General features: G+C 29.3%; 2 protein-coding genes across 3 annotated transcripts; both read right to left on the reverse strand.

Annotated features, from left to right (window-relative positions):
- Positions 1–3,245: 3,245 nt before the first annotated feature.
- Positions 3,246–59,786, reverse strand: LOC142324913 (beta-mannosidase-like). 2 transcript variants are annotated; one of them, XM_075366039.1, is made up of 15 exons: positions 59,655–59,786; positions 57,382–57,576; positions 53,677–53,826; positions 38,636–38,784; positions 35,564–35,775; positions 33,599–33,866; positions 30,153–30,318; positions 24,613–24,809; positions 21,144–21,334; positions 18,727–18,917; positions 17,683–17,948; positions 17,003–17,150; positions 11,952–12,163; positions 7,290–7,499; positions 3,246–3,766 (listed from the first exon to the last, which is right to left on the reverse strand). In XM_075366039.1, exons 2-15 carry the CDS (start codon positions 57,506–57,508, stop codon positions 3,488–3,490), a joined length of 2,766 nt encoding a protein of 921 aa, XP_075222154.1. In that variant the 5' UTR covers positions 57,509–57,576; positions 59,655–59,786; the 3' UTR covers positions 3,246–3,487. The 2 variants fall into 2 exon arrangements, with proteins under 2 accessions (XP_075222154.1, XP_075222155.1); XM_075366040.1 differs by lacking the exon at positions 59,655–59,786 and adding an exon at positions 59,258–59,648.
- Positions 57,543–115,079, reverse strand: LOC142325673 (protein SERAC1). Its single transcript, XM_075367706.1, has 15 exons — positions 115,066–115,079; positions 111,216–111,343; positions 107,004–107,195; positions 106,362–106,486; positions 105,111–105,212; positions 103,514–103,646; positions 101,006–101,089; positions 98,331–98,591; positions 93,477–93,681; positions 92,438–92,605; positions 87,507–87,634; positions 86,827–86,985; positions 79,335–79,487; positions 77,107–77,173; positions 57,543–57,576 (listed from the first exon to the last, which is right to left on the reverse strand). Exons 1-15 carry the CDS (start codon positions 115,077–115,079, stop codon positions 57,543–57,545), a joined length of 1,953 nt encoding a protein of 650 aa, XP_075223821.1.
- Positions 115,080–136,372: the final 21,293 nt, after the last annotated feature.

A 136,372-nucleotide genomic window follows, 5' to 3' on the forward strand; every position in this document is an offset into this window, starting at 1 on the left:
ACTACTCTGTAGATTAGTTTTTGAATAACTTAAAAAAAATTTAAATCCTAAATTTTCTGCCTCTTTAATGGACATGTAAATATGACCTCAAATAATTTTCATTAATATTATTATAAATGGTTGTTTATTTTGCAGCTTTTATTTATTTAGTATCTTCACTAATTTAATCTATTATTTTTAATTTATTTATACATTAAATTAATATGAACTTTAACCACTTCCATTTTTTATTAATTTACATTTTGTGATACTGCTCTGATCAAAGCTTTAGCACAGTTTCCTTTGACCCATCCAGGTATGTGATAGTAAGTAACTTATCTAAGGGGTAGCACAACTATCCATTCCTGGTATGATATATTTATTATGTACTGACATGGGAAAATAAATATTTACTTATTTATAACATGGTTACTTCTTATATTAAAAAAATTGGTTTTAAGATAAGAATAAGAAGTATATTTTCTAGCATACATACAAATATTTTATTGGTCTGTTTTTTTAATTTTCAATAAATTATTCATAAGTTTTTAAAATATCAAATTATGCTATTATAAATATTCTTACAGCTAAACAATTATCAATAAAAAATATTGAACTACAAAAAGATTTATTCTTTATCAATGTATTAAATAATCATCAATATTTAAATAGTATAACTTGAAATATTTTAAAAGAACATTTTATTATCTTTTACAAAAACACATAAAAGGTACTGCAAAGTTTACCTATCAAATCAAATATTGCTCAGCCATACTGTAAATAAATTGCTACAAACAGATGTGCTATTAAGAAACACATCCATGTATCAATGACGTTAATTAATTAGGTAAAAGAAGGATATGTGAATGATAAAAACTGCAAACAAAGAAAAAAATCATATGTGAACAGACATTTTAGAATATGGGATGTAGTAAGTATTAAAGATGAGGTTAGGAACAGAAAGGATGAACATAATACCAAATCTGTCAAATTATTGATAAGAAAAGTAAATCAGCAATAATCTAAATTAATTAACTGAGGTCTTATGATAAAGAGTTAGTAAAAAACAATTATGCTATATCATAAGAAGGAGCTATCAGACAAACCTTTTCTATCTGAGATCTTGTCAGATAGATAATTTAAGCGTATTAATTTTTTTATGCATGTAATACTTTTTTCTACAATAATGTATCAGTATATTAACAAAACTATAAATATCCATGTTCAATAAAATGTTAACAATTTCCTCTTTATTAGATTTAAGACGTTTACTCAATTTTGGTATAGTAGTTGATATCTCTGCATTTCATAATCAGTTTCTTCAAAAATGAGTCAACATGATAACATTTCTTCCTTTAGTTAGTTACTGTGGTAATGTCTCTAGAGTTTCATCTGAATTCAAATCCTGCAGGCTAGGCACTTTTTATACATTACCTAATTTATGTAATTCATTTCTAATCATAAAAAGCTTTCCTATTAAGTGAAGCCAAATTTTATATTAAGTAGTAGGCGATCTACCACTGTAGTTAGTTCTTAGATGGTGCTACTGAAACGCTATATTGAAATAAGAAAATAAATAAAATTATCTTTTTTTTTGTCTACTTAGCCTCTGGGAATCCCAATTAGGTACTACTTCAGAGGATGAATTGAGAATGATATGTAAGAGTGCAAGTGAAGTGTAGTCTTGTACAGTCTCAGGTTAACCACTTCTGAGATGTGTGGTTAATTGAAACCCAACCATCAAAGAACACCAGTATCTGCAATCTAGTACTCAAATCTGTATAAAAGTAACTGCCTTTACTAGGATTTGAACATTGGAACTCAACTTCAAAATCTGTTGATTTGCACTAGACCAACCTGGTGGATTATAAATATAATCTAAACTAACTTAACCTACACTCGCTAACCTTTACTAGCAAGCGAAGCTTGAGTGAAGCAGCATAGGTTAAATTTGGTATGATAGCATTTATAAATTTATTTATTTTCTTATTTCAATATAGCATTTCAGTGGTGCCATCTAAGAACTAACATACTACAGCAGTAGATCACCTTCTAATTAATACCCAAAATTTACTTGATATGACCAAGTAGAGTATTATGTTCCTTGATCAATATGAGCATTGCCACTTAAAGAAAGAGGTACAATACTTTATATTCTTATACTATTTGTCCCAGTCTTTCTTTAAAAAAATAAACTAATTCTGAGGTACAAAAAGCACCCAAAAGAGTTACTTTATCTGAAATAAATAAAGTTTATTATATAGACAGAATAACTAAACAATGTGATATACAACATATTCAACTCATTGAAGAAGGCAGCAAGAAACAAGTTCATTCTGCACTTTCAATAGTAAATATGGAACAGGGAGCTATTTCTCATTATTAAGAATAGCTATGCCATTTTTAGAGTTTAATGGTGTCAGTTGCCATACAGTTTTGGTGATGCTATCCAATATACATACAATATATATATATATATATATTGTTTTAAACAATATACAAATATATTGTTAAAAAATAAATGTGAGAATAGTTATCAGTCATCAGTATTAGTCAGTCAGGGCTTTATTTTGCTCACCCAATACAATTTATTAAACATTGTTAGTTAAATTTTTTTCTGCTACATGGTAGCACTTCATTCAAAATAAAAATGTGAGCACATACAACAAACAAACCAACCCACCATGCTTTTTTATTGGAGAGATGATGTAGTTTGTGGAGTGAATAAATAAACAAAAATCTGAAGTTTAAACATGACATATTTCTATTACTAATCAGTTACAAGAGCAGTTATATGCATAGCTCCATTTGAAATAATGGAGGAAAATAAATAACAAAACGTAACAAACCAATATAAGTAGACAGATTAAAAAAAATCTTTTAGACTAGACTTCTAGATAACTGTATGTGAAAACCTTGGTAGAACAATTTTTATTTTGCTAAAATTAACTATAAAATTAACAGAAAAAAAGTCTAGCTAAATTTCATAATAATACAATGTATGTTATCCATAATAAATTACTTTTTTTGAAATAGAATGGCAATATCTAGTAAAAACCTAATTTAACAGGTAAAATTCATCTACCCTAATCAACTAAAATATGATAAATAGATTACACTAGCAATGTAAGTACAAAAAGCTGGGGGAGAAAACTACAGCCTTTAAAATATTTTAAGGAATTAAAAGAGTCTAAAGGAAATTAGCAGGAAAGAAATTGGTGGAATAGAGTTGACAATCTAGGTATAAAGCAAAGAAATTAGAGCAGTTCCACGATAAGTTCATTCTTAATTTTGAGTTTCTGAAAAAATACAGCAATAATGATATATTAACAATTACTGTAACCAGCCTGTACATCTGAAAATACAACATTTTGCAAGTTAAACATAAGACTTTTATAGTACTTCATACAAGTTTTTCAGCAGTATTATTTACATGTATTATTAAGAGTAACTTTTTTTTAATCTCTAATATCTTCCTTTTTTGCTACTGAAGTATAATGAATAATTTTTATACATTTAATATACCTCCATACACCCCTTTCAATGTCGAAATGGTTAAGGCTTTTTGTAGTTCTTTGGCTGTTACAGATTCCCATGAAATAAAATTAATCTTCTTTTCACTAGTGACCAATTGGAAACCATTTTCAGAAAAACGTCCTTTAATATTTCCTACATCTAACCATACAAATAAAGCTACTGCATCTGTTGTAATTGTAACTTCAAAAATTTGTGAAATTTTAGGAAGAAATGGGCCTTTTCTTCTGTCAATCTCTTTAATTTCTTTTAGCTGAAAAAAAATTAATTAAAGTAAATATTGTAAATTCTGACTATGATCAATAAATTATTTTAGTGTTATTGACTATTTTAGATTTAACAGCTAACAGACCAAGACCAATTACGGTTAACCTTCTTTTTAACAAAACTAACAGCAATATACTTTATCACTTATCTGCTTTTGTGTGAAGTACAAAACTTGAAATAATTAAACATTTTATAAATTATTTGCTAACTGGTACGACAATTCTAAGTTAAATACATTTTATTAATAATCCAATAACCATGCATAAACTGTTCTATTAACATTAGGTAACATGTAAAATTGTTAATTAAACACAATGAAGTGGTAGAAATAATTTAAACATTTAACTCATTCAATAATCTTTGACTTTTATAATTTCTAACTTACCACTGTGCGAAAAAACCACTTCTATTCAAGATCCACTTCATAGAAAGTATAGAGAGCAATATTCACAGAAATGATAATATAAATGTACAAAAAACTGTGAAAACACAGTAAAGACCATGGCACGAAAGACTGAAGGTTTTGTGATGGAAAACAATATGTAAAAAAATAAATACTGCAATTTCACCTTTTTATTTACCACGTCATGGGTGAAATCCATGGAGGTGAAGAAGCAAACAATAAGCTAAGATGCAAGAGTTATTTGCCAACTACATTATTGATGAAAGAAAACAGGATAGATAATCATTTACTGCTTCGATGAAAGAAGCAGCATGGTGGATATGAAGATAACCACAGAGAAAAGTGAAACATTGATGTAACAAAAAATTATTGAAATTGAAGAGGAAATTTCAGAATACAAGAACAAGCAATAGGAATTGTTAAAATTTTTAGGTATTTAGGGTAATATCTTGGGATGAGAAGGCCAGTTATAAAATTACTGTTAGAATATAAATGGAAAATAGTTTAATGTAGGCTAACTTAAGTGTACAGACAGTATTCATTTTAATGTATGATTCAGTCAGAGGTAATTATAAGAGAAGAACTGGATATGAATATGTGAAGGATTACTAACTACAAGATGAGTAGACCATACATCAGAACAGGAGTATAATAGCTATCAACAGTCTTCAATCTTCACTGGCATTTCCTTATAGTGTTAACGTTTGATAATAGTCTCTTACTATTTGGACTCTACTACTTACTCATTTCCTAGGTGATCTTTCCAACCTCAGATTTTCACATTTTAAATACCTAAAACTTTTAATAAGAAGAACCACTGGAGCAAGTATGATATCGTAACTGGCTCCACTATAGGATCTCTTCGTGAATCAAAATAGATTTTATTCAAAATGAGTGCCCAGTGTAATGCATTGGTATTTACTTGGAATTTTTAGACACAGTCACTCAAGGCTAATACTGTACTGGAAAATGTCACCATAAATCTTTTGGTACAATTTGCCAATGTAAATTGTAAAAGAGATTTGAATTATTTCTCTATTAAATAACATAATGAAGTGTAATTTGATAACATGATGAACACTTAAAAATTTTAAATATTAAACATGAAACCATAATCTTTCACTAAAATGATTTTTTATTAACCTTCAACTTCATCCAATTTTTTTATTTATTTTGTTTTTAACAGCAAACTTCCTTTACATAATTATTTTTCTTTTCTTCCTACTACAATTAAATTCAATTTTTTCTTTACTGCTTTTCCATTTGGTAATCTCAACAAGTATGCAAATCATTTCAGTCTATTCAATTCTCTCTTGTAATGCTCTACATCCTAGGTCTCCTCTTGCTGTGTTTTTTACTCACATCTCTTCTTATACTTCTTGATGCAAATTATTTCAGTCTATCCTGTTCAATTCTCTCTTGTAATGCTCTATATCCTAGGTCTCCTTTTGCTGTGTTTTTTACTCACATCTCTTCTTATGCTTCCTAACATGATTCTTAAAAACTTAAATTTAAATCATCTGCATTTAACTGTCTTCTCTTCTAGACCTACTCTGATAAGATTACAGTAACATAAATATTACCTTATCCTGACTTTTAAGACTTTGATAAAACCCTCCTGCTACTTGAATACTACTACTATTAATTTTCTAACAAAGTTTCCTATCCTCAAATATTACATACCCTATCTAAAACTTTCAACAATTTTAACTTTTTCTTCATTTTGCTTCCTTTATAATCAAAAACAAAAAACTTTTAAGTTCTAACTGGATTATACTTTGGTTTAGTGATTGCCAATCAAAACATTACATTCCTGATCATCAAGAGAATTTATGACTGACTTTCCTGTATTCTTTGAGTTAATTATTCTTGCAGTAAACTCACTGTTTTTTGTTTTTTTGAAATTTTACTTGTTTCAAAGCTTCACTTGTTATTTGTATCCAAAGAAGAGTTTGTTAAACTTGGGATGATAATTTTCTCTTTCATTCAAATTCCAGTTTTTAATATTTTTGTATTACTTTGTTTTTAATTCTTTGATGTTCCCACGGTGACTATTACCACTCTTTTAACATTTTAACGAACAACTACAAACATTGCATGGCATCTATGACCCATATTCCGAAGTAATTGTACAAAATGTCATAAAGATCAGTTCATCTGGTCTGAAGATATCAAGATAACAAAAACGAGCAAAAAATTAGGCCTAATACCCACCACCCCTGAATGAAATTAATTTTAATAAAAAACTGATGTAGCATACTGGTGTAACAGAATCATCTAATCTGTACAAGAATGTGACATTGAATCCACAGAAAAAAGTGTTTTTCGCTCAAACCCCTCTATATGGGTTTGAATAGACCAAATACCTTCAAAGAGTGAAACAAGAAAAAAATAGTGGTTACATTGAGGGTATTTAAATGATATGAAAAAATGTTCCTACCCTTTACATAAAATTTTGACATATGGCACCTAGTTGTACCTCCCTGCCCCATTTACGAATTATGATCAGAATTAAATGACATCAATGTCCTATATACAGAAATCACAGAACCAAATTTGATTCAAATATCCAGCCTGGAGATATCAAGCAAAAAACAGGCTGAAAAATAAATGTGCATTTCTCTGAAATTTTTCAACACTGAAATTGTGTTTTTGGTTCGAGCAGGGTCATCTATCATTAAGATATTTCCAACAATGCTGACATGCCAAATTTAACCTGATTAGCATACCTACTCTTAATATAAGTACTAGTAACTGCATAGTCTGAAACGAAAAACTAAATACAATTATTCACATTCTCACTGCGTTCTATAACAACAGGTTAAATAATTAAATAAGCTATAATTAATTATAATTAAATAAGTTATATCTTTCTGAAATTAGAATTAAGACTAAAAACCTCTGAACTGAATCCAAAACCAGTAGATTCTGTTCACAAGCGTTTTTGTGAATAATTCATATAAACAAACCCTAATAAGTGAATAAATCACCAAACTTGCTAGTAGAATAAAACAGCTGTTATAACATGAAATAAAATTTTAACTTAATAATGTACAAATAAATAAATATAGTAGCTAAATAAACATATAACAGATATAGTACTTACTCTAATAGTGGCTTTTTGCAAACCACTTATAGTTGTAAGTCTGTTAAGAAAAAGAAAGGCATCTGTTCTTATATCTAATTCAGAACCACAGTCTAATTTAAAAATCATAAAACATCGCCGTGTAATATCAGAACCAAAGCCACAAGCTCTATTATTTCCCATGATCTCAGTATACATTTTATTTAAAATAATCACTGATGACAATGGTTTCTAAACAGAAAATTAAAAACAGAAATAATGAATTAGTAATTAACTGAATTATGTCTAGGATGAGGGACTATGGCCGGGGATCTCTTCTTGGGTTTTTTCTGGTTGAACAATGAAGTATCATCATTAGTCCCCAGACACAATATTTATACAGTAAATAAATAAATATTAAAAATTAATAATTAAATTAAAAACTAAAACCCAATAATATGAAAACACAGCATAAATAGAAAACTCCTACAACATATGCTAAAAGCAAAATAAACCACAATGAAATATTACATTAATAATCTAAATTAAAACAATAAAATTACCATTTGCCATATGCAAATGGTACAAATCACTGATATATACTATAGTAAGAATTAAATATTTCCATTACTATAAATAATATAGTAATATTATATACTATAATAAATTCAATGTGTGAATATAAAATGGATGGCCCTACAAAATTCTAAACATTTGATAACATCATCTCATTGTTTCCTAACATATTTCAAAAGTTAGCCCCTGATTCAACTTCTGACGCAATGCCGTACAACAGACACAATCCACAAGGAATTGGTATACAGTTAGTTGGCAGTCACAGCAAACACAAACCGGTGCATCGGTCGAGTCATGAGATATCCATTAGTGAGCTTAGTGTGCCCTATTCACAAACGGCAAATAATAACCTCCTATTGACAGTTATCCCTGCAAGAGGAGCTCCATGGTGATACAGTATTATTAACAGGACAAAGTTTATTGCTGATGTTAGCATTCCATTTACTTTACTACTCATGATGGACCACCTTCCTCAGTAAACAGACTAGATCATCAGAAACAACACGATTAGTGAAAGGAGGATGGAAACAAGCCTCTTTTACCGCACTATCAGCATGCTCATCGCCTGAAATTCCAATGTGTCTGGGGATCCAGCAGAAGCTCACAGTTGAGCTACAGTGAGTCATTTGATAAATTACACACTGAATCTCACAGACAACAGGGTGTCTGGAGTAAATGTCACTAATCGCCTATAAGGCACTCATGGAATCTGAACAGACATGCGTCAAAATGTTGTGCTATTTATATTTAAGGCCTTATTAATAACATACAGCTTCGCAATGAAAACACTGATGATGCTGGGAAGGCCAAAAATATATGTTCTATTGCCAACCACAAAAGCACAATCAACAAAATTAACGTTTTTAGAGCCGTCTGTATAAATAGTATGAGGATTCATCCTTTTTTTTTTAAATTAAAAAATTTTTCTCATAACATAACCAGATTTATATTCTTATGATACTGATAAAGACTACAGTGTATGAAAACTTAGAGATATCATATTTGATTTCAAGTTAAAAATCTAAGAGAAGGCAGCAATGGAAAAGTCATCAGACTGTTAATATATATATATAGAAACAACACACCTGTAATATGAAAACAATATTTGCATTAAAATATAATTTGGCCCAATAAGATCCATCTTTATAATAAACAGTAATATCACTGAACAGTCACATCAATACAGAATGAATCAAATGTGCAAGTACATTTCACACCAAAAAGAATCCTATTAGAGTGCATGATGAACCTGTCACAAGTTTATCACATTACTAGGGAGTGAAGTAATACATTAAGACAGAATTCAACCCTTTGGTTATTTTTGTTGTTATAGACTAACAATTCATTCAAACTGATAAATAACCTTATCTCATATCTTGATTCCTAAAGATGAAATAAGACTGTCCCACACAAAATTCATAACAAACTTTATTTATTTTATTTCTGCAGAGGTAAAATACATATTACAGGGTGGGAAATAAAGATCTCCCACATTTTGTAGAGGTATAAAAAAGTAAAAAAATCCATCTAGAAAAAACTGAATTTATTTCTGAGTATATAAAGAATAGTTTTATTTAATGGGTTTTAAAAATTATATCAGACAGATGGCAGCCATCATTGACAACACATTGCTGAAGATGTTTTTGGAAGTTCTTCATCACTCTCCAGGTTAGCTCAGATGGAATGGATTTCCTGTCGGATCCGTTCCTTCAAATCCTCAAGAGATTGAGGACGATGTTTGAAACCCATTTCCTTTAGGTATCCCCAAGGAAAAAATCACATGGGCTTAAATCTGGTGACCATGTCAGTCATACCATGTCATCTCCCCTTAAAGAGATCAAATGCCCAGGAAACATTTCCCTCAACACGTCGAGCAAACGTGCTGCGTGAGATGTGACCCTGTCCATCAGCCATCATTGACAACACATTGCTGAAGATGTTTTTGGAAGTTCTTCATCACTCTCCAGGTTAGCTCAGATGGAATGGATTTCCTGTCGGATCCGTTCCTTCAAATCCTCAAGAGATTGAGGACGATGTTTGAAACCCATTTCCTTTAGGTATCCCCAAGGAAAAAATCACATGGGCTTAAATCTGGTGACCATGTCAGTCATACCATGTCATCTCCCCTTAAAGAGATCAAATGCCCAGGAAACATTTCCCTCAACACGTCGAGCAAACGTGCTGCGTGAGATGTGACCCTGTCCTGTTTAAACCACACATTCTGTATCCACATCATCCAGTTTGGGGTGCAGAAAGGTTTCCAACACTTCAGCGTACTGGTCAGCAATCACAGTTACTGTTGCACCACCTTCATCAAAAAATTATGAGCCGATCACACCAAATTCAGCAACTGCACACCAAACAGTTATACGAGGAGAGTAGAACCATCATTCTTGGAGTTCACGAGGGTTACATTCAGCCCAGTAGCAAAAATTCTGCTTGTTTACACCTCCACTTAGATAGAAGAGAGCCTCATTGCTCAAAATAACAGCTGCAGTAGAAACCTGTTCAAGAATTTCCACACTTATAGCTTTACAGTTAGCATGAACACTCTCACTTAATTCTTGAGCCAACACAATCTTGTAAGGATGCAGTTCTAAATCGGCTTGCAGAATCTTCTCAAACTCAGACCAGATATCCCCAGTGCTTATAAGTGTAACGCTCTGGAAATTGCTGAATGGATGCTCTTATTGTTTCCACATTTTCTGGCATCCTAGATCTGCCAGGTTTTTTTTCTTTTCAGTTTGTATCCAGTTGCCAGGAGGTTAGAAATCTATAGAATAATCGTTTTTTGATCTGGTACAGATGTATTTCAACTGAGTATGAACTGTGAAGGCTCTCTGCATTGCTATTACAGACTGATTGTTCTTATAATATGCTTCAACAACAAAGCCCTGATGTTCACTGGTCCAATTCATGATGGTTACTGAAAATGGTAGAGGCAAATCAACCGCATGAGACCTCCCCATCACTCTATTCCCACTACAGCCCACACAGTGACCCCTCCAAATGTGGAAGGTCTTTATACCTCACCTGTATTTGGTATTGTGATTTTAAGGAACAAACGACAGGTGTTCTGGGTCACCAGCAGATGACCCTGAATGGAGATGGTGAAAGATATCAAAAACCAACCCCCAAAAAGACTGCACATGAAAATAACAATTTAAATATGACCAAACTTGAATTGACTTAACCATCATACTGAAAACAAATTAAAACCAGATGTCATAAAAATGTTTAATTTGAACTTGAAAATTGATGCTTGATAATCTTAAAATTGTTAATGACAATGAGATTTTTTAATGATTAAGGAAACAACAAAAAATGTTTGTTCATACTACTTAGCCAAATGAACAAAAATAATTCAGCAGGATGTCATGTATGACATGATTCTTAATTCCTTAAGTCCATGATCACTCTTTAGTTGTTCTTTATTAGTTTTTCACCAATTCTTATTTTTTATATTCAAAAAGTGATGTGATGATTATTAAAGTGTTAATATAGTCATATGATCATTAGCTCTTCCCACCAGCAACTGATTCACCTGCTATAAAAAAATTACACAAATGCAAACAGTTCATATCACAAGTATTAAAGTGTCTTAAAAAGATCTCAACAACTCAAAGGTATTGTATTAAGAACTATTGTTCTTTTTAAATGAGATTCTTTGAACAGATTTCATACATTACTTCCAGTTATGTGCACACAAACAATAATTACTTAGAGATAAAGTTGTTTAAAGTATGAAATAATACTTTTAATTAAAATACTGACTTTTTGAAATTTTCTTTCCTTGTAAGAACTGAGAGAACATGTGTGTTTCCATGAAATGGGGCTAAAAACACACTAATAATCACTATCTCATCCTTTATTTAGAAAGTCAGCAAACAGTTTTCTATTAAAAATATGCTAATGACTACTAAATGTTATCATTTATTACTTACGATTCAACAAATTGTTAATTATGTTTAGTAAAAAGCTGTTAATAATCTGTTAATCTTGTATTTGAAAATTCTCAGAACTTTCACAGTAAAATTAATATTGACAAATTATACACTTCATAAATTAATGAAAATTTTGAAGGAAAAATGCTTTTATAATACATTCATTTATTTAAGTTTTACTTACTATTTCAGATGTGACAGAAAATTCATTTACTGGTTGAAAAGAATTATAATGGTATACGTAGCCATAAACAGTAACTTTTATGCTGGAACCAGTTGGTATATCCGATACAATTGAGACAGTGACATTGTTAAAAATTATTGTTGGAGATAACAATACCGGAGAAAAAAACTTTTTGGCGAAATAATGGAGCATTTTCCATTTACCGCCAAACTCTACAACAAACCATATAATATGTTATGATTGTGTTAAAACACATTCAAAAGATAAAACAGCATAATTTTCAGAATTTTACATATTAAAAGAATTATAACTAAAATCAACTTGATAAAAAGTAGTTTGTTTAATTGAAACTGGTGGATAGAATAAAGTAGCTATACATTTACATTCAGAACACAATATGCAAACTACTCATAAGCATACAAATCACTATGTATTACTCGCCTACAAATAAAATTTTTTTTTACAAATAATAAATAATCCTCCTGGTTACAAAATAACAATACTCTTTAAAAATAATGATTCATAAAATCAAAAATAATTATTGACTTCATTAAAAAAAAATAGTAAACGATGAAATGTATATTTAAATATATTAGCTAACCTCCATGGTGGAGTGATGGCATCTCAACTATCCATTCATAAGGTCCCAATTTGAATCCTGGTCAGACATGGCATTTTTCATAAGCTACATCTCACATCTTCACCCACAAACTTTGAGATTATGTAGTGAATTAATAAAAAAAAATGATATTGAAAAATTAAAAAGTTATTTGAAATAAAACTGCTAATTTTTTGACATTTTAGTGCTGTTAGATCTCTCATGTTTAAGAGAAAATAATGGCACTGAATGAAATGCAAGCTAACGCTCATATCAAGCTAGCAATGTCCTAAAGAAATGCACTGCCTATTTGCACTTCAACATGAGAAGGCAGCGCTTGTTGCCATCAAGTTCATTGGAATTGTTACTAGCAAAAGCATCTGTAAAAAATTTTGCTATAATTTTTACCTCATTTATAAGTGGGGACTACCATATTAATATAATCTTTCTTTAAACTCCTTATTAAATCTTCAAAACAACAAATTAAGTAAAATTAATAAAAGTTAATATATTCTGTCCACCCACTGGGTTGGTCTAGTGGTGAACACGTCTTCCCAAATCAGCTGATTTCGAAGTCGAGAATTCCAGCATTCAAGTCCTAGTAAAGTCAGTTATTTTAACACGGATTTGAATACTAGATCATGGATACTGGTGTTCTTTGGTGGTTGGGTTTCAATTAACCACACACCTCAGGAATGGTCAAATTGAGACTGTACAAGACTACACCTCATTTACACTCATACATATCATCCTCATTCATCCTCTGAAGTATTATCTGAAAGGTAAGTACCGGAGGCTAAACAGGAAAAAATAAATATATTCTGTCCAATTCAAACTGGTGGATAACTTTTCAGTAGCTGTAACTAACATTCAGAACACAATATGAAATAAAACAAATGAATAAATTTAAAAAAAACTATGTTTTGATAATACACTAGGAAAAAACAAGCCTAATGCCCACCATGAAAATGTTACATGGTTTATGTTTCATTGCACATGATTTTGTTAAATGTTTTTTCCAATTGTAACTAAATAACATTCACGAATTTAGCATACTAACAACAACAAAAACTTTGAAAAGCCTCAAAATCCTGAGCATTTTAACTGTTTCTTGAGTTGTGATTTTTTATCACAGCTCTAACTCCAATTTTCCCTTTTTTATCCCTAAAACACAAATATAATTTTAGATAAATCGTTCGTATCAAGTATAAATCGTTTGAATAAATGAATCGTTCAAGAAGAATACATTGTTCGAACGAATGACTCGTTCGTATGCTTCATGCAGCCGTCCATGCACTACCATTGGTCCGCTCTTTGCCAATAGCAACTAAAATAAAAATGTGAGCACACAAAACAAACCCACACACATCCTTTTTTATAGGATAGATAACAATATATTATTGTACAGATCACATCAGAATTTATTAATGAATATCTACTCATAAGCCAATAGCTCATAAGCACACACATAGCTTATAAACCCCATAATACTATACCAACAAATAAAATTCTCTCTTATACAAATAATATAACTCCTGTTAAGTAACAATTTAAAGATAATGTTTCATAAATTAAAAAGAAAATAATAACTTTGCTTAAAATACTAAAAAAATTCTATTTCTAGAATAATGAAATATAATATTACATGTTCTGTAATATTCATAATATTACAAGTTCTGCTTTCATAGATCTTTTCACTAAACATTTTCTTTATAAACACATGGTTCATAAAAATCAGTTACGCATTAAAAAAAAAGTATATATAAAATAATTAAAACTAACTCCTTAGGTGTACACAAATTAAATAAACGATCACTGTTTAATAAACATTATTTTAACTTTCACTACTACTAACACTTTATCTTAATTTATAACAAAATTTTCCTTTTGAACTTTAATAAATCCTTGCATTTGGAGATATTGGTGTTCAATTTTTTTGACATGGCGACAGTAGTTTCCCCAGTCATTAACATTAATGTTTTCAAGTTTTGATTGGTATGCTTCCAAAAAATATCAACTGACTGAAATGAAACATTATAACATGCAACCCACTATTTTAATTGTGCCATATTAGTTAAATAGGATTCAAGTCTGAATGATGAAGTGGTAAGCGTGACACAGTCATGCTTACACAGTCATATGTCCTTTGTTTTAAGCCGTTTATCAAAGTTGAATTTGATTTTGAGTTTCTCTTATTTATTTAAGTTAACAAGAAAAGTTCTACTTTTAACATATCTTTCCCTAAAATAGGTTATTTTTCTTTAACCAGTCTAGTACAAAATTTATGACTGATAAGAAATTTTGGAACCTTGGTATATGGCATACTGTCTATTATTATTACACTATTTTCAGGCAAATTAGGGATAAGTTTCTTCTCCTACATCAGAAAACATACTGTGAATGTTAATTGCAGAGGATGAAAACGATCAGAGGGAGAGCATTACTCTAGAGAATGAATAAGAAGCAATAAGCAATTTGTTATGATTTAAAATTTTTTTGACAATTGTGACAAAGATAAAAAACAATTGTGAAACTGTACCTCTTAAAATTCATTCTGTGAACAAATAGTTTAGCTTTTTTTTAATGGTGACAATACATACACCTCTACAGTCTTCATATTTTAAATTAAACTATACAAATGTTACACTCTTTGTTTTGATGTCAACCAGTGTGAACTAATTTATAAAATAATTGTTAATGAAAAAAAAAACACTTTTTGTTATTCAACCTGTTTTTATTTTAAATTATTCAGATCGTATACGTTTATGTCACATGAAATGATAGCTTATAAAAATAGTTTTAATAATAGTTCTAAAGTTTTATTGTTTTGAAGTGTAGCCATACTTGATACTGAGCTAATATTAAGTTGAATTTTTTAATATATACCCATTTATGTACTTGTATCACATTCTTATCACGTTTATAGTGACAAGGATTATCACTATAAACATGTTGGTTTTTTCTGAGTGAAAAACGCTTCCACGTTATCATCGCCTGGACATGATATATTTGTCGTGTTAAAAAACGATATATCACATTATATATCTCAATTAAAATAATAAAATTTCCAACTGCTATACACCAACTGGCATGAATAGCTGAAAAATACACTATAGTAATTTAAATATTTGAATATAAACAGATGGCCCTAAAAAACCATATAACATAAGATAAAAACATTTTATTATAGCCTAGAATATTTCACATGTTAACCCCTGGTTTAAACCTTTTGACGCAATACCACATAACAGATACAATCTACAAAGATATGGTACACTGTCAGTCAGCAGTCAAACCAATTACAAACTGGTGCTGCTGTTTGAGTCATCAGATATCTATGAGTGAGCCTAGTGTGCTCTATTCACAACATAGATTCACTCCTCCAGACGGTTATTTCTTCATGAGAAGCTCCACGGTGAAATAGTGTTCTTAGCTGGACAAAGTTAACTGTTCATGGTAGCATCCCACTCACTTTGCCACTCATCATGAACTACCCTCTTCAAGAAAGAGACAAGATTGTTAGAAACAACGATATGTATTAATAAAACAGCCTTTAATTAAATCAAAAATACAGTAAAATAAAGTGACAACTCATTTTTTATGTCTTTCAGAGTGATATGATTATTATCATAAATGTTATTTTATTCTCAGCTATGTGAGAGACAATGCATACTGACTGATGAGAATGCAATTGCAAACTCATCTTATGTAACTGCTAATAAACCCGGTCGTACATGCTGATCCTTGCTGTTACCTGAGATATGACATGTGATTATTTTTTTTTTTTTTACTAGATAGAGTAGTTTATAAAAATTCAATAAAACGATAGGATATAAGATGAAAAATTTGTAATTTAATGGTATTAAATTTTCTTCAGGTAGAAATTAGAGTTTTCAATTGTCTTTGAAAATATGTTTCTTTTAATATGATTATTTCAAGGAATTTTTTCTCTAGACCCCTTAGACAAAAAGTTTTGATCTATGATGATGATATTACCACGTTAATAATATTTCAATCAATACTATGGCACAGTTATTATGAATTAATCTTCTCATTTTGTAAATAAATATAATGGCTCCATTGCAGTATCTTTTATCTGGAGAAATCATGTTTCAATTTTGGTCAGGCTTGGGATTTTTCATGACACAAAATTTTCAAACACAAACTTTGAACCCATATGGAAATGTGGACAATTAATCATAAAAAAAAACACAATATTTCATTAAAATATCTGTTACTGGTAGACTTATTGTAATTCTTAAAATAATGCATATAAAAGTACTTCAGCTATGTAAGTCTACACCAATTAATTTTTGTATATAATGTTCTGTACAATTGTTGTGATGATATTTCATGACAAGTTGATGAAATCTTATTTCATACAAGGTAACTGTGATGAATAGTTGAACAAAAGTGAATAAAGAAGAAATCATTAATTTATAGTTTACATTACCAATAGAAGACCATGAAGGCGCTTGCCACACATCATTTAATTGCCAATATAAAGCTCCCATAGTTAAACCATTACCATCTGGTGTGAGAGTATTTCTTAATGTACGGTATTTTTCTGACATTGTTTTTATAGACATAGCCTGATTTATCTGGAAAACAAACCCCTAAAAATTATATTATATTACGAGCAGATATTAAATACAAATAATTATTAAATGCCTATGAAGCTTATATATATCATCTCATTTAAAGTATAAAGAGCATCTGAGTGGCTGCATGCACACAAATAGAAAGCTCCTGGCCTACAGAACTAGAGAATGTGACTGAATGGAGGGAGGGGTACTAATCCTAATTTTACAATTTAAGCAAATTAAGTTTTAAAAATTCTATAATTTAAAAACTTTTTTTTTGTAGGATTTTTTATTTTTAAGGAAGCAAAATTTTATGTTTTAATTTTAGGGATGCATGCAGCCTTGAATCAACAAGGCTACACTAGGTAGCTGGAAATTTCCAGAATATTATACAAATCAGTACCATATATTTATTCATAATATATAATTATTTTGTTTTGTATAATTCTTGCATCATGAGAAAAAATTTCAAAACTAAAATTACTAATGTACTTCTCGCACAATGGAAGGTTATTTATTTAAGTAATAATACAAGAAAAACTAAACATACCTGACTATAATATATATACTGTTTAAAATCTTCACGTCGTAATCCAGGTAAGTTCAAATTTATTTCAAACTCTATTTCTGAATAACCACCTGGATGATGCTGACGTAATTTCATAAATGGTGATGTTATATTTAAATCTTCAAGGTCTGCAACATTTCTTAAAGTTGAAAAAGATGGTAAAGACTGGATTCCATACTCAGAAGAAAATCGAGTTGGTGATACATTCATGGGATCCCAGTTATCACTGAAGTAATTATAAACATGAACTGAAAAATTAAAAATGGGAAGTTATGAAATATAACAATATTATTCAAATTTCTTTCAATAACTACCATAAATTCAGAATATATTTTTTTAAATAAATTTATATTAGTTTTATGAAAAATACTCTGATAAATTAAATAAGAAAGATTATACTTGAAAAACAAAAATTGATGTGTTTCAGATATCCTGATCCAAGGCCAAAGCAGATTTCCTTCTTAATGAGTTTATTTTCTACCAACATTCAAAAACATTCTGCAGAGTTTTACTGGTATTTAGCAGTTACGTAGTATTATTTTATTTTCAGTATTAATTCCTCAAATAATCTAAACATATTTTAATGAAGAAGATGAAAGGATTAAATAACAGCCGAAAAATGCCAGATCCTTACTGAGAACAGAATCAAGACTTGCTGATCTAGAAGCCTGCATACTAATCAGTACACCACCAACCTGCCATTCTATGTGTACACAGTTGTGAAAGACTATATATAAATCACAATTTTATGGAACCGATAAATTTAATTTGCTATTTTTCAAAACTATGTATAATTTTCAAATTCAAGGCAAATCTTTTATTAAACTACCAAAAATATGAAAAAATGTGGTAATTCTTGCTGCTGAATGTTTAAAGATAGGGCAGATGGCTAATAATTTATTTAATGATGAATGAAGGAACATTACAATTTTATTATTATTATTTTAAAATATTAGATATCATGAATTCATAACAGCAAAACTGTACATCAATAAAAGAAAAATTAATTTTAATAAAGATATTTACCATCTCCATATATTGGACTGTATGGATCATCAGCAATATAGCCTTCCATTTCTGATTCTATACCGTTTGATGGACTTGAGACAACATATGATCTTGTAAAATCATTTTCTTCAACTAGTTTTTTTATTACATTCACATATAATTTTATATAATCACTCTTATATAATTCAAAATTTGGTTTAGTCCCGTACCTGAGGAAAAATACACTAAATTGAAAGTTATCAATAATTCAGAAAATATTAACATACTTGCTGTGTCACAGATTTCAGTGTCTGTATCTCCCATGCTGAAGAATTCTATTATTCTTTCTAATTAAAATGCAAATGAATGTAAAAAGTCATTTTTTGAGAAAAAATTATTCTGGCTAAGAAAATGTATGTCAGTGCCTGATAGCCGATGCACAGTGCATAAAGTTTGTGTTCACATATTGTTTGTAGTGCATATCACATGTGTTCTACTGCCATAGAAATTTATTATTTTTAATAAACATATACAATAATAACAAACACAACTAATTATACCAATATTCTAGATGATTAAACATTCTTCATTTCAAACGTAAAACACTTAGATTCAACAATGAATTTCAAGCAATATTTTTCATTTTTTAAATTTCAAAAATGTATTTTTTGTATGTCATGTTTGAAGAAAAAGTTAAATCAAAAATTGCTATACTGTATAGTAAAAGAATGCTTGAATTACTGTAAATCTACAAAACATTTTTTTTTACTGTATTAGAGTATTTTATACTACTTAAAATATTAAATACTTCTAAAATATTAATACTTAAATATTAAAATACCTGTATGAAATTTTTACTAAAATTTTAGAAGAAATAATAAATTAGACCAGAAAACTCATTGTAAAGTATATAGTTAAGGCAAGGTCACTTGCAAATTGTTATACCATTTGCTCACAAATATTTACTAACATGCAACAGCTTAATAACATTAATGCATAGAAATAATCACTTCTTTAATGATTAGATATAATTTGTAAACTCAGTAATAATACAGTATAAAAATATTAATCTTCCAGATAGAAAAGGATAAACCTACTTTTCAAAATAAAAAAGTGCACAGATATAAACATGACCATGAGCGTATCATGAGCTTAATATATAAAAATAAAAATATACAAAAAAAATCTCATTTTCATTAATTCTACATCTTAAAATAACTCCACAATTAATAAACATTAAATAATTACAACTTTATTTCTATTTTAAATTCTAATAAAATGTCTAACTTAAAATCTAAACAGAAATACAGTGTCTCATGAAGAAACAGAAAAACTTTCAAGAAGCATTCTTCTGGTGAAAATAATGAAAAAAGTTCATATAAACATAGGTCTAAAAACGCTTTTTTTGAAGTTAGGGCTAGCAAAAGATTTTGCCCAGATTTCAGCTATTCTAATAAAAAGACGCCCTACTGTAATTTTTGGAACAAAATTAAGGAGTAAAGTTTGTGATTTCTTACATAATTTGAACTGGGAAATAGGATAAAACAGCTCTCAGAACTGTAACTCAAACAGGTTTTAAGATATCAAACATAAAACACACAATTTGGTGTCAAAAAACAACTCTTTTTTAGGTTTGTAGTACACATTAGCATTGATAAATAATAATAAATGCAGAAGATTTAGTAACAAAACTTGTAGAGAATCTACTTCTGAGAAAATAAATGTAAATACAGCAAATAAGAAGTAAATGAAAACTTTTAAAACTTATTTTTATTGAAACAAAACAAGACAGAAATCATATTATTCTTTCCGTACCTAATAAACATTATTTTTAATATAGCAAAACAAGAAAATAAAATACAAGATATGATAAATGGTAACAGAGTAACAAACCTCAGTTACAGCAATTGTTCGAAATTCCCTCCTTTACAATGTACATAGCACTCTGCCATACGTAAAATATTTCTGGTGGCTTTCCGTATAATCTCAGGATTGTTTCATACAAATTCAATAGCATCTTGTATTTTAATGAGTGATACTTCTTTAATATTAACCTTTTGTCGGTATACTATCATTTTCATATGGCCCCGAATGAAGTAATCTAGTGGCTTTAAGTCAGAGGATCATGATGGCCAATTGATTGGTTCACCATGTCCAATCCAGTTTAAGAAATTAGCATTCAAGTGATTTCTAGCTACAAAGAAAAATATAGCATTGTGCCATCATGCTGGAAAATCATTTGCCGTCTAGTTTGTAAAAGTACATCCGGCTTCATCTGTAAATAAAACTTAATTTACCTTATCAGCATTGTCTAGAAGTCAATGACATAAGTTTAACCGCTGGGGATAATCTGTTGGCCACAAATTTTGAATCTTCTGCTGGCAGGTAATCAACAGTAAAATTAACATTAGCAGAAATAAATAAGTATTATAAAGAGAAGACCACTTTTTACTCACCAGTTTCCCCTTAGAGCAGCTTCATTTTCATTATTACCAGCCCAAACAACAATACTTGGATGACTATGTAAACGTCTAACATTTTGAACAACTTCTTTTGATACAGATTGTAAAAAATTGTTTGAAATCGGGTACATAGCACAAGCAAACATCATATCTTGCCACAACATAATACCCATTTCATCACACAACTGTAGAAATAAAAAAATAAATAAATTTTGTAAAACAATTATGAAATAATATTACTGTATTGAAATAAAAAAAAGTGGCTAAACCAACAAAAAAAATCGTATTTAACTTGTACTTAAAGGATCTAAGTTCTTTGCTGGTAAAAACTTCTTTATTTTTTTGAGGTAAAAGTTTATTTTTAGAGCATTGCATTAGTTTGACTGTCTTCTGCATATGATTTGTTCTGTTGTTCTGAAGGCTAAAATGTACCCAACATTTTGAAATTTGTGAGCTATTTACTCTTGAGTCTTTGTTTATGTATGATAATGTATTAACATTTTCAATTTGTTTAATTTATTTTTTGCAGGAATACTTCAATAGGTATGTTGTTACAGCCATTTCCTAGATATCTTATAGCTATGTGGTCTTCAGGTGAAATACAATCCTCTCCATTAGCTGAAGAACATACTTCAAAAAGCAGATTGTTTTTAAGGCAATAATTGACTTGAGGTTTAATGAGTGCACCATATTTGTTTTCTGTATATTTTGAAAGCTTGTTTTTTAACTGCTTTTTGTAATATGTTTTTAAGAAAGTTCATTAGTTACTCTAGTTTGCATTCAGCTATAAATTTAATTTGTGGCTTATTGTAATTATGTGTGTTAACAGTTACTCATAATGTGTTACATCATCTAAGTATAATAAAATTTATTTATTTATAATGCTTATTTATTGATACAATGTCATTACATTTCTGGCCTTCCAGTACAATGTTCTATCAGACATGTTTCTATAATCAATCAGTTCTTTACATGCTCTTAAATGTCCACAATTCTTAACAGAACCTTCAGTTCTATAGATAACACACACAGGAAATGTAAGCATTTTCATCCTGAAAACAAGTTCTGCACGGTAGTCATTATGAAGACTGCCACAGATTCCCTTCGAGGATTGTCAGGAATTATGTTCTTACCATTAATTAGAGCTACATAATGTTTTCCTTCCATCTGAGATAATTCAGGAATTTTTGTTTAAATCTTTGGTTTATAACATTTTTAATGGAGTGGTAAGATAAGCTACATATTTTAGTCATCATTATTCAGGTTCCTTGCTTTGTCAACAAGTCAGCCTTCTCATTTTCTTCAATTCCAATATGAAATGGTATCCAGTGAAAGGATAACTGAAACATTAACTTCACCTAATCTAATAAAACATACTGCCTAATTTCAAATATTCTTGACATCATCGAGAGATGAAATGAAATTTCTTGGAGAATAGATATAGAATCACAAAACAACACTACTTTCTTGGGAATTTCAGATCTAACCAACAGCTGTTTTAAAGTGATGTTAATTGCCTCAGCTCTCCATCAAAATGAGTTTGATGTCATCCTATAGATAAATAAAAACTGAAAAGAAAACCACAGATATCAACTCCAGCACACCTTCTATCCTCCATCAAAGAGCTGTCATTATAAATATGGGACCATTCTGACTCGGGATAGTGATCTTGTATAAACTTTTGTGAGATGACCTTCAATAGTATCCCATCAACATCTGACTCAATGACTCATTGACTTGTATAATGACTTAATGACTCGGCTAAGAACAGCCTAGCTTCAATGTTGAATCTACATAGTAAGCAAACTGGAAGTTAGAGATTTTTTATGCTGCAAGGAGGAATAAACTCCTGCCTTATCTCTTTGACCTGTTGTGTAAAACCCTTTTGTGTTTTCAGCACAAAAGTATAATAATATATCAATATATGTGTGCCAATATTTATATTGTGAGCTTGTTAGCATACTAGTTATGGCATGTAAGGTGTTTGTTTTCTATCTATAGAAAGACTTTAGCTAGGAGGTGCTAAACCCAAAGAAATGGGAATAGGGAGGTTGTGTAACAGAATTACTTTTGGAATGTAAAGTAAGTTTATTTCACAATAATATTTAGTTTCTTTAGAATTTTTGAGGTATGTTTTTGTGGTAATTTGTTTGCTTTACTTTATTTTTAATTACAGAGTGTTTTTATCATTTGGATAATCTACACGTACACAAAAATGGATTACAGCTTACACACTTGAATGATATGAAATAAATAAATATACAAAAACAAGCAATATACTAAGTATATAAACACAATTCAAATCTAACACACTTTTTGAAAGCATTCTAAAATTTTGTCTGCATAATTTAAAAAACTGCTAGTAGTAATATGTCAGCTGATTTCAAAGTGAGAGCAACAACACCATTCATTGAGGATAACCACAAAGATTGAACACATTTTTAAAAACTATTTATTATTAAATTAGGTTTTGTTTGTTGTTAGAAAGTTTATATTTTAAAATTAATATCATGCTGACCACAACGAACAAAATTATGGTTTAATATATTTATAATATTATCAAGAAGGAAGATTTATTAATGGGCAAAAGCAAAAAATCTGTAAAAAAAATTTTTAATAAATTTAAATAATTTTTAATCAATAGTACATAAAACTAGCGCAATTCGTTTTAAGTTTTTAATGTTACAATAATTAATATTTTAAAACAAAAATGAAGCTTTGATAAGTTCATTTACGAACAAAATAAAATAGTCCTCATTAGTTTTTTTGAGAAAATTTTTCTTAAGAAGAAATATTTTTAAAAAACTTCTTTAGAAAAGTTGTAAATTAAATTTTTTAATTTGCCAATTTGTTAACACTTAGTTAACAGTTAACTGCACACAATCGCCTTGAAGAGGGTTTTAAGCATAATGACAGCCATACTGAACGTGTCCTCTAGTAAAAGAACTTTTCACAAACACTGTATTCGGTATGTAAAGTTGTAATCATATTAAATTTTAAAATAAATATGTAATCCAAAATTCAAATGTGTTAACTTACTGCGTGCCACCCTGTACTACTGGGAACAATATTTTAAAACTTTTCAGATCAATACCAATTTTACCCCACAATTTGTATCCAACACTTTAAATTATAACATTTTGTCAGTGTGAAACTTTTTGCTAGCTCTAACTTGATGAAATATTTCTAATGTATATTTATAGAAATGTCTTCTTTATCTTGACCTGTAAGATGAATTCTTGAAATTAGTCCATTTTCTTATGGGACATTGAGTGTAATCAAGAGACATACATCATAATTGTTAAAATTATTATACTAATTGTTAGTACTTTTCATACCAGAACCTAACTGATTAACAAGCTTGAAAGAATTGGTCATTCAAAATCAATAGTAATTTATTCCACATAATGATTTATGATTTACTGTAAATGTATTTTATAAAAAATGATAATGAATAAATTACCTTATAAAATAGATCGGATTCATAAAGTCCACCACCCCATACTCTTAACATATTCATATGGGTATCCTTAACTGCAGATAATAAATTTACTAAAGTATATTTATCATAAGACAGTTCAGGTAAAATGTGAGATGAAATAAAATTGCTACCTTTAGCAAATACTTTAACACCATTTATTTCAAAATAAAATGTCAATCCTGAAACAAACACAAAAACCCCAGATAAAATAGGAATATGTACTCATTACTACCATATTTTTGTACTGAAAATTTGTACAATCAGGATGAGAGATTTAAAAGGGTGTTCTCTTAATCATCGTTATGCCTAGAGAAGGAAAAACTTTTTTTTTATTAAATTAAAATAACTTGATAAAAAATGCAAGAAATTATTAAAATTGCTCAATCAATCGCATGTGAAGAACAAACCAATACTGAACAGTATAACAGTGTATGCTGTACAATAACGGTGCAAATTCTAGCCTATTTATTTTCTTGTGTCCTCACCTCCGGGTATATTTTCTAATTCCTTTTCCAGAGTATTTAACATAGTTGTACTACTGCACACTGACCAAAGAGATTATACTATTAAAGCCAGTCGGCTGATAAAACTGACAAGCTTCATCTTGTTTTGAATTGTACAGACATGATGAACCTTGTTCATATATGCTTCATTAGAGAGATATATAACGATGTGATGTTTGTGATATAACTTAAGTTACTGTTTCATGGTTAATGCCTGATTAATAGAGTTAAAAATATATTCCGGGCACATAAATATAATCACATAAAATTAAAAAAACATACATGTATAAATCTTGCATCATCAAAATTTAAATTTTGGAATTTTTCAAAAATAAAGCTTGGTAGAAAAATGAGATTCATTTTCAACATTAAAAAACAGATTGGTTTCATGAATCACGTGTTAAGAAACAGAAATTGTTTTTTCAGTGAAACTTTTTTGAGCAAGTAATAAAGCATATTACTTGAAGTTTTATTATTGTTAGTTTTTATGTTGGAAGTTAGAAGCTGCCTGCTTACTCATTTAAAAAACATAATATTCAAAAATATTTTTAGTTCAAACAAAATTTACAACAGTTTGTGCCTTATTTTATCTTCAAGTTTCATAAGTAATTAAAATATATCTGATTAAATGTTGTAGCAGATAGAATTGCTTATTAATAATAAACAATTTTTTACACGAGTAAGAATACAGTCAATACTTTATTGTATTTAACCAATTGGAAGATCGTGCAAATAAATATACATTACATCAGAATGTGCCAAACAAATGTATGTAACAATAAATGTGAGGGAAGAATATATAGGTTTTTAGACTCCTTTACTTATATATCTTGCCAATAATGAGCTTTTTTTCTAAACCTTGTTGAAAATAGAAAATTGATCCAGTTTATTTATTTTTGTAATAGGCTGTGTTAAAAATCATGTATAAATAAGAATGTATCGGGGGCACTGTAATTTACAGAGAAAATAAAAGCAAAAACAACTGAATAAATTACATCTAAATTTTCAAATGCAGTGTTTTTTTTTTACCATGTCTCATACAGAATCATTGGAATAATATTGAAAATATACATAAAATGAAAATTGAAATAATCATATAAATAAAATTAAAAAAATTATAAACAGAAACTTATGTTTTAAATTCAAACACAAAGCATGCATAATTGTTGATATTAAAGTTCACAATACATGTCCATAAAAAAATTAAATTTAGATAAACATAAAAATAAAATAAAATCAGCTATATAGAACAGCTTAAGATTGTCCTATTTTTTAAAAATTTGATAGTCTAAAAAGCTGTTAGTACTCTTTTTGCTTTCTATTTCTAGGATATGTTGTATATATTTTACTCTTTTTGCTTTCTATTTCTAGGATATGTTGTATATATTTTTGAAAAGTTTTCAGATCTTTAATTCACTTAGTGATTTGTTGATTGTAAATTCTACTATTTTTGTTTTAACTGTTGATCAAAATAAAGTAATTAACTTTAGTTATCCATTTTTCATCTTATGATTAATACAGATATAAAATTGCAAAAAACTGTTTTCTAAACTGTAATTACTTTTATAGATATAAATATTTCAACAAATATAGTAAACAATCTATAATCTTAAACATTTCTGGTATTACCTGATGGAAAACTATTGTGATATAATTTATTAGAATACTTCAGTAAAAATCATATTGCAGTCCTTTCATATTTAAAATGTAATTACTCTACTGAGAATTTAAAATTAAAAATTTTCACACAAAGAAACAATCAATATATTTTTTAAATTCATTGTTTTTATCAAAGTTGTTCTGCTTAAAGTAGATATTTCTTATTAAATACTCATTTAAAGAGCACTACATTTAAATATGAAACAATAATATCCAGTAATATTATAAAAAGAAAAGCAATTTCAGTTATTATAAAATAAGCTGAATTTATTTAACATTCTGGGCATAAAAATAGAAAAGCAAATATATTAATTGTTAATTGCAAATTTTAATAATGAATTTGAATGTTATGTTATTAAATAGATATTTAACATATATATCTTTTAAACAATTTTTTTTGATCAAATAATTTTGTTTTGAATAAAGTTATTTATTACTTTATTATTTAATTACATCTATTTTTTAATTTAATACCCCATCTAGCAGATACAGATTAATTTTTTTGTAATACATTACAAGAAAAGTAATTTTCCAATTATTTTACCGAGAGGAGTAAAACAGTAAATTAAAAAAATATTAACTTAAATTTTATTTTATTTTTTAAATATTAAAAATTAAAAATATTAATTCATACACACATACATAAATATAATTCATATAAAAATAACAAATAAAATAAACAATCAATAAACAAATAAATCACTATGTGCTTATTTTATTTTAGGCATGTTTAGTAGTTTATAATACTTGTTTCAAAGCTGAGTGCCATCCATTTGCAGATGTCTTTTTTTTTAAACATTAGTGACTTTTTATGCAAGAAAATAAATAGCTACTCAGTAGCTAACATTTTTTATATAAAAGTAGGAACGTGATTTATGTGAGGAACTGATTTTATGTAGAATTATAATGTAACTAGAATGAATGAGATGATATTTATTTACTGAAACTTACAGTGGTCCATTATGCATTATTTCTCCTTCAGATGTATAGTCCTATGATTCACTTTCTTCACCCACATTTTTCTCAGTCTGCCACAAAGCATTGTCCTCAATGCAACCCAGACACACTGGAAATTCCAGTCTTCAAAAAAGTCATAACAATTGCGCATTGACCACCATGTCCCATGCTTTCACTATCCAGGAGCACATCTATGCAAATGATGGACATCTGATCTGTTTAGTTGGTGTCAAACTGTGTCCCCTTCAGCCATCCTTTCTGTATACAACTTTCTCATGTTGTTTTTGAATGGCTTGTTGATGGAAACATCTAAAGGTTACAATACTGATGTAAGTAAGATAGCTGGTTATAATGAGCAGATCTTTTTTCAACTCGGCAAGAAATCCTCTGATATCATCCCCTAAATGACCACGAAAACTGTCCCAGACAAGAGAGAGCCTTCCAAAGCAATGCCCCAATTTGTCTCTTCCAAACTCTGTGCATCCAATCACAAACTAAATTTACATCCATCCAAACATTTTGCTGGAAGCCAACATGAATTCCTTTGGGTAAATTCTCATTTGACATAGTTTTCCTTTTAAAAATTGTGTAAGGTTCTATAAAAATTAAATTTTGTTCTATTGGCCATCATTGAAAGCATCACAGTGCATCTTACTTTTTCACACCTTGTTGTTCACACTGGTAAACTTGTACATTTTTCACAGATGGTGGTATTAGCTTGGCATATCAAAGAAGACAGGTAGGCATCTCATTAGTATTGCCTATTTGAGACAACAAAAATTGTTTGTTTTTCATACATCAATGACATGCTTATGAAAATTTATAATTTTGTTATTAAAGTCATTTGGCATACATCGACACAATGATGTTCACCTTTTCAGTGACAAGCCTTTCCTTTTCATAAAGTGACAATCCCAGCCTCTGCTTGCTTGAAGTTGGTAGAATTGATGCCTTGTGCGGCTGCCAACTCTTGCTCTTTTAACATACCATTTCATTTGAAACACACATACCATTGTTACACAAGTCTTTAACATAGTCCAATAACTCTTCTTCAAGCTGTGCAAATTTTCTAGTCGGCAGACCTCAAAATGCTTTCCTCGATGCATTAGTTTGGGAAAGATCCTGTTTGTTTCTTCCAGTAGCAGTGCACATTACATTCTGGAATTGTGATATCACGTCTAGATTCTATGTTTCAGTGATTCTCCACATATTCAATCACTTCTAATTTTAAAACTCGGACTATAATTAGAATATTTAATACTGCTCTTAGACAATTTACAAAAATCATTTTTCACTGTAACTGCCACTGGCAATGCAATACAGTAACAACCAACACACACCAAGAAAACAACAGTATAACTGTGGAATAGTAGGTATTCACATCCACTCAGTGACAAAAAAACATCCCGTAAGGTCAACTGTTACCCTAGCAGGTAGTAACTGTCCATCAATGAAGAGAAAATTCCTTTAACAGTAAGGATGGGGACGTGGATGTTTTTTTGTAACAATATTCTCGGGATTAATCCATTCTTGCCCTAAGAATATTAATTGATAACAATGAGACTGAAAATTCATTCTTGAGATCTTGTATATAAATCTGGTTAAAATTCTATTTTTTATAAATATTGATGCTGTAAATTACATGGGTAAATACAATATTATATAATGCTGAATAGAATTCCTTCCTGGAATTCCTAATTTTTCAAGGGCCATTCTAATTTTAGGTCAGCATCTATCATCTAATATTAAGGAGACGATTGGTTCATATGAAGAAAAAAGGCTGGCATGAGGAATACCTTTACAGAGATACCATACAGCTTATTTCTGCACAATACCATATTTTATAAGTTGTAGTTACTAAAACATTTTAAACACTATATACAAGAGGGCAACAAAAGCTCTGAAAGAACTTTTCAGAAGCATTTTCAAACTAAGCAAATTTTTAAAAACTGTTTAAAAGAATAATGCACTACTAACAAAATAATTTAACACTTCAAACAAACGAAACACAATATGCTTTTAAAAAATGCACAAAATTTATGTTAAAATTAGTGTGCATGTACACTGGACAACAATAAATATTTACAATTTACAACTATAAATACGAATAAAATATTTTAAACTCCTAAAAAAATAAAAATAAATTAAAATATTAGAAGTTTTCTAAGTTACTTAGAGAGGGAAATATCTAATAAAAAAAGTAATTTAAACATAGGAAATAATGGAAAAAATCCATGGGTTAGATAAAATTATATAAGAAGGAGTGATGACTCACCAAAGCAGTTAAAAAGGTTCAACTGATTAATTTTTTTATTTTAATCAATTTTGAGTAAAATAAAATTTACATAATATAACTACAACAAATGTATTAATTACAATTAAATATTAAAAATGGTACAAAACCTTTATTGGGAGCTGCAGCATCAACAGGTTTCTGAACAAGCTTAACATTTCTAAATCCAAACTTTGTAGTAAATGATGTCACTTCATTAGAACTTACAACAATCACTGACAGAAGATATAAACTCTGGTCACCATAACCATTCGGCCACCATAATTTTACAAGATCCTACAATATCATAAATTCAATATTTATTACAAATAATTTTGTCTTGTTACCAATCTTATTAACGGATACCGGATGATTTTGGTTTGACCCTCACCTCATTAAATGGTAAATTTATCAATTTATAAAAAAAGTGCTATTCAAATCCAATGATTTATTATCAGTTACTTAAGTAGTAACTTAGCAAATATTACCCGAGTAGTATGTACGTTAACGACTTTTACACTGAGTTTGCTATTAGTTTGTTGTATTTTTGTTGACTGGAATATACTGGATAACATTTTAATGAGTAATAATATGTTTAATAACATTTAGTAATTGAAAAAGAATGTAATTAACCTTCAGGAAATGTTCTGCTGATGAAAATAAAGAAGAAAGTTCATATAAACATATATTCAGAAATGGGCTTTGTGAGTGCTGTGTACACTGTGGCAGAGGATATTTTCGGTAGTATATTTAATTGTTTGTAAGTTGGTTTTATTGTTTGTGTTTGTATTTGCAACTTTTCTAAAATATTTCACTCTTTTGTTTAGTAATATTCAAAATCTTGCTTCATTTAATACCTAGTAAAAATCTGTCACATTTTGATGTGTTTTATTTTTAATAAACTTCAAAATTCTTATGTATGCATTCAGTTTCTGTAGACTTTATTCATAGTTTTACTCAGAATCAAATTCTCTAAAAGTTTTGTTTAAAACTATTTTGTGTTTATTACCCACTTAACAAAGTTAATTTACACCAAATATAAAAATGGTGTTTTTCAATCACAATATTTTATCTTTTCCTCTCGAATTTCTTGAAAACTACTAAAATACAGTTCTGGGACCTATTTTTTTTTCAATGTTTCAGGTTGGATTTCATATAAACCAATATATTTACCCCTTAATTTGGATCCAAAGAATTATTGTTTAGCTTAATTTTACAGTGTAGCTTTAATTTGCCAGTTGATAGTTGTTAACAAAGCATTTTCAAACCTATGTTTATATAAACTTTCTTTTTTATTTTCAGCAATAGAACATGTCCTAAACGTTATCTGATGAATAATAATAGGTGCACTAAGATCAACTGTAATGAAATCTGTTGCTTATGAAAAATGCCATCCCTGACCAGCCTGGAACCCTTATAATGGACTATCAAATTGAAAATAACCAGACCATTAAAAAAATATAAATAGTAGGAAAATAATTTAAACAGTAATACAAAAGAAGTAGACTAACTGGAAAAATATTACATACATAAATATAAAAATAAATTTGACTAAGAAAGGGAATTTCAGAAAGATATATTTAAACTATAGATCTAATTTTGTATAATAGATAAAACTAGTCATAAAATTATTGCCTACCAAGTTAATAAAATGACTTAAAACTTATGCCAATGGTTGATTTGGTTAATTTTAACAATTTATATGTCCTTTACTTTAATAATATATATGCTGAAGATGCAGATAAATTTCATGAATGTGTTTTTTGGGTGTTTTTATCTTTTATAACTGGTATCTATTGTGCTGTGCATCAACTTTTTTGTAAAAAAAAAAATTATTCATTTAGTAACAAAAAGCAATATAAAAAACAAAAACTAAACTACAATCGTATCAAATAACAAATAATGTAGAAACAAAATTGGTTTTTTTTAGGTAAAAACAATAATTGTTTGTGGTCTCCTTAGAGCCACCATTTGAAACCACTAATTTCTGGGAAGCAAAAAACAGCCCAATGGAACGGTGCAAAACCATTACTACGTTAAACAGAAAATAAACATAAGAAACAACAGAAAAATGTTGTTGTCAAAACCCTATAGTTCAAAACAATAATCAAATTTTTAGAAAGGAACCACTAAATTACTAACTGAAATTTGTAGTATGGAAAAAGATGCAGATTTTTGGTTTCTAATAATGTCAACTACACAACAAAAATAATTATATTATTGATGAAAGATTGAGAAAAAAAACATTAATACTGTCCATTGCAAAATCATAGATATCAGAAAGATAAGCATTTACTTTCTTTAAATAATAAATTTACAACTGTTTGAAATTCGATGGTAACTTTTGTTTTTTCATTAACTAGAAATAATTATCTTCATTTTCTCATGAATAATTAATATATGATTAGCAAAGCTCATAAATATATACTTAATAATGTTTTTAAAATTAGGTGAAGAGTCTAACTGTATACAAATGTTACAGTAACAGATATAATGATGAAGTAATAGAAGCTTAGAATAAGAAAAATAAAAAGACTATAAAAAAGTATAATACTGACACTAGCATCTAAGCCTTTCATCTGGAGTTCCCAGGTTCGAATCCCAGCCAGACATGGCATTTTTCATATGCTACAAATTTCCATTTGGGGTTAAATGGCAACAGAAGTTGATGCCCATCATCTTACAAAATAAATAAAATACTAACACCTTTTAAAATGATTAAAGTATTACTTTTAAATATCAACCTACCTCCTTCATGGAATGGTAGTGTCTTTGATTTTTTCTGGAAAGTTCTAGGTTCAAATCCCCAACTTTTTCACATTACAAAATTAACTTCTTATTATCCACAAAAAAAGTAATAAGGTAATTGGGAACCCCCTTGTTATTAGGAGAGAATAATAGTATTAAAAAGTAACCTACATTTAACAAATATCTCTTTACGAGTCCTGTAAACAAAATTTCTAATTATAAATATAAAACCTATGATGATGGCATACATAAAATTAAGTATTAGTATAGTGATTATTTATACAATGGTAGAACAAATAAAGCATTTACAATACCATAACATGTAATTAAAAATAAACTAACTATTATTAAAAGTAGCTGAAATTTAATAGATTTGAACATACTATAAATAATATAAAAAACGATGACAATTTTAGGATTATTAAGAGTATAAATGAACAGTTATAAACAAGAAAAATATTACATATACAATCATTAAGTCAATCACAATCTTATGAAACAACAGACAATATTTAACTACTACAAAATGTTTGAAACTGAAGCTAAAGTAAAAGAAAATAGAATAATAATGCCATCTTCCATAAAAACTTATTTGTACAACTCGTGATTGATGCTATAATGAGCTAATTCTGCTATGTAAAATATAAACGTTTAGCTGAGGATGCATGACAACAATGTGAAAGTGTTACAAACATAAGATAAAATAGTAGTTGCTTTACTGATTGGTGGTTCTACAAATACACTATTTTACTTAGTGGGTGATAATATATTTAATAAATGAATTACTTCATCAGAATAAAACAGAATATTATAAATAAAGCTGACTTACTTTGTTGACTACAATACGACTAAAGTTGAAGCTAGCTTCACCATTTGCATCAGCATTTGTCTCGATTCTAAAATTTTTACTTTGAGGAAAGACCGGTTTACTTCCATGAGGCATATAAATATTTATTTGTGCATCTGCAGAAATGTTCTTGTTAGGGAATGTGTCCATATAAACTACACCAGAAACTTCCCATTCATTTGTTAAATTTACATTAACACTAATAGATCTAATAATGACAGAATTAAACGCTTCTATTTCAACATCCTTCCTAAACAAAAAAATAGTATAAAATATAAAATTAAAATAAAAAATAAAATAAATAATAAAATTAGTATAAAATAAGCATTAAACTATTATTTACGACGGTTGATCTTTTTTATTTATTACTTTAGAAGGCAATTTACTTAGTTTATTAAGAGAAACAAAAAATAAAGCTAGTACTGTCTGAATTACTAAAATATACCTGTGTAAATTTTGGTAATTCAGAAAGGTCCACCTGTAATGCAACTGGATTCAACAAAATTACAAAATATAAATTGTCAAAAGTGAAAAGATATCTTGTAAATGCCACAAAAAATTTCACAAAAGCAGTTATAAAGATATCTCACCAAAAATATAATAAATACAGATTTAAAAAACTAATTACATGAAGAATAAAATAAACATATGAAAGAAAATTATCCAGGCGCTACTGTAGAGAGCTCCCATTTGAAAATAAAATTTAAATCAACCTCAAGCAAGATTAGAAGAATTTAGTTCTAATGAATTGATATTTCTAATGATTTAAAAATTAAAACAGCAAAAAAAATAGAAACTTATTCCAATAACATTATATTCTAAAATGCTTCTAATCTTTGATACCATTCTGAATTGACACCATACTGTCACTTAATGTACACAATATATCAGGATGCAATGAACAATTTCACCCCAGTTACAGAAAAAGGATATTTGAGACAGTTTTTACAGTCTATTAAAATGCTTATCACTAGGTTAAATCAAAAAGAACCAAACTAAATTGAAGAAATGAGTTATGGATAAAATCCAGGTTAGAAAACAATTTGTTGAGGGCCTACAAAACAATGCTGTATATGTAATAAATCCATAACTGCATTTAACATAATGGATTTACATATTGGTAATTCAATACAAAACGGGTCAATAATCAGCAAACACCCAACTTTCTCTCTCACAGTCATCTACTCTTGGGGATTAGACTTTAAACAAATTTTGAATCATATTGGTGTTTAATAAAAAGTTGTCAATGCATTTTCAAGAGTTGCACAGCAATATTTATTTTCATTTCTTTTTTGAATTGTAAGAATGTCACTACATCCTTTACAGCAGCCCCAAAATATTTTCTTCAAATCAGGTAATCCCTGTAGCCACTGCTACAAGGAAAAAGTGAGACTTAAAATTACATTTTTTAAATATTATTTTCTCCAGGATTCTTGACTCTCGTTCATACTAGTACTTTTTTTTATAAAAAAAAAATATCCATATACACTATCTATAGCCATAAAATGACTAGCACTAGATACAGAAGCTTGGAGAGCTGCAACTAGTCAAATGACTGAAGATAAAAAAAAATCCATATGCAATCAGGTTTTTTTATTTTAGAATCTAGTCAATTTCTAGAATCTATTAAGATTCTAGTAAACACAAAAAACCAAATATTTGTAGAAAAAGGTCTGTAGAATATAATAGTGTAATTACAATACTGCTCATACAGGTTAAGTGACTGCTTAGTGTTAACATCTTTTTTCTGTGGAATAATATGTGTATCATACAACACAGTGTACAGTTCCATCAACTTTATTGTACCTTTCTATGAAAAGTAAAATTCATGGGAATTTTCATAGTAGGAAGTTACTTGGAGATGCCTTCAAGCAGTTTTTTTGTTGTATAAAATAGCATATAATCTAAATAAAAATAATAAAAGTTATAAAAAATTAATATACAGACCAAATACCAACAGAAGGAAAAGCAGGTCCCCAGTCCCATGAGAATGAAGCCTGCATCTTGCGTAAGAAATTAACGTGACACTCTCCATGCTGTACAGGCATTGTGCAATGAGGTGGCACAGTGTAGTTGTAAGTATCATAATACTGATTACTGAATTTTAACCCTGAAGCTATGGGTGAGTCAAAATTTAGTTCTAATGTATTAGCTCCGTTCTGAAATCAACAAATAAGTAGTGAATGAAAGCAGAATAAAATTAAAACAGTTAACTAGAGCATTGGCTGTTCTTCCATTCATTATTTAAATTTTTTTTTTCTATCTCATAGATGAAAGAAAATTCACTACTTCAGGGGAAGTTTAAATACTAGTGTAGCTACGACTGAGTTGGTTTGAATTTCAGATTTCTGCTTTTAAAACTTTTCCAACAGTTTTCACCATTCTGTTTTGTGTGTTTTTTTTTTAGTCCTTTTCGGTATACTTATGACAACTAAATGTTTGCTTTAAGAATTGCATAAGTTTAAAAAGTAGTATATTCTTTTTTTCATTTTCAAACTGAAGTACGGCTTACGAGCCAATTTGCATATTCTGATCCATGATTTTTGTTTTCGTTTTAACTAAATTCATTTCTTAATTCAATATTAAATCAATTTCAAATATTAATAAATATGTATCATATAAAATAAAATAAAAATATCTAAATGAATCACATTTTGTTAAGTTCCCTACTTAAAAAGTAGTAACAAACAGAAATCATAATTTCACCTTGAAATAAGGCCACTAAATGAAACAATAAAATACTGAAACACACTTATAATAAACAGCCTCAGAGAAACACTTATCAAATTAGAAGATAAGGTAGCAAAACTTATGAAAGAGTAGGGTGAACTTAAAAATAAAATAGAATGCACGAATAAAGAAGAGGAAGAGAATTGAGAAGAGTGATATTTTGTTAGGAGAAAAGTAGAAAATACATTCACTCAAATCAGAGTTAAATTTGTTAGGGGCAACCATAAAAATGAAATTATAAATTAAAACTTCAAAGTAAAGACTTCATCCAAGGAAATTAAAAATAATATGACACAAAAGATGGCTAAAATTTTTGAGAAATAATAATAAAAAAGTTAAGTACTGCTTGTTACAGACATCATGAATGTAGATATATTCAATGAATATTTAAGTAACTCTTTTTGATGTTATAAATGTTTTTAAATCAAATTACCCATTAAACTGTATTATACCAAATGAGCCACTTAAAACCACACTGCTGCAAACTAAATGTCATAGTGACATGTAAAATTTTATAAATGACTTGAAAAACTTAAATTAAATTCTGTATTTATGTAAGCAAAAGTTTATATATTTACTATATTTTTACAAAAGATGTTTGAAGTGAGCACCCTGCGCAGCAATGCACTTTTGTATTCAAGTGAACATGTTGAGAGTCATTTGATGCAAAACATTGTTGCTAATGCTGATGATTTCTTACTAAATGTTCGCCTTTAGTTATCGATAGTAACACAATTTGATTCATAAACTTTATTCTTCTAATAGCCCGAAAAGAAAAAATTGCAATTGAACAATTCTGGGGATCACAGAAGCCACCCCTCTAATGATATTTCGTTCTTCTGCACGATTATCTAATGAGTTTCTTAAAGTATCCAAAATGCACATAAGCTTCCACTATAGCAAGCCTTTCCTCAATTGAATAAGCCATTTTAAAAAACACAACTGTGAAGAATGAGAGTATACTGCACTGAACTGATAACAACAGACAACAGTATTAACAAACCAATCATGTTGCTAGAATTAGCAATGACAGTAGCAGTATTAAAGATGACACTAAAAAATTGCAGTTTGAGCCAACTCGGTTAAGTTTAAATTGCTCATCTGGTACAATCTGTTAGGAATCAATTAAAGACTTCATTAAAAGATGATTCTCTAATAGCACAAACAGAAAGATAAACATAAATAGCTTGCATTTTAATATCCTTCTTCAAAATAATAATATATTAAATGATTTTATTCCAATCAGTCAAAACACTAATTAACTATTTATATAACTCCTAGCTAAATATGACAAATCAAAACAGAAAAAAATAATTAGCAGCACCATTAATAACCTGAAATATAAGGACAGTAAATCATTTGCGCATTTACTACATTAATGAAAATTTAAAAAGTTTAACCTTAAAAGTTTAAAAAGTACATTAATTAAAGGTTAAAAAAATATTTCATTAAATCCAGTTTGCAACTAAATAAATCTGACAAAAATTCACTCACTAATCATAAGTAATTCAAGTAATCATAGGTTAGGAAATTAAAGGATTAAACTGAAGTTAAACTTCTAACTCAACCTGTACTTTTAACACCAAATCACGAAGGAACAATATATTAAAAATAGCCAACTTTATCACAAAGACTTCAACAACTATTGCTACTGTAAGCAAAGAAAGGAATTATTTACAAAATATACAAAATGTTTTTTTAATCTTATGCGCTACATTTACAAATAAACTTCTACAACTAAAAGATGTAAGATAACGTTAAAAAAAAATTTCTTTATAAAATATCATCACAATTTATCACAATTAGCAGTAGCAAGAGTTAAAGAGCTATCAGATATCTACCTGATTTTATACAATTGGTATATCATCCTGTAGAAGATAGTTGTAATTTTGTTGGTCAAGATTGTTATGGGAAATCAAGTGGAGTGAAAAATATGTTGGGAAAAAGATTTGGAAGTTCATACTGGTAAGAAAAAGGAAAGGAAGATGATGAAAAAATAAGATAGCAGTATATCAAAGAAAGGAGTTGTAGGATAAAGGAAAAACAGATATACAGGAATAGAAAAGAAAAATTAAAGGTGGGGTAAGGCATGCAAAAGGGAGAAGAAGGTAACTTCTACAGCTTTTTAGTTGCATATGTCCAAAATCAGCTAACTAATATTTTACATAACAGCAGCTTAATAATTTTCCAATTATTAAGGGCTGCCAAAACAATATTTTCAGATTCCATTAAAACTCAATTTAATATAAAGTAATAAAAATAAACAAAATAATAATGATAAAAAATTACCTGAAGTAATGATTTTATATCAAAACGATATCTTACAAACATATTATCAGTTTTCCCCAAAAGAACATTATTCAGAAAAACTGATGCAATGGTATCTACACCATGAAACACAAGCCAAATATAATCTTTTTTCAACAATTCATTCTCAACTGAAAAGAAAAATTCATTTTTTGAAATAAAATCCCATTGAATAGATTAAGATCATAAAAAGATGTAACATATACTTTAAAAAAAGAAACTTCATTATAACTTTTCAAAATTATAAATAATAACTTAATCATACAAATAATTCAACTAAAAAATGCATTCCAGATATAATAAAACTCAAACATCAAACAGTAGTTATACAGGGATGTTTTCAAGAATTCAGGGAATGGTCCCCCACATCGAAATAAAAAAAACACTTTATATCAACACATGTCCAGAAATTCTTATTTTACCTGGCTATCCTTGATTCTGTATTTTTAACATAAAGATTATTTTATTTCTCAGGAATGGTTAATCTTATCAAGCTGAAATTTCATATACTGTTAGGGTAGATAGAGGTTTACTTATATAAAAATAACGAAGACTGATCTCTACATCCATTTCAAAACTGTGGTAAACATTTTAATTTTTATTATCTTTGCAACTGCTGGTTTATTTAAATGTTCTGTTATTAGAAAAAATGTTAAGCGTTTTATGACAAAGAAAATGACATATTATTGATTCAAATTTGTTCATAAATAGCAAAGTTTTTGCAAAAATGCTTAAGTCACTCTAGATTAAAACACCAGTTTTCATTTCCTCCTGAATAAAATTAAATAACTCAACACAATCTCAACTAATAATTTTATTAATAACATACTTTTAATGTTATCGTGTAATAAATTACAATAATTCAATAATATTGAAAACATCATATAATAAAATATTACTAAAATTATGAAAATATTAAAATAAATAATATTAATATTGAAAAATAATTTGTATTAAAACAGATGTTGTAATTAAAGTCATTGTTGTAAATGTAAATAAAAACTAATACCCAGTTTGTCTTTTTCTATCGACCAAGTGAATACATCAATCTGTGTTGTAGAATTAATTTTTTTTTACCATTATTTTATTCACCATGGCAGGTAATGTGAATCATACCTATACTAACTTAGAAATGGCTGACATGCATCTAATATATGGTCCCACATGTTGCAACACCCTTGAGGAAGACAACTGTATTAGGAACACTTTCTCAATTGAGTGTTATCTTCTAACACAATGTTTCCATTCAATTATGGGTAGCTCAGAGATAAAGGACACTTGACATCTGAAAAATGTGGCAAATCACAGGATGACCACATTCAATATGTACACCTAAATTCAAGGAAGGTGTGATAGATGAAATATTTATAAAAAAAAAAGTACTAGAGAGCTGGCCTTGAAGTTCAATAATAATGCAACAATTTGGAAGGTTTTGCAAGAGCAGCAATTCAATCCTATCATTACCAGCAAGTACAAGCTACTTTACCTCGACATTATACTTATAATGTTCAGCTATGCCAATGACTTATCCGAAAATATACTAATCCAGATTTTCTTAACCAATGAAGCTAAATTTATAAGACTGGCCATTCTTAACACCAACAACTTGCACATGTGGTCAATTGAAAACCTTCGTGCTATTTCAGAGAACTGTCACCAATATCAGTTCTCTGTAAATATATGGGCTGGTATTCTGGATGACCAGTTGTTTGTTTTTTACCTGAAATACTCAATGGTGAAAGATATTTACATTTCTTTAGCTGATCTTTCACTTTTACTTGAATTTTACCACTAAACACATACAACAAAATATGTAATTGTTAACTACATGAACTTGCAATCTGTCTCATTACAGATTACAAGTTCAAGATTACTTAAATGAAGCATAATCAAAGAGATGGATTGGTCGAGGTGGCCCCATAGCAAGGCCTGCAAGGACTTCCAATCTTAATCTTCTTGACTTTTTCTTATTGAACCATTTAGACATTGTAAATGACACCCCTGTGGAATACCACGGAATGAGAGGATTTGTCAAACACCTGGCATCTTTGAAAGAGTCCGGCAGTCAATGAAAAAAATGCTTGAATGCATGTATTTTGATTGAGGGCCGCTACTTTCAACAGTTACTGTTTTTATTATTAATGGTTTATTATCTACATTTTTTTAATTTTTATATTTTCCAGTATAGTTGTGATAAAAATAGCACACAAAAACTGAATCCTATTGACTGTCATTAAAAACGCTGCCTGTACATAGGTCTGCCAAAATTAAAAATAAATAAAAATACACCTTTCAAAGTAAAAATAACACTGCAAACTAAAAATAACATCGCTGCTGTATGCAACTTACATATTGCATTGATGACTGTCTGCATCAGAAATGAAGCATCATAACAATTTATTATTATTATTCCTATTACAGTTATAGTTATATAAGATATAACTTATGTTGAATTAATTTATATTTTGTCTAAACCAATTTTCCACAATTTATTTTTTAACAGTTTCTTTAATATGCAAGCACAAATTTTTATTCAGTAACAGGATGTATATTTAACAGCACAATCTCACTAATCTTAAAAATTACTCTCTTATTGATCTGAGGTAGAACAAAAGGTGGGTTGTGATATTATCTGATACAATAATTTATTGTTGTTATTAAACAGATTTTAATTTTAAAAAAAGTTTGTTTAATAACCAGTGTCTGTTCATTAAATGAAAAATGTGTAATGCAAATTATTTTTCAATTATAATATTATTACAAACTTTCATGATTTCAATAATTATTTTATCGTAACATTTTCAATATTATTAAATTATTATAATTTATTACATGATAACATTACTAAAATTATTATAAGATTATGTTGAGTTATTTAATTTTATTTGGGAAGAAAAGAAAACTGGTTTTTTAATCTAGAGTGACTCACAGAATTTTTGCCAAACTTTATTATTCATAAACGGATTTGAATAAATAAGGTGTCATTTTCTTTGTCATAAAACACTTAACTTTTTTTTTATAACATAACATATAAACCAGCGGTTGCAAAGAAATTAAAAATTAATAAGTTTACATGGCTGCCATTTTAAAATGGATTAAGAGATAAGTTCATTATTTTTATACAAGTAAACCTCTAGGTATCAAAGCAATATATGAAATTCAGGTTGATAAGATTAACCATTCTTGAGAAATAAACTTTTATGTTAAAAATACAGAATGACAGATAGCCGGTAAATTAAACATTTCCAGTCATATCTTGATATAAAAGTTTTTTCTTTATTTCAATATGCGGAACCATCCCCTGAATTCTTAAAACAGTTTTTATAAACACTAGTAAAAATTAAACAGTATTATTTTACTTTTTTCATTTTAAGAATATTATTATTCTTCCTGCAGAGTAAAATTTGTGGCATGGGAAGAAGCCCAACAATATTTAGGTCCAAATGATGATCAGCCACATCATTATAAATGCAGATTTAGGAGAAATACATTCTTATTTTCCTTGGTTTAACTAAGATATAAGTGGAGAGGGACATGAGGAAGTTTACCCTTGACTAAGGCTGATTAACTTGGGAATTCATCTGCCTTGCCACTCATGTCTCAATTATGGCATGGAATGGTGAGCTTAATGGGTAGTTGAAAACTCAGTAATGATCTTTTTGGAAGGGCACACCAAAATACAAAGTCTTAATATTAAAATAGTGCTGTTAAAAACACACATGACAATTTCAACTTTAAAAAAGATATTCACCCAGTAGATCTCACAGTATTAAAAGATTAGTGATTACCAAAAATTAGTGAAGCAATGAGAGGTTGTTGGCCATTCTCTACAACATTCAGCTGTTAAACATGCTAGTACTACGTGACAGTCTGATTGAAATTTTTTTATGAGGGCTATTTTTTAAGTAAGGGTCTGATAGGCTATAGCGTTAATTTTGCATGGCTGTCAAAATGAGCATGGGCTCACGCTTCTGGTATGCCATGGACAAGTGCAGATGCCATTTGCAGCTATATCAGTGTGTACAGTTTATACTGCAAAACTGAAATGTTTCAAATAACTGAACGGCCTGCAGATTGTGAAATACAGTCTGCATTTCAATTTTCAATCATAAGGAACGTGTCAGCAGTGGATATTCATTGCCAAATACAAGAGGTTTACAGGCCTAATTCAATGAGTGACAGCAAGTGTGTAAATGAGAAAGACTGTTCAAAGATGGGCAGACAATGTCCATCATGAACTGCGATCTGGCCAACCTTCTATAAATAAAGACAATTTGATGTGCGAAGTTGACATAAAAATTCATGAAGACCGGCATATCACGATTTCCAAAGTCAGTGCTATACAAAATCCTTTTGAAATTGTGCAGTTCAAAAAACTGTCCTTGCAATGGATTCCCAGGCTGCTTTCTGAAGAACACCAAAAAAAGGATTACGACTAGTGCTTTAACATTTTTAACCCAATACAGTGATGAACAATCCAGCAACAAAGCGGCAATCAATAGAATGGGGACAAACAACTCCAGTTAAAGTGAAAGCTTTGTCATCTGGAGTTTTGCTGCTACATGACAATACATGACCTAATTCTGCTGCTCAATCTTTAAGATTTAATATTTCTTTTGAATGGGATAGACCATCCACCGTACAGCCTGTACATTGCACTGAACAATTACCATCTGTTCTGCCACCTGAAGGAATTTCTCAGTGGTCCAGTGGTTTGACACTGATGAAGAAGGGAAAACAATGGTTGAAGACTGATTGTCTTCACAGGCGGCTGATTTCCGACGTGGGCATAAACAACTTAGCAAAACGCTATGATAAATATTTAAACAAACAAGGTAACTATGTAGCAAAGTAGCATAAAATGTAAAGAGTGATATAAAAAAAAGGTTTATTAGGTTTGTTTTTTATTAAAAGTTAGACCTTCCTTACAAAATAGTTCTTGTATGTTCAAGGTCTTTTCTTTTTCCTGTTTCGCTTCCGGTAATTACCTTTCAGATAATACTTCAGAGGATGAATGAGGATGACATGTATGAGTATAAATGAAGTGTACTCTTGTACAGTCTCAGTTTGACCATTCCTGAGATGTGTGGTTAGATTGAAACCCAACCACCAAAGAACACTGGTATCCATGATCTAGTAATCAAATCCATGTAAAAATAACTGATTACTAGGACTTGAACACTGGAACTCTCGATTTCCAAATCAGCTGATTTGGGAAGACGCGTTCACCACTAGACCAACCCGGTGGATTACATTCAAGGTCTGTTCAGAAAATAACTTAACTTTATTTTTTTAATCTATTTTACAGATTGTTGCCCTTGTCCCCTTCAAATTAATCCCCTCCCTTATTCACACACTTCCCAGTGATGTTTCCACTTTGCAAAGCAGTCCTGGATAGCTTCATTTGAAATGACCATTAAGAACAAGACGAATTTGCTTTAATGTTGTAGTCGCAAAATGGTGTCATCACTGATTTTAATTTTCAAATTAAATTAATTTCTTCTTAAGAAGAAATTGCAAGGAGCCAGGTCTGACGAATAGGGAGGCCAGTCACCTGATTTTTGGCACGAAACTGATGAACTGACAAAGCTGAGTGTGTGGGTGCATTGTCGTAGTGAAGGAACTATGAGTGACTCGCCAACTCAAGTCTCTTTTTGAGAATTTTGTTCACATAACTGTCCTAAAATGCCTTGACAGTATGTACTCCTTAATAGTATGTACATACTCCTTAATAGAATGCTCCTTGATAGTATGTACACTGTATCTCCTTGAGACAAAAATTCAAAATGTTCAATTCCATTAAAAAAAAAAAAAAAACAGAGAGCCTCACTTTGACATGGGATCGTGACTGACGTGCTTTCTTGGGGCATTGAGATCCTTGGCCAATCCATTGCAATGACTGAACTTTTGTCTCATAGCCGTAAACCTAGCTTTTGTCTCCCATTATGATCCTTTGTATGAATGTTACATCATTATCATCAGCTTGTTCAAGAAGTTGCCAAAAAACATGCACTCTATGTTCTTTCTGCTGTTTGGTTATCAAATGAGGAACAAACTTTGCTGCAACTCTATGCATGTTCAATTTTTCAGTCAAAATGTCATGGTATGATCCAGTTGATATGCTCTTCTGCAAGTTTTCTGACAGTCAATTGGCGATTTGCACACACCAGATCACTGATTTTCTAAATGTGGGTGTCATCAGTTGAATTCAAAGGCATTCCTGGTCGAGAGTTACCTTCAACTGACTGATAACCACTTTTAAATCGTATAAACCATTTGTAACATTGCATACGATCCAGAGCATCATCTCCATAAGCTTGTTCAAAAGTTGAAACATTTGTGTGAACATTTTTCCCTGTTTCACACAAAATTTTATTTTTTTTTTGTATCTCTGCTCCCAAAAATCACACGATACAAAAATCGCTACTAACACTTAAACATGTTGCACTTAAATAACAATAACATGGAAAACTAAATATATCAACAATCCAAAAACATGTGGTTACAGAGGAAGTTATGCGGAATGCGATGCTGCCAACTGCACATCACGTAAATATCTCCATTTGCGCATAATTAAAAATGTTTAATTATTTTCTGAATAAACCTCAAAGACCTGAAGTTTCACTTGCATAATACAATTGTTAATAGTAAATCACTGACTAAGACTTAAGACGTCGATTAATGAAAATTGGTCGACTGCAGAACATTATCCCAGACAAAACTACAACACATAACCAGTACAGAAAGCAGAATTTTGTTACAAGTGACGAAGCTCACTTTTATTTATTTATAAATAAATACTTTACTTTAAATAAAAGTTTACTTTTAGTTGAAAGTGAGCTTCAACTTCATGAATGAAAATTCATGATTTGTAATGAATGAGAAAATAAACAGAATTTTTGATCTTGGGAGGAAAAATCCTATGCAGATTCAGAAACAACCACTCATGGGAAGAAGTAGTACCACAGTGTCAAGATTTACTCAATGCCTGAATTCATGAAAGTCAAATTAGAAATGGTTACAGGATGCTTCCTCTGATCAGGAAGTTCATCTGATCTTAAAGTATCCGATTTATTTCTCTAGGAGCTTCTAAAGGGTCTAGTCTTTATAAACATAGGCAAATTCAAACAATGAAATGTAAGCTTTATCTACCACAAAATCATGGCAATCAACTGGAAATTTCTGGATGAGAAATCCAGAGTTTGTGAATTTCTAGAAGAGGTTGTTCTTTGACTGCCAGAATATTAGAATACAACAGGTAGATATCCTTATAATAATAGAATAAAATAAAAATATTACATAAGTTGTAAAAATAAGCTTTGAAATGATTTACGTAATACAAAGGAGAGTTATTTTTAACACAGAGAAATAATATTAATTGCGTGAAAAACTGTTAATAACCTTATTGATGATTAAGCTTGATCTGAAAAAATTAAAATAATTTGGAATAGGGGGAATATATGAATTTGATATTGATATTGCAAATTCTTTTAATAAATATTTTTTAGAACAGGAAAATTAAAAAATGAAACCAAGTCATACTTGGTAGGACAATGTCTTCGGTCGTAAATGAAAACTTTATAATACCAAGCTCCAAAAATCTTTTTCTCAAGCCTCCTAATTCTTTTAAAGTTTATAAAATAATACTATCAATGGCAGAAAAATATTCTGTTGGGTTTAACAGCATAAATAATAAAACTCTATGAAAAGAAACTATATGGATGATTTCAGGTTAATTAGCCACTTAATCTATCATTTTAAAGACATTTTTCCACATCTTTTAAAGCAGGTGACATACCAATTAAAAAAAAAGTGAATCATGAAGTGATTTCTAACTACACATCAATTACTTTTCTATTACAAATTTCAAAAGTACTCGAGAAAATAGTAAAAATAAGACATGAATTTTCTTGAATCAAACAGAATTTTTTTAGATAAAATCAGTGTGATTTTCATAAAGGTCACAGCTCAGAAAAGGCATTCACAAAACCGCTCTGATATAAATAAAGGTATTTTAACAACAATGACAAAATAGTAGGCCTATTTCATAGACATGCAAAAGGCTTTTGATATAGTGGTAACACTCAATTTTACTTAATACAATGGAAAAATGTATTTTAGAGGGATTGTTAATAAATGGTTCTCAACATATTTGCAAAATGTAATTCAATCAGTTAGAGTTGGTAATGTACTAATTAGGCCAGATAAATTATTTCATGAAATTCCACAAGAGATTGTGCTTGATCACTTCCTATTCTCATATATGTGAACGATTTTTATAATTGAAAATTTAAAGGTGAAGTTGTTCCCTTTGCAGTAAATATGGGAATTTGCTATTATCAATTAGAATACAAAAATTACATAATAATATTGTCAGTGATCACCGACACAAAGTTTTGGCTAACGTGGAATGGAATTACTTTAAATGATCAAAAAATGAATTTTGTAGAATTTACTTAAGATCTAAAAATAATGTAACTGAGTCTATAATATAACATAAATTGTGTTTATAGAAACTGTGTATCTATCATCTGTCTACTAACAGTTAAGTTAAATATCTTGGAATGATTTTAGACAGCCCACTGACATGGAAGAGTTACATTCATTATTTTAGAAATCTTATCAGTTTTTGTATAAGAAATTTTTATTACGTGTAAAAAATGTGTGTACAAATTATATAACGAAAATTTACTTTTCTCTTGTGCAGTCCGCAACCAATTATATACATGTTGGGGAGGTACGTATAAATTTGTTATTTAGCCAATAATAATATTCCAAAAATATATTGTCAGGTCGATTGCTAATGAGTCTAGATTAAATTCATCATTACCTATTTTTAGGAAATTAAAAATATTACCTATAAGACAATAATATATCTTTAGATTAATGGATAACTTCTATTTAAGAACAGAATGTATTGTGTATTGTGTTCATAATATTGTACAGTATGGTAGAAATAAGGGAAAAATTACTGTTCCTTTTCAAAAAAGTGAAAATTTACACCCCAAGTACCCACAGGCCCCTGTAGAAGAGAAAATTATATTTAATTTGGATGATAAAAACCATTTTAAAGAGCATTAAAATGCAGAAATTTTGATGAAAAATCCAAATTTTTATGACAACCCTAACCAAAATTTAATAATTTTCACATCCAGTATAAAAAAAAATCAACACTGAAGTACTAAAAAAAAAATTTAGCAAATGTTACTATCTCGAAATGCTCTAGTTTTTAGTACGAGACCACTACTTGGGGTGTATAACTGTAGTCCACATTTGAAACTACTTGTGAAAAATATTAAATTACCATTTTGGTTAGGATTGTCTTAACCTGAAGCTTTTTATGTAAATTTTTTTTCAATGCCCTGTAAAATGATGACAAAATTCTTCCTTTCCATTTCAAATTATTTGTCCCCAGGTGGAAACCCTGGGACTTGGAATGGTGGTCACACATTGAAAAATAGGTTGTTTTCAGATTGGAACATTTGTTAAATTTAATTTTTCAACAGAAAAATTATTTAAAAATTCTCATCCACTGTACATAATTTTTACTAATTTCATTTTTAATGTATTTCTCCTAATTATTCATGTCATCTTTTTTTATAAAATAATATTTTTATTGAATTTTCAATTTTTTTCACAGATTCCATTTTCAGAGAAGAGTATACGTTTTAATAAGAACAATAAATAAATGTTTTATTCTGATTACTACAAAATAAAACATCATAGAGATCACATCAGGAATTAGTAAATGAGCTACTCCATGAACAAAAATAAAAACTTTTCCAGCATATGACTGGATGGGCACCAAGAGAAAACTGGTAAAACCTTGATCAGATCAGCATTACAAAACACAATTATAAAAAAAATAAATGTAATTAATTATATATTAAATATTTAAAATGTAAATAAACAAAATAATATTAAAGTAAAAATATTGAGATGCTAAATATAAAAAACAGTTTAAAACTATATTGTAATTCAGAAATTAATATAAATTATTTGAACACATCTGTGTAAACGATGACAGAAATGGAGAAATTTTAGAGATTTTTTTCTACCTATTTAATTAGTACTATTTAAAAATTCATTGAGAGTAATATTGTTTCTGTAAAATAAAATCTTTTAATTTTATTTTAAATAATAAAGATATTTTAAATAGTTCAGTAATTTACTCTTTGTAAAAAAAAAATAAGTACGAGAGCAAACATCATCTGTGGTCATAAGGCCAATGGAAATTGATAGTATATAAAAAGATGCTGACTGACTGGATTTGAAGAAGCCGGAATCTTTGCACAAAATGCTGAGAAGCTATCTTACTCAGCTACAGAGGTCAGCACTTAGATTTTTTGTCGCATCAATATGCTTTTTTAATCCTCCTGATAAGTGTGTCTTTAATTTTGTTGGTCATACCTAAACAGGTTCTTTTAATTTCCATTCCAACATTTTATTATAATCATATAAATATCAGTTTCAATATAAATAATAAGTTGAACTTATTTTATTAATTAATCTATTTTATTTTTTATTAACTACTACTTCAGAAGTGGCTAAGCTAAACAACTATTTTAACTATTCTTTGACATTTTTTAACGTAGTTTACTATTATATGTTATTTATTATGTTATTTACTATTATTTGTTATTTATGCTAGTCATTAATTTCTGTTACATATTATCAGTATATTAAATTATTTAAATTACCAAATTTTTTATATTAATTCTCCAACTTATTTTCATAAGCAATAACAATGTCAAACTTTTTTCAACCAGAAATTTTCTAACTATTACTATAATAGAGAAAGATTGGAATGTAAAATGAATTTATGTTTCCTATATGTTCTTCATAACACAGTTCATAATTAATTAAATAACAGCTTGATTAGTCACATTAATGTGTAATGACAATATTTTTAATCAAAGCAAACAGAGAAAATCGACACTAAATTGCTCACTTTTTATGAACAAGAACAGATTTATGAACAAGATTAAAAAAGAAAATAAACTTTTTTTAAAGATTATATTATTTGTTGAATAACATAAAAAAATGTGATAACACTAAAACTATTACAAGTTATAAATCGCTTTAAAAAATTATTATTATCTGAAACAATTAATTAATGTTCTTTTTTTTAATTTTAGTGTTTATGTCATTACTTAAAATGTAAATAAATGTACAAGTTACAATGGTAATACAATTTGTAATTTATTGCGAGCGTTATACTATATATTAGATTATTATTTTATAAGTAACAAAATACATTGATAAAGACACCATTAATAATTTATTCATATTTACATAAATGTATATACATATATATATTATATATATATATATATACATATATATATATATATATATATATATATATATATCCTTTTTTTTTTTTGCTAAAAATAATATTTTCATTATTAATAGTTTTTGTGTTAGATTAAGGTATTTGATGTTTACTGGTATTTAAAATTAGACTAAATTGTTGAAACACTGTATGTCAATAACAGCAACAAGGACAACTAATCAAAACTGACACAGTTAGGAGAAAGTTTGTTACGAAGGTTTCTATATTAAAATATGTATATATATATATATATATATATAAAACACCAACTTTCTAAAATCTAAATAAAAACACTTCTAGTTAGTAATGCAAATTACTAATTATAGTTATTTATACAAATAAAAAAAGGAAGAAAGAAAACCCAAGTAACAAATATATTAATAAAATCAATATTTTAAAAAAAAATTTAACATTTCAAGTTAAAATAAGGAAAATAAGAGACTAGATTTAGAGACTAGAATAAATTTAATGATTCTTAAAGAAAATTATGCTTTTTAATAATAATATCTTAATATAATAAATTATATATTAAAAAAAATATATACAAGAAAATTAAGTTTCACATAACAATGAAATATGGTTGATATTTTATTCATCTCAATATGGTGCCACAAGTAATTGCGTACTTCATATTTACACTACTGCAATATTAAAACATAAAATTTAGTTGACTTTCTCCAAAGAAAACAATTTTTGATCATTCTCTCATTTTCATGTTACATTAACATATTTATTTCTTCTCTTAAAACCATAAAGATTAAAATGTGAATGTTAAAAATTAATTTTAAAAATCCAACTGCAAACAAAATCAATAAACAATCAGTTTTTGCTAAATTATATCAACATAGCACTGAATAGATAAATTAATTACTTTTGTAATGAAAGAAGAGTAAGAAGAAAACTACATGATTTCTGATGGTGACAGTCTAGCCCAAAAACTGCGATAAGGGCATCAAGGATACTTTGTCAACTCCATTTTACCTTTTATTTGTTGTTTATCATTTAGTTGCATCAATTACATGGACACTTTTGAATGTAATCTTTATCTTTAGAGGTAAAATAAATAAAAATAATGTTAAAACATTACAGATTAACATTATATGCTGGTCTATTTAACCAGTTATGTTAATTTAATTTATTTAACATTTTTAATTTATTTTATGTGTTTTAATCTAGCTTTTACAAGATCAGATATGAAGGGTACCTTCAGAAACATTAAAGTAACACAGTTCTTAACAATAATAAATAAGAGCAAGTATTCATTTTTTATATATTAAACATTGAATTTTAACTACCGCCGATATGTAATTTATAAGAACATTCATTATATTACATTTTTTTTTATAACACCAGTTTCGAACTATTTCTTTAAATAAATTCTAGTTATCTAATTTTAATATTTTACGTTTCATATTCAGCATACATACAAATTTGTTAAATCATCTTTAAATTTCAATTAAATAATTTTTGTAACAGTTCCATAATATTTCTAATAAATTAAAAACTAATATTATATTAATATTAATTATAAATTAATATTTATTAATGGAAAAAAAATAAGAAGAAATATAATAATAACATATAATACATTCATAACAGAAAATACGCTTCTGATATTTATAAATATGACAGTTCAATGATTTTTTTCATATTTAACTTTGAAAAACAAGTAATTAATTTTAATTGTAGAACAAGGTTAAACAATTCTTTTTTACTTTATAAAAAATAACAATAAAACAATTCAATTCTTCTTTATGAAAAGCATTTTGACTTTTGTTTTTGGTCCCATTGTAATTTATTTGCAATTTATATAATTTATGTACTAATTGCCTTTATCTTATTGTTGTTCATTTACATTGATAAAATGTAAATGGTTTTTAATTAAGCAAATTATATAACAAAATAATATTTTTTTAAAAGTTTATTTTTATTTATAAAGCTTTTGAAAGACATTTAAAAACTACCTCATGATAGGTTATCATTAAATACCAGATCTTATCTTTTATCCTAAAGGAATTTTTAGTTAAAACATTAAAAACATTTTATATGAAAATTGTTTCAAATTTTATTATTTAATTCTTGACTTCTGAAATCTGTTAGTAAAATATATTTCTTGCAAGTAATCACAAAAAGTGTACATATATAATTGGGGGAGGTTTTCGTGATTGAAATTTTAAAAAGGTGTCAGCCAAAAAATGTTTATAATTGTTTAATTTTTACACTTGACATCTTTCCTAAAATAGAATTGTCAGGTAACTAAGAGATACACTAATTAGAGGATATAACCCCGATTCAAAAAAAGGACTTACTAGGTAATTTTTTTAATTTTATTTTTGACTGTTTAAATTTTATGCTAAATGTACCCTGACGATTTAAATTAAAAAAAAAACATTTTAGCTAAAGGGAACGAGCTTAATTATTTGATTGGTTAACTTTTTTTTTTAAAGTGCAAGCTTATTTTTTTAAATGTGCAAAAAAATGCCAAGAATCTATTTTTATCAAGAGGGACTGGCCCAGTGATAAGTATTTCAATTGAAGAAATAACATATATTGCTAAGTTTTCATCATTTAAATTACTTATTTCAGTTAAAGAAATCTCATTCTGTAAATTCCAATAAAAAAGTTCATACATAATCCTGTACAAACAGAAAGAAACCACACAAGTTGACAAAGTAGACAAAGGTAAATAAGTTATTAAAACAAAATCCCTTTTGCTTCAGTTTTATATGAAAGGTAAATATAACATACAAATAAAATGTATTTTAGCAATTCGCAGATTTTCATCATTTGTAGAATTTATAGAAAAATAATAATTTGCTACAACAAATTACATCACTCACCTACTTACATTAATTCTGATAAAATCAAATTTTCTATTAAGTCACTTATGTCTCAAGAGCAATTAATTTACTCAATTATTATAAATGAAATACCTAAATCAATCAATGACTATTTTCTAAATTTCACTCCTAGGAACCACACAGCTATATCTAACATAATGTGATTTTTTCCAATATTTTTTTTTAATCATCGATCCAAATACTACTGAATGAAAAATGACAAGGTAAGATATGAAATACTTCCTCTTAATAATGTGAATCTAGATAAATATACATCTTAAACCACCCTCAAAATTAACTTAATAAACAGTAATTATGTTTTTAGGCAATTACAATTTTTTTTTAATTCTTAAAGATATCAAAGTATGCCAGTCCCACAAAATACCAAGAACTTGAACTCAATGAATAGAAGAAATGATCAGTAGTTATTTGAGCAAAATAAACAGCTTATACCAATATACATAAATTAATGTTAATGTTTATTATTAAATTTCTTGTAATACCCCCCCTCCCATACACATCTGCATGCACACACACACACACACACACACAGTCAGTCAGGCATAGAGTGAGTAGGGGGAAGGATAGAGATGCATGTGCATGCACACTCACTTACCTGTTATTTTTAATAGTAAGCACAATAAACATTTTGATATGAAATGGAGGCTTTAATTTCACATTCCTATTGCCAGAAATAATAACTATTAATAACTTCTTAAACTTATTTGGAAATAATAATAAATATCTTCTTGGCAATGAGTTAGATTAGCTGAATATCAGCTCTGTTATTTTTTACTTAATACACAATCTTTATTATATTCTATAATACCTGTAAATGTAACCTGTACCTGTAAATGTAGTGCTGTAACTCCAACTTTCATTTGCAACCCATCTGTATTTTATATCATTATCTTTATAAAATATATCTTTTTGCAGTATTCTTTCTCGACTTAAGTCAGTATAAATTCCACCTGGTATATTAGCAGAAATGTTTATGGCTGAAATAAAAATTCTTAATTAAAATTAAGTTACCAAAATACAACAGCTCCTATATAACAATAAAAATGGTTACTTATTTATTTAAAGAATAAAAATATTAATAGAGTTGAAATCTACTTAATAAAAATGTTTTTAATTTCACATCTTTTCCAAATTTTTAAGGATCTGAAATTGTAGTAGCACTACATAATTATTTCTATTTAGCAGTCAGATTTCTACTAAGTAAATTTTTTCCGATTCTTTAATAAATATAAGAGCACTTAATATTTTAAACTCTTGCCTATTATGAATCAGTTATTTATCTGTGTTTGTTTAGAGTAATCCAAGTGAAGTACGTAAATATTAATGTGAATGAACTGAATTTGATCATTCAGATCTTGAATTTTATTTTTTTCAGTACAATTTATAAAAATGTCATTTAAAACAACAATTCCAAGAACTATTTCTAGTGGTGAATTATATAGTCTGGTGATTTAATTTAAAATGTAGTCCATTATACACAAATCATAACTTGTTTTTTATATTTATATACACAATAAAACATTGAAAACAGTTAAGAGAAAGTAATTGTGTATCAAAGAAAATTTGGGCGAGTACAAGGTAAAAAAAGACAATGTAGTTAATTTTCTAATAGATAATATTTATTCTATGATTGGAAAAAAAAATTAAGACTATAAAAAAAATACTCTACAAACATAGGCAATAGTAGAAAAGGATTTGAAGATGAGATAATAAAGCTATAATCAAATGATTAACTTTATTAAATGAAAAAAATTTACTAGTAAAGGGAGCCATTATAAAGAGCTCTTGAATTTACCAAAGTAATTATCTTAATTTTCAAGCTAAAAAGTAGATAACTAGATAAATTTGTATTACGGTCAAATAAAGTTTATATGCAATGAAAGTTCTGTTGTTAAGAAAATACTGTGTATCAAAGAAATAATAAATAAAAAATTTTATTGTACAGAAGCAATATTCTTATGTAAAAAATTTTTCAATAAAAAAACTTTTTTAAAAATATTTTTAAAAAATCACTGAATTTTCTGCAACCCATTCAAAGTGTACATATATATACTCAAATAATTTTCATTAATACTTCCTGAATTGTGAATATTTTGTAGTTATTTTTTTATAACTGGTATATTTACATATGTTTACCTTAATATTATTATTTCATGTGTTTAAATTTAAAAATAATAAATATGAACTATAATCACACCTACTTTTTATTTTATATTTATTATTGTATACCAGGTTACACAGTAACAGCACAGTGACATGATGTCAACAGTACTCTACAGAGATGACAAGGCATCTGTGCCCAGTCTGGGGTGTAAGTGTAAATTTACCGGTAAGTCTTGAACAGATTCAGGCCGACCACTCCAGAGACATGTGGTTAATTGAAAACCAACCAACAAACAACATTGTTTTCTACAGTCTAGCACAAATCCATATAAAAGCAACTGCCTTTACAAGGACTCAAACCTTAGAACTCTTGACTTTGAAAATCAGCTGATTTTGTGATGATGAGTAAACCACTAGACTAACCCAGTGGGTTAATTATGTATATTGCGATGCTGCACTAATCAAGGTTTTACTGTGGTTTCCCATGATCCACCCAAGCAAATGCTGGAACAGTTTTTTTTGTGAAGCAGCTTATCTACCCATTACTGATGTGATCTATATAATGTATTTATTAGATACCAATCAATCAAATATTTACTTATCAATAACTTCAATAAGTAATTTATTAATTACTTATAATTGTTTACTAATTTAATAATTACAAAAATTGTAGTTTTAGAAGACTTATACTTTTTCACTATTACAATAGTGGCCCCATAGCTGTCAGCCACTATTTAAAAGTAACAGTCACTTTGATTTCCAGTTAAAAATTGCTGAAATTGTTTCTTACTATTTATTGTATCATTAATAATGTATTCACATAATTGGCTAATCAATTTATAAATGCGTCTGGAGTAACAGAGCAGAAAGCCTTCTTAAAAGTAGATTTATGTTTCTTAATTTCTTCCATGTAGTCTGACATTTATTTGACGATTTGGCATGAGATGACAGTAGTAAATTTAACTTTTATTAAGTGAAGTTTTACATTTTTTTCTTATAGGAGAAATATTCATTTCTATCAATCCCAGACTGAACATAATTCAAAGCACAAACATTCAGAAAAAAGGTTTTTTTTATAGTGTATCAATTTGCTTTTCCCTTTTATTTGAAAAATTGAGATGTAAACTTTTGGGGAAAACATTAATAAAATTTAATTAATAATAATTAAACCCATCCCTTATCTGGGTAAAGGTGTGACAAAGAGTCCTGTCCAAAGGGCTTACAGCATTACAAAAGTTTTCTAATGTCAGCCTCAATGATTAATTGAAAGGAATTTTTTTTTTTAATAACGATGGTGCTAATAATACAATGTTATATTTTGAAATATAAAACCAAATGTTCCAATAAAACAGCGTCCATAATATCACTAAAACTGAAATCCTACTTACTGAGGTCAGTTAAAATATTGTAGAGGCAAGCATTCTTACGTAACAACTGTAATTAGCAAAAATAATCTGAAGAGATTAAGAAATCTATGATAGACCAATTTTTGCATCAATATTAATATCTCATTACATATTTTACTGAAGGATTGATAATTATATTAAGTAAGCTTTCTACAACCAGGAAAAAATGTGAGTAATGTAACCTGGAAAACATTTCAATAGAATTTACTGCTATAATAAGGTGAGCAAAATAAATAGAAGTTTGTTTTACAATAGTGAGGTTAATTAACATCCCTAATCTTTAACTATTAATTTTTTTAATTAAACAATAGCAAAATACACTTAACAAAAACATTAAAAAACTTCACGCATTTCCATATCCGGTAAAAAACTTGTAAGTACTATTTAACAAACAGAATAAAAATTACAATATTAATTTGTATTCTCGCAATATGTATTCCCTGACCCCACAGGAGAAGACACCCACTCAGTCTTGTGACTATCTCAGTCGCCACACCACTCCCCTCTGCTCCGGATGGGCTTTACCAGAGGTTATCTTTCAGACTCTCTACACTAGATAACACAACACAGTCATCGGTTTGGCCTCTGTCAGGCTTTCACATAATGCAAATGCCTTGGCAGACATTTTCATCAGTGTATTTACACAACCTACTATCTCTCACAGGAGCAGAACATGTTCAGACCCCTGAAATTTCCCCCAAACAATTTTTTTGATCAGAAATTTCCCCAAAACTAAGGTGAGGGTTTATTACATTTTACTAACCAATTTATTGTATGTGATGAGTTATAAAAAGAGAAGTAATAAAAATACATGGGTTGCAGACTTAATTTATTCAAAGAATTAAAAACAAAGAAACTCTACTGCCTACCTGAAAGCAACTAAACGAATAGTGCAGTAGAGAGGAGACAAAACACACTTACGTGCATGCACACTGGTGACCAATCAGGGTCTACATTACAGGTAATAATGTTAAAATATTTACACAATAATTGTAGAAATGAAAATACATAAAATTAACTTACAGCCATTTTTATTTTTAACTATCCATTGTGTTTCACTTAAAGATAATAGTGATGGTTGAAATAGCTGATTGGAATTATTAATTATGAAAAAAAGAAAGGAGGCAATGAACCACACAATATATTCCATTTTATGTAATGGTGTGTTTTTTTATAAAAGTTAATCACACTGATACTCTTCCATGTACTTTGTACCATCTGAAAACAAAATAGTCAGTTAAATTTGAATTAAATGTTCTCATTTAAAAGTTTGAAAAAATTAGGTTAATAGTGATAATTATTACATAAATGAAGATAAAGTAATATATAGATACAGATTAATCCATTCCACTTAATAAAACTTAGCAATTACTTTATTACTAAGTAAAATAATGTATTCCTTGTAATATAATTATTACACCTAGATCTATTTTTATAAGTATTATTAAATAAAAAAGAGAACATCTACATAAATGTAATATATAGTTTTATTTAAATTGGCCATTTAACTATTTATTAGCAGAATATAAAAGAGATTTAACTGATTTTTAAAAATATTAACATATGCAAACACTAAATTTTATCGTCTGTAATTAAATTAAACAATAAATTTTTTAACTGCCTTATAAAAATTTATTCATGGCAATAAAAGAAATTCATGACACTAATCATATTATTGATGACAAAATATTGTAAATTACAAAAAGTCTGTTAAACTGTAGCTCAAACATTGCTATGAAATAACAATACAGCAGCACATTCTCTACATGCTAACAACTACAATTAAGCAAGTTCTCAGTGACAATAATAACTAATGAACTGAAATTAACATCTTTATCAGTTTTATTACACTGTTGTTACTTCCTACTTTCTTTCACTGGGGGGAAGAATATTTTGTGTAATTGTAAACAACAGTAAAGAAAAAACAATGCTAACATTCAGATCAAATCCAAAAATGTCTACATCTTTGTATGTAATAAATAACTTAAAACTTAATTTTAAGTATCATTTTATGATTGTCAAAGTAATCTTGAGCCAGAAGTGTATAACTAAAATTTATGATTTTCTAAAATTATATCACAGAGATTGTGGTATATTTTTTACATCTTTATTACACTTAAATAACATCAACATTAAAAAGGGAATAACATTTTTAAAAAATCATCTCAATTCTAACAACATAAGATTAATTATGTTTTCTGAAATTTTTTTTGGAACTGATTAAACTCTAATAAACTGGATAATAAACCCATTTTAAACTGGTTAAGGATCTATTAATTTGAGTTATTAAATAATTTTTTGCTCTTTAAATAAAAGTTACTCTTTACATTACAAAAAAATTGAATTTGTAAACAGTTGTTTATTTCTCTATAAAAAATACATTTAACCATATTTTTTCACATTCATCAGAAATCAAAATGAAGTCAAAACTTCTTTATCTGCCCTTTCCTATAACTTAAATTTACCTTTATATTTATTGTTCAAATTGAATTAACAGAATTGCTAAAGCTTTGAAAACCCCCTAATTTTAAAAAGTCTAAGTTGTAATTAAGAACGAATATTAAGTAAAAAAAAAGCTGCAGTCTTTGTACAAATTTAACAAAAACAATTCTTCATGAAAGAATTTTTAAATTTTAACAAGAATCCTTAAATGAGAAACAATTCTCATAATTTAAACACTACTTTTATGTCATGAGGATTACACGAGGTAAAGGTCAAATGCGAGTTAGTTTAAAGGTCATGTAGCTATACATAAATTAAAAAAATAACTAATAAAACGCACTCATTACATAAGATTATTTTAAATATGCATTAAACACAAAAACTACACACTACAGTCTACTTCCAAAAATCTTGACGTTTAACTATTGCTTATCAAAAGTTAAATTATACTACCTACATGAATACTACAAGCTTCATAATAAATAATACAACATAAAACCAAAATTACGTTTAACTCAAATTAAACGTTAACACTGAATTACTAACACAACAAACATAAAATGTCAGGGCATAGACCAGCAGCTTAGCTGTGCCACTCCAGATCAGTTTTACGCTTTTGACAGAATACATGTCCGGTAAATTAACCCACAAAAAATACATGGTTCCGCAAAAAGAAAATCCTTTTTTTGTAAAGAAAGTTATTTTTTTCCGTTAACGTTAACCCTCATATTTTATTTGAACGATTAGCTCATAACATACTTTAATTTATAAATCGTATACAATTGTAAATATAAAATATAGAGAGGAGTTAGTAATGTAAATAATCACTGATAAAATTTGTAACACAAACACACCGGCAAGCGATGCGATACTCCAGTAAACAAGGAAATCAGCTGATTCAAGCAAGTCAGCAAGTATAACATGCACTAAAAAACGGCGTTTAATTTTCTGCAACTGAGAATTGTTCAAATGACGTCATATTTCGAATCGCGCATGGCCGCAGTTAAACCTAGTCAAGGCGTATGAGACTGCACTCTATTGTCTATTCGTAAAAACAAGATTAGGCGCGAGGACACATTTTTATAATAGAGCTATTGTTACGTTTCTGTAAACACAGTAACAGACACGCAATTCATTTTTATTTCATTTACTGTTCACAGATTTATCTACCACGCAATTTCGTAAAATATTTACAATTAACTCTTAAATTATTTAACTTTAATACTTTTGCAACAAAAAATCTTAATGGCCTGACTTGTAAAAACAATACATCTGATTTATGAAAAGAAAAAACTCAGAAATATAATTCATTACCAGATTAAAATATCATTTTTGTGAAGATCACATCACGTATAACCTTTCTATTCTTGTCATACCATTATGTAAATCATTTAATGGATTAATTTTATAAAAGATAAATATTTTAACAAAAATATTAATTTTTATGTTCATTAAATTACAGTATTATCGTAACATTTTCATTTGCATACATAAATGGTAAAGTAATCACTGAATTATCAATAACTGCCAAATACACCCCTAGGAGCTGTGTAAGGTTAAAGCCAACATGTTTGAATCCAGTTGATATACAACAATGAAATTTGCAATAATAATATGAATATTTTTATGCCAACAATAATTTCAGTAATAATTATTCTCAAAGGTCAGAGTTTTTTCTTAAAACTACTGCAAAGAGTTAAAGCAGAATTTGTTTTCTAATTACAGTTTATCATTTGAAAGCTTGAAGATTGATTAACCCATTTAGAATCTTCCCTTTAAACTTTCCTGAAAATGGTGAGGTTAAATTACAGATGGATTTCAGTCCTGTGTATTTCTTGAGTCCAGCTGTGAAAGCTAAAATTTAGCTCTGAAAGTATTACCAAAAATATGTTAAAAGCTGTATTCCCTTTCAATGCGCCTAAAAGGGTTAGCAGAATAAGAATGGATTACCTGGCTTTTATGGATTTTTTTAACAATTTTATGTAAAAACAAAAAATTCAACTCAGATACTATAACTATAAAAATATATTTCAATGGGTGAAATTGGCAATTTGTTTTCCAGTATTTATATTCTTTTACTAACTTGTCAGCCAAAGAAATAACCTTTACATACAAATCAAAATTTCTGGGTGTTTGAACCAATGTTGCTTGAAACCTAGGAACAACAGAACTAATGTGAACAATTCTTTTATCTCTTTATAATTCTTTTACTAAACTTCGGGAAAGGTTCAAAAAAACTTTTTTAAGATAACTTCATTAATGGGTGAATAGAAAATATTTAATCCGAGAACAATATTTTATAATATTATACGAGAACAATAAGTAATATTTTATAGTATAATTTTTCATATAGTAATATTATTTCACTCTTAAATCACATTCTGCAGGAGGTAAGGTACATTAATACAAATTAAATTTATAAAATAGGCTGAATTTATTCTAGGTATTTATTTTAATTGGGTAAATCTTCATATAATAAAAATATATTATTTTTCACAATCATCATGAGTGGATTTTTTATTTACTTTATTTGATGTTACAATTGTTAAAGAAAATGTTGGAACTAGTTAAATATTAAGTTGGAACTGTTAATCAAGAGTATGTTATATTTTTTATTATAGCGATAGTTTTTATTTGCTGACTACTTCCCAATCATTTACACAAAGATACATGTATTCTGTGAGTAAAATTTAGAAGAAAATGTGAATTTTATTTTGGTTTTCAATTTATCAAAATTGTAAATATAGTATATGTTAAGAGATGTAGGAAATTTTACATTTTTCTTAGGAAAATAAACTACAGTTTTCCATAGCAAATGCTACTCATATATTATATAATATATGATTAAAAGTTTTGCTTGTAAACTGCTAAGAATATCTTTCTCACTTTCAAGTTATATTGGAATTTCGTACAAAATTAAGAAAAAAAAATTATTTCAATTTATGGTGATTATATAGCCAATATGTACATTTTTTAGTGTAATGTATTATGCATGTAAGGTAAAACCTGCTTTAACAAGACTTGAAACATGAAATTATTTAACTGCAAATAGCAATTTAAAAGATTGAAATCTTATATGTTCACTGCTCACAATGTCTTCAGATATGATTATTGAATTGGTTCTCAGACTTAGCATATCCTAGAAGTGTGCTGGACCATGTTATTTTTTATTAAAATAAAACTTTTTGGCTGCAAGGGTCAGAAATGTACTGAGCAAATGTTATGAGCAATAAGTATCTTAATTACACATTTGATTAAAAAATGTAGCTATGGGCCATTAACTATTGATAAAAACAACAAAAAACATTTGGCACTTACTCATGAAGTAAATACTTTAAAAAAAAAAACATTATAAGGCAAAAACAATTGAAAACCTTTTTGATGAAAACCTTTTTCTTAATTTACATACTAGTTTGTTCTTTATTTGAGGGCAAGTTTCCATGGTGTTTTTGGATAAACTTTTTTTTATGATCTAATAGGTTGAGGATGCATTATGGCATGAAATTTCAAGCATGAAAAATAAATAAAAAGGTAAGTTATAAAGAAAACAGGCAGTTCAGAGACCTAACCCACTGGGTTGGTCTAGTGGTGAACACATCTTTGCAAATCAGCTGATTTCAAAGTCGAGAGTTCCAACATCAAATCCTAGTAAAGGCAGTTGTTTTTACACGGATTTGAATACTAAATCATGGATACCGGTGTTCTTTGGTGGTTGGGTTTCAATTAATCACACATCTCAAAAATGGTCGACCTGAGACTGTACAAGACTACACTTCACTTACACTCATACATATCATCCTCACTCATCCTCTGAAATAATACCTGATGGTGATTCCCGCAGGCTAAACAGGAAAAAATGTTCAGAGACCTATTGCATGTTGTGATATTCTAATGTTTTTTTTCTTCATATAGTGTCTTTCAATTTTGAAAGTAAATAAAAATCTGTCGTGTACAATTTGCATCTTTCCAGAATTCTTCTATTAAGAAAAATATGATGATGTGCCTCATAATAAACATAAAATTAAGTGTGGCAAAAATTAATGTTAAATAGAAATGTGGTAATAATTAAATGACTAACTAATAATTAAACTAATTCAGTTGTGCATAATATTAATTACAAAAATCTATGTAAAATTAACTAATTTAGTAGTAATGTTATCTAATTATTTGGGTAGTATGGCGACTTGGAACAAGTACAATGCAGAATATCAATGGCGATTAGAAATTTTGAAAAATATGAAAGCAACTGACAAAATGTCAGAATACCTCAAAACACCAACAAAGTATGATGAATTAAAACATTATCAGTTAAAGATTATAAAAACAAATAATAAAGCAAGCACAGCTAAACAATTATTAAAAAAATGCTACATTTATAAACCATTCATAAAAATTTTACTTAAAATCAAGATGGCTGTTTTATTAAACATTCATAACCATTAGACATTGAGGAAAAGTGTATATAAGAAAATAAGTAAAAAAAAGTTAAGTAAATATAAAAAGAAGAAATAATTAACAAAAAAATTAATTGACTTTTATATAGGTTATTTGTGAAAACATATAAAATGAGTATCTTTAACATGTTTTTAGGAAAATATTAAAAAACAAACTGTTAAATCATTTTTTTGTTATGTCATTTTTGACCTCATTAGAAGGAAACATTTCATTTACAAACATTTTAACCACATGGAAAAATCTGACTCAGATAGTCAACCTTGATCTAATGCATTCTTCTTCTCTAGATAGGATAATTAAAAACTTACGTTAAGAAAAATAAGAGTTAGCATGAACCTAAAACTAATCAAAAACATGTCTGCTCTCATGAAAAAAATTTAAATGATAACATTTTAATGTTCTTATGATTGAAAACTTTCATCTCACTATTTACAAAGAAGTTTTTGCATTACCATTGCTAAAGTCATTTCCTAATTACCTAACTTCTGTTTATTATAGTCTTAGAAAATGTCTAAAAGGGGACATGTCATAAGGGGAGAGTAACTCTTATCCCCCTTATGATTGGTTAAAAAACAATGAATACAATTGGTTGGAATTTTGTTCCTGATATGGATAAGAATTACTCTCACCTTATGATTGGTTAAAAAACCAAGAATGCGATTGGTTGGAATTTTTTGCCTGATAATGATAAGAATTACTCTCACCGTATGATTGGTTAAAAAACAATGATTACGATTGGTTGGAATTTTTTGCCTATTTCATCATTTTCTCAGTTTTAGAAAATAATTTACAGAAAATTAGTTTCTAATAAACTAACTTTGAGTCCAGTTTCAGGGCAGTGTTGGGCTAAAGCCAATTTCTCTGGTCTTCTATATTTATAATGAGCCATTTTAGTTTCTTAACTTTTTTAAATTTGCTTTATTTATCCTGAACTGCAATTATTGTTTTAAAAAATTTGTTTATAACTTATGGCAATTTATAAATACCTACTTTTTCAATTAGTTTAATTTTGTCTTTAGTGTCTTGGATGTTTCTGAGAACAGAGGCCAATTTCTTAATAGAGCCCAGTGATAATGTTAACATTACAGTTTTGTAAAATATTTTTACACAGAGCCATGCAAACATTTTATCCAAAGTGTCTCTTGCTTTTCTATTGTTCTGAAGTAAGGCTGTTTTACTGCAGTTAAATACTAATCACATAGAAATATACTTATCATATGTTTACTCTTATTCTAAAAATATTGACAAAAATTAAGTCATGAGTCAAAGAATAAAAAAATACTCCATAAGGCTTTCACAATTACTGTTTATTTGTAAATCAAATTCTTCTTTTTTTTTTTACTGTTTCTTCTTTTTTTATTTATTTTACTAATTTTCTTACATTTAATTTTCCTCTGTATACAATGATAATGCTTGTTTAACAATCAAAATAGCCACCAAGTTTAAAATATTACATAACCATTTTTGAGCACAATTTTGTTTTCCTATTTAGTAGTTACATGTTAGTAATACATTTTTATTTTACAACTTCCTGTAAAGTGATATATTCTTTATATCAAAAACTTAAGTTAATTTATTAACTGAAATCTTATGAAGAGATAATATTTTAAATAGAGGTGATTATGAACTCATTTGGTTTAGGACACATTAATCAGTTCAGGTAAATAAAAAAATATCTTAACAAAAGATTTTTAATGAAGCAGAGCACGTAACAGCTAAAAATAATTTAACCAGTAAACTCATAATATTGGAAAAATTTCTTCCTATATTTAAATGATGAAAATTAAACATTTTAATAGTACACCTGTTGATAGGATAGTGTCTAAGATATGATCTTTCATTACAAAGATGAACAAACTGTGGCTTCTGACAGTAAACACATCAAAATTAATAAACTAGTACAACTTCCTGTAACTGACATCATCTTAATAAGAAAAAAAGGATTTCATTTCATATAAATACAATGCAAATTTTGTATAAATTTATTATTTAATGAGATAATTGGGTATAAAATTCTAGCTGATAATTTAGCGTTATAATTGATAATTAGAGTATTAATATAATTTTTTCGTGAAGTTTCTTAACATCTATCATATATTAGACACCAAACACATTTTTAAAAAAGGCTGATAGTTTTTTGCTAATGAGGACAGATTTGGAATTAAATTTGTAAATCTGTTCACTGTGACATGGAAAAATCAGTCTGTGGAAAACTGTGTATAATGATACAAGTTCGATGTATGTTCAAAAAAAATCTGAACATACTTCATTACAAAAAAAAAATAAATAAATTCCCAAGTTAGAATAAAGGTGTTATAGGATAGTCTGAAAACAAACACCATAACAGCAAAATATAAATATTAAAAAAATATATAATATTAATATCTTATTTTATTATTTTCTTTATTTTATATAATATGTAAAACATAAATATTTACTATGAATAAAATTACTAATTTAATTTAGGATCTTTGTAGATAAAGTTATAGATTTAGTTTATTCTTTTTTAACACGGTAGTTATAAAATCAAACTTCAGTGTAGTGAATACTACACCTTTTGCTTTGTATAACTCATTTAGTACTAAATATCTTGTATGCTTCACTTGCTGTACAGACTTATTATGATGAATTACTTCATACACCAAAAAATATATGTTTTGTATAATTGTCCATTTCATTAATTGCTATAATCTGACTTCACATTGCATTAAATAGTATTTGTTCATGAAATATAAACAACATAATAACTAATTACAATTTAAACTCCCAAAAACTATCCAACAAAAGAAGAAATGATATACTGATTACTGGAAAAATGTATTCACAGTGATTCCAAACAAAAAAAAGATGAACTATTTTCTTTTGTAAAGTAATGTATCAAATAAAAACACTTACTGATAATCTTCTAAAAGAAACATATACTCTCGTAACACAATTACTTCCTTATATGACTGGCCCTAATCCTGTATTACTTTACAGGGTTAAAGTAAAGCAAGTGGTCTACAAAAGGAGTACTGACAGCAAACTTTCAGTCAATCATCTTTAATAAATAACACTAATGGCCTTTAATTATGTCACAGCAGATGATTTGAAAAGATAATTTGAACATGTTAAAATTTTTTTTTGAAAAAAAAAATTGTCAGATCACATCAAGTCAGATCACTGTCAAGTTAATAATTAGTTTAGCAGCAATCAATAGAGATTGAGAGGAAACAGCTAACTTTAACGTAAACAATTAAACTAAAATAACTGAAATATTATGATTTGGTGAGTGCATATTTTTCTTATTACTGCAATCTACATACTAAAATGCTGAACTTTTTCTACTAAGGTAATTATAGCTTTTTCAGTAAACAGAATTTGCTTAAATTTTACCATTAGCATACGCGCATACTCTTCAGGTATGGAAATAAATTTGAAGATAAAATCCCATATCTAAATAAAAAACATTTGCAAAAATTCAAAACAATGTTCCTACTTTAATAATGTTCAACCCATTTTTATTCTGTACATAGTACCACTCAACTGTCTTATTATATATAAATAAAGAACTATACTAAATAGTTATTGAAACACCTTGTAAAACAAGATTATGCTCCAAAAAATGTTAAAATTTGTTTTTAAATTTAAATTTGAATACCTATTTGAATTATTAAACAATTAATTATAAACACAAACACTATGCTATGGCAAAAATAAAAACAGAAAATTTATCTAAAAAGTAAATAAAATAAAAACAAGGAAATAATATTAATTTATTTTATTTTCCTGATGTATACATTGCAATATGTTCAACTAGTGAATGAGATGAAGGATGATATGTATAACATATAAATGAGGTGTAGTCTTGTACCGACTCAGACCGACCATTCTTGAGATTTGTGTTTAATTGAACCCCAACCCTCAAAATACACTGGTTGCCACTTTCTAGTATTCAAATCTGTATAAAAGCAACTAATATTTACTAGGATTTAAACCTCAGAACATTTGACTTTGAAAATTAGCTGTTAAACAACTGGATTTGCAATGACAAGTTAAATAATATTAATTGACAAATAAATATTGCTTTAAAAATACTATACGGAAAACAAATAATTTAGAATAAGAATAACAAAATAACATCAGTCTAGGCAATTCCAATACAAGAAAAATTCTGTTTAAAAATGTCTAAAGCTCTTACTAAACTGTTCACAAAGACTTAGAGAATACCTCTTTTACAGGGTGGGCAGACAGAACTTACCTCAAGAAACTTATATGAACTTTTAAACCAGACAAAGAAATATCCCAGCCCATAAACAAAATTTTAAGGAAGGGGAATAACAATGTTAATGAATTCGCAATTGAGCATCAGGGCAGTTTAATAATAAATTACTATTGATAAAAATCACTTACTGCTGCTTTGTTTCTTGTAATAATAATTGAAATAATAGTATATATGTGAATTTTATTTTTGGAAAAAAATTGCAGTATGCTTCAAATGTAATTAGTGTACAAAATGCAGGCAATTCATGTTAATTGGTATTAAAAAAAGATTTGTGCTAATTTATATCAATGTTACTTGAGAACAGGCCACTCAATTTTAAAAATATTTTTCACAGAAAATAAATTAAAAAATTTTTCAACAGTTTGTTCTCAGCATATATACAGTTAATTCTAACAATCTTAAAGTTTTCTGCATATTGACTGTTCCATCATGATCAGCCAAATTTCAACTGTCAGCTTTGTTTTTGTAAATGCATTTCATACAAGTATAATGAAACAAGAGAGGTATTAATAAATACAATCACAAAAAAAATAATTATATTAATTCACTGAATATGAAATAGTATAAATGGTGTATTCCAAAAAGATTAGGTTTTATACAATAATTTCTCTAATATCTTGTTAATAAATTTAATAAACTTCACTGAAGTAAAAAGGCAGCGAGTTATTTTTTTCCTAAGATTGTAGATAATTTTTCAATCTAATCTGTTAAAATGTTATTTTGCTCACTTAGACAAGAGCAATTATCTTAAAACAAACATGATAAAAAATTCAGGCTTGTCTCAAGAAAAGCCTGGAAGAGTAATATTTTTTTTATTGAATAAATGACCCTCAGAAAATTACTGTTCACTTTTTCAATTAGATATATATTTTACTGTTACATTATAACCAGATTAATATGTAATATTCTAACCAACTCCACACTAAAGCAGACTACAAAAGTGTATAACCTGAACATCAGAAAGAGGTGTAACAGATATTTTAATAGGCTCAAGGATCCTAAAGTTACAATAATAGAGTTATTTTGATTAAGAAGAAAAACTACAAAAATTAAATCCAGATCTTTATTTTTCTTAATGAAAGCAACTGACATCTCAATTCCCCCCCACCCACCCAAGGGGAGAAGATCCCACCTCGTAGCGTGTCCGGTCGCTACACCACCCCCTCCGTTCCTAGCCAGTAGTGGCTTTAACGGAGGACATCTTCTCGCCCTCAAACTGATTGCGCACCACAGCTTTCAGTCCAGGCCCCGCAGAGATGCCAGCAATGCAGATGCCCCGAGGGACATCTGCATCGGTAAAGTTCACCCCGAGATAGTTTTTCGTGTTTATGCCTTCAGAATGAAGACAACGGACACCTGCAGCTACCACGTCGCCCTCAGGAACTAAGCTAGAAGCCTAACCGCGGAACGAAGACCCCGCGCCTAGTCCTAACTATTAAAGAGCCAATTACTGAATGTCTCAGATCCGTACTAATAGCCTCAACAACAAACTTTCCCACTAAAGTTTCATACATCGAAATTTAGACCTAGTTCCCTTAAGAACCCCGCTTAATACTCAAAATGAGTTTCTATCTGACTCCGCTCCGGTCCGCCCGGGAGAGGAGAATTAACGCCTACTCCCGCACAGCGCCATCACGGAGTCCCGCGTGACATTCACCATCTTTCGCAGACCGCCGTCAAGACCCCCCTGCATACCACCAAAGCAGTACCCAGAGTAGCCCCGTCGACAGTGTCGTTAGCTCATAAGTGCCCCCGTCGGGGCGCGACCGCACCCACCGGGCAAGGATAAACCCGCCCGCCGGCAACGGCCGCAACTCCGCTGACAGCGTAATTAAATACATGCCACCAAATACATCTAACCGAGGCACGCTGCCTTAAGCGCCTACCTTCGGCCAGTCAACTGCCCAGGCGGTCCCTAGCCACCCAGGTTCCTATCACCTACTAAATTCCTTCGGCAGCCCTGCTCAGGGCGAGGAAGCGAAGGAAGCCAGCAACTATTGTCCACTCTCTACGAGTCCTCCAGTTGACTCGTAGATCCAAAATAGAGTTTACTCACTCGAGTTCCCTAGCAACTCTGATACGCTCAGCTTCGTACCGTTGTTACAAAGATATCTTCTCTCGTAAAGACAATTTTATTGTAAAAAAAAAGTATTCTCAAAATGTTATAAATACTTTTGATTTCTCTTAAACTACATACCTTATACTAGTTCTATATAATCGCCACATGAATTAAAACATTTATTGTAGCGATACACCAGCTTCAATATACCCTCGTCGTATTCTTCTGCCACTAGTCTATTTAACCACTGATTAACATTAAGTTCATTGTCACCCGCGAATTGCTCACCACTCAAAAATTCTTTCAATTTCCCAAACAAATAGTAATCAGTAGGAGCTTAAGTATGGACTACGGGGTGATCGTAAATTTCCCATCCAAATGTTCTCAGTAAATCACGTTTCAGACCACCAACATGTGGACGTGCATTATCATGCAACAGGATGACGCCGTCGGTCAACCGCCCATGTCGCCGATTTTGAATGGTGCGCCGTAACTTACGTAGAGTTTCGCAGTAGGCTTCTGCATTTATAGTCGTTCCACGTGGCATGAAATCAATCATCAATATGCCAAACCGATCCCAGAAGACTGTGGCCATCAGTTTCCGTCCAAATGACTGTGGCTTGACCTTTGTTAGTCTGGTTGGTGATTGAGGATGACGCCATTCACTTGACTGCCTTTTTCTCTCTAGCGTGTAATACGAAATCCATGTTTCATCGGCGGTAACAATTGAATTAAGGAACTCATCACCTTTTTCTGTGTAGCGCATCCAAAATTCCAAAGAAATCTCATTCAGATTTTTCTGTGACGTTCCGTTAAGACGTGTAGCCCCCAACTTGCACAAACCTTTCTAAGGCCTAGATGGTCATGTACAATGCGACCAATAACAGCTCTTGAAGTATCAGGAAAAAGAAGGGCCCGATAGGAAGTCGTTCAGGGACGATCTTTCCTGATTATATCATCGACGCGTTTCAAGTCCTTGGTAATTATCGCGGGCCTCCCCGAACGTTCTTCATCGTGCACATTAAATCTGTTATTTCTAAACCTTTAACACCATTTTCGTAGGTTTCTTCCATTCATTTCATTATCACTGTACACAGCAACCAACCGTCTATGAATTTCAACTAGGTTAACGTTTTGATGGTTTAAAAAACGTACGACTCACGTATTTCACAGTCGGCGGCAACATCGATTTTCCTACTAATTTTATAACGTAATTATTCTTACGTAATCAAAGATACTACAACGCGACAACTTACAGACAACAATACAGTGTGTACACATTACTAGCTTGGCCATGAACGACACAGATTCGCCAACCTTAAGGAGAGAAATTTCCCAGTGGTCTTTACTTTAGATATCCCTCGTAGGTAATATCTTGAAAAATTTCACTTCTTCAGGATATAGCATAACAAAATCAGATTAATTTTTAATTACAATTTAAAAAAAAAAAAACATTTAAATCACTATTAACCAACGGAAAGCACGTGTGTCTAAATTGAATTACACTACTATTATTCAGCAAATAAAATCCACAAATTCAAAAAATATTAATGTAAAAAATCTGTTAATTTCCTGTTTATGAATATTGCCTCTTTCCAAACTTATTGAACAGAAATAAATAATTTTATAACTTTAAACACTTAATCTGCAGATTTATTACAATTAAACTTTCAAAAGATTCATTTTTTTGTATAGACTAGATATCAATAAGCACAATATATGTATGGATAGTAATAAGAAAAAAATTATAATATGTGATTATATGTGTCATAAGAAAACAAAAAAGATTTATCAGCAATTGTAATTTTTCTGATTATCTTAATTCTGTTTTTTCTATCTTATGAAAATTTTTTAATGTTAAGCCTTAGTGAATGAGCCTAACAACATTTTGATGTTGATGTGCTTTATCTTAAACTTGCTCACCCACCATTAGGATTTGGCACGTTTAAATAAGACACCCTTCATCCACTTTCTCATCTCCATTACACAATCATGATTTTGATCTAATAGAAATATTTAGCCAGAAGTGGAGCCCGGCTGCTAGTCTAAAACAATGTAACTATAGAATTCCTTAGAAGCTATTTTCTAGTTGTAATCAGACAATATTCCATAATTTTCACATATTAAAAATCTTATTTAATCTTTTTAATTAATATTTTTTCTCTTATTTTAAAAAACAAGTTTTTTTAAAAATAATTCAATTAGCTGAATGTAAGAAAATGTTGTATTCATATTCTAAAACAAATTCTTCTTGATGTTCGGTATATGTACTAAAATGCATAAAATACTATCTATTTCATTAAGTTATTTCAATCTAAGTCGAGAATCTTTTCCACCTACCACAGTAAAGAGAAACTATTAATTGTCTATTAGATTTTGAAAATATTAATAAATGAATTTAGAAACATGAAGAGAGAACAGTGTAGTTGGATAATTATCAGTGTAATGAATGATTCTAGTGAAATACATACAAACGAAAGGGAGTTCCAATCAGTAGGATTTATTGCAGCAACAGGATGATAAGTATAGCCATCTTATTAGCAACTAGAACAACAATTTGTTTAATTTATATATATGAGTATTTACTTAAATATATGTAAAATAGTTCTAAGAATATGACCAACAACTTATTTTGTCTGAATTATGTAAAATTTATGGATTCTAAACATTAAATTATAACTAAAAGTCAAACAAAACAAATTTACCAGATATTATTATGAATTTATTATTTGATAGATATGGTAATAATAAAAGAATAAAAAATAACATAAAAAATTAAATAAGACTGATTATAAATGATTGTAATTTATCAGATTTAAAGTAATTATTGTTGCTAAATAGGAGTATGTACATCATAACTAAGTTCTTGAATTCAGAATACTTTGAACAACTTCTAATACCTTTTTGTAGATGAAGGATAATCTAATAAAACAAAGAGAAAAAATTATAAAAATAAAAATGAAAAATGAAAATTTTTAAGCAATTATTTATGTATTATGATCACAGCAGCTGAAGTAAATGTAATTATAAATTAAAAACAACAGAAAATACATGCATTAATAATTATAAAGAACACTGGTCAACATGATTTTTGTCTCACGAGAACCAATAGGTGTACTTAATGCAGTTTTTTATCCTGTTTTCAATATGTATTCGGAATTTCTCCATCACCCACAGTTTTCTTGTTATTTTAATTTTTTAAAGCATTTTAAAATGTTTTTTCACCCATTTGTCCATTGTTAAGTAAGAGCTCCTACAGCATTGTAAATATGATAGAACCAAATAAGCTAACTCAAAGGGTAGCATTGCTACTGTTGTGCAGGTTCAGATGTGAATAGACATGAACAAACGTGATTTAGTGTAGCATACATTCATCAGAGCAATGCCAGTTGTGAGGTAGTAATAAACCAGTAAACACATCATTATGAGTGCTTTTTGTGTTTGAATTATTGTGTATTACATATGAGTATTTACAACTTTATTTCTTTTAATTAGTCGTTAGTTACAAAATGCCTAGAGTTTGTTTAAATCATCCTAACAATTTTTGTTATGTATGTTGAAGTGACGCTCAAGTCCCAAAAGTGAAACCTTACTCAATTAGTAAAAATGTGTTATAAACTTTATTTTGGGTGTAAAGTCGGGGACCAAACAAGGGCCTAGGCTCCACATATCTGTTGTTTTATCATGTTCTAGGCTTCTCACTGCATGGAAAAATGACACACACCACATGCCATTTGCTATCCCTATGATTTGGAGGGAACCCAAAGATCACTCTTCTGACTGTTATTTCTTCTTAATAAACATTAAATGGATTAGGTCAAAATCAAAACATACAGTGCTGTACCTTAACTTGCAATCTTCAATGAGACCAGTTTCAAACTGCGAAGAATTGCCCATACCAAAGCCTCCAGAACACGTGACATTAGATGAAGAGAGCTCAGAATCTGATGGCAGTAAGGAAGAAAAAGAAACAGGTTCTGGTAATACAACTTTTGAACAAATCAGTTCATCTGAGACTCACTTACTGATTCAGGAAAATCTTAATAATCTCACACAAGATTTAGTTATCCAAAAAAAATAGTCTCAAATGCTTGCTTCCCAGCTAAAAGGATCAAATCTTCATCAAAAGAATACAAAGATATATACTTATAATAATTGTCATTCTGAATTTAAAAACTATTTTTCTGAAGAAAATGGCTTATTATTTTGTAATGACATTTCTTCTCTTACGGAGACATTTTGTAACAAACGTAACCCAACAAAATGGAGCTTGTTCATTGATTCTTCTAAAGTTAGTTTAAAAGCTGTGCTTCTGCAAATCGGCAATAAATTCCCATCAATATCTGTGGCTCACTCTACTAGTATGAAAGAAACATATGAAAACTTTAAATTTATATTGGAAAAGCTTCAATATGCAGTATATGAATGGAAAATTTGTGGTGATTTAAAGGTAATTGCACTTACTCTTGGTCTGCAACTTGGTTACACAAAGTACTGTTGTTTTTTGTGTGAATGGGATAATAGGGACAGAAAAAACCATTTCATTAGAAAAGAATGGCCTAAACACAAATCACTCATTCCTGAACAGAAAAATGTGAAATATGACCCATTGTGTAATCCTAAAAATTTGTATCTATCTCCATTACATATCAAAGTAGGATTAATGAAGAATATTTCATCAAGGCCATGGACAATACTCCTAGTTTCATGTACATAAAACATAAGTTTTCTTAAATTAGTAATGCAAAAATTAAAGAATGAATATTTATGGGTTCATAAATATGATCACTAATGCATGATGAAAAGTTTAGGAACTACTGAATCCATTGGAGAAGCGGTTTGGCAAGAATTCAGAAATGTTTCTCAAGAGTTTTTTGGAAAATCGAAATGTGGAAAATTACCGTAATATTGTCTTATAACATCTTATAAAAATTTGGATTGTAATATGTCTTTAAAAGTACAATTCCAGCACTCTCATTTAGATTTCTTCCCAGAAAATCTTGGCCAGTAAGTGATGAGCACGAGGAACACTTTCACTTTTCTTTTCCATAGCTCTTTTACAGCTACAGAAAAGAGGTATCAAGGCAAATGGAATCCTAATATGCTGGCCTGTTATTGTTGGACCATCAAGAGGGATGCTCCAGAGGCAAAATGTAGCAGAAAATGGTCATTTCTTACTTTCTAGGCGAGTCAAATGTTTGAATATTGTGTAGCTAAGAATGCAGTAAGTATTAAAATGTTTGAAATTATAAATGCCTGTCTCTTGAAAACCTTGCATAATGGGGTAAAACCGATATAATATTTGAACTCAGGAGAAAAAATACTATCAGAATCACACATTTTTCTTCCAGAGACAAAAACAATTCTTTTCTGTTCCCCAGTGTAATTAATTTTTGGTTATAAACAACCATATTTAACGATTTTTAGCATGTCTTATGATGATAATAATGTAGCTACTTCAAAAAAAAATTGAAATATTATGATAATCCTAGCAGAATCCTAGTGATAATAGTAACACTTATTAAAAAAGGTCACCTAGAATCTCACAACAAAATGTTTAAACTTGTTTATAATGATTTATGTCATTATAAAGAAGTAGCAGCTATGCTAACAATGACTAAGACAATGAAGACAAATTGTCTTCAGTTTATAAAAATAAATTGAAAAACAATAAATAGCTCAAAACTATTTATAAAACATGTTTATTTAAAATCTAACACGTGATGGCTGTTTAACAGCCATCATATGTAGAGGGTGTAGTAAAAATAAATAAAAAAGGAAACAACAAATGAAAAAATAAATAATAATGATATACATTAATTTTAAACAACACAAAACATTATAAAAAAAAAGCCAGCAATGAATTGCTGCTAATGATCGGCTGTCTACACCAATCAAAATTATGCATTAATTTTTCAATAGTTTTTAAATTCAATCATTTTAAGCTCTATTTGTATCTTTTTATAAAGATCTTATGATAAAATAATTGCTTTTTATTGAAAAACAAATAGTTTTTTAATGATTAAAATATTCAGTAAAATTGATTTTAAATAAATTAAAATTTTTCAATTTAAATAAATTAAAATTTAAATAAAATTTTAAATTTAAATAATTTTTTTCAATTTGGAAGCTTCCCCATCTGGAAAGGGGTATTACGTTATCTTAGAGGTTTTATTGTTTACTTGTTTTGTTTTAACAAAATACACTTTGAGCATTAAAAGTTTGAAAGCACAAAAAAATTTTTTTTTCATTTTGGTGGCTCTCATAAAGCAACAGGAAGCATTTGGGTAAAAAATAGAGAAAACTTTCTCTATTCAGGTTTGTGTAAATAATAACTGAACAATATGTCATTCTAAACATTCAAATGAAAAATTAAATTTCTATTTACACAAACCGTTCCTGATTCATTCAGAGATTAACTTGTTTTGGTAATGATTCTGTTCTAGTATTTAAACATTCAAGGTTGCTAACTATGATATGTCATCCTTATTGGTGCACTTAACAATCATGGCTGACCATTTGCTCATAATGTACTTTTGCGTCAATTATAATCCTTCTAACTTGTTTGTTTATAGACCACATTTATTTTCGTAACATTACATTTTCGTTAAGTTTGTAACATTTATTTTCTGTATATGTAGCAACTATTACTAAAAAGAGTGGTTACTTATTTTTAAAAAATAACAATATCCACTTCTACCAAATAAGAACCTCTGAACTATTTTTTTTTGTAACTCACACAACACTTCAGCTTATGAGAAAGGCCATTTTACACTTCTGCTGCTATACACAATAAATTGCTGTTTTATTTACCATGATGTTTCTCACCAGTAAAAGCCCTTTTAAATGTTTTAGCACAATCTATTCTAGAAAGTTTTGTCTTCAATTTTAAATTATTACTCAGTGTATATTGGCTCTAGTTTACTAGAACAAGACTGAATGATTTATCCCTACTAATACTGCTACATCTGTTTATACATTGCACATTCTCTCTCCTGGACACCATACAGTTTTTTGCATTATATAATTTACTTCTTATCATTAATTCCTTATTTACCTCATGGGTACAAATGACTTCAATAGACTATTGATAAAAAGTAAAATATAAATACAAAAACATTAAAAATAGTTATAAGAAGTTTTATTAGTTTCAATTAAAGTATCAGTATTAAAGTAAGTTTCAATTAAAATATTGGTTTTGAAGTGTTAGTTTCAATTTAAGTATTTCTAAAAAGAAAAAATGTTTGAAAAATAAAATATTACAAACAGCATATTAAATCTGATACAAATAGATAAATTGAATTTATACAGAACACCCATACTATGTCCCTTCACACAAGAGTTAGTTTACTAGTTATTCTGATTAAACTAAAATGATACTGAGTTTTTTGAAAACACTTGTTGGAATTATTAAAAAAAAAAAATTTGTTTCTTTTTGTAAATAAAAAATTATTCTGATTTATAATTAGCCCAATTAAATAGATTTTACTGTACTAATAATATTAATAATTATTATTATAAAATTTACCTGTTTGAAGGTTTACAAATGTTGACATGATCATATGGTAAAAAGAAAACATCACCTACTCCAGGATCTAAAACACATTTACACTATGAATTAACCATTACATTAATGAAATAATTCATTATCTGCTCTAATTGTGTAGACAATACAAAAAATCTATATCTTGTATAATTATTTATTTATTTCATTTTTGTTTACACCAAACCCAAAACAAGAGTAAGAATACTGTTAATAAAAAACATAAACTGATACTTATCTTCTTTTAAACATACAACATCTACGAAATAGAAAGAGAACATGTAAATTTGTTATTAATGAAAAATGAAAACTGAAAATACATTTTTACGCAAGAAGACTAACTTTTTGTTAATTTAATCTGGTTTTCATATTTTAATTTTTTTTTTATTTGGTTTAATATTGCTAACAGTAGATATCACAGATTAAAAAAATGTCACATTTCAACTTGCAGCAACATAAAGAACCACACTTCTAACTTGCCCTGCTCAAATGTTTTTAACCTTGAGTGTAAACACAAACCAACCAATCTGCATCACATTTTCACATTCACAACTTCAGATACACTAACTAAACTAACAGATTACACTAACTAAATTTTGATGAGATTCATTTAGTAATTAGGAAATTTTCAAACCAGAAAATTTTATATATAGGTTATATTTATATATGTATAATATATTATAAGCACTATATTTACATACATATAAAATAACAGGTTGTGAGTCATTCATAATTAATGCCCAGCAAAAACTACTGAAGATAAATTAATGAAAATTGATCATGTTCTTCTTATGGTGTAAGTGCTTACTAAGAAAGGAGTTTCTGAAATTTCAAGTTTAAAGGGTTGATTGGATCAAGGTTTTGATCAAGGTTTAAAGGATTGATTTTTGATTTTTTTCTGAAACCCAACTGTTTTAATTTCTCGGTTATAATTGAAGACATTAACTTGATTTTTAGAGTGTAATTTTCTTGTGAATATCTAAAAACCAAATAATAGATTTTTCGAAATTCAGTCTTGAAACGGATGAAGAAAGGTAAAAAAATTTTGTATAATAATTGCAAATTTCCCCTGTTTCCAACAATACTAAATGAAATATTCGCTCGAGTTGGGCTTACAAATACTCTTCCGATATTTATCTGAAGAGTATCTATAAAACCATTATATCTAAACCAGTATATTTAAAAACCATTTTTGGGTTTTTATGTATTTAAAATTTTTAAGGGGTGCAAAGGTGTACAGCACGGTGACAATCAACACAGCCACTACCAATGTTACAGCATGTGCTCAGATACTAAATATGAGACAGTAAAATGCATCTCTTACAACCTAAAAGTTTGTACAACTGGAATGTCTTAAAAAATAGATGAAAATGTGGTAAATGTAAGTAATAAAAAGTGAAGTAAAGTAAGGTACACATAAAATAACAAGCACTACCATGTTCAACGACCCATTTTCATAGATCACTTAGAATGCTGGAAGCAGCTCACCACAACAGTTAGCCTTTTTTAGTGGCTAATGACAATAGCATTCAGTGCCATTTAAAAAAGTTGATAATATTGTACTACTTAAAGTCATGTTTAATAAGAAATAAATAATTTTATTCATAAATTTTCATTTTAATATTCTGAACATGGTTTATCAAATAACAATTAGCAATAGCTTCAAAAAGTGTTAATAAAACCATATGTGCATCACTCTCAAATGAAGATTTCATTTGTCTAATATTATATTTAGCAATGATGAATGATGCAGGATGGTTAGAATCATATAATAGACTCAAAATTTGTAGAATAAAACCATACTTCCCAAGAAAAATTAATAATGTTACAGTAAAAGGTTTAGAATTACTGTTAAGGTTCTAGATTTATTATTCTACTCATAGCCAATGACAGTGGTATTGAGGCTGAGGACTTGAGAAAGTTAATAAATGAGTCCTGACTAAAGCTGCATTTTTTCAACCTGTTTATTTCACAAAACAAGAAACTTTTCAGGCAGTAGCATATTAGAAGGTGGAGGGAATGTAGTAAGCATAAAAAATTAACTTTCTGGCATATAAGCCTAACATTGGAATTTGTTATTTTTTTAATTGTTATTTTCAGGAATGACTCGATTTGCTTGATAAGTATCACAACTAGAATGTAATAGAATTTAACATACATACACTGCTATATATATATATTACATTGAGAGATCTCTAATACAAATACTTTACCTGCAGATTCTGGTGAAACAAATAGAAATTCAACCCATAAGCCAAGTCCCGAAAGCTGTGTTGGTTTTGTTTCAGCAATTGTAACAACGTGTTGTGGAACTTCTTTCATCCAGTCTAAAAATGACTGGTGTAATTTATTCAAGTAAAATGAATCTGGAAAAAACAACTTATAAAGCAATTTAAAAATATCTAAAAAAAAAATCATAATAAAAATAGAACACATATAATAAATTATGTATTCAAGTAGAATTTCTTATCAAAAAGGCTTTTAATATGACCTAGTTGTTTTAAACTTTGAGAAATTGCCAAATGGAGTTACGATGTTTAATAAGAAAGATTTCTTATCTTAATTCTGAGAAATTTATTAAAAACTTTTGTAAAAACTCTATTCTACACCAAAAACTTTTTGGAAAGTAATATTTTAATTTTTGCACTTACTACTGAGGAAACCCCTGATAAGCACAAGGGGATTTCCTTGTATAGTGTATATAAAAAATCTCCTTTGGTTCATTCATTCAGTTTATTGAGGATTCCTCTCCTCTAAGCTGTGTCATATGCCTTTTGCATATCGAAAAACACAGCATGAGGCGTTGACGAAGTAGGAAAGTATTTTGAATGACAAATTCAACAGAAATATATGATGGATAAACGATTTACTTTGGCAGAAACTGCATTGTTTGGGGATATATAGGGAGTTTCTCTTGAGGTACCATCACTAGACGACAGTTTACCATTCCATTGTTTTGCACAGGATCCTGTTTAAAGGGATAGGATGATAAATTGACGGGCATGATTTATCTTTACTAGGTTTCAGTACGGGAATCACCAATGCTTCTGGCCAAGAATCTGGAAAAACCTTTTCAAAAAATGTTCTAACACAGATACACAAAAGACATTGTAATGCAGTATCTGGGAGGCAAGATAACATACTTGATCTGATATTACCATTTCCAGGGGAAGTGTCATGGGAATTATTCAAAGCATAATTTAGCTCATCAAAAGAAAAAGTGATGTAATTTTTTTTCTGAATCCCTGCTAACAAATCCCAGATAACAATATAATGAAATGAAATTGACATAAACATATTTCCAAACCTATCCACCACACCAGTTTGTGTCGTTATGAGGATGCCGTAGCTGACGGTTGATGAAAAGTTCCTAGAACAAGTACTCCCCAAAGTGAAAGGCATACCTGTTGTTTTAACGTTTCTGGTGAATTTAATAGTGCACTGATCGGTAGGCGAACAATTTTTGAACAATCGTACGAGCTTGTGCGATTTTCTATCATCTTTTTCACTAGTTATAGTGTTATTTTATATTACAAGCAACCATATATAGTGTACGAGCAACCATGTGAAGCGGAAGTTTAGAGAGATTAATAAGGTCCACTAGCTTTTAGCAGGATCTAGACTGTGGTGACCAGCTGATCGGCTTCCCACCTTAATACACAGTTGAGGTTAGAATTGGCGGTAAGTTTTCCTGCTAGTAGAGTGGAAGATCCATTGCAGTATGCACGCATTGTTTCTTTGTTCTGCGTCAGTTTTTGTGTTTTTTATATTTGGTTTTATATTTTTCTTTTCATATTTTATTCGGTCCGATTATAGTACATTATAATATAGAAATATTGGCAAAATTTATTTATTCCTTCCTTATAACTCTCCTATCATTCATCCACCAGCAAAATTCCTCCATTACCTCACCCCCTCCCCAACAACCTCAAAATATACCTTGTGGGGTATCATAGAATGCGGAAGGAGGCGTAGATCTCAGAACTGCTAAAATTTTTCTGGTCCAGTTTACCAGTAAATGAAAAGAAAGCAACAAAGATTGCTATGAAGCCTACAACTTCACGGCGGTAATAGAGGCGCGATACCTATGCAGACTACCGCTGGTACTACTACTGAGGATGTACATGTAGAGGGTCTTTCCCATACACCAGCCTCAAACTGCAGGAAAGGGGCTAAACGGCTGAAATCAAGACAGTCTTCTACAGAAGAGGAGGATATTCCTTTGGAATTAGAAGAATTAGTCTGGATGTTTGAGAGACTTGCTAAAGATCTTAAAAAGAATATGGGCAAGACAATCAAGAGGACTATTCATGAAGTGGAGGCAGACCTCAGTATTGCGGTCAAAGACTTGAGAGGAATGGTCAGGAATTAGTCATTTTGCATTGGTAAAAAATTAACATCGGAGGAGGTTGCCACCCAAATGATGGTCACCACTGGCTGTCCGATTGCAGACCCGTTGGATAATGGGGTGCCCATTACAAAGGTGGCAGAATTGATCAACAGAAATTGGCTGAGGAAGGTATTCCGAAGTACATATGTTGTAGTACGAGATAAAAGTAACAGGGCCATTAATATGATGGCGATCATTGATATGCATGAGATGAAGGAGGGCAGGGTGCTGCAGATGCTAGCCACCAGACACCCGCAGGTAGTATGGCTCTTAAACAAGCCTGGCATTAAAGCAGGGGCTGTGATTTCAGCCACAGTGGACCCTAGGCTGATTGGTAGCAATGGTGGTGAGGATCCGCCGATCGCCAATATCTTCCACGCGGCCTATGTGGATTCAGATGATGGCATCGACTTGGCACAGGCCCTGGTCGACGTGTTTGAAAAGATTAGGACCAATAGTAATGGTAATATAGAGCCACTACAGACAGAAGAATTTTATGGTCAGGACATAGCCACATATGTACAGAAATTATTGGAGTCCAGCACCATGCGCTGCTGTTATTGATATATTGTATAAGTATAAATATAGAGTTAAAGAAAAAAGGCCTCATTACATTAAATGTTATCAATAATATCAAGTGGAAATAGGGGATGTGCAGTTCCACAGTGCCTATATGCGAACCACCACTGACAATAAGAAATATTTATAAGTACATTAAATATTTTTAAAGAAATTATTGTCAGAAATTCAACAAAATTATAATAAATTTTTATTGTGGAAAGAATTTTTTCAGAATACTCAGTTTCTGAAGCAGCCTAATGTTACAAGAAAAGAGTTAATATAATGCCCTGCACAGCGACTGTTTGCCTCATGCAAGTAAGCTTTTATTTTCATTGTATCTTCACTCCATTGATGAAGTATAGTTCTTAGATTAAGTTTAGAATGAACTTCTGAAAGCACAGTTTTCATGTAATATGAATATGATCTTAAGTTTTTCTATACATTTTACATAGTGTTGTAAAATTTTTGTCTCGCTTATAAATCAACTAGTTTCAATAACATACAACAATATTTGGATTTAATACAAAATTCTATGACTACCATATGAAATTTAAATTCCCAAAAAAATTGTTTTTATTTCACTGAAAAAAAAAAAAAAAACAATTCACAGTAACAAACAATACGCATTTGCATATTTCATAAGGAAAACTTACAAGAAAGATTATACAATTTCAATTCAATAATTATCTTGTATTATTCACAGAACAATAGTTTTCTTCAACTGTTATGTTAAAAAAATAATAATAGTCAATTTTTTTCTTCTATGTTATTTATAACAATCATCAATTAATGATGTTTGCATATTGTGATAATATGCAAATTGTGATTTACATGTTGTATGGAAGGCATTACTTAAATATTTACTGCTTTAATTTTTACTTTAATAACACTTTTCTCCTCCGTAATTTAATCTAATACTCATTTGATCTCAACAGTCAAAGAATTATTTTACATAATTCAATATCCCAGATTTGTAAACAATGATATTTTCTAACCATTCTAGCTTATGTTTCTTCAATTCAACTGTCAAGTTTTGATATTCTGAATTTTTTCTGTGAAAGCTCTTCTTATTGTATTTATTTTTCCATAATCCCAAATCTTTTGCTATAATCTCTTGCTTGACGATCCCCTTAATTTTCTAAAAATAAGTAATTGATGGATTGGTTTGGACAAAATTTCTTTATTCTTCTGTCAAACTCATTTGAGGCTCTCTCAAAAAGTCAGAATTGGTTCTCAAATTATAAAAAATGGGCTGTCAAATCACAATTTGGTGCTCATAAGTAAGAATCATGTAGACAGATATTAAGAAAAGTAAAAATGTTAATTTATCCATTTGTTCATATTTGTGAATGAATAATGTAAGCTAAACAGAATGATCACTTATTCTTAAAAAAAAAAAGTATTCACCTATATCAAACTGAATAACAGACTATTTTCTTATAACTTATGGCTTTTAAGAAGGGCCTTATTATTCTTCTGTTGCCATTTTTAATAAATTACCAAACCATCTTAATGATCTTCCCACAAATATATTTTAAAGATTTTTTTTACAGAAACAGCACAATCTATCAATGAATTTTTAAATGATACTAATTTAAAAAAAATTGAAAACCAGAAATTTTCTACATCCCATTCAACATGCATCTAAATAATTTTCAATAATGCCTTCTAGATTACAAATTATTTTGTAGTTTTTTTATATTTAATAACTTCATGTATTATTATAACTATCTTAACATTATTTCATGTGTTTGTAGTGTAAATAATTAAAATGTACTTTAAACACAGCCATTTTTACTTCCTTATAGGAAGTAAAGGAATTATTGTAATGGCAAAAAATTTCAGTTTTCAGATTTCAATGAAAATATCCATTTTGACCATCCCTGATCCATTTTGACTAGTTCGGCATGATGTCTGTACGTATGTATGTACATATGAACTTGCATTACTCAAAAATGATTAGCTATAGGATGTTGAAATGTTGGATTTAGGACTGTTGTAATATCTAGTTTGCACCTTCTGCTTTGCTTGCAATTGACAGAACCAAAAGTGTCCAAAAAAGCAGCAATAATTTTTCTTAATTGCACCAATAAGCCCTCATTGAGAGCTTTTCAACAATATATCATAAGTGGTAATTATTTTCATTGGTTCCAGAATTACAGTCAAATAAAATTTTAATTAATGAAATATTTGGATTTTAGGGGAAGGCACATTGGTTCAAATTGGACATCTCCTTTTTTTTAACTTTTTCTTTTTTTAATTTAAATATACTGATTTATTAACAATTATTAACCTCTCACTGTAAAAACATTTTTACGATGAATAATAATTCAACAACAAAAAAAAGGTTTTTAATGAAATAAAATTTGATGTACTTTTCATTTAAAAAAAATGTAAATGTAATTCAGTAACTAAATGTAATTGTAAATGTAATTATATGTAATTATATGTAATTGTAAATGTAATTCAACAAGGAAGTCATGTGTTGTCCACATCAGATTTTTTTTATTTTAGAACTGTATATGTTTTGATGCTGGTCTGATCAAGGTTTTACCATGGTTTCCCTTGATATGTCCAGGAAAATGGTGGTGCGGTTGTTTTTTTTAATCTATGAAGTAATCTACTCATTCTGTGACTTGATCTATATAATATATTTAAGTACTAATCAGAAAAAGAAATTACTTAGTCTGAAAAACTACTTTGTTTTTTTATGTGAATGTGGTTCTAGAACAGGGATTTAAAATTTTAAACGATTCACTTTTTTTATATTGCCTGACCTATGTATGTATGTATAAAAAGTGTATGTATGTATGTATATTCATATATATCTCAGATTATAATCACAAGATTTCTGTAATGTGCTTTTCGATTATGTTGGGTAATGAATTACGTTGGATTATGCAGGTATTATTTTACATTTTTGCATTACTTTATTTTAGTCTTAATAATATAATTACATTAAATAAATTGTCAGCATAATTGTGATAATTAATATTCTTCAAAGGATTGTAATTTTGTTATATATAGCAGCAGAATAACGAAAACAAGAATTACTTAAACCCAAGAAATAGTTTTTTTCTTCTAAAATAAAGAAAAACACAGAAAAACTGAAACTATGCAAATCTGACACGAAAGTCACAAAATGTAAATTACCAAATTCAACTGAAGTAAGATACAAACCAAGTAAAAGTATTTGAAAAAATAAAGTTGTGATGTAATAGATGCTGTCCCTTGTCTCATACCAGAAGCAGAGACAAACAAATTTTCACAGATTGGATTAACTATCAAAGTAATAAGCTTACACGTACCTACTACACACACATTGTGACATATTTCCTTCAATAAAGTTTTTTTCTAAATTGCTTCTGAAGAAAATCAAAATTGGGTGTTTTACTATATCCCCCACCCCCTTAACAATTTTTGTTTTAAATTTGTATGATCAATGCCCTGTAAGTAGAAATACTTCTGAGGAATTGGGAGCGGGGTAGGTGGACACTGAGAACAGCGGCGGTAGAGTTAAGGAACAACATAAATATTAGAATATAGATTGTTTTTATGGATTTATTTATTTTGGATGTTATTGGATTTATTGTTAGGCTAGGTTACTAAAATAAGTGTTGCTATGAATGGCAAATGGACATTTAGGGTGACAGGATGGTTGTTAAGGGGCAGCCTGATGGAGTTGCAACGTATGTATGGTTAAGGTTTTATTTGTATTAAGCAAATAATAAGAGTAATAGTTTAAGGGCTAATTATCACCCAGGTGGCTAGATCTGTAGTCCGGGTGCTGGCACCGGAGCCGGACTACACAAGGAGCTGGGGCGTATGGGTGGCTCAACCACGTGCCTCTACTGGTATTGTTTATTCTGTTTTGATTATGTTTGTTTTGTGTAATTGTGAATATGAATTGTACATGACTCGTGTAGGTATTGGGGTAAGTTTATGATTATTGGGGGGTTACATATATATGGATGCCACGTCTATCAACTGGATGGTGATCAAGATGGGCGGACAGACTGTGAAGAGGAGAACGTACTTGTACGGAAGAAAAAAAAAATTACGAATCGTGGTGACGATTAGAGACAGGCAGGCAGCCATCTTGCCTAGGACGGCCGGGCTCACTAGCACGCAAGAGCTGGAGGGTTGGGCTGCCTCTGAAGATGGCATGATGGACTCTGAAGGTATGAGAGGGCGCAGGAAGGGAAAGGGCACACAGAATGCGTGTCTGGACCCTGATAGGTTAGGGACGGGGTGAGCAGCTTCCCTGTAGAGAGGCATTGGGACCATCCAGAAGCGGAGGTTCGAATGTCTCGAGGACGCATGGAAGACCCCGATGGGGGCCGGATGAAATGGCCAAGCTAGGGTGGGGCAATCTGCTTCCACGTCACTACGGGTGTAACTTGAGGTAAAGTCGTTAGGTGATGCCAGTTACCCCCAGGGTGGTTAATAAGGATAAAAAAAGAAAAAAAAGTAGAAATACTTGAAAACATCAGTTTGATCAGTTCTGCGATATAAGGCCAGAAGCAGTGCAACATACATACGTACATCTGTATATCTATTATTTCAGTCTAGATGAACTAGTTGGACGCTAAAACAAAACGTTTGCAAAAACCTGACTATTTTTGACATGATCACCATATTTCTTCTTTAATTTACCTATTCTAGCTATATTTACCAGGAAAATAAAAAACGATCCAATACAAAGTACAATAAATAGTCGTAAAATTAATACAAAAATTTATTGAAACACTTACTTACTCTAAGATCATCCACCTCATTTGAAGGCCACAATATTATTCGATGTGAGTCAAACATTGTTGCAATATGAGATCCAAAATGTGGAGTACTTAAAAAAACAATTCCTTTAGAATTTCTATGAAAATTTTGATACTTTTTAGCTGTTCTTTGCCATGCTAAAATAATAATATTATAATTAATTATTTAACAAATTCAAATTTAAATAAAAATTTTTTTTAATGTTAAGAGGTGTTTTGTTTAAAAAGTATCACATCTAAAATAAAAAAAAATTATCCACTAGATATTTTTATACTTTAAGTACTGAGCAAGAGTATTATACAAATTTGTTTCACATAAATCTCAATGAATTAAATCAGTTCAAAACTGACCCTTATAAATACAGGCACAAACATACTCGTATTTTCTGATCTGTAAGTTGTTTTACTGTGTACTGATCATAATAAAAGATTTGTTTATTTATGCACTGACTCTAAACCATGAGTGATGTCACTACACCACTTTCAATACAGTATTAAATCCATATTGTAACAAATGGATTATAAATGATAATCAATAGTAAATGGATTACATTAAAAATGATAATGTAATAAATGGATATGTATATTACACATACTTAAATAAAAAAAATAAGAAAATAACTAGTAAAATCTTTTAACAGTATACTTTCTAAACTTACCTTTAACAAGCATACTTTTTACTATAAGACCACCCATGGAATGAACAACCCATACAGTTGGCCTATCTCCAACACCACTCTCAACTAATTCCTCAAGCAATGAATCTGAAATTGTTTCTATATCTCTCCTGAAAATACAAATAATCATAAATTCCTTAAAACATGGAAAATATTAAACATGTATGAATCAAGTATATCAAAATTATGTAATATTTTCATTATGTTCTAAAAGGAGAACAGTCATTCTTCAAATTTACTATGTTGGTCACTTTTTGGACATATCCATAGTATCTTACAAAGCTTTCTTAATCTTTATAAAAAGACTAGCAATATTCCAGATTTATATATAAATTTTATGTATTTTTTTTTAATATTAAAATAAATAAAACCAAATGAGGGTAGTGTAATAATTAACCAAACAGGTCTTTGATAATGTTGCAATAGTGATAAATTCACCACAAAGCTTATGTAGGAATTTCAAATAGAAGCTCTATTGTAAATGAAAAAAATGAAAAATATAAAACTAAAACATGCAACATGTGGTGGAAGAAAATCAGTCACTTCTTTCATGTGAGCTAATTTCATCTTAAAAATAGAAGAGACATTGCCAACATCAAAACAAAATATGAATGAGTTTATGAAACACCAATAATAAACTGTACTATATAGAAAAATTATGTAATTAACAATAGGTATTTAATAGATTAAAATGTTTCTCACTTGTGACTTTTATTCTTTTTTATTTACTGTTACAGTGATTTTTTTAAGTACATAACTTTTTTAGTGACAATACAGGACTATTTCTTTAAACATGAAATGCCAAGAATCCAAAAATTCCCAAAATTAGTATTACGCACACAAACAAGTTCAACCAAAGAAATGCACAAAATATTATGAAAGCATTAGGTAATGATGCTTTAGACACAAGAGTATGACAGAATTAAACACTTTAAAGAAAGAATTAAACATTTTGTTTATTATGCACACAAACAAGTACAATCAAAGAAAACCACAAAATATTATGAAAGCATTAGGTAATGATGCTTTAGACACAAAAGTATGACAGAATTAAACATTTTAAGGAAGGCTGAAAATATCTTGATGATAAATGTTTGGAATGCAATCTACTGAATTAAATCAAACAATCTTACTGCTGTTCAGAATGCAACTGTGGCAGATCTTAGGCAGACCATTGATTACATGTATAACATCGTTGGATCTTCATACGATACATGATTTTGTTACAAACATTTTGTCATAAGGCAAAATGAGAGGATTTAGAAGTTAAGAGGATTAGAGAAGTTGAGACGATTGCTGCAAAGTTCATGCCATAACTGCTGAGTGACAAACTGAAAAGTTCTTCACTCAACGGTTATATAAATTTCTGTAAACAATTAGAAGAACTGCTTCGAACAGACCCAGACTTTTTTCTAAGATCGTCCACAAGTGATGGAGGTTGGATTTACGGATATGTCCTGAAACTAACCAACTATCATAATAGAAGAGCCTATGAACCAAAGAAAGCCCATCAAGTAAACAGCCACAACAAATCCTTATTGATCTGTTTCTTCAATGCTGAAGGGATTGTTCACAAGTTCACACCTCCTGGTTGGATGATTAATGGAGTTTCCTGTTGTGCTGTCCTAATGTGGCTAAGGGAGAATATGAGAAGAAAACATCCAAAGAAGTGGCACAAGAATTACTGGGTCCTTCACTACACCACTGCAAGGCCACATACAACTTTTCATCATACAGCAGCTTTTGGCAAAAAAATAGCGAGTAAGTTTTCTTCCTCATCTGTCATATTTGCGAGACTTGGTTTAATGAAACTTCTTCCTCTTATCAAACTTGAAAATTAAGTTGAAAGAGCAAAGGTTTACATGATAAGATTCAAGCAGAATTACAGACAGAGCTGACAGTCGTCAATAATAGACTTTTAGAATACATTCTCATTCAGGTAGAAATGCTGGGATCGGTACTGATCTCTTAAAAGGATTTCTTAGAAAGTGGTAATGGCAAATAATATTTATTCAGGTATAATATGATTGAATTTAGTGATATATCTTGGGAACTTCTTAAAGTTCCCAAGGTAAGTTCTCTCACCACAAATTAATTATTATAAAACAAAAAAGTAGAAAGGGCAAATGTGATCTTTCAGGCAAATCTAATTATAAAAATTCTTCAATACTTTTCCAATATAAACTCTAAATGTATTTTTTTATAGTTAAAAATATACTCCTTTAATTAAAATAATTTCAATAATTAAAAATATCTTTTTGTTTACTATTAGAGTTTAAAACAAAAATTATTTTTAATGATGAAATAGTACACAATATGAAAGCACTTAATTTATAGATAAAAGAAAGTTTTTTACAAACAATGACAACAACCTTGATAACAGCATAAAAATAATCAATAAAACATAAATAACCATAACATATAAATAAAGGACTACATTTTAGTTCATTCAAGCATTATATATGGAGCATTGCTTTCGATAATGTTCTACAGCAGCATTACCCGGCGGGCATCACCCCGGTGGCATTTTCCGATGATTTGGCACTTGTGATTGTGCGCAAAACAGTAGAAGAACTGATGGCAGCCAGTGAAGAAGCGGCTGACATGGTTAATAGGTAGCTAATAGCTCATGGTCTACGGCTCGCTGAAGACAGTGAAAGTGGTTGTTATGGCTGGAAGATGCAGACTACATCCATTTTAGAGTGGGACACACAATGGTCCACCCTGGCTGGACAAGAACCAATCCTTTACTATACAAGTTGAGGAGGCGGCAAGAAAGGGTGAAAATGTGGTAAAGGTGCTCAGCAAAATGATGAGGAATAAGGGAGGTCCTCAGACGGGTAAAAGGAAACTGTTGGCCAGTGTGCACTCTTCGGTGGTGTTATATGGAGTTCCTGTATGGCTGGGAGCATTGTCAAGGGCCAGGAACGTGAGGCGTTTGGTTATGCAACAACATAGGCTAAACATACGTATCATCGCAGGTATTGTGCGATCAGCGTTGAGGCGGTATTGGTTATATAGCTGGAGTACTGCCCATAGACTTACAAGCGCAAATGAGAGCTTCAATAGTGAATGGACGGGACAGAAAGGTAGTAATTGACGGTCTCTGCATGGTTGGCATGACAGATGGCGAGATTCGGACAAAGGAAGGTGGACCTATGGGCTCATAAGCGACGTCAGGAACTGGGTGGAGTGAAAGCATGATAACATAGGCTACGAATTCACCCAGTTCCTGTCCGGACATGGATGTTTTCAGGACTACCTGTACAGGATGGGCAGATGCCATACAAGTCGCTGTCACGATTGCGGCAGACTGGATACAGCAGAGCATGTGGTGTTTTTTGTCCTAGATGGTGCAACTTAAGAGTAGTGCTCGAGGATCAGGGTGTGGAGGGGGCCAACAATATAATCGAGGTGATGCTCAGCAATAGCAACAAATGGGAGTGTGTCTCGACTATGATCACATCAATGATAAGAGAGAAGGACAGTGACAAGAGGCGACGACAGGCTGAGCAGATGCGAATCTATAGAGACTTGGAGTTCGATGACGAGTGATCAAGGGAGGCCAGCTTCTGGGGGTGGGCGGCAGGGGCTCCTCGGAGTCGTCGCTCGTCGATCACCCCCTGGGAACGCTTTCCGGTCATACGGATTTGGATAGTAGAGTGCCTGCGTGATCATGCAGGGGCTGTACATACCATATGGCTTAGATCCGGCCTGCATGATAGGAGGGGAGGTTTTTTAGTAGGCGGGTGAGAGCCCCGCACTGCCATCAGTGCAGGCCTCACGGCAGCTGGCAGAGCTTTTTCCTCCCCCTACGAGGAAAAAAAACATTATGAAATAAATTAAATGAATAGATACAATTCAAAATTACACCCATGTTTTTCACCGCATTCTAAACACATTTTTAAAATTAAAAAAATAATAATTTGGTATATTACTGTAGTTTTCACAGAATTATATTCTGTAAATAAATAGATAAATTTTATAATCCAAAATTTATAATGACTACCTATGTCTTATGTCAGGTTTTATATTTATTATTACAGACAAATAAAGAATACAACAAAACAAACTTATTATAAAACAAAATAAAATACAAAAAATGAACTATGCTTAATGGTTATTGAAATAGATTGTAAAACAAAAAATGTAGTGTACACAATATTTTATCCAAAAGTAGCGTATACATTGCTTTTCTACAAAAATGTAGTGATTTACTCCTTGTAAATAAACAGTCTACTTGTTATATAACAACAAAATAAAATACAAAGAATGAAGTATGCTTAATGGTTATTGAAACAGATGGTAAAACAAAAAAGTACTCAAAGATTGTTTACAAAAAAGTACTCAAAAACAGTTTACAAAAAAAAATATTTAAGCGAAAATAAATTCTCATTATTAGTAGATAAAAAAAAGGATTTTTATAGTAATATAATATACAAAAATAAATAAATAAATGAGGAAACAGACTTATTATATAAAATAAAAAATAATGAAAAAATTATAATGTAGAAAATATAATAATTAACAAATAAATAATGCTTGCAAAGCAACTATTTCTGGTAGTGTTTGCAGAATAAAGAGGAAACAAACTGTTATTAAAAAACTTAAAAAGTTAATTTTAGGTAATCCCAATCAAAAGTAAATTTACGTTAAAAACAGTCTAAATTACTAAAACTTCTAAACCCAGTTAATTTGACAATTTTATCATATTTTTCATTTATTTTTTTATTTTTTATTTTTTTTTCATTTTTATATACTAATTATACTTCAGTGTCTACCGATGATGACTGTTTGACACACATATAACGCCTACATTTATATTTTAAGTAATTTGTTTCATAAATAATTTTGAGCCCTTTTTGCTTTACAATTTATAATATATTTAACAAATTCACTTTAAAACTCCATACCTGTTTTCTTTTAAACAACTGAACTGCCAGTCACTCAAACGTGTATTATAATTTACACACAGTACTCTAATATTTGGGCAATCTTTTGCTAGCCAGTCTTGTGGCCAGCAACTTGAAAAGTCACATTTTTTTTCTTCTTCAAGGCAGATTTTTACCAAATCATTAGTACTGTAACAAAAAAAAAATTAAAAATTTAGAAAAAATAAATTAAGGTTTAAATGCACTGATCGTTGAATCAATGGTAGTGCCTGCCTTTTATCAAGAGAATCAGGCACGAAATTTCCACATGATATCAAAATTCATTTTCACCTATCAGTAAGTATTATTTCATGAGCCTGTTGTTTCTTTGTATATAAAAATAATAATTCAAATCAGTGAATCTGTCTAAGCAGTAAAATACAAAAAAAAAAAAATATTTTTACCTTGTTGATTAATATTCTATTTTCCAATGCATTAAATGTTTTTGAAGGTATATCCATCGTAAGATCTTTTAATAAAAAAAAATATTTTATAAGATTACACGGGTGACATAAAACAAAAATTAAATTTTATGTTTAAAGTAGCCATAATATTTTTCTAATTCTACTTTATAATTAAATTATCAGTATTTTTTATCAAAGGAGTAGCCCAACTGGTAAGCTCTACTAAACCTATTCCTATAAATGTAAATAAATTATCCCATACACAATCTGCTTAAAAATTCCTTAACTTTGAGTTTAATTTAATCTATCTTAGTAATAATTTTCTAATTGCTATATTTTACTAAATTTGTATTTAAATTACAAAATTTTCATACCACCATTATTATTTTTTGTTTGATTTTTATAAGGTGTTCAGCATGTTAGCTGTATTTATTATCATCATTCGATTTTTACTTTTATATGCCCTAATATTTTAAATGACGTCTGTTTTTCCTTTACAAATACTACTCTTACTCCTGCACTACTATTACTACAGCTTCTCCCACTACTTGATAACTTCTAGCTACAACAAGGAATTTTTGAGTAGAACCTTTTATCTGTTACTATCAACCACTTACCCCGGAATAGACAAAGATGCTCTAAAGCTGTTCATTTTTGTCGGAAAGTCACACAGTACAAACTCATAATCTTCACCTAATTTATCCCATTCTTCCTGTTTTAAATCTTGAACAGTTTTCAAATATTCTGCTGTATCAGCATCACTGGTTTTCAAACTTCTTTTTGTCTGGGGTGGTTCAGATGTTGCCTGTGGACTCTGCAGGTCTATAAATAATGACATAAAACACATCAACAAAAAAAAATTATTGACTCAAATAATTCATTTTATAGAAAGTGTATTAACTACAAAACTTTGTACATGCCTCCTTTTTTTATATAATTATTTATTTATTAATCATGCATATTATTTAGTCATTTAGTAAATTTAGTATAGGAGGAAAACTTTGTTATCAATAGAATATATTTTTATATTTACCCCTAAATAAAAATATTTGTTTACATGTTTAAAAAATCAATAAGTTTTTCACACCTGCTCATTAATAAACAATATTTTCTTTTTCATAATGGGTAGAAAAATAAACCAAACTGGACAAAAAATTCAGTCCGAATCTTTCACTTTTTTGTGAATGGATTAACATATGATTTCTGCCACTACTCATTTGTTCTACCTGTAGTTTGAAAAAATATTTTAATGAATTGTCATTTTGTTATAAAGTGCTTTTGTTTAAAGTGCTTGAGGTTTATTTGAAAACTAACAGTTAAAAATATATATAAATATAAAAACATAAAATTTAATTATTTTGTTGGGATCAGATTTAAACCAATATACACCAAATTTTGGGAAAACATTTCTACCACTTCATTTTTCTTAAGAAACTGATTAATATTTAAAGAAACATAAGACAGAAAGAAAAAAAGGAGAGTTTTGTACTTGATAGGAATAATTTTGCTAAAAAAATGTTTTAATCATTTGATGTAAATTAAACTGTCTATTTGTATTGAATACTGTTTTCAAGAAATTATTCTATAAAAGTAATATATAGCAATTATAAAATAATGTAATGGATGGATGTATAACTGAGTTCTTTTTCTTTTTTTAGTACTGTTTGGTATCAGAGGAGCTGCTTTCAACTGGTATCACACTTTACAAGCTATAAAAAGGTGAAATTTCATCTTTTGATAAGAATACGAGGTCTGTAAAATAAAGTAATGAGACTGATTCAGAAAAAAATTTTATTTACAATCCAATTATACATGGACTGATTCGAAATAGTTCCCTTGGAAACCCACACAATGCTTCACATGGTTTTCCCACTTTTCATAGCAGTGTTGAAACTCAGAAACTGGAATAACCTTCAGATGGTCGGTTACATTTTTTTTTGTTTTCTATTTCAAAATGGTGTCCTTTGAGATGCTTTTTGAAATCAGCAATAGAGAAAAGTCGCAGGGACTCAAGTCTGATGAATAAAGTGGTTGACGAACTGTAGGAATGTTTTTCTTTGCCAAAAACTCATTAAATGAGAGTGCAGTGTGATAAGTTGCCTTGTCATGATGCAGCATCCAGTTGTCTTTGATGGCTGGTCTCACGTGTGCACTTAACTCTTTTCCGCAGTCTTTCAAGAATTTCTCGGTAAATATATTGATTTACAGTCTACCCTGTAGGCAAAAACTCCTTATGGAGTTGAAACAAATTAGCATGGTTTTGATTTGCTTATTTTTGCCTTTTTGGGACATGGTGAGTTTGAAGTGTGCCACTCCTTGCTCTGGCATTTTGTTTCAGATTGTACTCAAACATCCAAGATTCATTACCAGATAACATTTTTTTAGAAAATCAGGATCAGTTTCAATATACCCTAGAAGATCACGGCACGCTTTCACCCTGTTGTTTTTCTGTACAACAGTGAGGTTTTTTGGGACCAATTTTGCACAAACTCTTTTCATGTCCAATTCGTTTGTCAAAATTTGATGGACTATGATATGGTTCAAATTCAATTGTTCTGCAATCATTCTGAAAGTTAATCGCTGGTTGTACTGTATCAAATCTCTGATTCGCTCAAAATTGTCATCACTTTTTGATATTAATGCTCTTCCAGAGCATGGATTATCAGCAACTGATTCCCAGCCATCTGAAAATGCTTTAAACCACTTAAAAACTTCGGCTCGTGACAGAGCATCATCTCCAAATGCCCTTGTTAATTGTGAAAAGGTTTCAGTAGCATTCTCACAGAGTTTAACACAAAACTTGATTGCACAACATTGCTCATAATTAGTATCACTCATTTTTATAACGCACAACAAAACTCATTTCATGATAAGTTTGTTTATGTCTCACATGGCAACAATAGACTAAAAATATTAATACCAATACTAATATAAATTAGCTGTTCATATAACCAATATGTTTACTAGTAACTTTACAGCATTGCCACTCTGGCTGCCAGAAATAACTACTCTAATTACTTTATTTATAGACCTCGTATACTAGTAAACTGTATGTTTTCACTTTAAGATAAGAATGCAGAGTACTATTCAGTCCTCATTGTCTTATTTTTCTTATTATTTATTAATGATTTGCCTCAAAATTTGAAAACTATTCATTGTTACCTTCTACTGCACCATTTCTTTACCTGAAGATAATTATTTAAATAGACTTGAAAATTCTACATTACCACTTCAAAAAATTAATCACTAGATGGATCGTAACCATTTAACTTTAAAAATGGATATGCCCTTGCATTATGCTTCTCAGGCAGATATAACACTATTGGACATAAAGATAGAATTTCCATGAATGAAGATAATATTTCTGTTGCCAATTAAGCAAAATATAAATAAATTTTAGATTAATTTCATTTGCAACAAAATCAAACTGTACTGTTTTGCTTCAACACATCTTAATGTGAACGCTGTATCACATTCTTAACCTCAGCCAATTTAGCATTAGTCAAAGTGGTTGGTCTCCCAGTTCTCTTCTTGTCTGCAACTAATCTGCATTCTCTAAAACAGACAATTGATCTCGTTATGGTCAAATTGTTAGGCACTGCCACATCCAAATATTTCCCACAAAATTTGTCTACAGTGCAAAAGGACAACTGGAAAAATAATGTTCAATAATGAAAACTTACTGCTCCTGAGAAAACAATATGTTTACCCAATAATAAGCAAAGTATGACTGCAGTATCGTGTGATCAATACACATCATAATGGCGTCTAGGTTTGTTGTTACCCATATAATACCCATGGTGCTATCTTGCAGTAGCTGATAAAACTTTTTCAACTATACTACTATTTGATGTGCATGACTTTTGAATCTCTCTGAAAAAATATGTAAATAATTTTCATTACAGTCTTCTTAAAATATTTATATTTTGTATCTTCATGTATTTACCACAAGATTATTTCAAGTGTTTATATTTTAAATAATTAATGTAGACTTTATTCAATATATTTTTTTTTAATAATTGTGTATTTTGTGGTACTGCTTAGATCAAGCTTTTATCATGGTTTCCCTTGATCTATCCAGGCAAAAAAGGGGCAGTTCCTTTTTTTATTCATGAAGTAGCATATCTACCTCCAATATAATAATGTGTTATGTTTTAAATCTACATGTGCTGATCAGAATGCAGGATTTATTTATTTAGTAATCTCTGCTTTCGGTTTTAGGAGCATGGAATATTTTTTAATATATGAACAATCACATACATTATTACCTTCTGAGAAAACTAACAGTAAATATTGTATTATAGCGAACCTTGGAAAATTTTTTCAAAATTCTGAAGAAAAGCTGCAAGACATAAAACTAACAAATTTTTTTAACAAGTATCCTATGCAACAAACACAAACAAGTGAAGGGATTTATCAAGGGATTCTATAAAATGAACTGAAATGGAAATAACAGATAGTTTTTAGTAACAAAATGATTACAACTTAAGAAGTCTAGTGACAGGTAGTTATCAAATTTATTAGTAAATAAATATATTTTGAAAATGCGTTAATAAAAACATGTGAATTTGTTTATACTATTTTCAAATGAAAAATAAAACATAAAATTTCAAAATAAACCCACAAAACAGATAATTTACCTTGTTTCTAAAAAAATTATCAACTAGCAGACCCGGCAATGCTTCACTACTGCTAGATTTGAGTATATGCATAGATTAAATGAACGCAATTGAAATTTTGATAAAACATTAAAAAAACTGAACATTGCGTAACTTCACAAAATTTAACGTTTCTCAGAATGTAAATAAATCCAATTGTCAAAACAGCACTACCTGTCGGATCTAATTCAAACTACTTCCTAAACAGTAGTCGGTTCAAAATACCCGTTAACTTTCAATAGCTTTAAACCTTCTCCGGACAACGCGGACCATTTTCCAAAAACCCATGTGTAAAATCGGTCGAATAGTTTTTTAGTCTATAGGGGACATACATACGAACATTGCTTCGACACCGGCGTCACCTAGCAGGTATAGTTTTTGTAAAAATTTCCTATCGACTAATTCCGAATACGAATATGATTTATTGTCCCTATCGGACCATAAATACAACTTTTCGAAATATTTCGACCCCAGCGCCACCTAGCGGGTCCAAACTAATTCAGAAACCTTCGCGGGCGTGCGCACAACTCACCAAAGTTTCATTGCAATCGGATGAATGGTATAGGTACGCATACAGAACAAACATTCATTTTTATATAGCTATATAGAAAATTGTATGTAATGATAAATGTTGCAGCAATCTGAAAATTTTATCTTTGTCACTTCTTAATACATAAAATTCTCAAAAACAATGTATCTATGTTTTTTATAGCCGCCTTTCATTCTATTGATGATGCTGATATAATACAAAATCACTTACCATTAACATAAATAATACAGTTTTAAATATCTTAATAAATTCTTTAACCATACCATATAATGACAGTTGATACAATTTTACTTCACGCTGACGCCATGTAACCAGTGCTCCACCAAGTAGCCCATGTACAAAAATAACATCAACACAGTTGTTGGCTATGAAACTTCGATGTGCTGGATGTAACAAGAAAATTCGTGGTCCATAAATTGCATTAAACATATCATCAGAATCAAGGTTTGCTAGAGTGTGAATAGCACGATTACTTATACGTTTATCAGAATGTTTTGACCACTCAGCAAGTACTTTAATCCAACCTAAAAAAAATTTCCAATCATGGGATACAACTGAATTAAGATCTTCTGAAAGAAAATAAGAAAGAAAAGTACAAAGTAATTTTTGTTTTGTTTTATCTATAATTTCCAGTCGTGAGGATTAACAAAGTTTTATGAAACCAGCCATTAAAGGTTCAATTTGATGCTGTCTGTAATTAATTACAATTTCAAGAGATTTCAAAAAAAAAAAATAAAACTAACAATGTTCGAACTGTCACATGCAAAACCAGTTCTGTTAAAACATTTTTTTTTTTTAAACAAAAGGATCATATTGTCAAAATGTCAAGGAAAACTATAACACAATCTATAAAGTTCTGTTGTCTATTATTATTTATTTTCTGGACTCTCAATAAAAACAGGTATTACTAAATAGAAATTTTTCTTTTTTCTCAATAGCATTGTATTTAAGAGTATTAGTGTACTGTTTACATTAAATGAGTGGAAGCTGGAGATCAGAATTAAAACAATGTGGAAGGGAAGGTATAGGAGAATGTACAGTGGGAAATTTCACATTGTTTTACGTATGACTACACAAGAATTATAATTTACTGTTCTCTTTCACTTAATTCTAGGTATAAGTATGTTAAATACTAATGAAAGCTACATTCTATGAGGGACAGCTGAAATGTAATGCACAGTCACTCATAATTTGCAAATAAGAAGAGATATTCAAATGAAACAAATATAGTAAAAAAGTAAATATTTTATTTTTCTACATAAATTTATTTTTCTACATAGTCACCATTTACAGCAGCATGTTTCTCCCAGTAGTGAACTAGTTTTCTCAGCCTATCAATGAAAAATGCTGGCAATCTTTCCTTATCCACGAACTCATTGCATCCTTCAGTTCATCATCTGTGGTGAAATGAAAATACCCCTGTTTCATTGCAGAAATAAGTGAAAATCTTAGGGCAACAAATCTAATGACTGTGGAGGTTATGGAATAGATTCAAATTTCAACTTCACAAGAACCTCGGTGGATGCACATGATGTGTGTGGCCAAGCATTATCATGTTGCAAGATTATTGGCTACATTGATTTTCAAACATGATATATGTCTTAAGGTGTTTTAACTTCTCTTATGTAATGCAAAAAATTTGCAGTCAAGGTCAGTTTCTAGGTAGTCAGTCACATAATCATGTTTGGAACCCTAGAACACTGTCAAGAGAATTTCCGATGAACAAAATTTTATTGTCCACCTGCTCACACTACTTTGACCATGAGTTTCACCTTCAAATACTCACAAAGACAATGTAGTAAGAAACGAAGGAATTCTGTATATCAACAGTTTTTAAAATACCGTAATATTTATAACTTCAATATATGCATGATAATAAAGATGTATTAATAATACCTTGTTGAATTGAGACAAAAAATAATAAACAATATCGCATAAATTTACCAATATTCTTTTAGAAGTTCTAGTGTAGTAAATGCAGAGTAAATCAACTGTCATTTTTCCAACATTAGCATTTTGAACAACTATACTGTATCTGCTGGTAAATGGATAATCATTACTTTCAGAGTGCAGCAATTTTAAAATGGAACCAAATTTTTTAAAAAAATTCTTGGAAAGAGAAGTCTATACGAGCTAAATCAAGTGAATAGTGGAAATGAAAAATGATACTGGTTTAATTCATTGTTTAAATGTAATTTAATGTGAATTCTATTTTTTTTTTTTTTTTGTCATTCATGAATCGATTACTAGTAAATTCTACATACTGATTTTCCATTGAAATGACATGACAAAAACTTTTAGCAATTTCTACATCTTTTCATTTTTAATTGGTTACCAACCAAGGATTTTCCAGCACCATTACCCTTAACACAATGGTGATCAGATGAGATTGCTTTAAGATTTCTACCTAATTTGAAATGATTATAACATTTGCAGAACTGAAGAACAGTGAACATAACTATGTTCATATATTATTTTTTCACAAGTATAGGTTTAGAGTATCTATAAAACTACAATGCAATCGAAACAGAATCTCATAAAATATTTTGTGGACCAAATTTTCTTATAGTATTTCTGTAGTTTTTTTTATCAAAATTTAGATGAGCTCCAAACACCAACCTCACTCAAGCAGCTATAGATCATAAATTGAGTAATAAAATTATAAAGTAAGTGGTAAATTGTTTAAGCAAAAAAAATTTTTTTTAAAAGAAGCATCTTAAATAAGAATATATTTAAACAATCTGCAAAAGGCAGGACTGCTTTCATAAGTCATTATCCATACTGACAAGTTAATTTTATTTTGGAAAAACAGACTAAAAAGCTTTCTTTCATAAATAAAACAGAATGCTTATAAAGTCTGCATGAAGAATTCTAAAACACTTCTGATTTTATTCATTTTTTTTAAGTTAAAAAATATAAGGTAAGTGAAAGAGATTACCAGTAATAAAGAGATGATTTAAACTACCAGGAACTATAGAAATTTGTTCCATCATTTTCACAAACTCCATGGCATGCTCATCTCCTAAGTGATTATAAATTTGCATAATTAATTGCAATCCTCCTGAGTTTACAACCTCTGAAAATGTGATTTTTTTTTGTTAAGACTATGTCCAAAATTTAATTAAGTTATTTAAGCATTAAAAATAAAAAGGATACTGTAAATATTTCAGTGTAAAATTATTGATTAGTTTCATGAAAATCAATAAAAAAATCCTCACTACTGATAGTGAAAATCTATTATTCTTGGTTATTAAACAATAAATTGTACTAATCAGTATTCTATCTATAATTTTATTGATAGTTCATTAAGTGAAAATCTAGCCATTAATTATTATTTTATATTATATTGTTTTTTTATAGTTAATTTAATTTTAACATCGGTATAAAATTTACAAACACTACTACCAATCTCACAGCTTAGGAACATTGAAGTGCTTAAAAGTTGAAGCATGATAGGGGGGTTACTCCTCTCTTCTTCTAATACATACATTACATGTAAATTAAATATTTCAGCTATATAAAGATTAAAAAAAAAATTCACACCCTCCAAGTCTACACCTGAGTTCAGCATTAGCAGTCACATTCCACCTGGAAAAGGAATTTTAATGCAATAATAAGAATAAATGTGAATCTTAAGTGTCAATATATACAAAAAAAGTTCTCATTAAACACCCATTAAAGTTGGCAATGAGTCCAGGATTTGTCAGAAAAGTTATACAAGTTTGGCTAAAAAAACTTTTTGACCTCACCTTTTAATTTTGAATCTAATAGTACGTAGCACAAATTAAAAGTACATAAAGTCTCCAAGAGATATGAATTTTGTAAAAATTTATTCTACATTTAGTAAAATTTTGAAATATAGGACCCACGGTGACTGCATCTCCCCATCCCTTTGATCAGTTGTAACCAAAAATTAAGTAGCATTCTGATATTCAGAAGTCATCATCCAAATTTTCATAAAGGTCATTTAATTCATTCTGAAGATATCAAGCAAAATAATAACTAAAGAAAAAAGCAAAACTAATTAGAGGCTTTTATCCCTCATCCCTGAATGAAATTGCTTCAAATACGAAATCAAAATTATATAATAGTTAACTTAATGGAATAATGGAATCATCTAATTAATAAAAAAATGTGACTGGGTCCAGAAATGACCAAAAAAGAAACCATTTCCCCCCCCCCCCCCATTCTTTTACAGAGGTTTGAATAAGACCAAACAGTATTAGAAAGTATTTTAGCCTTTCTAAGGAGCATTAAATTATGTGAAAAATAATTACTTACTCTTTTGATAAAAATTTGAAATATTGAAAGCCGAGGGACTGTATTTCCCTGCTCCCTTAACCATCTTTGACCAAAATTAAATGCCACCAATATCCTCAAACACAGAAATCGTTGTGCCAAATTTTATCCATATCAATCCTTCATATCATATTTGTTTGATACCTTCAAATTATCAAGGAAAAAACATACATGCATATGTATGTAGACATATCCTTCTGAAATTTTTCATGGTAAAATTGTGTTTGTTTTAGGAGAGGGTCAAAAAATATCAAGATATGAAAAACCCCCTACAAAAAAAAATTTACCAGATTAGCATTATTTTTCCTTTATTGCATTCTGTATAACAGTACAGCTAGGAAAGTTAAAATAAATAAAATTCTTAACCCTTAATATTTTAGCCTAAACACAAATTTTAGCTTAATTACCTGTGAAAATTAATACATTAAAACCCAATGAGGACAATACAAAATGAAAGTTTGATAGATCCTAGTAAAAAATACATTCAATGTTGACAATTTAACTTTTTAAATCATTAATCCATTTGTAATAAATGTTTAGAATTTTGAATTTTGTTAATAAGCTAAAATTTTATTAAAAATTACAATGATATTTTATTTCTTCAAGTATCTTAATTATAGTTAAAGTGATTAGAATGAGTACACATTAAAATTCCAAAGTGCTAAAATAATTCAGTAAAAAAGAATAATATAGCAAGCCAGTTTTTGTTTCCTCCATAAATAAATAATAATACTATATTTTTAAAAAATAAGTTGAAAATGATCAGACATTTTTATTTTTCCTCAAGTTAAAAACTAAGAAATGACTTAATTAACATCAATTTAATGTAATTTTTACAACTAAAATAAATTAATATCTTATTAATTAATAGCTAACAGTAGCTACAATCGAGAAATAAGTATTTTCAAGGTATCTCTTACATGGGCATGTGTGCATACATATGCACAAATTTATGGGCATGTGCACACACATTTTCTATAATGGGTATAAATGCTTGCATGCTATATGATAATGTGTAAATCCCTTCAATTACAAGTAATCATAACCAATACATACCTCACAAAAAATAATTCCCCATAGACCACTACATTCCCTTAATAACTGCATTAAAAACTGCACTAGAATATTTTTGATCAATAGTATTAACCTTTGGCATTATCTTCTACACTGCAGTAATGGGCTAATTCTTTAATACAGGTGGGTAGTATATCTTCATTGTAAAACCCAGGTTGTCTAACCTTTCCTTGAATCTCAATATCAAAAAATGTTCCTGTCTCATCCTGTAAGACAAAAAGCCAAAAAGTGTATAAAAATACTTTTCCATTAGTTGTATAATTTTTAAATATACAATTTACCAAAGAATATTTACCAATAACAGTTAATTATAAGAACTATAACAATTTTTTAGACATTTTATCCATTTATGAAGATCAAGGATATAAAAAAATCACATAAGTTGTACTCTTTAACTAATTGGCTCATACAATTAAAAAAAAATTATTATGACTTAAGAGAAGACTTTATGTAAGTTGCCTGAAGCTGAAATAAATGTTCAACAAGTGTTAATATGATGTAGGGATGGACTAGAATGCATATTGTAATTGCATATTAGCTGTTTGAACCGTGTCTTACATGCTCTCCTAAATAATCAAGGGGCCGATCTTCATAAACTTGAAGATCAAAAGAAATGTAATAAAAAATTGAACATGGAATAATTTGTAGCATTATTTTTTATTGTATTTTTAAACCCTATATCTATGTTTCAATAATTTTTTTTTAAGTCTGGATGGATATAAAATATCTATCCATCCATCCATATATATATATATATATATATATATATATATATATATATAATCACTAAGTTTAAAGTGTGATAAGAGAGATGATTAAATACTTCCCATCCAAACTGGTGGACCTTCTCAGTAGAATTGGCAGCACCATATAGTCATGTAATGTTGTGAATGAGAACAATTTCTGATGTCATCATCCCACCTTGACAATCCAAAATGGCACTCGGCCAATTTGAAAGCAAATACCTATGCTGTCATTGTTTCTTATAATCCATCAGAAACATCTTTTGGGTTCCAGAAACAAATGATACTGATCTTCTGTACTGATGAATTTAATAAACACTATTGGTGTACTATCTAAATGGATTGTTATTTTGACTCAAATTTCATCATAAGTTACCTGAAAAAATCTGTATTGCACCGACTCTTTAGGGACCAAAAATGCATTTATAGATATACAGGAGTTTGATTTTTCTGCATATTTTTTAAAGTTTTTGCAGTATTTAACAGAAAATTGAAAAAGTGAAACTGAAATAAAAACTTGAATAGAAACGAATGCCAAAGAATGAATTTAATAAACGTAACAATTATTATGGAATTAAGACTTGAAGTGTTTTTTTTGCACTTCTGAATGGTTATGAAACAGTAATATTATAGAAAAGAGAAAAAGAAGGACTGAAGGCGCACAGAACCTATCTCAGAGCAGATAACCATATGACGATAATGTTGTTTGAAATGAATGAAAAAATTGCAGTAAAATATTAAAGCCAATAATATTTCTTTTATAGTAAATTCAGAACTGAGCGGTCTTATTATTATTTAATAAGTAGAAAAAAAATAAGTAGTACAAATTTAATAAGTAGAAATCCAAATAATTAACAATTAGGCTCTCTCTTTGCATAAATTACTTACAAAATGAAATCAGTTTTAAATTTTAATTCTCTGACTTACATGAAATCCAGGAAATGTTTTTGACAAGAAGTATGTCAAGCATTCATGTTCTTTTTTATTGTTAAGCACCAGTAACAAATCCCGCATTTTTGCAATTAAATCCTTCAACATTAAACAAAATATTAAATTGGCACACTTGCTTTTTTAAAATACTAAGATTTCTTTTATAAATATAGTTAAAATAATTTATGTACAATTTATCTACTGCCTATTACTGATTTGTACTTACTTCACTGAAAATTTTGATAATATTCCATTATTAAAAAATAACAAGGGTCTCAATGGTGACACAAACAGTAGAAAAAATTTAATTTACAATATTATTCTCTCTCTGTTTCAAATTTAAGATTAGAAGACTTCTTTATTCATTGCTAAAATAAATTTTCCCAAGTTTTTAAATTATTGAGTTAAGATATGTAATTTGAGATTTTATGTAATACATATGATGAAATTTAAAAAATACAAGTTTATATCTTAAATTGTTTTTTTAGAAAAGATACACATTACCAGTCAAAGATTCAATACACAGCGAACAACCAGACCAAACTGTCAATGGTTAGCTATCTTGTACTTATGAGGACTATTTTAGTGTTGTGAATGTTTAATAATTTCTCTTTGTAAAGTTGACACACCTCTGGAACTCAAGATCATTGCTGTTGTAGTTTACACTTTCCACAGCTCTCTGTGGGGCCTTATTCTCCTAAAATAATTTTATTTAACAAGCAAATTTGGCATTATTAAATCAACAAAATGTGAATGTTTTAGTGTTGATTTAATGTAACTTATTAATTTAACTTGTTTTAAAAGATTACATAATTACTTCCATTTGAGGAGTGGTAGATGAAATGAAGATGCTAGAACACCATCATGTCACGTTGCAAAATAATTAAGCACCAGTCAAGGCATAGTACAATATTATGTTACCAGAATACCAGCATCTTGGGATAGTATGTTACTGATAAAAATTCTGTTGCAAAATGTCTTAAATACATGAATTAAAAAAGAAGTTCTCATGTGCTATAAAAAAAAGGTTTTTCTTTTAGAAATTCAACAGTCACTAGAGGACAGGTTCAGGGTCAATTAAAAAAAAACATTTGCAAACCATCAGGATTTTATATTAGGTTAAAATATCAGCAAGTTGGCAGTATCAATTAAAAATTTCTATCAATTCAATAAAAAATCATGATGAATATTACTATTTTCCATATTAAAATCTAACCATCTCAAAATCAATTAAAAATGCAGATATACCTGTTTACTAGATGGAATACTTTGTATTCTACGTGAAAATAGCCTATGATCAGCATTAGGAGTTCTTGCAAGACCAACAGCTGTCTTTGCATCACATTTTTGTGATAAATGCACAAAATCAGCAGCTAATAAATACAAACAGAATAAAGAATTAAAATCAGTATAATTCATTTATTAATAACTCTAATTAAATGTTCTAATCCTCATTTAATTTTAATAAATCAAAAAGCAGGCTCCAAACATATTTCATAATTTCAACTCCATTAATATATTTATGATAATTTGTCATAAAACAATGGGGGCTTTCTACTTATGTAATTTTCTTCATTCTACTTTCTTCCAAATGTACTATCCATAAATATTTAGTAAACTATCAGCCGGTTATTATCAGCTGTCATAACCTGAAAACCATAATTAGCCACAGAAGATATGAACAACACAAAACAAATTTTCAAAACATAAACATAAAAATTAGTCTTTAAATATATAAGTAGTACTGAAGCAAAAATATCATGTAAGAATAAGAAATTAAATAATTGCCACAAGCAACTGGTTACAAATACAGTGATTAAATAAAAACTATGTAATGAAACAGTTACACAGTTTAAGTTAACTATTAAAATAATATGATGTGGTACTTACAACTCAAAAACTGAAGGTTGCTCAACTTTTCGATTGCTTTTAATCTACTTCTGCAGTCACTGCACATAGCAACAGATAATAATTGTAATGTGTATGTCAGTCTACAGTTTTTCCACCATATAAAAGCAGCTGATGTAAATGAATTCGGTTTGAATAAGCCATCCCTATCCAAAAATTGCAGTTGCAAAATCTCTTCATGCATGTAAAAAAATTATAATTCAAAATTATGACCATATTATGGATTCAAATGTATACTAACAAAAAAATGTTTGTCATATTAAGAATGGAGTAAATCCTTACTTTGGAAAAGATATTATTAATTAGCAAAGTATGGCAACAATTTTTTTTTAAATTTAGTGGAAAATAGACAAAAGAAGAAAAACAATCCTTGCAAAGTTTTCTTTCAGCCAATTTACTTTTTCATACATTTATATCTGCACAACATTCTTAGCAATTTCAGTGCATGCAAATAATAATCATCACAATTTAAGCAATAACAGCAGTTAAAAAATGTTAATTTAAATCTTGATATGTATTCACAACTCAACTTATAGTTCTTGGACCACAACTGTTTTTAAATAAAAGTAGTTAATTTCAGTTACTGAAATATGCTCTTCTATAAATTCATAAGGGTATAATAAGAGCCTGCTAATTTTGATTCTCAGTATCTATCAATAAGGCATACTGCAAACTATAACTCTATAACTGTAAAAATTACCAGGCTTCATATATTCCTGATTTCACATAATTCTGATTTTGGTAATTCCTTTTTCTTATAACAAACACAATATTGGTATATTCTACAAGTTTATTAACAGTACTTCTTACAAATCTAGAGTATCAGTCATCTTGAAAACAGTCAGAAATATGATAAAATCTATACTGAATTATAATTTTTTTGGTTCTCACAGACTAAAACTCCACTGATCTTTCCCAAAGGGAGAACAATCATAAATAAGCAAATTCTAAAAACATAGCAAAATAGCAAAAAGCCTAGGTATATTGTTTTTATCATATAAACAGAAACCATCACATTATTTATTCGCATTAATTAAACACTGAATATATTTTATAACAGGAATGATTTTCAAAAATATTTTAAAAGATTTTCAAAAATATTTATGTATAAAAAACAAGCAACAAACATCACTATATTATATCTTTCTAATCTTTACATTACAAACCAGATTTCATATTAAAATTTTATATTGTTATTTCTTCCAAATTATTTTTTTTTAATTTTATATCTGAGTCAAGAAAATCAACTTTCCCAAAAAAATATTATTGGCCATATGAACAAATCTAAGAATCAGCTCTAAGAGGAAAATTTATGAAAAATTTATACACATACCTCAGTTTTTTCAAAGTATATCCAAACCTCTCACCAAATTTTTAATTTTCAGTAACTCACAATTTTTCTGAACAAGAAAATGTTATTCTGCACTACACAGTGTCTAGTAAGAAAGATGCCAAACTTTGGGAAGTGGTTCATACCTCAAAAAAAAAAAACACAAATATAAATATGAACAAATGTTGCTTAGTTTTCTAGCTGTCCACCTTTTTGTATTCTTTTTTAAACAAAAAAATTCTCTCTAAAATGGATTTGGATATTTTAACGAAATTTAGTGTATATGTTTAAACTAGACATACAGAAAAAATAAATTTACAAATTTTTCCTTGTCTATTTTCAAAATGAACATTCAGATATCTAGGTAACTATGTATAATTTTTCAGATTTTAATTCATTATCAAAATTATTAAGCAACATTTTATGAACAAAATTGATAATGTCATTTGTACAAATACAATTTCAAACCCAGTGAAAAATAAACTTATTTTTTTATGGGCTAATTTTATTTATTTTTGTTTGGAAGTATATCACATATAATTATTTTAATGATATCCTTTTTTTATAGTTGAACCAATGGAAATCCTCATAAAACTGAACAGCTACGCATAGAAATGTTTCAAATGAAAATGTTTCAGGAGGAAAATCTTTGCTGAAAATCTTTGGAATGCTGAAGTGCACTGAAAAGGTTGCAAGACTTGTTAGTGTGAATATAGTTGATGTATGAGAAAAAGTTTTAAAGTAGTAGAAAGGAAACCCAAAAGTAGATAAGAGTGATTTATCACTTACTAAAGATATTTCTAAGAGTTCTCTATTTGGAATATTCTTCACAAACGACAGTTGTATCTAAATTATCTCTCTAATCATCAACAGTTTAGTTTTACTAAAAAAGATTTTTCTCAATGCTCAGACATTTGTTGCGTATATCAGTGGTTTTAAAACAACAAATTGTTTAGATGTCCTATTTTTTATACATCCTCAAGGAGGATTAATTCAATTGTACTGGCTTATTAGAGGAAATTGTTTGAAATTGTATTTATACAATTGAGGTATCACAAAACTGTATTTCATAATTTTGATAAACTAAAATTTGAGAAATCATACAGTTAATGAGATCAAAGAGTTAATAAAATAAATTAAAATATTTTAATGTCATTTACAAATTTAACTTGAAAAAAACTTATTTCCTCTGCACAGTATGTCCGTTAAAACATATATATCAAATTTTTTTGAAATTTTTTTCAATCCATTTTCAAGAAATGAACTTTTATTAAAGAAACACAAAATGGTGGACAGCCTGTAAACAAAGCAAGAAAAGTAGTTCATATAAACTGTTTAGTTTATTTTGAGGTATTGAGCCATTTCTCAAAGTCTGCCATAGTACTTACTGGACATGAAGATATAACTGCAATAAAATTGCAGTTTCATTTTAACTAATTCACAGAATATCAGAAAAAGGATAGAAAAATTTTAATATCTACTGCTGATTAATAATGGTTTTATTATTTAGAAAGTAAATTTCATGACATGAATGAGTAAATTAAATTGTAGAGTGTTTTATGAGAACTAATTGAAAGTTACTACTCTCAGTTGTTAATTATTTCAATAAAATCACCTGAGTATCTTTTTTTTTTAAAAAGCATCCCAACATGAAAAACATCCTTTTCAATCATTTTGTCACACAGAATATCTATTTTGATTATACCATGCTATTTTCAAGTTAACAATTCATATTTTAAATGAAAAATGGAAATTTAGAAAACTGTATACTTAGGTTTTTATTTTAATTTTCAAGTAACAAGTAGATTTTTTTTTCAATAAAAATTTAATTTGAACGGTAAGAGTTTTGTGAAAAAAATGTTTTAAACTTTTAAAGCATTCTAGTTTTAACTGTAAGAGTTTTTGTCAAGCAGCACTAGTTTAGTAATAATATTTGTGTAACATTAAGAACTTAGGTGTTATTGGCTAATATTACTTGTATCAAGTAGTTAAGGAGATAAAGGTAGTATACAAAATTAGTTTATGAGCTCAAGGCTCATTAAAATTTTCATTATAATTCAGTTGCTTGAAGAATGGTTTTAAAAAAACTACATGTCATTTCACTTCCTAAACCTAAAAGTTCTTGAGCTGTTTTATAAAGATTAAGATGTCTCCAATTTTGAAATTTACGAACATAAAATTACCATATTATTTTGCTCTATTTGAAAGATATACCTAATTTCATTAAGACAGCTCAATCCATCAAGAGACAAAAATTTATATTTAAAAACAAAAACTGTTAACTGTTAAAAAGGCATTCCCAAAGCTATGTTTGTAAGGAACTTTTCTCTTGTACTGATGTTAAGATACACTGCTTTTTTAAAACACCTGTAAAATTAATTTATCAATTTATTACTTACATAGGTTTTTTAATTTGTTCATTACATTTACATCATTCATATAATAGTGGACTGAAGAAAAGATTTAAGAAAAAACAAATTAAAAAAATAAGGCGCATTACTTTTTTGCATGTGATTGGACAAATCACATGCAAATGGTTCATCACTTGCACATGGTTCTGTGCAAGTGATTTAACTATGGAAGTAATTTTATTTACTTTGTTTAATTTAATGATTTAATTTTGTTTAATTTACAAATTAAACAAATTTGTTTAAGTACAAATTCGCATATATATGTAATATATATAAGAAATTACTAATTATATGAGTAAATATGCCCCAATAATACGTAAATTACAATGATGTAGGAATTGATAGTCATAAATCTATTTACTTTTAGTAATTATTAATAAAAATAAGATCTAACAAACAGAGAACCAGTTCAGTTATTTATTTTTAAATTACAAAAAATGTATTATTTTTTACCTTTTACTTCTTGGTCTTCAAGATAAATATAAGACACAGCTTTCTGTTCAGTTCCTAAAACTTTTGTATTAATTACATTGTTGAAATAGTCAATAGTTTTATGAATTTGGTAGTATACAACCGCAAATCTGAAATAAGAATAGATTGTAAATAATGTATTTAAAAGTAATGCAATAAAATCACTGGCAGCATACAATTGTAAAAACAGAAAGAAGAAATTCAATGAAATAAAATAAATAAATTCCACACTCAAATAGTTAAAATAACACTCTGATCAGAGGTAATCATTTAGGTGTTTGATGACCCCCCCAACCATTATATTGTCATTTACCTACTTTTTCAATGCTCATTAATCATAGTAATTATATCAGCCACCACTTCGGTCCCATCAGAGGTGCCATGTATTTTTAAAAGAGTTCAATGGATGGTGGCTCTTGCAAACAGGATAGCCAATGATTCTTGTTTCATCTCCAGCAATAACATAAAAAGCCAACAGAGTAGTTACGCTATTTATTGAATCAAACCGAGCTTTCAATTTCTGCTAAAATGCAGGCCCTTACTACTATACAATAATTTAAATTATTTTCAGTAGCCTTGTTAATCTGATTACTGAAAACGTAAAAAATAAAATTATTAGTTACCAATGTTACAAAAGGCAAGTTACTAAGGCATAGTACTAAGTGGTATTTTTAATATGTCTGATAACACTGATAGACAAAAAAAAATTGTTTTAATGGTTCTCAAAGTGTGATACCATTTCTTGAATTGCTTTTTTGCGTACACTACATATCTGTAAATACAATTTTTCTGTCACCCATAGTTTTAAATAAATTACAACACAAAAAAAAATAGGAGAAAATATAGTTAAAATCTGTAAAATTTATAATTTTGCATGGCCATACCCGTGTTAGAATGATTTGATACCTGATACCTGATTTGATTTGATACCTGTGTTTGAATTCAAAATCAAAATCATTGTTGTCTTCTTCAGTACTGCTTGTCTTTTTCATCGCTGCTTTCAAAAAATCAGGAACTGGAATAATTTCACTGTGAGGTACAGGCCTGATAGTAGATCACAATGAAGGATGTTTTACAGTATGTTTAGATTTTTTAGAAATTTCAGACACACTTGTTAAACAAAAGTAACAATTGGTTACATGATCCTTTGGTTCACGCCAAACCATAAATATATTCAAATGGCAAAGCATTCCGTGTACCTTTCAGCCACGCTCTTAAATATGGAGAACAATTAGTGCATACTATATAAGAAGCTCAGGTCTTATCCTGATTACCAATTTTACACTGAAAGTACATCTGGTATGCTTTTTTAATTAAACGGGTAATGTTTTTTCTACTTGATTTTACGGTAAACTCACCATATATATAACAAAAGGCATATATATAACATCATTTACACAATTTTGAGGAATTATAACACTGCATTGTTAACAAACTTAAAACAGTAATAAAACTGAACAAAATTAATTCATTCCTAAATCCAGTGCTTAATACAAACAACACAGCTGCGTTTTCAGCTACATGTTTTGACCTGCACATACATGATTAATCTTGTCCATGAAGGCTCACTCTTCAGTATTAGATATGATGTCATAATATATGACTATGATATGATTTAATTATTTTTCTAGTATTGTTTATTTATAGCTTACAAATTATGATAACAATGTTAAACAATAAAAAATGAGCTAACAAAATACAATGTAGGAGCTTAAAATCCTAATTATATGTTGAAAAATGATAAAATCCTTTAACTAAAATTAAAAAATTTTCAAAAATGGTGGGTGGTAGTAAGATTCTGAGTTCATATTCATTTTCACCATAAAAAAAAAACAAATTAAAATCATGTATTGCATGCTAGGAAACAAAAATTATGTTTGTCACTGTAATAGTAGTCTATAATACTAAATTACATATATATGATTATAAACTTGAGAACACCTTTTTTTTCTTTTTTTAGTAGTCCACTATATTTGTTTATATATTAAAAAATAAAAAGAATATAATCTTTTAATAAATAAAATGTTACTTCAGGCTGCTGATCTACATAGCATAGGATGTTTTCCAAAATCTTGAGTCACAAGTGCATCGTTTTTCACTGTTGATTTTTTGTCTTCCTTCCCAACACCTGCATCACTTGTTGCCTGGGGATTTACTTTTCTTATTCCTAATGACAACACATACCTTTTTTTCAGTTGAGTTTTCACAACCTGGTAATTTTTGTACTAAAGCGGTCAAGTTGTTATCTAAGAACTATATTCACAAACTTATAGCTGTCTCTTCTGAAGAAATAATATTTTTCCATGAATTTTAGAGTTTCTATTTTAATTTCACCACCAAGCATCTGTTACAAGATAAATGCCATCTTTAACATTAACTCTTTTCAAAATTTGTTTAATTTGCAACATTTGATTCTCTTCTTGTAGCATATACATGTATCTTTCATTTGTAAATTTTCTGAGGTGCTGCTATAACCTCTTGGGTCCATAGGCTGAATAAGACTAGTATGACAGACATTTCATGGCAGACATCACCTTTAATGTTACTTATTTCACGGTACTTCTTCATCTGGGTGTGATGGAGCATTAATAATTAAAAGTAATGCCTTCTGAGGTAGTATTCTTATTAGAAATTTTTTAACTTGTATGACATACATAAAAAAAAACAGTATAGCCTGAAAATTAACATTTGGTGTGTGTTGACTACTTATGAAATCATCAGACCATTCTTCTTCATAAAGACAACAGTTACTAGTACTAGTTATCTAGATGCGTTACATGAGTATTCAGTACCACAAATTGAATAATGGCAATCCAACTTTTACATCCAACAAGATGGCACACCACCACACTATTACAAGGGACTACCACATGAACAATTTTCTCAATGTTGGATCAGTCGTGATGGGTCAATTTCCTTGCCCGAAACGCACTATGCCCGGAAAGAAACTGTGTGATACACAGATTGGGGGAAACCCATCTAATCATGCCTAGAACAGACACTATAGGAAATATACCATACGTGTAGTGACCTGTGGGGGATTTGTCCCACCTGACCTGACACAAGACCTCGGTCTTCAATCTCCTGCTTTTGTTCTGATGTCAATAGGTTATTTACCTTGGAAATGTAACGTTCCTTACGCTCAGTAGCGAAGATATCTATTGGTTTGACTCCGGCCATAACATAGACTGCCTACCATGAGACTGTTCTATAACCGCCTATAACAGCCAGCAAGAAGAGCCGTTGGGCCCGCAGTAATATGCCCACGTAACACCCAAAAGTCAAGCGGTGAGATCAGACAGGTGCAGCACATAGCATAATAGCCTCACTGACACACCTTTGTAAAGGATACGCATGGTACGGTAATTCAACCCCCAATCGGGATGACACTACGGATTACATAAAAAGCATCAGCGGACTTTTTTGCTACATACTGTAGATGTTTCTTGAACCGAAAATTCTCATCAAGGATAACACCCAGTTGGTACTTTTGAGTCGTAACGTACCGAATGGGAGACCAGCCATCCGAACCCAGATTCGTCGAGAAGCAGCCAATCGTTCCTTTAGCAACATCATTGTGGTTTTCTCTGGACTGAAAACCAACATCTTATGTTGGAAACTCCACAGCCAGAGTGTCTCACAAGCATGAGCAGCTCGCAACTGTACCTCATTAGGCGAATCCCCTTCAATCAGTAGCAGCGCATCGTCAGCATAAGCGACGACACGACAACTACATGGCAACCTCAAACGCAATATGGAATCAAATTCTATGATCCAAAGAAGTGGACTCAACAGTGCCCTGAGGGCATCCTTTAGATAAGGTTTTACGAACCTCCGAGCCGCCATCACGTAGGGAAACGGTCCGATGGTTGAAATAACTTGAGAGCAATTCTAATTCATTTCGTGTTCACTTACGCTTCTGCATCTCAGACAGGGTAGAGGACCAACATTAGTTATTAAATGCCCCGGATATGTCCAGAAAAATCCCTAATACATATTTGTATCAACTAGAGGAAGCTATATCCATTACTTTTAGTATGGCATCCTCAGTGCCCTTGCCCGGTCGGAAACCATATTGGTTGTCCTTCAGCAAATTATCAATGATCAATCTAAAATTAATGCGCAAATATAGGACCTTCTCAAAAGGTTTAATGTTTAATTTTGTGTTAGCTACACCAACTTCAAAAATAGTTATTTGTTGTAAATACTCTTACTTAAGTTAAAAAATTAAAAAATAATTATTTGTTTATTTTTTTATAAATTATTTTATTCCACAATTTTTGGTGGTATCTAGTACATATATCAAATATATCAAAATAATATTGACGTTTGACGTCAATGAGTTGACTTTTTAAACTTTAATGAAAATTACATAGCTGAAATTTATTTATTCCTTTTTTCGAAGGCCAGTGATGTACTTTTATTGTATAGAATAAAAAATTATGTAATTTTTTTTTTTTTCAATTTGTAAGGTACTTATTTAAATACTACTGTGTTGTTTAATCATTTTACCCCGAATTTTTTTTAATAAATTCGATTTAACTACCCCGTAATTCACTGTAGACGAAAATTTCGTGCTGATATTTTCCCACTTTCTCTATCTTATTCTACATTATTACTAGCTGATATCTAATAAAAGATTGGAAAAAATAGTACCCGGCAACGCCGGGTTATTTTGATTATTATAGGAAAAGGAATCAAATATCTACAGTGTAAAATTAATTTTATTTACAGGTTTTTAAGCAAAAGTAGTTAGCTAGCTTCCCTTAAATACGACCATCTAGGATTCGAGCGGGTACTGGGAACATCATGAGTCCAAGACCGGGACATAACGATTTCTAAAAATTTCCAGGTTCTATCTGAACCGATTTCTACTCATATCTACAACTTTCTAGAAGGTTCTAGAGTTCTATTCGAGTAAACTTGGGGCTAAATGGAAACGGGACAACCCCCCAATCGGCATAGTGACCCCGAAAACTATGGATTTGAACCAATATAAATAGTTTTCGATTATTTTTACCTATCACCCCCACCCCCAACATCATGAGGGAGTCCAAGGGGTATCTTACCCCCACAGTATTTTTTTCAGACGGGAAGTCTAATGTGTAAACGTTTGTGTAAAGGTTTGGTTGAAATTGCTTCAGGCATTCCAAAGTTATTCTAGAACACACTCACCATCTATTTTTATCTATACAGATTTTACTTTGAATTACGTGAAGTATAGAAATTCTGTTTACATATACTTCAGTGATATTAAATATAATGTACACAAGTTTTATTCCAGTTTTTAATCTATTATTAGGGGATTCCCTTTCCATCTTGTAAGAGCCGTAAATAGTTTATATAGGAACACTATGATATAAGCTGCTGTATCTCTCCGACACTCTTCAATATATATTTGGACGATGTCATCCGTAAGTGGCGACAAGGAATATAGTTAAGCGCAGACGTATGTTTTAATATTTTAGCTTATGCACATGATATCGTTGTGATTCAGGAGACAGAAGGTAAGCTGCAAAAGGGAATTTTCACGCTGCAGAATGTGTGCAACGAGTACAAATTAAGAATGTCCGCAAAAAATACGAAAGTTGTGGCTTTTTTAGAGAAGGATCCGATAACATCGAAAATTGTAATAAACAATATAATTCTTGAGCAAGTATTCCACTTTAAGATGTACCTTTCTTAGTAAAATATACAGACATGACGAAGATAAATAAATTTAGACGGATCTGTGGAACAATATGGAAAAATCTTAATAATAACACTCGGAAAGTTTAAGTTTCATAAAACTATGGCGGTACTAGTAGTAATATTAGCGAATTGCGGGTGCTTTGTATAAGGAAAAAAAGATTTCGTACAGCTGAAACGAGGTTTCTCTGAGCAATGAAGAGGTGCAGGTTGCATGAGAACATAAGAAGGGAATTGAATATGTTAGTATTGAAGAAAAACAATTTACGTTAAAAAAATGGTGTGTCATTTAGAATGTATGGACAAAGAACGTTTTTCACTGCAGGCGAGAAATTACAAACTCGAGGAATGTCTGAGGGTTGGTCGATCGATGAGGAGATGGTTCCCGGTTCAGGCAGGAGGCTAGACCCTGATTTACTCGAGCGATTACCCTGATTTACTCTGGGCGAGGCCCAGATTTACTCGATAAACTCCTAGCCCCTGATTGGACTATTTGTAAAAACAGATTTATTTTTACTTGTATTGAATTATAAATGACGGGAAAAATATCACTTGTAAATTTTAAAGATATTTACATGGATATTAACAAAAAAAAAAAACAATAATTAGTAACAAGAAAGTAAAATTAATATAAATCATAATGTATTCTAATACATTTCAAGTACGCTTTATTTTAAAACTTAAGAGAATATCTGAATTTTAGTTAATCGAATAATAATCGGTGTCATGTTATAGAAATAGAAAATATAAATTAGCCGTTTTAAATATGAATTCAGAAACGTGCAGCCGAAAGGACAAAGCAAGAATCCGGGTATCGTGAATTTCGGTTAGCCGAGTCCCCGAATGGGACTGTGCTCGACCATTTTTAAGTTTTTTAAATGTAAGATAACGGATCGCTTTTGTACGGGATACTAAAGAGCATTCTCAACTGAAACCCCTACCCGATCCTGTAATTGTGTGGCGTATGGAAATATGTTATACTATTAGCCGAACATCTAGCCGTAACCTGGATCCTCAGGGGCTTGGGCCATCTCAAGGGCTCCTCGGGGCATCCCGGAACCAAGGGCCTACCCCAGGGCCCCAGAGCTTGCTTTGGTTGCCACTCCCGTCTACCATCAGCGCTCCGCCCCCTGGATCTCCCCAGTTCTTTAACCCTTATGGTTGTGAGAATAACACTGATAAATAACAATTAAAGTGTCAGGCTTTACAGAAACCTGAAAAAGAAACTAAATTACAAAAGACAGAAGAATAATAGTAACTATATGGTTTAAAGAACACACATCTTCGACGCCGAAAAATTCATAACTTATTTCTTTGCCGAACTTATTTCTTTGGTGGTACAACTATAACAATGAAGTAAAAGGATTAATCTTTTTTCCTTAATGTATATCTTTAATTCCCAACTTCATCTCCTTGCTGGTGAAAAAAAAGAGGATTTTTGTTGTTTTTGTTTGTACGGGATAAAAAACTACTCGATCAATCGCAACCAAATTTTTACCCACGTTTCTTGGCAGAACTGAGAAGGTTTAATGAGATTTGCCGGTTGAAGCACAAATTTTAATGAATTGAATTAATGAACTGTGAACCGTGAGTCTATCACTGTGTGAGCTGGGTTTGAACTTAATGATTCGAATCAATAAATTTTAAATACTGATTAATACTAATTTCTTTGTTAATATATCTTAATTCACATTAAAGTTTAAATTTATTATTTACGAACACAAAGAAAAGTATCCTTTTACATAGAAATTAAAATGCGCAAACGTTTTCATTACTCTAGTGTTCTTCGGGCACTTAATTAAGCGGAACTTTATTTTTTTTTTTTACTTGCACCTATAAAATTATTTTAAAAAATTCATTTTCTTAAAAATAGTAAAAATAAATATAATGTTGTTTAACTTAATTACGTGTACATAAAATCTGTTCCAAGAATGTAACCATATTTTTAAAAAAATATTTTCTAATTCTGCGTCTTATTATTTATAAAGTATAAATTATTTGTAAACTATTTTGCCATAAAAAGAGATTTTATGGTTATTTTTAGTTTTATAAAAGTGTAGACCAGTTCTCAACAATTCGAACTGAGACTGTACAAGACTAGTGCAGTCTTGATGAAGTGCTCATCATACATATCATCCATCACTACATATCATCATCATACATATCATCCTTATATATAAAAAACATAGTTTACAATCATCTCTCGTGATTTTATTTAGAGTAAAAATAAACACGGGCAAGGCCAGTATTATAATTCGGGAAATGAGTCGCCATTCTTAGAATCATATCACGAAACAATATAGCTATATTGTTTGCTAATGTTTGGCAATTAAATTTGACATAACCTATATATATATATATATATATATATATATATATATATAGATGTAAAAATTAGTTCAAATTAAATTTAAAAATCTGATGTGGCAACATATGACTTCCTTGTACCCCTATTAAATTATACATACACTTTTTTTTTAATGAAAAGTACATAAAATTGTATTTCATTAATAACTATTTAATTATTTCATTTAATTATTATTCATCGTAATTTTTTTACAATCAGAGCTTAATAATTATCAATAAATCAATATATTTAAATTTAAAAAAAAGTTAGATGAAGTCTGATTCGAACCAATGTGCCTTCTCCTTGTGAGATACAAATATTTTATTAATTAAAATATTTTTTGGCTATAACTCTGGAACCAATGAAAATAAGTACCACTTATGATATATCTTGAAAAGCTCTCAATGAGAGCTTATTACTACAGTCCAAAATTAAAGCTTATTAAAGTCCAAAATCCAATTTGTTTTTGATTTTGGGCCTTTTTTGAACACTTTTGGTTCAGTTGATTGCAATCAAAAGGGGAGGTACACAACTAGATGTCACAACAGTCCTAAATCCAAAATTTCAACATACTAAGGCTAATCGTTTTTGAGTTATGAGTGATACATACGTACGTACAGACGTCACGCCGAAACTGGTCAAGATGGATTCAGGGACGGTCAAAATTGTTAATTTCCGTTGAAATCTAAAAACCGAAATTTTTCGCGATTACAGTACTTCGTACAAAGAAGTAAAAATGTAATAATATTCAAGATATTAGCTATATATTGAGGTGATTAAAATTTCAAAAAATTGTATCCGATCCAATCCTGACACCACAATACATCTTACGAAGGCCCATTCACTGTTAGGTAATGAAGTAAATGCTGTGCTAAAAGGATACTAGAATGATTCGAGTTGCGGCTGTGGCTGCAGTGCCACCAAGCATCAAGATTGGTTGTACCACCTCTTCTTATATATATATTTGATTGATAAAAGGGGCATTTCAAATAGTTTTGTTTACAACACTTCTTAAATTCAAACAAGTTCCTTATGAGCACCTTTTGAGGCGCGTAAAATGTTTAGACGACATACAGTTTCCCGCCACACATTACGAAGTTATCTAGAGTTATTCCATTAATTACACCTTCGATTCTTCTTTTTATTTCATTGCAACCTTCGTTGAGTACATCCTGTCTGACAAACTCCCAAAGAAAGAAATCGAATGGCTCAGCGTCAGGGGATCGAGTGGCCAGGTAATTAGTGCATCATGGCCGATCCAACGTTGAGGAAATTGTTCATGTAGGTAGTCCCTAACATATTGTAAACCCCAGAGTGTTGGTGTGCCATCTTGTTGGAAGTAAAAGTTGGGTTGTCGATGTTCAATTTGTGGTACTGCATACTCCTGCACCATGTCTAGATGACTAGCGCTTAGTAGCCGTTGGCTCGGCGAAGAAGAATGGTCCGATCATTTCATAAGCAATCAACGCACACCGAGGATTAATTTTCAGGCTACCACATTTTGTTTGTCGAACAGCATGAGGGTTCTCGTTAACCAAAATCCGACGGTTAGAGTGACGAGAAATATGGAGATAGCTTCGTCAGAGATGATACTTTTTCGCATTATCTTCGTTCAATTTATCAAGAATGTCTATGGCAAAATTGTAATGGCGTGGTTTATCGTCATCTTCAATTGCGTGCACCGACTGAATTTTGTATCCATTAAGTTTTAGGCGCTTGTGTAGACACATAATTGGCACGATAAGTTTATTTACCCCGGCTTCTCTGAAAGTTTCTTTTACTTGATCCACACAACTTGCTCGGAGACAGAAGGTCTGCCAGCAAATGTTTTGTGTACTACAATTCCTGTATTCTTAATTTGCTGATACCAATGTTTAATACAGTTTTTATTAGGAAGATCACGGCCGTACTCTAAACGAAGACGTCTACGAACAGTAATAACAGATCCGCTTCCATGAAACCATTGTACGGCACATGCTTTCTCCTGCACGGTATCCCCACCGTCGTTGTTAATTCTAGGCCATCCAGTAATTCTTACTTACACTGTTTGAAAAAATAAATTAACGCACACTACATTGCTCTGCTTATTTTTTATTAATCCCTAAAATAGACTGAATAATTTGTGTTCACTCTGTAAATCAAGAAAAGTGAATCAGAGATATGATCTTCAAATTGGAATTTTTTGGAAGTAACAGAATGTTATTCAAAAACCTTTAGATAACTATGTAACAAATATAAAATCGGCATAAATATGATTTTGGCTAAGTTGTTCATAGGTCAAAGAAAATATAACTTTCCATTCCTTTAAATATCAAAAAAATACTTAAATTTAACCCTGTTATCAAAAAGCGTTCAATTATTTTAATAAAAATAAAACTGACTTCAAATCTGCAAACATTGTTTTATTCCAGCTGACAAACATTTATGTTCCACTTGCAATTTACATCAACTGCAGATATAATTGAAAAACTAAGTTTACACTCCTTCAAATGTTTAACTCTTTACTTTTCGTGGAACAATTTATATTCATCCCTTTACGTATAATAATTATTGACAAACATAATTTTACATTATCAACTTATTTTAGCCAACTACTGCCACATAACCTTGCAAACAAACAAAATTATAATGCAATTAGGATTGCTAATTTAAGGTAAGACTAAACTAGGTATTTTATTTAGGTGATTGTATATTAATACATCATATACAATATGGCAGGAGTTCTAGTATAACACTGAAGGTTTTAAACAATATTCTAATCAAAAATTAAACACGATTTTTAATAAAAAAAGGAACTTTAATAAAAAAATTATTACTTGCGTACAGTAAACGTGCGGTTATTTTGAGTAACAATCAAAGAAAGTTGGTGTAAATCGCGATTAGTGAGTTTACTTCGGTAAATAAATCTAAAAGAATCAAAGCAAATTCGAAAATGTAACAAACTGAGATTGAGTATGAAAATAAGCGTAAATCGTTCATTTAGAAAAAATGTTAAACGATGCCCTACTATGGATTCGTACCCATAACAATAATCATTTACACAAATTAATAAAATCAATCAGAAGTATTAAATAAAAATGTTCTTACCCTGTAAGTAATGTACTCCCTCCGGTTAGTTTCAAAGCAAACAAAATTTTATCCTTATATCTTGCCAACATGAGAAAAAACAAAGATAACTAATCAATAAAAAAACGACGTATAACCTCATTCGTACAAAAATAAATAAATGAAAATAATACAAATAATTAGATACTAAAAAAACATGTTTGCTTTTTACCATATGATTTTTCTATTAAAACAAAATGCTCCGGGTAAAATGTATAACAACAAAGATAAAACACATGATTAGTTAGAATATGAGTCATTATATTAATACAGTTTTATTTTGTTATGTATTCACTGAGTAGACAGTATATAATTTTCATATTTACTTCCAATTATTTGTTTAAATAAAAGAAAATATGTTCATTTATTAAACTTTTATTCTTTAACCTCTGTAATACTTAGCCATAATAAATTTTTGTTTACGAGAAATAAAATTCATTAGCAATGAATTCATTAACAATGCGTAATATAACTTGTTCATTTAAGCTGTACTTCCAAACCTTAATTGCCAGGAACGTGAATAAAAGATGCGAAAAAATAAAGATTAAGAATTTACCTTTATTTTCGTCTAGTTCATTTTCATGTAGTTCGCTGATACACCTGCGCCACATAAAATTTATACGTATTTGATATCTGAATGTCAGTTTAGCACAAACAATGCTATCCTTTTTTTAACTGGTTTTTCTACACATTTTTATTCAATAAAACCAATATTTAAGTTTGTTTTTGTAATTAAAACGAACAGTTAGATTAAGAGTAAATTAACAGTTTGAAGAAAAATATGTGCGAATTAATGAAGCAGACGATTATTTGAAATAATTTAATTTCTGATCCTTAACACCAATAAAATATCTTAATAAAAATATGGTGTAAGGGAGCAATCCAGCGAGAGAATAAAGAAAGTAGATACCTACATAAAGTATGTTTTACATTTATTTCAGCCCTAGACAAACTAACAGTAGCGTGGAAATTAATCCGAACACGGGATTTTTTATTTTTATGTGGCTATACTGCTTGACCAAACCCATTCTTTAAGTTGTATTTGTAATGTGAGGTTATTTACTGTTCTTCGATTAAGAAGAACAGTTTAATTACTGTTAGCAATTTTCATGTTATAGTTTTTTTCAGAAAGTTTGTTTCATTTTTTACTACAAAATCATGTTTTCGTATTTTTTGTTCTGTGTATCTTAAATATATAACAATGGATATAACTCCAAGAGAGCGTTTCAAAATTGTTTCTCCTTCTCAGTACATAATGACATATAGCTTCTGAATATGGTTTGGACTATGGACAGTGAATGCTTTAAAACAATTAAAAGAAAGTGGTTCCTTTACACCTCAAAGTTAAGGCAAATGCGGCCATAGAATCTGTTATTAATCAGAAGTAAACTTAATCCAAAATTATCTGCTGTAGTCTTAACAGTGCAATAGTCTGATTTTCATTGATTAAGGGTGCAGGGTATATAGTAATGGGTTAAGAAGGGATTTGAATCTCTCTCTACCAGATGATATTTTTATTTTTCTGAAAGTAAAATCCATTTTGAGAGAGAACATTGAATATTGATGTATCTCAATTTTTACACTGCCCAAAAAGGAGTGTAATGTGTTTAAGGGTGTTTGTTCCACCATGGTAGCACAACAGTTGAACTTATTTAGATGTATGACCCAAGTTGTAATCCTTACATTACCGGGAGTGATATATATATATCAGAATATTTGAAAAAAAAAAGATTATCACTTCTTTGCATCTCTTGCCTACATCCACCCTCTTTCCCCTTAGCCATCATTTCTTGGGTCTTTCTTTGGACCTATTCCTGGTGACTCTACTCAAGCTCTTAAAGTCACCAGCACACAATTTAATTATCCTATATGAAAGAGTAATGGTTTTTTTGGCAGTCAAGTTTTTAATATTTGAGATATTGCAAATAATTGAGAGTAGTTATGCTTGGAATAGGTTATAAAAAACCTATAAAAAATACATTATAAAAAATGTATTACATTATAAAAATAAATATGTATACTGCAGTTTTGTAACTTTATTCCAAATGTTTATAGAAAATTGTTTAATATCATTTACTTGTGAAGTTTTATTAATTTAAAGCAGCTTGACACGTGTATTCTTGAGGTCTATGGTTAAGCATAAGTATCAAATTAGAAAGCATTGTTGGAAGAAAAACCTGAAACTTAAAAACAATAAGATAAGAAATTTGACCAACATAATGAAACAACTGTGTGAGCAAAAGTTATGTATTTCTATAATGTAGGAAGGTGTATTATTTTTACCTTAGGTTTTCCCAATGAAGTTTCTTAAATTTCTATACAGAAATTCTTTAAACATCATTATTACATTAGGCTATAGACTATTGCACTATAACGATTGAATATTAAAAGTGATAATGTCAAATAAAGGAAAAAATAAATAATCTATGTAGAAGACATAATTTTTCATTTTCAAGTTTTCCACTTGGTTATGTGAAAAATTTTAAAACAGGTTGCTAAGAGAAATATGCTGTACAAGCAAATGAAAGAATTAGTCAAATCTTCAATTTGATAAGATTTAAATGTACATAAAAAATTACACGATGAATTGAGAACCTCCCTTTTTTCTAAAGTCTGTTAAAACATTTTGAAAGAAATAATGAATGCTGTTATCAGTTACAGATTCAATTTTAAAATAAGAGTAAAAATGAAAATAAACATAAGAGAAAGGAAGTTTTATTACATAAACATTTAATAGGAGGGAACACAATGAGAAAAACAAGCCGATAACTTACTAGTGTGGAAAAATTTGTAACAGAACTCATAATAATTTAAATCGGATGAAGAGAATGGCAAGAAGATTGTAAGAATAAAGTCACCAGGAATAGGCCAAAAGAAAGACCCAAGAAATGATGGAGCTAAGGTGAAAGAGGATGGATATAGGCAAGAGATGCAAAGAAGTGATAAAAGTAACAGAAGAGGAATGGAACCAGGAACATTTAAAACGGGGAGATACATAATTATGTATCTCTATTCTTGTATCTCTTGTTAGGTATTTAATTAAATACCTAATCCATGAACTTGAATAAAGGATTAACATGAAGAAGAAAAAGGGCATAGTACACCATTTGTTGTAATATTTGATAACATTTTAATAAATGTAAACAATTTTTAAAAATAATTTAATAAGTTGAAAAAAGTACAACACAAAAATGTCTACTATAATCATAAGAGCTTCCTGATTATATAATCTGAGAAAAAGTTTAACAAAAACTTAATGTTTAAAAGGAAATAACATAATGCTTCGGAAATGATTTTTTTTAATTAGTGAATTGATGAAATTCAAAATTAAGAGATTTTAGGACAATTTCAAGAAACAAAATAACATATATTTGTGTAAACAGGTTCACAATTTCTAACATCACTCATGGAATTGCAACATATCTTGTACTTTCATTATTCTCTTTTATCTTAAAGTAAAATTATTAAGGAATATTCTTTTGTTTTAAGTAAAAATTAAGAAGATTATTTGACTCATAGTAATGTTGAAAAAGCAGTACAAATATTAAGTAGAATAAAAAGCTTTTGTTACAGTACCTTATATCCCTTTAATAAAAGGAATAAGGACCCTCAAATTGAAGAGGAAATGCCAAATTCAAATTTATTTATTATAATAATGAAGAATTGTTATATTATGATAATAGCCTATGTAGGCACAATGAAATAAAAATACTGAAAATGATACTGTTTTCATTGCTATACAAGATACACAGTTATTTGTAAAATAGATAAGAGAGTAATATTATTAAATGTTAAAATATGATAAATTATAAATGATATATCCAAAGTTATTATGTAGAATACCCATTTTGTAGATACCTATCTCAACTGTACTAACTAATTTGATGGAAATAAAATAAATATCAATGGGTTTTTTTTCTATAATATATTCAATAATAAATTTCAAACTGACAATACAAACTAAGAGAAATAATTTGAGAGGTCTACTGATTGGTTTCTGCAAATAATGAAATGCTATTTTGCACCATGGTCCTCTACTAAAAGTAAATAATGACATTTAATTAATTTTCTTAATTGTACATAATATAAATGTGAGTTTTTGATCCTGTTTTACATTAATTATTTACAGTTGTAATTTTTAAGACATTATGTTTATAGTTAATTTAGACCTAACCTTTTGGTGTATCTTTATCTGAAACTTTTTTACTGCTTTAATATTATTTTTTGTGCTCGTGAACAAAGTTACATTTTATTATTCATGCTTGTTTTTAGTTCTAATTTCCATGTTAATAATTATTTTTAATATTATTAAGGCATACTAGTTATTGCTGTTGAATAATAAGTATCAGTAATGATTTACCCATCCTAGTTATCTATTTTAATGGTTTGCTTAAATGTTTAATACTTGTACTTAAAGAAATGTGAGAACATTTACTTCCTCACACAAATGATTTAAATGTAAGCTTCAAAAACTTTTGTTTATAAACTCAAATTTGTAATAATGCTATCGAATGAATAGTGCATTTATTCATTGAACAGCATGACAAAAAATGACATAAAACTTAAATTATTATTGAGTTTCAAATTAATGAAATGTTTCTTTAAAGTCATTTGTAGCTAATATTGGCTCTTTCCTGGAGTAAATAGGAATTTACTCCAGGAAAGGAGGCATTCTGGAAGAGTTTCATTAATCTGAAACTGGTAGTCAAACTTTAAACCTAATATAGACTCATTAATTAAAATTAAATGTTAAAAAATCATATTTAGAGAATTAAAACTAGAATTCAGAGTTTTAAAGGAAGAAGAAAAAATCGAAGAGGTTAATAAATCAATTGTTCTCCAAGCAAAGTAATTTTGTTTTAATCGTTTTAAATGAAAAAAATTTTAGCTTTTCCCTTATACAAAATTATTTTTATTTGTGATAAGCTCAAGTTAAGTCACTTGAACACTTCTCCAAAATTCTACTTATCTTTTGATCTCAATATATTTAATAAATAGTACATGTTAATTAATTCTTAACATTATATCTTCTCATAGTTTTTATTGTAAATCATTATTTCCATTACTAAATTATAACTAACTCAGCAATGGGAGAGAGGCTTGGGTAAGATGATACCCTACCACAACTCCTTACAGTTTGATGATTCCACAATATTGTGCAACGTAAGATCCTGGAAATTGAAGATTGAAGTAAAATGCTAATGGCCAAAGGTGATGAAGGGCTTCACAAACCTCAGTCAAACCTTTGGCCAACCTAGTTGTACAGTGAAAATATTCACAATGCTTCTTTTACATGTAATAACGTTCTTTTAAACTATTGATTCTGAAACTTTTCCGCCCACTGTCCACATTGAGAATCAAAACTTTTCTAGCATTCTCCAAAATGTTTAAACTTACCATCTGTTAAAAATACTGATTGCAATTGCTGTTTTTAAAATGCGCTCTTATAACTGTAATAAAAAAATGTTTACATTTAAACAATGTTGTGCCTACATTTTTATATTATAATTCTTATAATTTTATTTTTGCAAATACAAAAAGAAGTGTTGAGATTTTAATGTTATTTATTTTCAAACTAACTATGGTAAAAATCTGTGAATCTTTTAAAGCAATAATTGCAAAACAATTGCAATTATTGTTTTTAAACTGGCATATCCAGTTTCTGAATTGAAACTTAAATTTTAAATGAGAGCAATTAAAATGCATAAAAAATGCAATTAATCATATAAAAATTACCTTCAAAAAAATTTTCCTAAGAAATTCTGTGGGCCTTTTGTACTATACAACACTTCTGGTAAAACTATGGTTTATAGAATTTTTTTATTTGATGTTTCTTTAAAATGAAAGCTACTTTCATTTTCTGTGTTCTGGCTTTTATTTCTTTTTTTTCTAAAACATTCAGGGTAATTATTTTATTTAAATATTTAAACTTTAAGACTGTTTTGATTGATTCTTATTTTGAAATTTTCATGGTTTGGATTCTACTTTTATTATTGGAATTCACTATATGAAATTTGTAGCTTGATTTTATTTCCACATTTTTCTAATTCTTGAATTTTCATTCTCTCTATCTAAAGTCTTTTACCAAAGTTACCAGATCATCAGCTAATGGTAAAATGTTTACATTTAAACAATGTTGTACCTACATTTTTATATTATAATTTTATTTTTGCAAATACAAAAAGAAGTGTTGAGATTTTAATGTTACTTATTTTCAAACTATGGTAAAAATCTGTGAATCTTTTAAAGCTCAGCTCTATCAAACCAGCTGTTATTTTAAATTTAACATGCATTTTCAATTTTTTATCTTTAGTAAAGAACTATTTTTAATTGCCTTTTAAAATTAACTCAAACTGAATAACAAGTGGTACTACTTTTTTTATCTAAAGAAAAAAAATTAATTTTTAATTTTTTACAACCGGAAATAAAATACCAATCACTTCAGAAAACAGGGTAAAAATTCTCAAAAATACTTTTTTTTTAAAAAGCAAAAATATTCTGTATAAGTATATTGCAAATAGTATTTCAATAACAATAGATAGACTTAAATTAAGAATTATTTAGACTAATTTAAGTAAAACTTATAAGAAACGTATACTTTTGTTTTCCTTTTGAAAAAGCATCAATTTTAACTTTGTACCATATTAGGTGCCTACAAAGAAAGGACAGAGAATACAACAATAGGCAATTATACTTGTATATAAGATATTCATAAATTTTCATTTTATTGAAAAAATTGTTAAAATTAAAATATAATTACACACCGTAATTTTCTGTCAGGCTTTAACTTGTTCTATTTATTTTTTATTATTCTAAGTTTTTATTTGTTATATTTTCCAGACAGAAATGTTGGACCAACAAAAATTAAAATAATGCCCAGGTATGTAAAGTATTTAAATAGTTAGTAATTGTTGATGAAAAAATATCAGTAACTGGAAAAAAGTTAGAGGTAAGAACACTTACTTATTAATTGCACGAGTGAAATTCACTAAGATATTTTTAAAATTTCCCAGAGAATTCTTGGTTTTATTCAATAAAATTCTTTGGTTGTTTTTGGTTCTCTGGTCGAGGTGGGAAAGTTGGGCATAGAATGTCATTGTTTAGTTGATATTTGAAAAATTGTCTAATCAGTTTGGTATTTTGAAGAATCATAAAAAAAAGATAAAAAAAACAGTTGTAGAAGGTATTCTACAGAAAGTCCTATAAAAAGCAGAATATTATTCTTGCCACAACCACAGTGTTGTCATAGCTCTCACAACCTCATAGCATGTCTTTTCTCCAATTGTCAACGTAACAGTTAATTCTTTGATGTAAATCTATCCTTTGTTTAGATTTACATTATAAAATAAAATAAGTGTACTGCTTACTAAGAAGTCAAGCATTTCTACAACTTATTTTACAAATGTCTATTGACTTTTTAACAGTTGCAGCAGCAGGAATCATAAATACTTAACAAAACTTAGTTGAGTTTGTTTTGTGAATTGCATAACATACAGAAACATTATAATTAGTAATCACCACAATCATAAATCAGCTGTCATTGATCATCAATCAGATCACCATTATTCATTGAACACCAATCAGGTCATAAATCACCATTCATTGTGCACAATCTCTGTTCAATGAGCACCAATTAGATTACAGATCACCGTTCAATGAGTACAGGTTGGGTCACAGATCATCGTTCATTGTTCAGCGATTATCAACAATAAAACCATTATCAAAATGGATGAAAAATAATTTTAATCCTATAATATGGCAGTATATGACCACTACTGTAGTCCACATTCTAATTCTGGATCCAACTGTCCATTATTATATCAGTGGGTTTAAGAAAAGAACTGCATTTATTATTTGATGGCAAAATTTGATTTATGAATTCAAAAAGCTGACAAGAGTAGTAGGACTTTCCCACCATTGGGTGGGAAATATGGCTGCCAAATCGTAAGATTTTGAAAATGCCTCATTTTTGGGGCCCAAAAACCACACGTGGAACAGATGACAAAAATCTGAAATGTTTACAGCAGTAAAGTACTTTTTATGTAAAACCATATAAAATTTATTTTGTTACTCAAAGGGTTTTTTCCTGTTTAGCCTCCAGAAATCACTGTCAGATATTACTTCAGACGATGAATGGGTATGATATGTATGAGTGTAAATGAAGTATAGTCTTGTACAGTCTCAGATCAACCATTAATGAGATTTGTGATTAATTGAAACACAACCACCAAAGAACACCAGTATCCACGATCTAGTATTCAAAAACATACACTCAAAGGGTTGACGAATAATGAAGCCAACAAAACCGCTAAAAGCACCGTTCCTTCTAACCATAAACAACATATCCAAAAATATTGATGTTATGTACTTTTTCAGATTATAAAAGTGAGAAACTCGTTAGAACGAATAAATTGGTAATTAATAAATAGTGTATTACAAAATGATAAATAGTCAATTACAGAATGATAAACAATTCAAATACATTAACAAGTTGTTCAATTCACTTTTACCTTATTTTACTCCTGCTAATGGAAGTTATGAATAAATCTTGCACTTTTTGATAACAAACTTAACTAACATAACTTAGTGCTCCTACCATTTTTTTATTGAGTAGAACTGATAAGTCCTCACTCATCTTTGGTGTAATGTTGTGTCCTCTTCCAGTAGTTGATAGAAAAAGCTCTGAAAGAATGAAAATCTTTAAATATTTTGGAAAATGATCCCATGTTTGATTATCCCTCAATGATTTCTTGAATGAAATAAGTGCGGATGGAGAAAGTGTATTCTGTATCTCTTCATTTTTATGGTATTTTGACTTCAATGACTTCACCTTACCACCACTTCCAATTGTATATGCAGCAGACTTAATTTTTACATTTCGGCTTTGGTAAACCTATAAAACAATCAGAAACACTAATGTCGTTGTGTACCAATACTAATGTAAATATTTCTGATTCAGAGGTTGCCCGAACTTTCAGAATATATTTCTGACTAGTTGGAACATAACTATGAAAGGTTCTTGTTTCTGGGACTGTTATGATTACCTGATAACAAGAACTGAGGTATTCTTCAAGCTCTTGAACATCTTTATTAGAGCAGAAAATAATTGTTATATTTTTAATATTATCTTTGCAATAATTGTACATTTAGAAGGTGTAACAATTTGATTGTTGACTATCCTTTGAAGACATGCTTTAGTCACAGTCCTTTTTACAGGTCCACCAATACCATTACATGTTCCTTTTCCATGGTGAGGCAAAAAAATGCCATTCAGCTGCGATTTCAAAATCTTGTTGATGATAGCACAAATTTATGAAATTTTTTTTGTTTTTATTCTGGGCTGAGGAGCCATCAGAAAAATTAAAAAAATTGTTTAACTTGTGGTTACAGTGTTCTTACTTTATTTATAACTTGCTTTTGGAAGCAGAAGAACGATGTAGTATTGTGCTTCAAGTACTCACTAATCACACAGTAACTTTGGCTTTGTAATTTTCCTTTTTTAAAATATATGAGAAATGGATGTACTGTGGTATAAGTTTTTGATTAGTGATATGACTGGACTTCATCCTGTATCACAAAAGGAAAATTTTGAGAGAAGTTTTCCTTTTTAATGATGAGGATATTAGCTTCTTTCTTTAAAACAAAAGATGCCTTTTTAGATTATTTAAATTTTCTAAGTTCTAAGTACTCTTGAAGTGGAAGAATTTGAGTAGTTAGTTCTTAAGGAGTACATCCCAACCCTGTAGAGGAAGAGCCTTGTGACGATTCTGGTTCCAATCCCCCTGTTCCTGATGGGCTTTAATGGGAGTCGTCTTTCACCCTCTAACTTTTTACATCTCATTAATAAGCCAGGCCTCATTGGGATGCCACTGATGTAAATGCCTTGGTAGACATTTACATCAGTGTTTTATAAACTCAGCTTTTGCCTTCACTGCAGGCCTCATCTGGACATCTTGATGTCCTACATCATTGCCCTCTGAAGTAGCTGAGTTTGCAGATGCCCGCACCCAGTTCTACATTTTATACAGCCAATTCATAAGTGTTGTTCGCCAATTCATGCAAACAACACCAAAAGTGTTGTTCACAACAACAAATTTATTCCTAGTTCCCTTAGTGAACTCAAATTCAGTTCATACACCCTGACTTGGTTTCATTACGGATTGTGGTCTGGTCTACCAGGGAGAGATGGTCTGCCTTCACCTTCATGACATATGGACAAATGCCAATCACAAATATTTACAATATATTTGACATATGGCAGTACTCAGCTGTCCCAATGCTGTCAATAAGGGTGAATGAAGATTAGGGAAAGGCTAATATGAACTACTGAGGAGAGTATTGTAAAAAATATAATGTAATCTTTATCATTTAATTTTAGAGTCATGACAACTTATTTTCTTGTGAAAGCTATTGTAGTAGATCCACTGTTCTGCCACAAAATATTAATCAAATTTATTAGTAAATCTCAATTCATATATATCTTTCTATAACAATTGCTTATAATTAGTGTCCATAGTTTCTTATTCAACTTGTCAAACAAACAGCAATTTCTTTTTAATTTTTCAAAATAACCATTCCTAATCAATTTTACTTGAAAACTGACATGAGGAAAATGAGAAATAACATAGATATTTATTTAACATCTGGATGTTTTTTTAAGATAGTTAAGAAACTTTAGAATATAAGAATTATTTTTGTTTCATTTAGGTACAATTTTAAGTTTAAAAAAAAGACACATAAGATATTTTACTTCTTGTTTTTTAAAGAAATATGTCACTTAACGAAATTGAGCAAAGTATTAGTAAACTTTAAAGTAAATTAAGATAACTCTTGATTTTTTAACGAAATATTTCTAAATGTAAGTTACTAGACTTCAAACTTACTGGAAAAGATAGGGTGCACAAAGCGCAGGGTTGGTTAATCAAATTTTTGTTTTTTCCTTCATCTGTTCTATCTTTATTCCAATTGTTGCTACTTAATTTTTTACTTCCTAGATTTGCTATTGTCTTCCAATATTATAAAGAGTCAAATTTTACATTAAAGTACTGTTTATTTTAATTGCATAATTTTAGTTATTCTTCTCTCATTTATATAGATTGTAATGTAAAAAAATAAAAACAATGTTTATAATTTGTTTGAGAGGACCCCTGTCATGTCCCCCAAGTCTTACAGCCATTGACACCAAGGTATCAGTCATTCCAACACATAGGAGCCCAAAGAACACTGAAGAATCATAGAGACAAATGCAGAAGAAATCTGAATAGAGAATAAAAGTTTGTCATTTTGTTTGATGTTGCTAGTAACATTTCAAGAAAAATCTGATGTGTGCTGTACCACATGACTTCCTTCTGCACCTATTAAATTACATATACACATTTTTTTCTGTACTTCATTTAAACTTATTTCATTAGAAAGTGAGATACAATCCTCCAATTCTTTAATAAAATGGATAGTTACACAATTGCTAAAACTAGAGAATGTATACAAATTAAGATCAGAAGAATTCAATGAAACCAAAGAGCGATTAAATGATTGGCAAAAAAAAAACAAATAAACAAAATGATGATCAACTTCAACTTAGGAAGAACATCATCTGACAATATCAGAGAAGAATGAACTAAAAGATAAGAATTATTTGCATTTTATTAAACATCAAGCATGTATGCCTCCAGTGTATATGTTGTTCTTGTGAGGGTCTATTTTTTCAGTCACTCTAGTTAACTTTAATGTAGATGAAATTAAACAGAAACTCAAGAATAATTAAATAAAATTAAACTAGAAAATCAAAAAATAGAATGATTCTAAATTATAATTTTCAACTAATATTAAATAATCAGATGTTTCACCAAATCTAATACATATACACATATGTAATAATGCCTATTAAGTTACATATACACGTTTTTAAAAATACATAAAATTTTATTTCACTAATAACTTCTTTTTTTCATATTTTATTTGTTTTATTGTTATTAAATTATTGGTTACTGTAATTTTTTTTACAATCACGGCTTAAGAATTAATAATAAATCAATATACTTAAATTAAAAAAATTAGTTACAAAAAATTAATTAAAAAAAAGGAGATGAAGTCTGATTCAAACCGATGTGCCTTCCCTTGTAAGATCCATATATTTCATTAACTAAAATTTTATTTGGCTAAAACTCTGGAACCAATGAAGAGAAGTACCACTTATGATATACCGTTGAAAAGCTCTTAATTGGGCTAATTACTGCAGTTAAGAAAAAGTCCAAAATCCAAAATATTTTGATTTTGGGCTTTTTTTTGGACACTTGGTTCAGTCGATTGAAATCAAAAGGGGAGGTGCATAACTAGATCTTACAACAGTCCTAAATCCAAAATTTCAACATCCTACGACTAATCATTTTTGTGTTGTGCGAGATACATACAGGGTATCATTATAATATTATGCGAGATACATATAGACATCAAGCCGAAACTACAAAATGGAGATTTCCATTGAAATCTGAAAACTGAGATTTTTCATGATCACAATACTTCCTTTACTTTGTACAAGGAAATCAAAATTGATTATAAGGAAAAAAATATTCAATAATTAAACACAAGAATGTATTAAAAAATGAAGAAAACAATAAAGAGACTGCTGGTTAACCTAACTCATATTGACAGAAGTGAGTTATTGGCAGGATGCCTAATGGCAACTCACCGGTTTGGTCTAGTGGTGAACGCATCTTCCCAAATCAGCTCATTTGGAAGTTGAGAGATCCAGTGTTCAAGTACTGATAGGAAGTGGGGGTTTGGATTAAGGGAGTGGTTACTTTTGTATGGATTTAAATACTAGATCGTGGATACCAGTGTTCTTTGGCAGTTGGGTTTCAATTAACCACACATCTCAGGAATGGTCAAACTGAGACTATAAGACTACACTTATACAACTCATACATACATACATACATACATACACTCATACATACATACATACATACATACATACATACATACATACACTCATACATACATACATACATACACTCATACATATCATCCTCTGAAGTAATACCTGAATGGTAATTCCTGAAAGCTAAACAGGAAAAAAGAAAGGATGCCTAATGGCATCTGATAGTTTTTTTATATAATAAAATATCATTTTTGCTACAGTTTTATTGGATAACTAGAATAACATTAAGATCCAAGTAATCTAATGTCAATAAGCATACTTATTTCTAATTAGTTTATAATTAAACATTAGAACTTGCAAAAATTATTCAGAATTCATAATGATGTCAAATTATCTAAAACCTTTGTAATGGTAATTTTTTAAGTTTGTTTTGAATACCAGGTAATGGGAGCTTAACCTTGTACTTCTGTAAACTTTGGTTATACAATCTATTTCTAGATGTAATAAACAGTTATAGTACATGCATTAAACAAACATGTTAATTTATTAATTCATTTTTGCCCATTAATGTCTCGTAACATGTTAGAAAAAATATCTAACTATGAGATCTCATTTATGTAGTTAGATGTTTTTGCTAACATGTTATGAGACATTAATGGCCAAAAGTGAATTAATAAATTGATTAACTTATTTGTTTAATGTATGTACTGTAACTGTTTATTTCATCTAGAAATAGATTGTATAACCAAAGTTTATAGAAGTGCAAGGTTGAGCTCCCATTAACTGGTACTCAAAACAAACTAAACAATTACCATTACAAAGGTTTTACACAATGTGACATCATTATGAATTCTGAACAGTTTTTTTTTCAAGTTGTAATGTTTAATTATAAACTAATTACAAATTATTATGATCACATACAAACATCTAACTGCTGAAAAACTTTTACTTACACAAATAAGATATAAAAAAGAAGAAAATGTAATTATTTAAATAAAAAACAATAAAATGAACATAATTCTAATTGTAAAAGTAAAACAAATAAATAAATATATATATATATATATATTACATACAAGGTTTGCTAGGACTGGTGTTGGCCAAACTTAAGGAACTGAC

This window comes from Lycorma delicatula, chromosome 5 (assembly GCF_047948215.1).
Source record: "Lycorma delicatula isolate Av1 chromosome 5, ASM4794821v1, whole genome shotgun sequence".
NCBI lineage: Eukaryota > Metazoa > Arthropoda > Insecta > Hemiptera > Fulgoridae > Lycorma > Lycorma delicatula.

Bases quoted from the DNA above. Each gene is read 5' to 3' on its own strand.
- LOC142324913 (XM_075366039.1), bottom strand. From the start codon at position 57,508: ATGGAATATATTGTGTGGTTCATTGCCTCCTTTCTTTTTTTCATAATT. The intron at 30,319-33,598 runs GTAAGTCAGCTT...ATGATATTGTAG, and splicing joins GTCGTATTGTAGTCAACAAA to GATCTTGTAAAATTATGGTG. The intron at 24,810-30,152 runs GTTTTGTACCAT...TGTTTGTTTCAG, and splicing joins TGCTGCAGCTCCCAATAAAG to GATTGACATTTTATTTTGAA.
- LOC142325673 (XM_075367706.1), bottom strand. The intron at 107,196-111,215 runs GTAAAAAATAAT...ACATGCATGAAG, and splicing joins TGAAGACCAAGAAGTAAAAG to AGATTTTGCAACTGCAATTT. The intron at 103,647-105,110 runs GTAAGTCAGAGA...TTTGTCTTACAG, and splicing joins AAACATTTCCTGGATTTCAT to GATGAGACAGGAACATTTTT.